Source organism: Pezoporus flaviventris, unplaced genomic scaffold (assembly GCF_033815535.1).
Source record: "Pezoporus flaviventris isolate CSIRO_AGI_PZ_B2104156 unplaced genomic scaffold, CSIRO_AGI_Pfla_v1 ptg000046l, whole genome shotgun sequence".
In the NCBI taxonomy this organism is placed as follows: Eukaryota; Metazoa; Chordata; class Aves; order Psittaciformes; family Psittacidae; genus Pezoporus; species Pezoporus flaviventris.
In genome coordinates, this window is record NW_026892594.1 from 23,174 (window position 1) to 140,111 (window position 116,938).

At 54.5% G+C, this 116,938-nt stretch overlaps 8 protein-coding genes and 1 long non-coding RNA gene across 11 annotated transcripts; 5 read left to right on the plus strand and 4 right to left on the minus strand.

The window, feature by feature from the left end:
- Positions 1–12,243: 12,243 nt before the first annotated feature.
- On the plus strand, positions 12,244–17,229 carry IRF5 (interferon regulatory factor 5). The gene is made up of 8 exons (XM_061467891.1): positions 12,244–12,447; positions 13,079–13,268; positions 13,858–13,907; positions 14,012–14,039; positions 14,118–14,354; positions 14,875–15,264; positions 16,195–16,313; positions 16,384–17,229. Exons 1-8 carry the CDS (start codon positions 12,274–12,276, stop codon positions 16,621–16,623), a joined length of 1,428 nt encoding a protein of 475 aa, XP_061323875.1. The 5' UTR covers positions 12,244–12,273; the 3' UTR covers positions 16,624–17,229.
- Positions 17,230–17,519: 290 nt separating this feature from the next.
- TNPO3 (transportin 3) lies at positions 17,520–45,629 on the minus strand. Of its 3 annotated transcripts, none has more exons than XM_061467893.1 (23): positions 45,415–45,629; positions 37,698–37,898; positions 36,224–36,297; positions 35,763–35,919; positions 30,970–31,113; positions 29,110–29,285; positions 27,824–27,962; positions 26,164–26,310; positions 25,508–25,615; positions 25,093–25,184; positions 24,237–24,376; positions 23,961–24,152; positions 23,160–23,251; positions 22,184–22,260; positions 21,842–21,902; positions 21,304–21,444; positions 19,740–19,856; positions 19,291–19,385; positions 18,994–19,150; positions 18,647–18,814; positions 18,416–18,528; positions 17,890–17,975; positions 17,520–17,751 (listed from the first exon to the last, which is right to left on the minus strand). In XM_061467893.1, the coding sequence occupies exons 1-22, from the start codon at positions 45,535–45,537 to the stop codon at positions 17,915–17,917; spliced, it is 2,775 nt and encodes a 924-aa protein (XP_061323877.1). In that variant the 5' UTR covers positions 45,538–45,629; the 3' UTR covers positions 17,520–17,751; positions 17,890–17,914. The 3 variants fall into 3 exon arrangements, with proteins under 3 accessions (XP_061323877.1, XP_061323876.1, XP_061323878.1); XM_061467892.1 differs by having other exon boundaries at positions 17,520–17,755; XM_061467894.1 differs by having other exon boundaries at positions 17,520–17,775.
- Positions 45,630–51,286: 5,657 nt separating this feature from the next.
- Positions 51,287–54,240, plus strand: LOC133276746 (uncharacterized). Its single transcript, XM_061467883.1, has 5 exons — positions 51,287–51,360; positions 51,961–52,030; positions 52,722–53,093; positions 53,216–53,335; positions 54,085–54,240. The coding sequence occupies exons 2-5, from the start codon at positions 51,985–51,987 to the stop codon at positions 54,150–54,152; spliced, it is 606 nt and encodes a 201-aa protein (XP_061323867.1). The 5' UTR covers positions 51,287–51,360; positions 51,961–51,984; the 3' UTR covers positions 54,153–54,240.
- Positions 54,241–59,874: 5,634 nt separating this feature from the next.
- SMO (smoothened, frizzled class receptor) lies at positions 59,875–67,706 on the plus strand. Its single transcript, XM_061467904.1, has 11 exons — positions 59,875–60,148; positions 61,875–62,080; positions 62,837–63,046; positions 63,126–63,298; positions 63,451–63,670; positions 63,762–63,885; positions 63,968–64,060; positions 64,257–64,365; positions 64,575–64,760; positions 65,058–65,206; positions 65,901–67,706. The coding sequence occupies exons 1-11, from the start codon at positions 59,890–59,892 to the stop codon at positions 66,671–66,673; spliced, it is 2,502 nt and encodes an 833-aa protein (XP_061323888.1). The 5' UTR covers positions 59,875–59,889; the 3' UTR covers positions 66,674–67,706.
- Positions 67,707–75,211: 7,505 nt separating this feature from the next.
- On the minus strand, positions 75,212–78,579 carry MEST (mesoderm specific transcript). Its single transcript, XM_061467876.1, has 4 exons — positions 78,328–78,579; positions 77,320–77,499; positions 76,020–76,119; positions 75,212–75,515 (listed from the first exon to the last, which is right to left on the minus strand). Exons 1-4 carry the CDS (start codon positions 78,572–78,574, stop codon positions 75,212–75,214), a joined length of 831 nt encoding a protein of 276 aa, XP_061323860.1. The 5' UTR covers positions 78,575–78,579.
- Positions 78,580–79,423: 844 nt separating this feature from the next.
- LOC133276740 (centrosomal protein of 41 kDa-like) lies at positions 79,424–91,708 on the plus strand. Its single transcript, XM_061467877.1, has 11 exons — positions 79,424–79,456; positions 79,918–80,005; positions 80,961–81,008; positions 85,943–86,004; positions 87,112–87,181; positions 87,629–87,770; positions 88,794–88,945; positions 89,256–89,323; positions 90,097–90,211; positions 90,406–90,621; positions 91,513–91,708. Exons 1-11 carry the CDS (start codon positions 79,424–79,426, stop codon positions 91,659–91,661), a joined length of 1,143 nt encoding a protein of 380 aa, XP_061323861.1. The 3' UTR covers positions 91,662–91,708.
- Positions 91,709–94,741: 3,033 nt separating this feature from the next.
- LOC133276769 (carboxypeptidase A1-like) lies at positions 94,742–97,803 on the minus strand. The gene is made up of 11 exons (XM_061467915.1): positions 97,646–97,803; positions 97,378–97,459; positions 97,031–97,165; positions 96,849–96,950; positions 96,627–96,728; positions 96,433–96,534; positions 96,179–96,289; positions 95,914–96,004; positions 95,412–95,611; positions 95,136–95,220; positions 94,742–95,005 (listed from the first exon to the last, which is right to left on the minus strand). Exons 1-11 carry the CDS (start codon positions 97,708–97,710, stop codon positions 94,818–94,820), a joined length of 1,263 nt encoding a protein of 420 aa, XP_061323899.1. The 5' UTR covers positions 97,711–97,803; the 3' UTR covers positions 94,742–94,817.
- Positions 97,804–98,471: 668 nt separating this feature from the next.
- LOC133276771 (carboxypeptidase A1-like) lies at positions 98,472–101,587 on the minus strand. Its single transcript, XM_061467920.1, has 9 exons — positions 101,352–101,587; positions 101,107–101,205; positions 100,529–100,630; positions 100,352–100,453; positions 100,133–100,243; positions 99,584–99,674; positions 99,245–99,444; positions 98,784–98,868; positions 98,472–98,698 (listed from the first exon to the last, which is right to left on the minus strand). Exons 1-9 carry the CDS (start codon positions 101,382–101,384, stop codon positions 98,511–98,513), a joined length of 1,011 nt encoding a protein of 336 aa, XP_061323904.1. The 5' UTR covers positions 101,385–101,587; the 3' UTR covers positions 98,472–98,510.
- A 4,674-nt stretch (positions 101,588–106,261) lies between these two features.
- LOC133276747 (uncharacterized) lies at positions 106,262–107,234 on the plus strand. The gene is made up of 3 exons (XR_009745985.1): positions 106,262–106,451; positions 106,600–106,762; positions 107,007–107,234. It is a non-coding gene; the product is annotated as an uncharacterized LOC133276747 (long non-coding RNA).
- Positions 107,235–116,938: the final 9,704 nt, after the last annotated feature.

Sequence of the window (116,938 nt, forward strand, 5' to 3'; positions counted from 1 at the left end):
TGAACTGGGGAATTCCAAGCATCTGTTTTGGCTTGGAAAGGGTCTGGGCTGCCAGGTAAACCTGGACCACCTGCTAACTGGCTGGAATATGGGAATTAGCCCCTCTTTTGGCTTGGAAAGGGTCTGGGCTGCCAGGTAAACCCAGGTCACCTCTGCAGCGCCCGTTACAACCAGCCACAGCACCGAACGGCCAGGGGGATGCAATGGGAGACACGGTGGGGGGTACACAGAGCCCTGCACCGGTCACAGCTCCTTCGGAAGTCCCTTTGATAAGCTATCAGCAGCGTGTGGTGTCACCAGCGGCACCGACTGAGGCCTTATCTCCACCCATGGGGCTTATCAGGCGCTAAAATATAACAGGGAGAGGGGGGAAACCCCATTTGCACCCCAAAACAACCGCTCACAGAGGAACAGGCCGGGCCCCGGTTGGTCACACTGAGGATGATGGACGGCGGGGGACGAGCCCCCCACACCCCCTCTGCAGCCCGTTATCCCGGTGCTGGATGGGGACACCGGGATCAGGCACCTGGGCCGGGGTTCCAAGATGAGGACGGACCCCGTCGTTCCCCCGGGATGCTGCAGGGACCCGCGGGAGGGAGCAGCCGGCTGCTCTGCCCCCAGTCCCTATGGGAACAACACTGGAAATGGGGTGCGGGGGTCACACAGCGATGCCCCCCCCCCGCCTTGTTCCCATAGCGACCAGCCCCGGCGGCGCTCCGAGGCCCAGCGCGGCCGGTCCCGCGGCACCGCTCGCACACAGCGGCCCCGCAGAGCGGCCCCGGCCGCTGCCTTCCCCCCGAGGGCCGCGTCCCGCCCTCCCCGGCCCCGCTCCGCTCCGCTCCGCTCCGCTCCGCTCCCGCCGCCCGGCCCAGCCCTCACCGTGACCGGAGCCGCCGCCGCCCGCTCTGCCTCAGCCGCTCCCGCCGACCGGAAGCAGGCGCCGCGCCACGCCGCACGGAACCCCCCGACACCGCGCGATGACCAATCAGAACGCCGCTCCGCCTCTCCCGCGGCTACGATCCGCGTTCTCATTGGTGGGTTCAGCTGTCCATCCTCTATTCCGCCCGCCCACGCTCCTCTCTCCCCCCGCCCCTTCGCTCCGGTTCACCGCCACCCCTCCCCGCGCCGTAGCCCCTCCCTCCCGGAGGGAGCCGCGGACGTTGATTGGCTGGAAAGCGCCACGTCCTCACCCGCGCGCCGGCAGGCGGCCACGCCCACAGCTCTGGCGCGCTCCTCACCGCGCATGCGCCGCGGGAAAGTTGGCGCGGGGGCGCGGACTGCGGTGGCGGGAAAGGGGGTGAGGTGCCACGTTGTGCGGGTGGATGGCGATGGAGGCTGTGGGGTCCAGGCATTAACACTGACCAGCCCATCACCAAACCGTAGCCATAAGCACCGCATCCCTGCCCTAAAGACCCTGAAGTGGTGGTGACCCCACCACAGCCTGTCCCAGTGCTTCACTTCCCATTCCATGAGGAAATGTTCCATAATCTCCAGTCTAAAACCTCCCTTGGTGCAGGTTGAGGCAGTTTTCTCCCATCCTGTGTATAGAGTTGAGTCACCTCACGCTGCTTTGTGTCTGTTCTGTCTCTAGCATGTATGTATCCCATTCCATGTCCCATAGCAATAGAAGCAACAGACTCTGGGCTGCCTCTTGGAATCTCTAGGGAATGGGGATGCTCTCCTTTGTATCCCATTCCCTGCCCAGAGAAGCCTCCAGACCCATGGAACCTACTACCTCCTTCATCCTCCTGCCTCTCCCGTGTCCCTCCCTATCCCCATTCCTCTCCAAAGCCCCTTCCCTGATGGAACCGAACACAAACTCAACCCCAGCACTTTCTTTTGTTTTATTTGGGAAAAGCCCTGGAATTCAGGGTCAGTTTGACTGTGTACCTGCCCTAAAACCCTGTTCAATGTGGATCTGTGCTGTCCCATCCCTGGCAGTGTTCAAGGCCAGGCTGGACGGGGCTTGGAGCAACTTGCTCTAGTGGAAGGTGTCACTTCCAACCCAAACCATTCCCTGATGTTTTGTGTCTGCCTTCAGCCTGTTCCCTGGCCCTGCTCCATGTCATTCCCAGAGCGCAGGTCCATGGCATGGAGCCCATCACGAGCGTGTGGTGACTGCATCGATCCCAAAAATAGCTCAGGAGAGTGCGCAGGGATCCAATGCCGGGAGCCGGGAGCCACAGCCCCATCACTGCTGCGTGACCCCATCAGGAGGGAATGTCTCAGTCTAGCACATCCCCCCAGCAGCATCACATCACCATTTCACTCCATGACACATCCCGGCTCCCAGTCCAAATATCAGCATGGATGAGGTCAAGCCTTAATCCCGTTGGATGCGGTTCAGGCGATGAGACGCGTGTGTCCACATCAGCACTGGCTCCTCTTGGAGTCACTGGGAAGAAATAGGCACTTTCCAGGGCATGATTCATCTCATCCCGCAGCAAATGCCTAAATTAGGGCAGAGGAATGATCCCAGAAGAGCTAGTTTCTCTGGAGGGAGCTGATCCGCACCATCCCTGGCAGATCCTCATACCAGATAGTGCAGGACGCTGAGATAATTCCCACCAGGATCAAGCTGACACATTAAATCCCATCCCAACCATTAGGTCATGGGCTCAAAGGGCCAGTGTGGAAGTTCCTTAAAGCACTCAACGCTTCATCCTCCTTTGGTATCTCTGGATAGCGGAAGATCTCAAGGAGATAATGGGATGTGTAAGGATACATCCCTGTTCCACACTGGGGGTTAATGGTATGTGGTGAACCTGGTATGGGATCAGAAGATAATGGGTTAAAACTGGTTTAGATTGGATATAGGGAGGAGTTACCCTGTGAGGGTGCCTGGGACAGGGGAATGGGATGATGGAGAAGCTGCCCCATCCCTGGCAGTGCTCAAGGCCAGGTTGGACACAGGGGCTTGGAGCAAGCTGCTCTGGTGGAAGGTGTCCCTGCTTGTGGCAGAAGCTAGAGCTGGAGGAGCTTTAAGGTCCCTCCCAACCCAAACCATCCCAAGATCCATTCTGTATAAGAATCCTGGTTTTCCAAGGATTGATCACACATTGGACTCTTCCAGAACCATGGAATCAAGAGCACATGTTACTGATTAACTGGCTTTTCATTTGTCACCGTGTTCACCTCTGCTCTGGGCAGCAGAGGGTTTGGACGCATTGACCTTGGTGCCTGGACAAAGCAGAGGGAATTCCATCATCCCATTGGCGTATCCATCACCACCCCCACCCCCCCAGCACCAAGCCATGGACCTGGCTCAGGTGCTGGTTTCAGCTCAAAATCTTTGTGAACCCCTAGAGAAACATCTCTGGAGGTGAATCCATGATGGAGAGGGACCAGGAGCCTCCTGCGGGCTGACTCAGCCCAGCTCTCTCAGCCTGGCTCCAGAGCAGAGCTGCTCCAGCCCTCACAGCATCTCCATGGCCTCCTCTGGCCTCGCTCCAGCAGCTCCACATCCCTCTTGTGCTGCTGCCCCAGCGCGCTGAGCCCCTCACTCACCAATCCCCAAAGTCAAACCTGATTCATTCCCGATGTCTATGGAGCAAACACTGCCCCTAAACCACCTCAGTCCCAAAGAACACAGTGAGCAAAGGGGGTGCCACCACGTCAACCATCCCTTGGTTGTATGGATGAGTTGTCCATGCGGTTGCATTCCCATCACTGGGATTAAACTGCCTCAGTTCACCCCAACAAGAAACCAACATATAAGACTGCCCAAACACACTCCAGTGGCTCATTCCTGGTTTATTTGGGAATAAGGCTCCTGAAGGGGAGACCTTAGAGCAGCTCCGGTGCCTAAAGGGGCTGCAGGAAAGCTGGAGAGGGGCTTTGGACAAGGGCCTGTAGGGCCAGGCCAAGGGGAATGGCTTTAACCTGCCAGAGGGGAGACTGAGATGAGCTCTTAGGCAGAAGCTCTTCCCTGTGAGGGTGCTGAGGCGCTGGCACAGGGTGCCCAGAGAAGCTGTGGCTTCTTCCCATGACGCCTGTGTGACAAAGCCTGAACCCAGAGCCAGGCCCTTGGCTCCTCCTGGGATCCACGTGGATAAATCCTTGCTCGGATCAGCCCCGTCACCACGCTGGCACTGGTGGGGGGTTATAAATACCCTCCATGAGCCGTGCCAGGAGGTGCTGAGAGGGGACAAGCACAAGCCCGCCCTGGGAACAGGCACAGAACAACCCATGGGATCACGGCATGGGATGATGGGAAATTAAAGCTCCTCCAGTTCCAACCCCTGCCACGGGCAGGGACACCTTCCACTAGAGCAGCTTGCTCCAAGCCCCTGTGTCCAACCTGGCCTTGAACACTGCCAGGGATGGGGCAGCTTCTCCATCACCCATCCCAGTGTCCCGGCACCCTCACAGGGATAACTCGCCTCTGATTTCCCATCTCAACCTCCCCTCTCTCAGCTCGAACCCATTCCCTGCTCTGTTCCAGAGCCTGGGGGTGTCGGAGGAGCCAAAATCCCGCTGCCCGGAGCCGGGATGAGTGCAGGCTTTAATATAGCCATGAGCAGCACATCCCAGGGTCAGCGCCCGGGGGCATAGGAATGCCCCAGCTAATCCCGACGGCTATTTAGGGAAGCAGAGCAGAAGGAGGCCCTTTGCACAGCGTCCTGGCATTCCTCCGCGTCCCGCCTGGCTGCATTCCCAGCCCGGCACCCGCTCCTTCCCGGCCGCTCCGGGACCAAACCCGCACGGATCCGGGATGGAGGGGAGCGGGCCCTCACCCCACAGGCACTAACATCGCATAGGGATGGGTGAGGAGCGGGTCCCCGGCCGCTCCTCCGCCCTCCCGCGGCGCTCGGGGCAGTGGGATGATCCGTCGGGAAGGCATTCGGAGCCGGTGATCTCAGGGAGCAGCAATGCGAGGGAGCTGCCAACGCGCTGCTGGAGCCCCGGGAGCGCCGCTTCCACAGGGAGAAATGTCCTTGTCCGTGCACGGAGCCGTAACCGGGCACTCGGAGTGGGGCTCCGGACAGGGGATGAGGGTGGGAATGATGCTTCCAGCTCATCCCTGCTCCCACTGCGAGCAGGGTGCTGAACCCCCCAAATCCCTCCCGCTTCCCATCCCAAACAGCTTGCTGCAGGCACAGTGGAGGGGAGCACGGAATGAGTGTGAAATGCCTGAAACTTGGATTAGGATTTGTTTTCCTGGGTGGTTTTTTAAGGAATAAAGGAGTTCTGTGCTCTTGACCTTGCCCCCTCCACTGGGACGCGTCCTCTTCCCGATGCTGTTGAATGAAGCTGCCTTCCCATGCTCCGGGGTGTTGGATTTTCCCATCCCCTGGCTCTCTGCTGAATCAGGGATCTTAAGCCAAAACCAATAGAGAAAACAGGGAATTCCTGTTTCCGGAGCAGATTGATTGAATTAAAGCCATTTAAATCATTCCAGTGAATCTCCAGCTAAATCCTCCAATGAATCCCAGCCCGTAACCGTGGTGGTTGCCTGTTTTAATCAGTTCCTTATGGATACTACCAGGGAGCAGCGACCGGGATGTGCCCACATCCCGACGCAAGGGATGGGAATCCCCTGAGGCCAACCGTGTGTCCCCAGAGGGGCCATCCCAATGCTGCAGGATACCCTGGACTCAATCCATGGATCCCCTCCTCCACCTCTGGTGATGAGGAGCCAAAGCAAAGCTGATCCAGTCTCCCTCTCCTGGAAAACTGGGATATTTCTGCATCATTTCAGCCTCTCAAGCACACAACACCCTTAAGGAGCTCTTTGCCGTGGTGCTTCCATGTTATTCCTCCAAAGGGAAGACAGCAGCACCCCAGTGGCACATGGGGTCTGGTGCTGGTGCCTGCCACATGGGGACCCCTCTTGGTGCTTCCTGACTGAGCTCATCCCTTAAATCAGCGCCGGGATCCGGCCTTGGGATGGATTCAGCCGCCGGGAGTTAAACACAAGCAGCTCCTGCCCATAAAAAGAAAAGGGCTTTGGGCTTGGAATCACGGAGCCGCGCACGCAAGCAGCGGGGAATGCTCCCGAAGGATGGGTGCTGGGAGAAGGGACCTGGCACCGGCCTCACAGCGGGGCTTCATCCCTGCCCTCCGAGGGGGAAACACGCTCAAAGCTTCACTTTGTGTGATTCCACCCTTCGGGAACACGGTCCTGCTGCCCAACACGCATCCCGGACCTGGGGTTAGGACTGTGGAAGTGGTGGTGTCCATCTATTCATCAAGCGGGCCACAGATTCCTGCCTATCTCATGGCACTGGGGCAGAGCTGCTCCAGTCAGGGCACAGCCCAAACTGATGGTCCCTGGGAGCCGACTGGACATTCCCTCCTGGAATGAGGTGAGGAAACCAGGATCAGGACACCAAATCACCTGCAGAATGAGCATTGGGACCCACTGGAGGAGCCTGAATGAGGGGAAGGAAAAAAAGGAAGTCATTCCCATTGGAAAGCCACATGTTCCAGGCAGGAAGACGAACATCACCTCGCTGGAGACATGGCCGGGGAGATCAAATCCACACTTAAAGGGTTGGGTAAGGAGGTGTTTGCATGAGAACAAAGCCAATCCCACCGGTGACCATGTACCTACTGCACAGGAAAACGAGGTGCTGAGGTTCTCCTCATGGATCTCCTCATTGTCCTTGTCATCAGCACTGGGTGCAGTGCTGGTGTCCTCAGCATAAAAAGGACATGGAGCTGCTGGAGCAAATCCAGAGGAGGCCACGAGGATGCTCAGGGGCTGGAGCACCTCCTGTATGGAGACAGGGTGAGAACATTGGGGCTGTTGAGCCTGGAGAAGAGAAGCTGTGTGGAGACCTCAGAGCAGCTTCCAGTATCTGAAGGGGGCTCCAAGGATCTGGAGAGGGACTCTTCATCAGGGACTGTAGTGACAGGACAAGGGGTGATGGGTTCAAAGTGACACAGGGGAAGTTCAGGTTAGAGATAAGGCAGAAGCTCTTCCCTGTGAGGGTGCTGGAGCACTGGCACAGGGTGCCCAGAGAAGCTGTGGCTGCCCCATCCCTGGCAGTGTTCAAGGCCAGGTTGGACACAGGGGCTTGGAGCAAGCTGCTCTAGTGGGAGGTGTCCCTGCCTGTGGCAGGGGTTTGGAACTGGAGGAGCTTTAATGTCCCTTCCAACACAAACCATTCTGTGATCCTTCCTTTCCTCTTCTCCTTCATTCACCACCCACAACACCCTCAACCACTTCTGATGTCCCCAGGATCCATCCTTCTGTCCACCCTTAGGTTGATCTCCACCAGCCGGACGGCACGGAGCAGGACAGCGACCTGGGAGCAGGCATGGGCCAGGATGTCCATGAGGGGATCCCCCAGGTCCCGGAGGCCACGGAGGAGCTGGAGCAGGAACAGCAGCAGTGGCTGCAGGAGGCTGCTGAATGTGGCCACCAGGAGGGGCTTCAGGACGTGGTCACCGATGGCTGTCACCAGCCCAACCAGCAGCACCTGCAGAGAGGGGAGTTTGGGTTGAAATACTTGGGTATTTGGTGGCTTTTGGTGGCCTGAGGCGTGGTGGGGACACTGTGAGGAGCAAGTTAATGGCAAGGACCTCCCCAGTCTTCTGAGAGACACTAAAACCGAGACCAAGAGGCAAGAATCTCACTATGGGAGAAGATGGAGGTAACTGAAGAACATGAAGCTTCTCCTCCCAAAACTGGAGTGTTCTGACATGGAAATACCCACAGGAAAGGAAGGAGAAGGTTCGTCCTCAGGGTGGTCACCACCCCTCATCACCTCCTTTTGCCTTGTCCCCACTGAGCCACCCCAGACCGGGCATATCAATGGTGGGATGGTTCCTGGATTCGTGATGTCACCGGGGGGGGTTGGAGAGGAAACCTTCTGGGTCAGCCTCAAACACGGTTCCCGTTGCACCCAACCTGCTCAAGGCCAGGCTGGACACAGGGGCTTGGAGCAAGCTGCTCTAGTGGAAGGTGTCCCTGCCTGTGGCAGGGGTTGGAACTGGAGGAGCTTCAAGGTCTCTTCCATCCAAAACCATTCCATGGTTCCATGATTCCACCATCAACCATTTTGTCTTTCTGGCCTTGGGGCTTTGAGTTTCTTTAGAGAACAAGCCCATAAACACCTCCACGCTGAGCCTGAGCTTCAACAAGCCGCAGATCATCAAGGCAAAGGGGACTGATGGATAAAACTCAACAGAGATTCAATAAGATGGAGGAGCCTCCATTTGAGGCTGGAGGGACCAAGTTCTCACCTGGACCACGGATTCACCAAGGAACCGAACCAGCTCGAGCAAGAAGGCAGCGAAACCATTGACCAGAAGCCGTGGGATGGCGAAGCATTCCCTCAGCTTGTGCTGAAGCATCTGCTTGGAGCTGTCATGGAGAGAAGGAGATGTGAACCCATGGAATGAATGGAGCCCAGGACAGCAGCGGTCTTGAGGAGCATTTGGATGTCACAGAAGCCTGGAATGGTTTGTGTTGGAAGGGACCTTAAAGCTCCTCCAGCTCCAACCCCCTGCCACGGGCAGGGACACCTTCCACTAGAGCAGCTTGCTCCAAGCCCCTGTGTCCAGCCTGGCCTTGAACACTGCCAGGGATGGGGCAGCCACAGCTTCTCTGGGCACCCTGTTGTCTCACCAGTGCACACTGGAGCATCTCCCACCCAAGCTGGTTTTGAACCATCCTGGAGGCACCATCCCCAGTGCTGCGGGACCTGGATAATGATGGGATGCCTGGAAAACCCCCTGGAAGAGAGGTGTTTCTCATCCTGATCCAGCTCTGGGGCAGCAGCACAAGAGGGATGTGGACCTGTTGGAGCGAGTGCAGAGGAGGCCGTGGAGATGCTGCGAGGGCTGGAGCAGCTCTGCTCTGGAGCCAGGCTGAGAGAGCTGGGCTGGGTCAGCCTGGAGAAGAGAAGGCTCCTGAAGGGGAGACCTTAGAGCAGCTCCAGTGCCTAAAGGGGCCAGGTTGGACGGGGCTTAGTGGAAGGAGGCCATCAAATCCGGGATGAGAAGGAGCCAAAGGGGGTGTCTTACCGCCCTTTAATTAACTGATGATTCAGTAACCCCGTGCCCTGAGGCACCCGCCGCATTCCCGGAGGTGGGAATGCCGCGCGCTCCCTCTCACGGCCGCCGGGAGAGACTGAACCGAGATTTCCCTTGCCATGAATACAAACAGAGCTGGAAAACGCTGGGAAGGGGGAACCGGTGCCGGGTCGGGAGCAGAACACGCTCTTGGGGACGGTTTCCGTTCCCGGTGGATGGAGCGAAGGGGGAAGCGTTTCCTCTGGGATTTCATGCGGATAACCCCAAAATACCTTTTTTTTTTTTTCCCCAAAAATAAGAAAATGAAAAGGAAAGTGAACTCTCTGCACTTCCCGGAGCACGGAGCGGGTGGGAACGGGGGTGGGGAGGGGGAAACCCCCCGCCCGTCCCGTTTCCTTCCCCTTTCCCCAACCCTCTGCCCGGAAGCACCTAAAAATACGTGGAAAAGCCCCAAATTTGCAAGTTAAAACCGCGGTTCTCCCCAGAAGGGGAAGCGCGCCCGGCCCCGCACCACGTCACCCCCAGCGCCCCCCTCCCCGGGACACCCCCGGTACCGGTCTTGGGGTCTGCTCCAGGGGCCGGGCCGGGGGGAACCGCCGTGGTCCCCAGCAGCATCGGGCTGACGCCGACGGCGGCGTGGCGCGCCATGAGCCATGAGGGGGGGGCGCGCCACTGGATAAGCCACGCCCACACGGCGAGGCCACGCCCATTATGCGCATTAAACCACGCCTACCACTTGGAAGAGCATCATAACCCACCCCCCAAGCCACGCCCATCAGGTTGCCAGGCAACAGCCCCGCTGATGGGCGGGGCTAAGGGGTACAGGCACGCCCACGGGTGCGTGACAGCGAGAGCAGCCAATGAGAGCAGAGGGAGAGGCCCCGCCCTCGCCCCCGCGCCGCGCCCACCCGGAAGCGCCGAGCAGCGGCAGCGAGCGCGGGCAGGAGCGCGGTGAGTCCCGGAGCCGGTTCCGACGGGTGGGACCGTGTGTGACCGTGTGTGTGTGTGACCGTGTGTCCATGTGTGTCCGTGTGTGACCGTCTGTGATCATGTGTGTGACCGTGTGTGACCGTTTGTGTCCGTGTGTGTGTCCGTGTGTGACCGTCTGTGATCATGTGTGTGACCGTGTGTGACCGTTTGTGTCTGTGTGTGTCCATGTGTGACCGTCTGTGATCATGTGTGTGACCGTGTGTGACCGTTTGTGTCTGTGTGTGTCCATGTGTGACCGTCTGTGATCATGTGTGTGACCGTGTGTCCGTGTAACCGTGTGTGTCCATGTGTGACCGTGTAACTGTGTGTCCATGTGTGACCGTGTAACCGTGTGTATCCGTGTGTCTGTGACCATCTGTGTGACCGTTTGTGATCATGTGTGTGCCCGCGTGTGACCGAGTGTCTGTGTCCATGCCCTGTGTCCCAGTCCCATATTCCCATATCCTCATGTCCCCATATCCCCATGTCCCATATCTCATGTCCATGTCCCCATTACCATGTCCCACGTTCATTTCCCCATACGCACATCCCATATTCCATGCCCGTGTCCTCATGTCCCATGCCCATGTAGCCCCACACCCCCTTGTCCCCCATCAGTTTCGTTTCTCTGCAGCAGCTGCAGGTTCTGCTTTCGGGTGCTGGCTCACGCGCGTGCCCCCACCCATGCCATGAGCTGCCCAGGCCTCAGCCCTCACACACGTGTCACAGGGCAGATGGGCCTCAGCACCTCGTACCCCTGCACACATACCTCACAACCCAGCCAGGCTTCAGCCCCTCACACGTGTCATGAGCCACGTGGGCTCAGCCGCTCGTGCACACACACATTGCACACACACACACATGTCATGACCTGGCAGAGCCTCAGCCCCTCATTTGCACCTGTCACAAGTTATCCAGGTCTCAGACCCTCACCCATGTCCCACAGCTGTGTCCTGTGTCCCTTAGCCTGTTATCCTGTATCCGTTAGCCCGTGTTATCCCATGTCCTGTGTCCCTTAGCCCATGTTATCCTGTGTCCTGTGTCCCTTAGCCTGTGTTATCCCATGTCCTGTGCCCCTTAGCCTGTTATCCTGTATCCATTAGCCCATGTTATCCTGTGTCCTGTGTCCCTTAGCTCGTGTTATCCTGTGTCCCTTAGTCCATGTTATCCCCTGCCCTGTGTCCCTTAGCCCGTGTTATCCCATGTCCTGTGTCCCTTAGCCTGTGTTATCCCATGTCCTGTGTCCCTTAGCCTGTTATCCTGTATCAGTTAGCCCATGTCCTGTGTCCCTCAGCCCATGTTATCCCATGTCCCTTAGCTCATGTTAACCTGTGTCCCTCAGCCCATGTTATCCCATGTCCCTTAGCTCATGTTAACCCATGTCCCTCAGCCCATGTTATCCCATGTCCATTATCCCACATTATCCTATGTCCCTTAGCTCATGTTAACCTGTGTCCCTTATCCCACATTATCCTGTGTCCCTCAGCCCATGTTATCCCATGTCCCTTAGCTCGTGTTAACCTGTGTCCCTTAGCCTGTGTTATCCCATGTCCCTCAGCCCATGTTATCCCATGTCCCTTAGCTCGTGTTATCCCATGTCCCTCAGCCCATGTTATCCCATGTCCCTTATCCCACATTATCCCATGTCCCTTAGCCTGTGTTAACCTGTCCCCCTCAGCCCATGTTATCCCATGTCCCTTAGCCTGTGTTAACCTGTCCCCCTCAGCCCATGTTATCCCATGTCCCTTATTCCACATTATCCCGTGTCCCTCAGCCCATGTTATCCCATGTCCCTTATCCCACATTATCCCATGTCCCTTAGCCTGTGTTAACCTGTCCCCCTCAGCCCATGTTATCCCATGTCCCTTATCCCACATTATCCCATGTCCCTTAGCTCATGTTAACCTGTGTCCCTCAGCCCATGTTATCCCATGTCCCTTATCCCACATTATCCCATGTCCCTTAGCTCGTGTTAACCTGTGTCCCTCAGCCCATGTTATCCCATGTCCCTTAGCTCGTGTTAACCTGTGTCCCTCAGCCCATGTTATCCCATGTCCCTTAGCTCGTGTTATCCCATGTCCCTTAGCCTGTGTTATCCCATGTCCCTTATCCCACATTATCCCATGTCCCTTAGCTCATGTTAACCTGTGTCCCTCAGCCCATGTTATCCCATGTCCCTTAGCTCGTGTTATCCCATGTCCCTTAGCCTGTGTTATCCCATGTCCCTTATCCCACATTATCCCATGTCCCTTATCCCACATTATCCCATGTCCCTCAGCCCATGTTACCCCTGTCCCTCAGCCCCCGTTACCCCACGGGATGAGCGCCCCTCCGCGCCGCGTGCGGCTGCGGCCCTGGCTGGAGGCGCAGGTCAGCAGCCGGCGCTTCCCCGGCCTGCGCTGGCTCGACCCCGGGCGCCGCCGCTTCGCCATCCCCTGGAGACACGCGACCCGCGGCCCCCCGGAGCCCCCCGACCAGCACAGCATCTTCAAGGTGAGCGGCGGGGGCACGGGGGTGACAGCGGGGACACGGGATGGGGACATGGGCGGGTACGTGAGGGAGGCGATGGGGTGAGAAGGGGACATAGGGTGACAGTGGGGATGGGGGATAGGGGTGACAAGAGGGACATGGGGGACGTGGGCTGGGGGTAGTGGAGGGACAATTGGGACGTGGGGTACAAGACGGAGGTGACATGATGACATAGGCTAGGAATGATGGGGTGACATGGAGAATGGGGTGATAAGGAGGACATGGTAGATGAGGAGATGATGGGGTGACATGGGAAACAGGGAATAGGGGTGATAGTGGGAACCCAGGATTGGGTGACAGGGAAGATGGGGTGACAAGGGGGACGTGGGGGACACAAGATGGAGTTGATGGGGTGGCAAGAGGGACACAGAACGGGGGTGATGGGATGACCAGGGGGATGTGGGATGACAGCGAGGGGGTGATGAGGAAGAGGTGGGAGATGGGGGTGATGGGATGAGAAGGGAACTCGGGCCGGGGGTGCAGGTGCTATGGGGTGACCGTGGGGACCCGGCATGTGGGTGCAGGCGCTATGGGGTGACCGTGGGGACCCGGCATGTGGGTGCAGGCGCTATGGGGTGACCGTGGGGCTCCGCAGGCGTGGGCACAGGAGACAGGGCGGTTCCGGGAGGGGCAGGACGAGCCAGACCCCGCCAAGTGGAAGGCAAACCTGCGCTGCGCACTCAACAAGAGCCGTGACTTCCGCCTCCTCTTCGATGGCACCAAAGCGGTGCCGCTGCGGCCCTACAAAGTCTATGAGCTCTGTGACCGGCCCCCCCGTGGCACCGGTAACGGGGGACAGGGGGAACTGGGGGTTTTGGGGCATCCCGGGGGGGGGGGGGGGGGGCAGCACCACACAAGGAGGCAGCACCCTCTGAAGCTCCAGCACCCCATAAGGATGCAGCACCCCATGAGTTCCTCACACCCCATAAAGATCCAGCACCCCATGAGTCCCCCACATCCCATAAAGACCCAGCACCCTACAGTACCCCAGCACCCCAGGATGCTTCAGGTGCCCCATAGTGACCTGACACCCCATGAATCCCCTACACCCCAAGAGGCTTCAGCACCCCAAAAAGCTTCAGCACCCCACAAGGACACCACATCCTGCGGTGCCCTAGCACCCCATAGGGACCCAGGACCCCTCAAAGCCCCTGCACCCCAGGGAGGCAGCATAACCCTATGAAGCTCCAGCAAACCGCAAGTCCCTGGCACCCCATGAGGTCCCAGCACCCTACAAGCCCCCAGCACCCTGTGGAGCCTCAACACTCCACAAGTCCTTAACACCCCACAGCTCCCCCTGCACCCCAAAATGCCCCAGCACCCTATAACCCTCCTGCACCCTAAGCCCCCCCCCCCATCCATCTCCCCTTGCAGATGGGGGGCCCGAGGACGACTACGCTGAGGAGGAGGAAGATGTCAACCAGGTACCTGGTGATGGGGGGTCAGGGTGGGGGGACCCCAAAGTGGGGACCCGTTGGGGATGTCCCTGCACCCCAAATCCCCATAACCACCCGTTGTCCCCCTGCAGCTGCAGATGACAGCTCTGAGCATCAATGGTGAGTGGGGGCAATGGAGGGACATGGGGAGCATCAAGGGGACCATGGTCACCCTCTGACCCCTGCTCTGTGCCCTAGACACCCATCATGGGGGGGACCTCCTGCCCCCTTTCAGCAATGGCTGCTCCATGGGACCCTTCTTGCCACCCCCCCTGGCTGCGGAGCTGGGGAGCACGCATGGGACCCTGGTGGAGTTGGGGGATGCTTACGGGACCCCCAAGCTGCCCCCCCTGGGGCCACCACCTGCCTGCCCACTGGAGCCACCCCTGGAGGACCCCATCCCCAACCTGCTCATCAGCCCCCACATGCTGCCACGTGAGGACAGGGGCACTGGGGGGTGGCCACGGGCATGGGGTGACCATGGGTCGGCCACGGGTGGGACTGGCTATAGGGCGGCTGGTTGGAGGTGGCCATGGAAGTGCTTGGAGGTGGATGGTTGTGGGTGTGGGGTAGTTGGATGGAGGTGGCCATGTGCATGGGGTGGCTATGGGGTGGCCATGGAGTGGATAGATGGAGGTGGCTATAAGTGTGGGATAGCCATAGGGTGGCTGGTTGTAGGTGGCCATAGGTGTGGGGTGGTTGCGTGGAGGTGACCATGGGTGGTGGGTGGCCATGGGGCAGCTGAAGGAGGTGGCCATAGGTGGAAGGTTGCCATGGCTTGTCTGGAGGTGGTAGCCACGGGGTGGCCACGTGTATGGCGTAGTTGGATGGAGATGGCCATTGTTGTGGGGTGTCTATGGGTGGCAGGTTGCCATGGGGTGCCTGGAGCCGGAGTCCATGGCTGCGTGTGCCCATGGCTTGCTCCCCACCCCTCACCTCTGCGTGGCCCCGGCAGTGACAGACCTGGAGCTGCAGTTCCAGTACCGCGGGCGCCAGGTCTGCGTGCTCACCGTCAGCAACGCGCAGGGGTGCCGCCTGTTCCACGGCAGCCTGGAGCCCAGCGCCGCGCAGGAGGAGCTCTTTGGGCCGCCGGCGCTGGAGCAGGTCCGGTTCCCGGCCACCGACGCCATCCCCAATGAGAAGCAGCGCTTCTACACGCACCAGCTCCTGGACGCGCTGGACCGCGGCCTCATCCTGGAGCTGCAGGGCCAGGATCTCTTTGCCACGCGCCTGTGCCAGTGCAAGGTGTTCTGGACGGGGCCCTGCGCCACGCACCGCGCCGGCCCCAACCCCATCGAGAGGGAGAAGAAGACCAAGCTCTTCAGCCTCGAGGGGTTCCTCAATGGTGGGAGGAGAATGGGGCTACGTGAGGATGTTGGGGGAGATGGGGGGACACGAGGTGGCACATGGGGATGTGGTGGGATGAGGTTGTGATGGGGAGATAGGGCCATGGTGGGACCAGCTTGGAATGGGGGACACCAGGTGGCCCATAGGGATGTGGTAGGACCAGACTGGGATGAGAGCACACCAGGCAGAACATGGGAATATGGTGGGACCAGGTTGGAATAGGGGACACCAAGTGGCAGACAGGGATTTGGTGAGACCACGTTGGTATAGTGGGACACCAGATGGCCCATAGGATGTAGTGGGACCAGACTGGGATGGGAGGACACCAGGCAGGATATGGGGATGTGGTGGGACACCACACGGCATATAAGGATGGGGTGGGACAAGGTTGAGATGGGGGACAACAGTGAGGATGGTGGTGGGATAGGGTTGGGATGGGGAACACCAGGCAGCACGTAGGGATGTGGTGACACCAGTATGGGATGGGGGACATGAGATGGCACATAGGGATGTGGTGGGACCACAGTGGGATGGGGAGACACCAGGCAGCATGTGGGAATATGGTGGGGCACCATGTGGCACACAGAGGCGTGGTGGGATCGGGTTGGGATGGGGGACATCAGGCAACACATGGGGCCATGGTGGGACCAGGTTGTAATGGAGGACACCGGTGTGGATGGTGTTGGGACCAGGTTCGGAGGGAGGACACCAGGCAGCACATGGGGATGCGGTGGGTCCAGGTTGGCTTGGGGGCCACTACATGTCACACAGCGATGCGGTGGGACAAGGCTGGAATGGGGAACACCAGGCGGCACAAAGGGACATGGTGGGACAAGGCTGGGATAGGAGCACACCACCAGAGATGCTGGTGGGACGCACCGATGGGATGTCCCATCCTGCCCCTCACCACGGTGCCCAATCCCTGCAGGCCTCATCCTCTTCCAGAAGGGCCAAACCACCACCCCCCCTCCCTTTGAGATCTTCCTGTGCTTTGGGGAGGAGTGGCCGGACCAGAAGCCCAAGGAGAAGAAGCTGATCACGGTGCAGGTGAGGGGCCGGGAGGACACGGGGGGGGTCCCGGGGTCGCACCGTGCTGACCGTGGTGGTGATTCCCAAGGTGGTGCCAGTGGCGGCGCGGCTGCTGCTGGAGATGTTCTCGGGGGAGTTATCCTGGTCGGCCGACAGCATCCCGCTCCACATCTCCCATCCGGACCTCAAGGACAAGATGGTGGAACAGTTCAAGGAGCTTCACAAGCTTTGGCAGAGCCAGCAGCGGCTGCCACCACCACCACCACCACCAGTGGTGGCACAACCAGCGTCTGGCCCCGCCGCTGGTACCTGGGTGCTGCCCCAGTGATGTGGAGGGACACAGGGAGGTGGGAAGCACCACCATGAAGGCCTTTGGGGTGGTGACCCTCCATCCTGGCACCATCCAGGGCGATGGAGCTGGGGCCACCCATCCCGATCCCTTGGGTGCCACCACCTCCTTGGTGCAGCGTGGAGGTGGGATGAGGCCACGCTGGACCTGGAACCCCCTCAAGCTGGAGTTGTGGCCACCAGCTCAAGCTCCTCAATGAGGAAGCTCCCATGAGCTTGGAGAGAAGACCCAGGGCGGGATTTGGGGTTTTCAGTTCTCTTTGTTCCAGGTTTTTTGTGGTTTTTATTGTTCTCGAGATGGCTACAACACCCCTGGAGGGCCCAGCATGCGCCCCAGCCCCGGCCCCACGCGCAGCTCCACCCCGCCATGAAACCCAGAGAACCCCAAATCAAACCAAAGAAAACCCCAAAACAAGAAAAAAAAAACCCAAAATAGAATATATATTTCAAGAGTCTGGCCTGCCTGCGTCTTCTCCAGGAGGTCACCACCAGGCAGGACGCGGCAGCGCAGGGAGGACCGAGCCGTGGCCTTCCACTAAACCTACTTTAAACCCTGACCTTGTCTCAAATAATGCTCAATTCTTGCTTTTCTTGGTCATTTTTTGCTGCTTTTCCAATTTTTTTTTGGTGTGTCTCCATAGCACAAAGTTCTTCCTCTTCATGCTCTTCTACCGAGCGAATCCGTTTCCCTCTGGTTGGTGTTTTGGTGGTGAGGGGTTGGTTGAGCTGGTTGTTGAGTTGAGCTGGTCGTCGAGTTCAGTTGGTTGCTCTGTTGGTTGTGTGGTTGAGTCGGTTGGGTTTGTTGAGTTGACTGGTTGACTTGGTGGTTGAGTTGGCTGGGTTGAGTTGATTGGTTGGTTGAGTTGGGCTGGTTCATTGGTTGAGCGGTTGACTGGGTTGGGTTGAACTGTGGTTGAGTGGTTGGTTGGTTGGGTTTTCTTCTCCCCTCCCTATTGTTTGGTTTCTCGTTTCGGGAGCCGACCTTCAGGAAGTGAATCCGCCGGGATACTCGCGCTGTCCTCCCGCCAGCTACAGGCAGTGGAAGAGCCCCGTGGCCACGATGAACTTTGCTGATGGTGGGACACGTTCTTGGGGTTTTCTTTGTTTCCTGTCTTTGAATTCAAAGACATTCCTAGGCATGTTGGGAAGAGAAAGGCAAGTCCCTCTTCCCATCTGCCTCTTCTGGGTTGGCACAGCACCATGGATGTGACCAGCACCCACTTGTGGTCTCACTGGTGGCTCTTACCTGGGAGACAGGCGCCATGCCGGAGCTATCGGAACAGGCGGGTGAAGTCCCTCAGAGCCCAACACACTTGTCTACATTCCTCACCGCTGCAAGACAACGGGCAGGACATCAGGGAGACATCATGGGGTGATGTTAAGGGGATGTTTGGGAAGTGGGAATGGTGTCCTGCACCCGGCATGGGACATCTTGAGGGTACACGATAGTGACCAGGAGCATGGCAGTTTGGCACTGGGATGGTGGGCAATGGCAAATGTTGGATTTGCGGTCAAAAGCCCCCATGACCATCACTGGAGGGGACACATAACACGAACCCAGCTCTGAAGGGCTCAGAAGACCAGATAAACCTGCTCAGTGATGGAAAGGGCAACATTGTGCCCCTCAAAGCAAGGCTTTGGGAGTGTTCAAGGCCAGGTGGAACGGGGCTTGGAGCAACCTGCTCTAGTGGAAGGTGTCCCTGCCTGCGTCAGAGGGTTGGAACTGGATGTTTTAAAGTCCCTTCCAATCCAGCCCATCCCATGACTCTCACCTCGTGACCTGCTTGTGGAAGTCCGTGAGCTGTTTGTGTGTAACCTGGATGGCTCCTCCCGTCGTTTCCTTTGGTAGACCCTTCAGTGAGTTCTCCAGCCAGCGACAGAAGGTCTGCAGGAAGCAGGACATAACTGAGGCTATGGAGCCACAGCCAGCTCCTGCATCCTGGTTTGGGGAAGTTTTGGGATCCATCCATGCCCGTCACCACCTCCCCATGCTGTCCCCTCACCGGCCGGTCGATCTGCATGATCTCCCAGAGCACCTCGGCGACGTCAGGCAGGGTATAGGGTGGGAGGCAGAAGCAGCACGTGTGCAGGAGCTGGTTGACAAGCTGCTGGCCCAGTTGGTTCATCACCTGGTTGATGAGCTCCTTTCGCACTTCAAAGTCTTCCTCATGCTGCGGGAGGAAGGAGAAAGGGGGTGAGAAGAGCCTGGGGATGGGGACATGGTGCTCCTTGCTTGATGGCTTGGCTACAGCAGTGGGACAACACTCATTGGGGACAATGGCAAAGGATGATGAGGATGGCATTCCAGCTCCATGGAGGAAGACCTTCCTCACTGAGGAACACAACTCACATCATTGGCCACCCCGGTGTGGATGAGATCCCGTAGGAACTTCATAACGCTGCAGTTGGCATCCCGGTGATCCAAGGTGGTGGCAGCAATGGCCCATTGCAGGATGGGGATCATCACTTGGCTCCGTAGCAAGGTGACAGGGCTGCGCTGGATAAACCTAGCCAGGAAGAGCACACACAGTCACCACCACCCTGCCCATCCCCAGGAGAAGGCAGGACCTTCTCCCACTCTATGATTGCCCCCATGGGTGCTTGAGGACCAAAGTTGGGGTGTCCCGGTGCAGCAGAACGTGGTTACCTGGCTGCTAGTCGAAAGAGGTCATCCACGGTGTCGGGGTGGTTCTGAAGGCCGTTGGGTTGCTCTAGGAGTTGGAAGGTAGGGATGCACAGAGCCTAGGACAAGGGTTGTGGGGAATCCATTAGTTGGGATTACACAACAAACTGCTCTGATCTCTCTGACAGGGAGATGTCCAGCATGGACCACAACAGAGTGGATCAGGCCCTGGGTTCTCCCAACAGCCACCATTTACATTGGATATTAGGAATTCCTTCACCCAAAGGGCTGTCCAGCATTGAAAGAGGCTGCCCATGGCAGTGGTGGGGTCATCATCCCTGGAGGGGTTTAAGAGACGAGTAGATGTGGCACTTGGGGACATGGTTTAGTGGTGGGCTGGGTTAATGGTTGGACTCAATGGTCTTAAAGATCTTCTCCACTCTGTCCACTGGGTGGTTGAGGTGGGAACCCACCTGCAGCATGTCGAGCAGCCCCTGCCTGCAGCCTTCCTCCATGCCGTACTCATCCACCAAGATGCTGCCCAGGTAGAGGAAACAGGAGTGCTGGTGGGCCCTGTAGACATTCACCATCTGTGGGGAGACACAGGAGACACTCCATGGTGAACCATGGGAGGATGAAGCCGTCTGGTGACCTCCCAGCATCTCGAACAGGATCTCCATGATGTTCCCACCATCTCCCTTAAGAAAATCCAGCTCTTGTTGAGCACCAAGACAACATCCCAGCTTGAAAGACCTTCCCCCAGCCCCATGGGATGGTCTGAAGTACTTGCTCTGGTCTCAATCTGGTCCTTCAGAGCACCTCCATTCTGCAGCTCCCAAAGCCAACACAGCTTCTCCTTGCTTTTCACCCTTCCTTAGCCCCATGGAAGCACAAAGAGGACACCCAATGTTGGACTGAAGAGTCACCTCTTCAAGGAGCCTCACCATGTGGAGTTTCACACATACCTTTCAAATCACAGCTACACCTACAGGGCTCCAGCCTACAGAGCTCCAGGCAGAGCTCAGCTCTTTCCTGCAGCTAAAGGGCTCTCTCTGCTCCTCAAGGATTTATGTAGGAGCTTCCCAAGACCACCAGCATCTACCACAGCCTGGCCATGCACCACTGTGTGACCAGCTGCCCACACGACCAACTGGAGACTGGTAACAACTGATGTCCCTAGGGGGTTCGTGTTGGCCTAATCCTGTTCAACATCTTTGTCGTGACATGGACAATGGGATCGAGCAGCCTCAGTGAGTTTGTGATGACACCAAGCTGTGTGCTGTGGTCAACGTGCTGGAGGGAAGAGATGGGATCTAGAGGGACCTGGACACACTTGAGATGTGGCCAGTACTTGAGCTCAGAGTCCCCTTTGTGCTGGGCTGCATCAAAAGGAGTATGAGCAGCAGGTTGACGGAGGGGATCCTGCCCCTCTGCTCTGGTGAGACCCCACTTGCAGCACTGTGTGCAGTGCTGGTGTCCTCAGCATCAGAACGACATGGAGCTGTTGGAGCAAGTCCAGAGGAGGCCATTAGGATGATCAGGGGCTGGAGCAGCTCCTGTATGGAGACAGGCTGAGAACACTGGGGCTGTTCAGCCTGGAGAAGAGAAGCTGCGTGGAGACCTCAGAGCAGCTTCCAGGGCTACGAGGATGCTGGGGAGGGACTCTTCATCAGGGACTGGAGTGATAGGACAAGGGGTGATGGGTTCAAACTGAAACAGGGGGAGTTCAGGCTGGAGATAAGGCAGAAGCTCTTCCCTGTGAGGGTGCTGAGGCGCTGGCACAGGGTGCCCAGAGAAGCTGTGGCTGCCCCATCCCTGGCAGTGTTCAAGGCCAGGTTGGACACAGGGGCTTGGAGCAAGCTGCTCGAGTGGAAGGTGTCCCTGCCCGTGGCAGGGGGTTGGAATTGGAGGAGCTTTAAGGTCCCTTCCAACACAACCCAGTCTGGGATTCTGTTGTTCTAAGAGGTTTCTGGATGCAACCCCCAAGCCAGGGGTGTTGGGGGGGAGAAGAAGGTGCTGAGGAGGTGGTGTCCATACCTGGGTGACGAGGGGCTGCAGCAGGGCAGCAGAGCCTTTGCCCACGCAGCGCACGGCAAAGCGCAGGCAGCGGCAGCACCGCTCCACGATGCGGTTATCGGCACTGTGCTTGTTCAGGGTCTCCGACAGCACGGGCCAGATCTGGGGGTGGAGACATGGGAGAGGGGTTAAAGCTCAACCTGGTACATGGGGTATCCCCATCACGTCACCCTCATCCCTGTACCCTCACGTAGATGCCACTCGTGTCCCAAACCAAGGGGCACCTCTGTTCTGGGACACATAAATCAGCTTTATGGAGGAGTAAGAACCTCAAGAGTAGGTTAACACCTCCAGTGCTCCAAACCTCACAAGAGAAGGGACGTTAAAGAACCTGGGACACTCCCAGGGCCAGGTGGGGTTTGAAGACCCAAATCCCTGCTTCCAGGAGGGAAGGGGCTCCACCAGCAGCTCCTCTCCCCAATACAGAGGTGATGTTGGAGACTTCCATCCATCCCCCTGCGGAAATTCCTTCCCCAAATCCATCCCCAGCAGCACTTACTTCCTGAATGACTTTTTGGCACGGATGGATCTGTCCATTTTCTACAATGGGGTTAGTGTGTCTGTGGAAAGGAGTGAAGATTCCATGTTATCTTTATCAAACGCGTGGGTTTGGTGGCCAGAAGATGGGTTTGGAGCCCCAAGCACCCACCAAGGCTGCTGGAAAAGGACCAAAAACTGCCTTAGAGGGTCTGGAAAACCTTCAACCTGGTAAAGAAGGCCATAAGAAGAAGAACCCCGTTCTTTTTGGGTCTAGAAGGAAATGAGCCACCACTAACTGGGTTTAAGTCCTGGGACGGTCAGGTTGGACTCACAACTCATGTCCCAGCCCCTTGTTCCTTACCTAAATATGACAGCGAGTCGATCCAGGGGCACAGTAGGGTCTGAGGAGAGGCCATTGCTTGGCTCCTGAGAGAGCAGCTGGAAAACAAGGGAAAATGATGGGATCTGGGGACTTTGGGCAGCCCCATTCCAAATGAAGACTGAATAAACACTGCCTGGCACCAGAGCCCACCAGCAGCACCTTCACATCTCCTCTGGACCCGAGCAGAGCAGACAGCTCCTCAGCCCTTATCCAGGCAGGTCCTAGCCTCAGCCACATGCATGAGGTTATTCTGAAAGCTCAGAGCAGCTTCTTTTCGCCTCCTCTCCATTCAGAACCTATTCAAAGGGGTCTCTGAAGGAGCATGGAGAAGAACCAAGGTGGAAGAGAAGCCTGGGAGCTGCTAGGAGCGGGCAGGAGCTCTGCAGAACCCCTCTTGTGCAGCTCCAGGTCACCCTGAAAAGACACAGGATGGACACATCCCTTTTCTTGAGGCTTCCCTCCCTCTTCCTTGCCATTATCTGAGATTTCTACTGTGTTATCGTGGATCTGCATGGAAGTGTCACTAAGGGCCACCATGTTTTGGCAACAGGCGGAATGTGACCTTCTGGGACTATGTGTGCAACAGGGGGGTCAAATTCCCATGTCCATCCTGGAGATGCAGGGTAAGTAAGAGCTGCCAACTGCATTCGAGGTGGCTTCAGGAAGGCTTTTTGGCTTCTAGCACCTAAACTGACATCTAGGGACCGTTTTCTTCTCATTTAACCCATCCCATGCTCTTCCAGCTGCATAGTTCTCATCCAGAAGAGACTTAGGGACAAGTTTGGTCTCAGTTCTGGTCTCCTCATACACCTCTGACTTTGAGGACACACAACTGCTGCAGCAGATCAAGCCACCAGGCAAAGATGGAACCACAGCAACTTGATGGTCTCCATCCATCCCACCCAAACCAGTGATGGACAAGGAGCAGGTCAAGGTAGCTCCAACCAGGATATACCTTCTTGAGCGCCATCACTTGCACGGCACAGAGTTCACTGAGGCATTCTGCTATCTTCTCCAAGGGGAGCCTGGCCAGGACCAAGGCTGTCCCTGCAAGGCAAGACAAGACAGGCTCAAGGAGCAGGAATGCAATGTGGGAATGTGGCTGGGGAAACACAGCATGAGGGAGGTTCTCAAACAGCTCTAGGGAAAATCTTCCTGAGACTGAAACATGCTTCTGTGCAGCCTGTTCTTGGATGGAACCAGACACCAAAATACCTCTGTAGGGCGAGAAGAAGGAAGGGAAGCTGGAATGTGGGAGAATTCGAATGATCCTTGACAGGACAAGAGGAAATGGCTTTAACCTGCCAGAGGGGAGACTGAGATGAGCTCTTAGGCAGGAGCTCTTCCCTGTGAGGGTGCTGAGGCGCTGGCACAGGGTGCCCAGAGAAGCTGTGGCTGCCCCATCCCTGGCAGTGTTCAAGGCCAGGTTGGACACAGGGGCTTGGAGCAAGCTGCTCTAGTGGAAGGTGTCCCTGCCCGTGGCAGGGGTTGGAAGTGGATGAGCTTTAAGATCTCTTCCAACACAAACCATGCCAGGATTCTATGATTTCAAAGTGTTTTCCTCTTACATTTCAAGTTCAGAGCAGGGATGGAGATAGATAATAAACCCATGAAGTGTCTTTTCTACCTCCTAACCGAAGAGAAGACTAAAGGGGACACATGGGGTGCCTCAGGACAAGCTGAGCCACTCTCATCGAAGAAAACCCATGTGAAAACAGGCTTGACCCACAAAATACCCCCAGCTTGATGTGCTCACCCTTGAGGAGCCCCACAGCAGCCTCTGGGGAGAGCGTGAAGGAGTCGAGGGACCGGGCGATCTCCAGCAGCCCATTGAAGTGCTGAGCCATGTGGTCCCGGCACACGGAGCAGATGTTGTGGATGGCCTTGGCCGCCGCTGAAGCCAACCTCCTGTCACACAGCCCCTTCATCAGGTACCCCAGCACGGGATCTGCGGAGGGAGGGAGGTGAGGAGGGTCCTGGAGCCCCTGCCTGGCCATGGGGCAGCGCGGTGGGGTGGCAGGAGGAGACTCACCCAGGAACTGAGGGTTTCTGTCCACCACCTCGCTCATCTCGCCCACCAGCTCGATGCTGGTGTAGCGCACGGCCGTGTGCACTGTCTCAGGGAGGCGAACCACTCCCTCCAGCACCTCCACCAGCGTCGGGTTGTTCTCCCTGGGCAGGGGAAGAGGCAGCCAAGGTGGGCTCCATGGATCAGTTCCATGGGGAAGGTGTTGTAATGAACATGGTCTGACTGCTGGGTTGCTTGGAACCAGCTGGGTAAACACTGTGGTGGGGTGGGTGTTGTTGATGTGGGTTGGGTACAAGCCTCCTGGGAGACCTTAGAGCAGCTCCAGTGCCTAAATGGGCTGCAGGAAAGCTGCAGAGGGGCTTTGGACAAGGGCCTGTAGGGACAGGCCAAGGGGAATGGCTTTAACCTGCCAGAGGGGAGACTGAGATGAGCTCTTAGGCAGAAGCTCTTCCCTGTGAGGGTGCTGAGGCGCTGGCACAGGGTGCCCAGAGAAGCTGTGGCTGCCCCATCCCTGGCAGTGTTCAAGGCCAGGTTGGACACAGGGGCTTGGAGCAAGCTGCTCTAGTGGAAGGTGTCCCTGGAGGTTGGACTCAATGATCTTTAAGTTCCCTTCCAACCAAAACCATTCCATGATTCCATTATTCAAGTCCCCAGTGCATGCAGAAGAGACCCAAGAAGGCCCAACTGCTTCACACAGTCCCAGCTCCATGCTGGACCCATATTCCTGGCCAGGAAGCTGAAACCTCCAAGAAAGAGCCATGCTATGATTCCGTATTAGTGGTGTCCCCACAAAACTCACTTGGAGGCAGGTCCTGACCCCACAGCCCCTACAGACACGAGCAGTGTGGTCATCACTCACTGGTCAACGCTCTTGGCTATGGAGGCCATGATGAAGAGGACAGCTTCCGTCACCTCCCAGGGGGGGTTCCCATCCTTCAGCGTGGCATAGAGCTGCAAGGGAGACGACTGGTCACAGAAGAAGCTACAAACACATCTCAGGGATATGTGGTTGTGAATCCCACCCTGTGAGAGCACCACGTGCTCCTCACCTCCTCCCAAACACCTGAAACACCAGGCTCCAGGCGTGGACCTGCACAATGCACACACAACCCTGGAATGCTGGGACCACAGGAGCTTTCCCATGTGGTGTGAGACCTCCTGCTCCTCCTGGAACTGTCTCCTCCACCTACTTCACTTCCTTGTGCATGAGATGTGTGTGACCTCCTCCTCATCCCAAAGGCCATCAGTGCTTCATGATGCTCCTGCAAACCCACCTGAGCAAAGCACTCCACTGAGCCCACCAAGAAGATGAGGTCTTTGACCAGGTCCGACACCCGCATCCGGAACTCCCCAAAGTCATCTGTCTCCTCTGGGACACCTTCCTAAAGGGATGAATAACAGGGTGTGAAGCTCAGAGGAATCCAGGTTCTCACTCAATCACAGAAGATGATCACAGAAGATCCATCATTCCTGCCCTCTTCTCCCTGGATTAAGCTACTGAAGGGTATTTGAAGGAGATCCATGCACACACACTGTGTATTCCTGCTCCAAAACATAGATGAAGCGATGGGAATCAAGGGGATGAGGAGCTTCAAGGAGGATAAAGCACCCCACAAGGAGGAAGAGCTGTGACTTATGCAAGCTTTATCCTGACCAAAACACCCCTGAGCAGGGAATGAAGCAAGTCCCAAAGTGGGAACAACCTAGGGAAAAGCAGGAGAGGGTCATCCTGCAGGAACCAGACACCAGGTAGCTCTGTTAGGACAAGACTTCATGAGAAGAGCTTTAACACAACAGTTCTCATCACTCCCAATTGTCCCTCTCTGCGGTAACTCCTGAGCCCTACAGCTATGGAAGGTCAGCAGTGAGGATGGGCACATCCCACCATCCCAGCTGCTTCTAGAGGGAAGGAAAACCAAGGCAGCCTTACGTGGTCTGAGTCAAGCTGGCAGTGTCTGGCCAGGGCATGGAGAAGGCGCTGGATGTAGGCTTTGAAGATGCTGTGGATGATGGCATCATCCGTCTTGTAGAGGTGCTCCCCAAGTCTGTACCAGAAGTTAAAGGAAATTTCTACCACCTATTTGGGGAGAAAACTTGTTACCAACACAATTCTCTCTCCCCTTTGCTCTGCTGATGCTCCCTAAACCTCTCTGCATCTGGGGTACCACCAAGTCCAATCAGTGCTTCACCACGAGGAGCAGCTCCAAAAGGGACCTGAAACAGGCTGAGTGCACTTGAAAGCCTGTGAGCAGTGAAGCTCTTCTGCAAACCTAACACTGGAGCACAAGAAACATCTCTTCCTGCCATCACCTCCTTTCACATCATTAAACCTGCCGGGAGGAGGTTTTAATCTGCCTGATCCTGGCAGGATTTGTGCCCTTCTGCTGTCTCTGCTCATCCATCAGGAGGTGTTTAACACTTAGCCTGACCCAATGAGCTACAGAGCATTTTGCTCTCCCCACCAGAGCCACACTGGCGGAAGGATTTCACCACCTACAGCTGATCCCCACCAACCACAGCCTTGCATCTGATGGCCTGATGGCCACCACGGGGTTGGGCTAACAACATGAGGGAGATGGCAACACCATACAGAAGCAAACATCTCCAAGAGAGCAGCTCAGGCTGGAATGGGATGTTGCTCCAAAGCCTGCTCTGGACAGGGCATTAGCTCAGTCTAGACCCACCTCCCATCCATCACTTGAGGGGCTGCATCCCCCCCTTAAGTACAGAAGGAAGGACGAGCATCCCAAAAATCCCAGTTGGCACCCCTCTGCTCCCCACATTGGATTGAGCCCCTCCACAAAGGAACCTCCATCTGCTGAAGTCTTACAGTGCCTAAAGGGGCTGCAGGAAAGCTGGAGAGGGGCTTTGGACAAGGGCCTGTAGGGACAGGCCAAGGGGAATGGCTTTAACCTGCCAGAGGGGAGACTGAGATGAGCTCTTAGGCAGAAGCTCTTCCCTGTGAGGGTGCTGAGGCGCTGGCACAGGGTGCCCAGAGAAGCTGTGGCTGCCCCATCCCTGGCAGTGTTCAAGGCCAGGTTGCACACAGGGGCTTGGAGCAAGCTGCTCTAGTGGAAGGTGTCCCTGCCTGTGGCAGAGGGTTGGAACTGGAGGAGCTTTAAGCTCCCTTCCAACACAAACCATCCCATGAAATCACCCAGGGATCAGCTACTAGGATTTAGCAAAGCTTTGGAAGAATAAATTGGGGTTTTAAGGAGCTCATCTTACACATAAAGCTCTGTACTTAAGGCAGGGTATTTGGGAAGCTCTGATGCACAACGTCTTTTCACTTCCTCAGAGGGCAAAGTTTCCCTGAGCCACACTGCAACCCCCACAGAACTTCACTTGCACACGTGCAGAGAACACTAGGGAGGGTTTTGGTGCTGTACTCACAGCCCCACAAATCCAGAGGCTGGGAAAGGGAAGCAGAGCTGGATTCCTGCCTCAAAACCCAGAGCTGGTGCTCCAAAGCCAGCAGCTCACAGGAACTGAATCCTCCCAAGAATGTGGCCATAGAAGAGGAAGGTTTCCTTCCTGCTGAGTCAACTCTGGAGCAGTGAGAGCTGGTGAGGACAGGAACCCTGACTCACCTCGTACTGCGGGTGTCCCGCACAGATGAGCAGCAGCTCCAGCGTCCTCAGGTCTCCCAGCCCTTGGCCTGGGGTGCACACTATCTTATCCAGGAAGGTCTCGCAGAGCTCGGTGAACACACGGCAGTAGTTGAGCACCCTGGGGAGGAAAAGCAGCAAGTCAGAGGGATGGACGTGGGATCACGCAGCCCAGCACGGAGAGGTTGAGGCTGCGCAGGTAACACGCTCCTGAGCTTCAGCTCAGGCCAAGAAACACCAAGTTCTGCTTCAGCTTTCAGTGAGCAGCTGGGAAACAAAAAAGGGGAACTTGGCTTTGCTCAGTTAGGTGAAAACACCCAGTTCCAGTCAGCAAATGTTATGAAATTCTCACATCACCCATTGCAGCTGAGAAGACTTCTCTAAATCCACAGCATGGGGCAGGGGGACACGTGAGCAGCTTGGGTCAAAGGCAGCCCCAAGAAGGTGCCAAGTTTCAGAAGGCAAAGGTACAAACCTGCTTTAAAAGTACACCCAGAATGTCCCGAAGCCCAAGCACTGGGTGGCAGCAGAACTGCTCTTCTGATAGAAACAGTTCAGTGCTGGAGTTTGAGATGATCTATGAGCCTACTCTGCTTGAACATGGTAATGAAGGCAAAGGGGAATGGCTTTAACCTGCCAAAGGGGAGACTGAGATGAGCTCTTAGGCAGAAGCTCTTCCCTGTGAGGGTGCTGAGGTGCTGGCACAGGGTGCCCAGAGAAGCTGTGGCACAAACTGGCCTGGAATCAACTGGGGCTGAAGGTCGGGGGGGGCCCATCAGAGCAGTAAGGTTTTGTGGCTGCCAACATGCGTAGAGCACGCAGGTCAATGTGCTCCATCAAAGTATGATGGCTTCTGTTTCTCTTGAGACAAGAATGAGGAGCTCTTGACCCAGTGGCACATCCAGTGGGAACAGCTGACCTGGGTGTGGGTATCTGGAACAACAGGTTGCATCTAAACTCTATTTTAAGGCTGGTAAAGCATCAGCTGCAGCTCAGGACGCTTCCTTGCACTTAACCAGCCCCAGGGAACACCAACACCACACCCAGAGCTGCTGACAGTCCAAACCTGAGCCCAGCCTCATGCCTGGAGCATAAACCGGTGCACCAAGGCCAAGGAAGTCATCTGCACACTTGTCTTTGCTCCACAGACACTTATTTGCATTGCAGACTTCAGAGTGCTGCACGGAAACCAACACCAACTTCATGCAGGTGCCAGCACAGTTAATGCTGGTGCTTCTCCTCCCTTCCCAGGTTGGAAGCTCACTCACTTGTCCAGGTCCTCCCGTGCTACAGCCATGTGATAGGCACTCTCCAGGGTGAGGACCCCCTGGAAGAGCTGCAGGGCCAGGGGCAGGTTGGTCTCCACGTTCTCGATGGCATAGAGGGCTGAGCACACGCAGTCCGAAGCGGCTTCGTGGAGGTTTGATGATGTCTTGTCTTGTTGCTGCAAGGAAGGAAGGAGAAGAGCCCAATGATCGTGTTCTGGAGTGACATGGTGATGGAGACACAGGGGTTTGTTCTTCTTGTGCCCAAGATCCATTGTAGAGGTTCAAAACTCCCCACAACTCACTCCCACCAGCCCTGCAAAGCCTGTGCTGCTTCACCAGCCTGGACGCTTGAGGTCCAAACTGACCCCATCCCACTGAGTCTTCCTTGAGGGAGGGGAAAACCCCATCTGAAATCCATGGAAGCTCAGAAGGAAAGAAAACACAAGTGCTGTTCCTCAGGGGTTGTGTTGGGACTGATCCCATTCAACATCTTTGTTGATGACACAGACAGCAGGATCGAGCACCCTCAGTGAGTCTGCTGATGACACTGAGCTGTGTGGTGGGGTCATGCAGGAGGGAAGGGATGGGATCCAGAGGGAGGCAACTGAATCCAGCTCTGGAGCAACAGCAAAAGAGGGACATGGAGCTGCTGGAGTGAGTGCAGAGGAGGCCATGGAGATGCTGCGAAGGCTGGAGCAGCTCTGCTCTGGAGCCAGGCTGAGAGAGCTGGGCTGGGTCAGCCTGGAGAAGAGAAGGCTCCTGAAGGGGTGAAGGGGAGACCTTAGAGCAGCTCCAGTGCCTAAAGGGGCTGCAGGAAAGCTGGAGAGGGGCTTTGGACAAGGGCCTGTAGAGACAGGCCAAGGGGAATGGCTTTAACCTGCCAGAGGGGAGACTGAGATGAGCTCTTAGGCAGAAGCTCTTCCCTGTGAGGGTGCTGAGGCGCTGGCACAGGGTGCCCAGAGAAGCTGTGGCTGCCCCATCCCTGGCAGTGTTCAAGGCCAGGTTGGACACAGGGGCTTGGAGCAAGCTGCTCGAGTGGAAGGTGTTCCTGCCTGTGGCAGGGGTTGGAACTGGAGGAGCTTTAAGCTCTCTTCCAACACAAACAAGGCTGGGATTCTGTGATCTTGTACTCTCTGCTGCTGAGTGCAGTTCATGGAGGTGGAAGGCTCACTGATGGCAGCACAGCAGGAAGGTTCCTGCAGCCCAACACCTCCCTCTCTACAGCAGCTCTGCCTCGGCCCAACACACTACAGGCAGCAGTGACCTCTGCTGTCCCCAGCTGCTTGTGTCCTTCCAGCTCCACAGGAAAAGCCAAGATTCCCAGGGGAGCATGGAATGATCTCATAGGGGTGGGCTGCTGAGCTGGGTGGTTGAGTTCAACCAAGTCAGGGCATCTGCTCAGGAGAGATGTCACAGTCTTTCCAAGAACAGGGAATGGTTCTCAGCTCTGGGCTCATATTCCCTGGATCAATCCAGAAGAAGGGCAGGAAAGAGTAAAACCAAAGGAGCTGCAGAGCCTCTTCCTTCCACACAAACAGCCAAACACACATGATGTTCTGCGATGTTCTGCAAAAGCTCGCAGAATACTTTTGGTCCATCAGCTTTGTCTCCACATCAAATTCCTGCACTAAGGACCAAGTACACAGGCAGAGGAAACTACTAAGGGTACTTTTCATTTCTCCCTTGGGAGCTTGCTCTTCCCTGCCTGCTAGCAGAGCAGGACAACCTGCCTTGTGGAGCTGATGGAGGTAAAAAAGCAAGCAGTGGATTGCTACTCGAGAGAGGAGGGATGAAACCCACCTTCCCCACCTCCTGGTCCTCAAAGCCCATCAAACCCTCATTGCCAAGAGGAATACTCACCAGCACCTCGAACAGGAGTGACAGCAACTTGCTGTTTGCCATGAAGGTGCTGTCCAGGACGCCCAGGTTGAACCAGCTCCCCAGGCACCGGAAGATCTTGATGAGCATCTTCTCGTCATTGCCTGCTTTCTCCACACATGTCATCTACAGCAGGACAAGGAGGAACCAGTTAGGAACCCAACAGGTAACCCCACAAGCAAAATAACATCTAGTTCTTGGAAAGCCATCCTGGAGTGTCCACAGTTAGCATGAAGAACTCCTCCATGAATCTGGCAAGACAAAGGGAGCCTGGGACAGTCAGGACAGACCCCTCCAAGAGCACACACAGCATGAGTTGGGGCAATCCCAAGCACAAACACACGCTGGGAAGAGGATGGATGGAGCAGCCCTGAGGAGGACTTGGCTGCCCCATCCCTGGCAGTGTTCAAGGGCAGGTTGGACACAGGGGCTTGGAGCAAGCTGCTCTAGTGGAAGGTGTCCCTGCCCGTGGCAGGGGTTGGAACTGGAGGAGTTTTAAGGTCCCTTCCAACCCAAACCACTTTGGGATTCTACGAGTGTTCTATCAAGCAGCACTTTTAGACCCATGTGGAAGCAAGAAAAGCACTTTGAGTGTTTTCACTCATTCCCAGTTTCCTACAGGATCCTGTCTCAGACCAGTGGAGCATGGACACAAATGAGTTTCCTACATGATAAGCCCCTAAACTCAATCCCATCTCACTTTACGTTTCTCATCACAAAACAACCATTGCCAAAGAGAAGATGGGTCATGAGGGTCAGATTCACCCCAAAGGCCACCTTGATGACCTGTGAACCATCCTTCCCTTGCCAGGCTGAGGGAAAGGAAGAAGAGGTGGACAGGAAGGACCTGGAGAAGGATCCCAGACTCCCTTTCTCCCAGAAGAGAGCCCGGATTGGCCAAGCAATCCTGACCAGGAGATCCTCCTCACTTGACACTTCAAGCCTGAAGGTAGAATGTTGCACTTCATCACAGTATCCTTTCGTAGATCCCCTTTTTGTCACTCAAGAAAGAGAATTTAGCATTTAAATCCTATGGAGAAGAATTAATTTTGGGATTTACTATAAAAGCTCCTGGTAGAAGCAGAGGAAATCTGAACAGAAACTCTTATGACAGCACTATGTCCCTTGGTGACCCTCACATCGTGCTGGTGAGGCTGGGAGCAGCCAGTGCAAGGTGACACTGCCTGTCTCATTGATGTGACAGCCAGGCTTCTCCCACATGTCCTAGGGAAGGGCTGGAAATTGCTGGGAGAGATGGCAGGACTGCAGGAGGGATGGTGCAGGGACTGCAGGAAGGTGAAAAGGGTTTCAAGAGTGAGAAAGGATTCGTGCAAACTCAAGCCTAAGGAAAAGGTGACACGGGGCTCCCCCAGTGGCTGTGCTGGTCATGGCATGGAGCTCTGCTGGGGAAAATACAGGCGGAAGAGTCTTCTCAAGAAGGTCTGAGCTGCTGTGGAGCAGAGGGAACAGCTCAACTGTGTGACTGCATGTGGAGGATGAGAGGAAATGGCCCCAAGTTGTGCCAAGGGAAGTGGAGACTGGATATGGGGAAAAATGTCTTCACTGAAAGCACGGCCACAGGAGGCCATGGAGATGCTGCGAGGGCTGGAGCAGCTCTGCTCTGGAGCCAGGCTGAGAGAGCTGGGCTGGGTCAGCCTGGAGAAGAGAAGGCTCCTGAAGGGGAGACCTTAGAGCAGCTCCAGTGCCTAAAGGGGCTGCAGGAAAGCTGGAGAGGGGCTTGGGACAAGGGCCTGTAGGGACAGGCCAAGGGGAATGGCTTTAACCTGCCAGAGGGGAGACTGAGATGAGCTCTTAGGCAGAAGCTCTTCCCTGTGAGGGTGCTGAGGCGCTGGCACAGGGTGCCCAGAGAAGCTGTGGCTGCCCCATCCCTGGCAGTGTTCAAGGCCAGGTTGGACACAGGGGCTTGGAGCAAGCTGCTCTAGTGGAAGGTGTCCCTGCCCGTGGCAGGGTTTGGAACTGGAGGAGCTTTAAGCTCCCATCCAACACAAACAAGGCTGGGATTCTGTAATCCTCAAGAGCACAGTTCCTTCTATCTACATCAGCTACAACTCAGGGAACACTGACCAGGAGGATGGGAATGTGGCTGGAAGAAAAACGGGTGACCACAGACCCATGAGTGCAGGGCAGCCAAGCACAGGAAGATCGGGCTGCAGAGCAGAGGAACGGCTGCTGATGAGGTGCTGCAATGGAACACCCCAAACCCTGAGTCCATCTGGAGCCTGGTGTCATTCACAAGTAGCTCAGTGGAATCACAGGCTTGTGACATGCTGCTGAGGGGATGTCATCTTTCTTTCTTTAGATAAGCAGCATGAAAGAGTAGACATTGATGGGAAGCTCTAGGGACTATGGCACATGCTCCATCTGAAGCCTGAGACAGGGTTGGCTGCTCTTTTATGGGGTTGGATGCTCTTTTATGGAGCTCAAACAACGCCAAAGAACACGAGAAGCTTCCCTGGCAAGGCAGGAGCTGGCAAGGAGCATTTCTTTTCAGTCCACAAAGAGATTTATCTCAACGCTTATTCTCTGCTCCCCAAACTTGCTTTCTTTTGGGGTCCACAATAGTCTTGTTCTTTGAGAGCAGGAATAGTCCCTGAATGGAGAAACCTTTGGAGAACCACCAGGAGATTCAGCTACAGTGTCCTGTTTGCCAAACACCAAGCGTGACCTGCAGCAAATGTATAACCTCAGTTTACCACGGCATGGTCAGAAACTGGGCATGTTCTCAGGTCTGAAAGTGAGAAGACAGAGAAAACCCAGGGTTTTAGTATCTGAATGCCTTGCTTCTAAGATACTTGAAGTTCAACAAGGCCAAGGAGCTACAAGAAACCTGGAGAGGGGCTTTGGACAAGGGCCTGTAGGGATAGGACAAGGGGAATGGCTTTAACCTGCCAGAGGGGAGACTGAGATGAGCTCTTAGGCAGAAGCTCTTCCCTGTGAGGGTGCTGAGGCGCTGGCACAGGGTGCCCAGAGAAGCTGTGGCTGCCCCATCCCTGGCAGTGTTCAAGGCCAGGCTGGACACAGGGGCTTGGAGCAAGCTGCTCTAGTGGAAGGTGTCCCTGCCTGTGGCAGGGGTTGGAGCTGGAGGAGCTTTAAGGTCCCTTCTAACACAAACCAGTCTGGGATTCTGTGATATATCAAGACACAAGATGTCTTCGGGGCGGAGTCTAGTTGGAGGCCTATAACCAGTGGAGTGCCTCAAGGGTCAGTACTGGGACCAGTATTATTTAATATATTCATCAATGATTTAGATGAGGGAATTGAGTGTACTATCAGCAAGTTTGCTGATGACGCTAAGCTGGGAGGAGTGGCTGACACGCCAGAAGGCTGTGCTGCCATCCAGCGAGACCTGGACAGGCTGGAGAGTTGGGCAGGGAGTAACTTGATGAAATATAACAAGGGAAAGTGTAGAGTCCTGCATCTGGGCAGGAACAACCCCAGGTTCCAGTACAGGTTGGGAAACGACCTGTTAGAGAGCAGTGTAGGGGAGAGGGACCTGGGGGTCCTAGTGGATGACAGGATGACCATGAGCCAACACGGTGCCCTTGTGGCTAAGAAGGCCAATGGCATCCTGGGGTGTATTAGAAGGGGGGTGGTTAGTAGGTCGAGAGAGGTCCTCCTTCCCCTCTACTCTGCCCTGGTGAGACCGCATCTGGAGTATTGTGTCCAGTTCTGGGCCCCTCAGTTCAAGAAGGACAGGGACCTGCTGGAGAGAGTCCAGAGCAGGGCAACGAAGATGATTAAGGGAGTGGAACATCTCCCTTATGAGGAAAGACTGAGGGAGCTGGGTCTCTATAGTTTAGAGAAGAGGAGACTGAGGGGTGACCTTATTAGTGTCTATAAATATATAAAGGGGGAGTGTCACGAGGATGGAGCCAGGCTCTACTCAGTGGCAAACAATGATAGGACAAGGGGTAATGGGTACAAACTGGAACACAAGAGGTTCCACTTAAACTTGAGAAGAAACTTCTTCTCAGTGAGGGTGACGGAACACTGGAACAGGCTGCCCAGGGAGGTTGTGGAGTCTCCTTCCCTGGAGACATTCAAAACCCGCCTGGACACATTCCTGTGTAACATTATCTAGGTGTTCCTGCTCCGGCAGGGGGATTGGACTAGATGATCTTTTGAGGTCTCTTCCAATCTCTAACATACTGTGAAGATGTGGAGATCTCAAGATGATGACCTAGAGAGCTACATACACACACCCATAATGGGCTGAAGTAATTTCTGGCTTAGCCCTCAAACAACACAAAACTAGTGCAGCCTGCACAGGAATCCCAGCTTAGCCAATGACTGGACCTAAAATCTAGGAAACTAAAGAGCTCTTCCTGAACTTACAGCACAGAATGCTGGAAGAGAAGCCTCCATACTTGGTACCACCAATGAAATCAACGCAGTGCCCAAGGACAGTCTGGTTGAGAGGATGAGACAGCTGAGTTCCCAGAACTAGCTCTGTTATCAAACCAGTGCTGACAACAAGAACCTGACTCTGATTTTGTTCTTCTTGGAACTGAAATATATAAAACCATCTTGTTTCATACATCCAACCTGGAATAGCCTGGACCAGTGATGTGGAGGGGGAGAAGAATGATGGAGCCTCATCTACAAAAGCCATGTAGACGAGGCCCTCAGTGCTATGGGTTAGTGGTGGCCTTGGCAGTGCTGGGGAACAGCTGGACTTGATGATCTGGTTCCAAGAAGCTGGATGAAGCTCCCCAGCAGCTGACCACTGCCTGGTCACTCTCTGGTCTCCTTACCAGCAGAGAGACGACCGTGCTGGAGTAATAGGCCAGATCCTCTATGATCTCGGTGCGGCGGTTGGCTCCGATGCGCAGGGACCGGCTGTGCACCTCCTCCGGCAGCACCGTGAGGATCTCCAGCAGGAAGGGGAGTGATGTGACATCATTGCTGTACCTGGAGCAATGGGGAGGGAGGACGGGCTGTGAGGGCAGGTGACAAACAAGTGCTCAAAGCTAGGTTGGACACAGGGGCTTGGAGCAATCTGCTCTAGGGGAAGGTGTCCATGCCCATGGCAAGGGTTGGAGCTGGATGAGCTTTAAGATCCCTCCCAACCCAAACCAGTCTGGGATACTATGAAAGAGAAACTTTCTGTATCATGGGCTCTTTGCTACTGGGGGCCTTTTTGGACTATGCAGCTCCACCCCCTCCCCATTTACTCAAGGATCAATTTAAGAGTTTGATACAAAGATTTACTCACTTTTCCACCAGTGTTTGTACGCAGCCTTTCCAAGAAGCCATCTGCAGGGCAAGGTCTGCTATTGCTAAAGCAAGCTGGAAGGAGAAGAGGGAAATGGGTTCAAAGTGAAATAGGGGAGATTGAGGTTAGATCTTAGGCACAAGTTCTTGCCTGTGAGGGTGCTGAGGCACTGGCACAGGGTGCCCAGAGAAGCTGTGGCTGCCCCATCCCTGGCAGTGTTCAAGGCCAGGTTGGACACAGGGGCTTGGAGCAAGCTGCTCGAGTGGAAGGTGTCCCTGCCCGTGGCAGGGGTTGGAGCTGGAGGAGCTTTGATAGGCTGAGAAAGTTGGGGCTGTTCAGCCTGGAGAAAAGAAGGCTGCATGGAGACCTCAGAGCAGCCTTCCAGTATTTGAAGGGGGTTACAAGGATGCTGGGGAGGGACTCTTCATTAGGGATTGTAGCGGTAGAAGGGGTAACGGGTTGAAACTTAAACAGGGGAAGTTTAGATTGGATATAAGGAGGAAATTCTTTCCTGTTAGGGTGGTGAGGCACTGGAATGGGTTGCCCACGGAAGTTGTGAATGCTTCATCCCTGGCAGTGTTCAAGGCCAGGTTGGACAGAGCCTTGGGTGACATGGTTTAGTGGGAGGTGTCCCTGCCCACTGCAGGGGGGTTGGAACTTGATGATCTTAAGGTCCTTTCCAACCCAAACCATTCCATGATTCCATGTTTCTATAAATAAAACAGCACATTAAGTGTGGGGACTGATACAATCTGCCCAACAGCTCAGGAGAAGGGGTTCTCTGACCATCAGAGCAGTGCTCAGCATGGGATATTCATCCACATTATTCGTGCCTTGTGCATGATCCTGTGTAACACCCATAGCCCCAGTGGGGTGGTATTACTTGATGGAGCTATTTAAGGGTTGAACAGGCAACTCTGCCTCAGTCTGTGCAGTGTTGGACACCCCTGTGCCACAGGAATTTATGGATAATGAGAATGAAGGGATTTCCAAGGACATGCCAGCACCCTGGGGGAAATCCTCCTGGATATCCAGGGCGCTGCTGGGCAGATCACTGCTCTGTCTGCATTGCAGAGCACAAAGGACAGACCAGGAAGAGTTATTCCTCCTCTCAGCCTCTCCAAACAGCAAAGAAGAGGATAAAGGATTGATTTAACCAAAGGAACTAAATAATGAAGGAATTATGTACTGGGAAACTCAATGGAGGTGGCTGCAGGCATCAACCTTCCCAGTTGTCCATGATGGAGAAAAAGCAACCAAGGGGTTTGCCTCAGTAGAAGTCAAAATGGCAAGAGGTGGAGGTGGCCACCATCAGCATCAATTCTTCCTCCTTCAAGCTCCCCACTGGAATGGCTCTGGCAGGGCTGTGACACCAGCCTGGTACCAGCCTGCTCCCAGTGGGAAGTTAGGACCAGCCCTCGCTGTGTCATGGACATTCAGAGCAGCTTCTTCCACGCCTCTGCTCAGCACCCACCTGGGTTACGATGACCGGTGACAGGTCTTTCAAGTTCTGGATGTGGGACAGCAGTGAGTCCCGTAGGGAAGCGTGGGAATCCGTGGGGAGTTCATAGAAGGAAGTTTGGATCTTCATCTTCATGGTCTGTGCCGCGAAGTAGCAGGATTCCACATCCTGATGGATCTGCAGCAGCTGGTCAGAGATCTCCCAAGCGTGGACCTGCAGGAAGAACAGCCAGTAAGTGAAACCCAATTTCCCTTTGGGAATGATGATGAAAATGGATCCTCTCCCCCAAAATCCCACCCTGATTCTCATCAGGAGAGTCCATTCGCGTTGCCTTCACACCTCAAGTGATGGAGCTGAGATGCTCATGGCCTCAGTTACCACAAGCCCTTCAGGAGAGCAGGTTAGAGAGTGATCTGATGCTCACCCTTGCAGTGAAGAGCATGGAGAGACGGTTTTGGGCTAAGGTTGACAATTTGGACAATTCTTGAGCCCATTACACAGCAATGGAAGCAGAAAGAGCCCAGCAAGGGAGAAATGGGGAAAGGATGGGATAAAAACCTCTTTGGGTCATAATAACGGCATGTAATTGCAAAACTGAAGCCACCAGCCCTGTCCAAGAGCACAGGCTGGGACTGGAGAAGCTGCTGCACATGATGGATGTGCCAAAGAGTTTGGAGGAGGGCCAGCAGTGAGGGAGATGAGCATCTGCCAGGCCTGTGTGAGACTGAAGGCACCAGAAGTTACAAGGAGAGCACTGGGTGAGCCACAGGACCCATAGGCACAGCCCGTGCCACCCTCACCTCACCAGGGTGGGCTCCACATCACAGCACAAGCACTGTTTAGAGCTGCTGAAGCACTCACTACCTAGGGTTTGGTAGGAAAATGAAGCCAGGAAAGCTTGGCTGGGCCACCAATTGTCACCAAACCCCACCACTGCCGCAGCACATCAGCATGGCTTGGGAAGAAACACTTGGATTAAGGGTCTCCTGTTGAGGAATGCTTCAGAGGACTCAGATGATCCAACTGTCTTCCCTTCCCAAACATCAGCAATATTCCAGCTCTGGAAACATCATTCAGCTTTTCCTTAAAAATTAAGTTTTTATTTTTCCACAGCACTTGAAATCTGCATAGTTGATCTTGAAATAGTCAATCTACATCATGTGTGTGACCAACACTGAGCGCCTCGGCCAACTCCTTGGACCAGCACCCCAAAAGCTGCTACACACAAGCCATGGGCACCCAGAAGGAACATGGTGAGCACGTCCAACACTTACCAGACTGTTTGCTATCACTATAATCACTGTTAGAAGGGACCTTAAAGCCCCTCCAGTTCCAACCCCCTGCCACGGGCAAGGACACCTTCCACTAGAGCTGCTTGCTCCAAGCCCTTGTGTCCAACCTGGCCTTGAACACTGCCAGGGATGGGGCAGCAACAGCTTCTCTGGGCACCCTGTGCCAGCACCTCAGCACCCTCACAAGGAAGAACTTCTGCCTAAGAGCTCATCTTAATCTCCCCTTGGGCAGATGAAAGCCATTCCCCTTGTTCTGTCCCTACTTTCAATAGGTGCTCACCAAGCTTTGAAGCCCACGATGGTCAAGGAGAGCATCCTTCCAGAGCTGCCTCCTTCCAGACATGCTCCTTCCCTCCTACCAGGCTTTGATCCTTCTTTTCCAGCTGCCTCTGTGCCCAGGGGCTGTCAAATGAGCTTTCTCCTTTAACTCCAGCTATTATTAGTTTAGCCTTAAGGTCCCTTCCAACCCAAACCATTCCATTCATATCGCTTATGTGTTGGCTTATGCACCTTTAGACAAAAGGTTCCAGAACTTTGTAAGGAGGAAGTTCTTTACTGTAAGGATGGTGAGGCACTGGAATGGGTTGCCCAAGAAGCTGCCCTGCTCCATCCCTGGTGGTGTGCAAGGCCGGGCTGGACAGAGCCTTGGGTGACATGGTTTAGTGGGAGGTGTCCCTGCCCATGGCAGGGGGTTTAGAACTGGGTGATCTTAAGGTCCTTTCCAACCCAAACCATTTTGTGATTCTAAGAGCATCCTCCATTGGAAGATGATGTCCTGTGGCCATCAGGCTGTGTGAGGAGGATCTTCACCAACCACCTCAAGGCCTATGGGTGATACTCACCTTCCTACTGAGAAGATATGACATCATGGGGTGGAAGAGGCTGCTCTGCAAGCCTACAATCCACCTTGTCTTGGCAGACTGGAAAGGAAAAGCTTGTTCCTTGTTTCCCACATGAACTCTTGGCTCCAGCTGGATTTCCAGAGTTCCATGAAGATGAACCAAGCAGCCTGGTGACAACATCCCCTTCCCTACCCACAGACGGTGACACCCACAAGGACCTTGTAACTGCTAGTTCAAACTGAAGCAGCCTTGGCTTTCCACCCAAATTACATTTCAGTTTGGTGGCCCAACACCTTCAGCATCCTACCACATGGACCCTTCCAGAGTAAAGGTGCTCATCTGCAGACTGTTGTACTTGAGGGTCAACACCAACCCTGTTATGAACAGCTCACATGTGATGCTACTACTACTTTACAAAAGGATTTTTACCTACAGTCGAGGCTGCTCTTCAGTCAGAAGCAAAAGTGATCCTGAAGAGACACAGTGAAGCTTTCATGGAGGAAGGAGCTGCTGTTCCCACCTCTAGGGATGAGTCCATGGGCTTCAAGCTCACCTTCCTCCAGTCCCATGTGATCTATGTGCACAGTCTTGCTCACAAGTGTAACATTTATTTTTACCATTGATCCAGCTCCACACTGGGGTTCAAGCCTGACTTTTCATGTAAGAATTAAGCAATAAAAGAAGGCACATAAGGCAAGAAGCCAGCTCAAGGCCTTGTCACTGAGCTCTGAAGACCATCACCCAAAGAGCCCTGCCCAGCACCCAGCTTCCAGAGGCAGATAAAGCCCAAACCCCCACATTGAAGGGTGGAATATCTGCACCTTAGGGTTGGAAAGAACCTTAAGATCATCAAGTTCCAACCCCCCTGCCATGGGCAGGGACACCTCCCACTAAACCATGGCACCCAAGGCTCTGTCCAACCTGGCCTTGAACACTGCCAGGGATGGGGCAGCCACAGCTTCTCTGGGCACCCTGTGCCAGTGCCTCACCACCCTCACAGGCAAGAACTTGAGCCTAAGATCTAACCTCAATCTCCCCTATTTCACTTTGAACCCATTTCCCTCTTCTCCTTCCAGCTTGCTTTAGCAATAGCAGACCTTGCCCTGCAGATGGCTTCTTGGAAAGGCTGCGTACAAACACTGGTGGAAAAGTGAGTAAATCTTTGTATCAAACTCTTAAATTGATCCTTGAGTAAATGGGGAGGGGGTGGAGCTGCATAGTCCAAAAAGGCCCCCAGCAGCAAAGAGCCCATGATACAGAAAGCTTTTCTTTCATAGTATCCCAGACTGGTTTGGGTTGGGAGGGATCTTAAAGCTCATCCAGCTCCAACCCTTGCCATGGGCATGGACACCTTCCCCTAGAGCAGACTGCTCCAAGCCCCTGTGTCCAACCTGGCCTTGAGCACTTGTTTGTCACCTGCCCTCACAGCCTGTCCTCCCTCAATAGGAGGGTTCCCACCTGAGAGGTACCCACAAAGTGTTCCTCTTCCAGAAAAGAGCTCTCTGTGTCCACTCCTTGGCCAAGCAGCATCTCCAAGATGCCCAAGGTCACAATTCCCAAGCCAAGGCAGCTGCAAACCCTTCATCTATTGAGCAGCCTCTCCCTCAGGTCTCATAGAGGCTTTTGAAGGCCGGTTCTAATGGACATCACTACACTGAGCTCCAGCTTTAGGCAGAGAAGGAGCCTTCCAAGACAAGTCTTCTGCTCAACAAGACACTGAAGATGCCTTGAGAGGGCCACTCAAGAGGACACCTTTCAGGGGAGAGCCTGACAGCCAGGCTTGGGTCTGTTATAGAGGAATACAGACAGCAGCTTGTGTGCTGGAGAGGTGGTGGCACCACGAAGCTGGGGTTGGTCATGGATTGGTCATGACTGGGGCTGGTCATAGATTCCAGCAAAGAGCCCTGGAATATCCTTCCTTTTCCAAATGGAAAGGGAAGAATGGGCCTATTGAACACCAGACAAAGAGATGGACACCAAACCAGCACAAAGACGAAGTGTGAGTTGTAGGTGCCGTCAGAATCAAGAGCTTCCACCTGAAAAGGAAAGTTTTGCTGTGGAGCTGCAGGTAAAGCCTTCTTGCAGAGGCAGCTTTTCCTTCTAAACTTCCACCAACTGGTTTAACTTGTCTGTTCCCCCCAAATTCCTCTTCCCTGGAAGGATTCAACTGCTTCCATGGGCAAGCTTCACCACGGAGGATCTATGTTGTAGCCAGGAAGACTCTGAGAAGACAGCAGAGAAACCTAAACCACAGAATCAGGTGGGAAGCAGCAGCCTGGAGATCTCTGCTCAAAGCAGAAGCAACTTCAGTCAAGCCCATTCAGGGCAGCTGTGAAGATCTCCAAGGATGGAGACCTCCTCAACCTGGTCTTTGCGCCAGGGTTTATCCACCTTAATGCAGCTTAGGGGCAACCTGGTCTCCTAAATCCCAAACCCCATTGATTTCCATCCGGTCATCCCAAGGCTGATCCATGAGGTTCATATCCAGGAGAAAGGACTTTGAGTTGGCCTTTGATGGTGAAGTCCCTGTTTCTCCACCCAACCAAGATCCCTTGCAAGCAGCCCTGCCTCCAGAACATTAACTGCTCCTCCAACATGGCACCATCCATGAACTCGCTGTGGTGGATCTCTCCTGTCATCCAGTATCTACACTACTATGGATCCTTGAGGAATGTCACTTAACTGGCCACCAGCTGGACTTCAGGTCGATGACCACTGCTGTTTGAGCCCAACCACCAGGTCCATCTCTCTGGTTACTGCAGGACAATGTGTTGGAAGCCTTGCTAAACACCACGGAAAAGGACATCCATTGCTCTCCCCATCCACCACATCAGCCAGCTTAGCACAGGAGGCTACCTGGGTGGGCAGGAAACGTGTGTTCTCCAATGCCAGGCCAGAAGACACGTCATTCTCTCTGCCCCAGCCTTTTCTACCCATTGCTTTTGATATGAGCAGCTCATGATGCTTTGAGACCCGTGCTGCCTCTGGATGTGCCCAAATGGACTTCCAGATGTCCTGCCACAGCTTTAAGGTCCCTTCCAACCCCAACCAGTGTGGGATTCTATGAGCAGACAACCCCAGACCTGCAGGGTGATGCTGCTGAGATGCAGCTTCACCATAATTTCACCTCTATACCCATCAGTAAGACTCCGAGGGATGTTCTACCACAGCCAATGGTTCCTTGTACCCCACAGCTCCCATCTACCACAGGGTTAAAACCACTGGTGCCACCACAACAATTACCAACTCAAGCTGCTTCGGTAGGTCACTACAGAGCTCCCAGCATCACCTCTTCTTTTCTGGCCTTGAGCAGGTCCCATGTGTTATCTGTCGGGATGTTAATGCTATCAAAGTGCTCCTGGAAGTTGGAATACACTCAGTGAAGAGGTGATGGATGAAATCAGGTGATTTCCCAGAGCACCCAAAAGGCTGGGAAATCACTTGGGATTAATCCTAATCCTGAAAGGATCAGGCCAAATAAGCACAACTAAAACTGAGAAGCAGAAATGCTGTTAATCTGGAGTCAAACTAAGGCACTGCTTGAGTTTAAACGACCCTGGTACATACAACAGTCAGTCCAAGGAGGGAAGAGATTCCTGAAAGCATTTCTCTTGAGTGGTATTCCTCTCTGAAAAGGAAAGGGATCCCTTTGGTTTCCAGGGCACCCATGGTTTACATTAAAAACAACCTGGATGACACAGAGAAGAGCCAAAGAAACCACAACAGAGCAAAACCAACCCCAACACTTGCCACAGACGGAGAGATCCTGACCTTATGGGTGCTCAGGGGGTTAAAAGTCCTCAACACTCCCAGCTCTGCTCCTGGTGGGACACTTTGTACCCAATGTATCCAGTGTTTGTACCCAGTGTGTGTGGATAGAGATGAGCTCTTAGGCAGAAGCTCTTCCCTGTGAGGGTGCTGAGGCGCTGGCACAGGGTGCCCAGAGAAGCTGTGGCTGCCCCATCCCTGGCAGTGTTCAAGGCCAGGTTGGACACAGGGGCTTGGAGCAAGCTGCTCTAGTGGAAGATGTCCCTGCCCGTGGCAGGGGTTGGAGCTGGAGGAGCTTTAAGGTCCCTTCCAACTGCAGAGTCAATACCTCCCCTTGTGCTCTAAGGTCAGAGTCCTTAGGGTGCTCTGGGTGCCCTCAGGCAGCAAGCAGAGCACTCACTCCCGCAAGCACAGATTTGGGTGGTTTCTGGAACAAAAAGTAGCTCTGAAATAGTAATTTCCCTCTTTTTTTAACCCAAATGAGATCTGTATAATTTCTAATGTATGTATCTGTATATTTATAATATATACATGGGTATAACCACATCCAGCAGTGCTCAGATCCACCAAAGAACCACCATAGGATTGGACGTACCACTGAGCCCCTCCATGGGGCCCAAATTCTGCCCAGGTGCTTTCCAAACGACAAAGCCCCTTCCCAAGAGGATAACACACGGGAAGCAGCTGCTTAAATCCACAGACACACAGACACACACAAGTGATGGGTTTCCAGGTGCAGAAACAAACCCTGCTGCAAACTCAGGGTGGAACAGGAGTGAAGTAGGAAGGAAAAAAGGGGGAAAACCAGGAGTTTGTGTAAAAAGAGATCCACCAGCCCATGGGAAGCTGATGGAGATGATGGGGTTCCAGGAAGCGTGTGTGGGAAGCATGGAGGGAAAATATCCCATAGGATGAAGAGCCCAGCAGGGAGAAAAGGGAGGAAAAGGGGTTGTGGGGAAGAGCAGAGGGGGAAAACTGCTCCAGGGTGGCACAGGCTGGGAACAGGGAGCGATGCTCTAGGAGGAGCTATGGGCTTTGGAGAGGAGAAGCAAAGCCACCCCCAGGTTACAACCCAAAGGGAGCAAATCTGCTTCCACCAGGATGACGTGAGGAAACAAAACACACGTCAGCACCCACATTTAGGCTCTTCGGGGTGAAGTTTGGAGTGAAGGAGCTCACTATGCATCACATAGAGACTCCAGAGATCAGGAATGGGGCTTTGGATCCATCATTGACAGAAAACAGACGTTATCTCCCAGGTTTCGCGCTTTAGAGTGAAGTTCGGGGTGAAGGAGCTCAACATACGCCACGTACCGACTCCAGAGCACAGGAATGGAGTTTGGATCCATCACTGACACATTAATTCCCAGGTTTAGGCTCTTTAGGGTGAGGTCTGGGGTGAAGCAGCTCGCTATCTGTCACATAGGAGACTCCAGAGCACAGGAATGGGGCTTTGGACCCATCACTGACCCCTCAATGCCTCTGGGACAGGCGGGCGATGCCCCCCATCTCCCTCACCCCAAACAGCGGGATACGCTCAGGATAAATCCACATTGTCCTCCCCCACACCCCTCCTGGCACCATTTCCTCCCCCCATGCACAGCGAGGGCTCATCCCAACCCCCTCATCCCGTCATTCCCGTTGTTGTGTTGGGAAGCAAACCCCGATCACAAGAGGGTCCGGGGGGGAGGGGGGGGTAAACGGGGGGAGGGGGTATCCCCAAAGCCGCATTACCCCCATAACGCCCCCAGGGAGCCCGGCCGCGCCTCACGGGCACTGCTGCGGGGATGGAGCGGGGGGGATCACCGGGTCCCCGCCGGGCCTCACCGATCGCTGGAGCTCTCCCAGCCAGCAGCTCGCCCGCTCCTTGCCGCTGGGGTCGGGGTCGTGGTAGAGCGCCTGCACGGCCTGGTACACGACCTGCAGCCCCGGCTTCCCGCCGCCCTCCATGGCCGCGTCCGCTCAGCGCCAACCTCCGCCCGCCGCCATGTCCGGGCCCCGCGCTCCGGTACCGGGCCGGGACCGTGCACCCGCGCAGCGCGGCACCCACCCACCCCCCCCCCCGGAAACACGCGGCCGCTTCCTTCCGTTCCGCTGCGATCCGTTCCGCTTCCTCCCGTCCTTTCCGCTTACTCCCGGCACCGCTCGGTACCGGTACGATCAAACCCGGAGCAGTGCATCCACGCTCGCCCCTCGCCGTTAACCGCCGGTTCCGCCCGCACCGGCTCCGTCCGCACCGGCCCCGCGGGGCTCCTGCGGGTGCGTTGCTCAAAGCTGTCCGGGCGGGCGCGGCCACACGCGGAAGGAGCCCGCGGGCACTCCCCAACCTGCGGCGACGGCACCGGGGGGCTCCGGGCGCAGGATGGGCCCGTTACCGGAGCTGTGACCCCCCCCTCCGGACCGAGACACAGCACCAGACCGGGCACGGTGCTATGGGACCGGGCACCCCTGGACACATACACCGGGATGGGGGGGGGTCCCACCGCCCCCCCCCCATCAACCCGTCCCATGGGGCCCTACTGGGGTACCACCGCCCCCCCAGTCCTGTCACTGCCTCCCACAAGGGCTCTGTATCCCCCAGTCCTGTGCCTCCATCCCACCACACCCTCCAATGCTGTCACCATGTGCAGCCAGGGCCCCATTGCCCCCAGTCCTATCATCCCATCCCATTGGAGTCCCACCTTCCCGCAGTCCCGTTAGCCCATGCAACCAGGGTCCTGTCACATGTCACACCCCCCAAATCCCATCTCTCCATCCCACTGGGTGCCCCCACAACCCCAGTCCCATTACCCCATCCCATCGGGGTCCCACATCCCCCCTCACTGTTCAATCACTGCATCCCAATGCCCTACTGCAGCCCCATCTCCCTGTCCCACTGGAATGCCACAGCTCCCCCAGTCCTGTTACGCCCTCTCACCAGGTACCCACTGCCATCCAATCCTGTCACCCCATCCCAATGCCTCCCCCAGGCCCAAGGAGGTTCCACCAGGGAGGTTCCTCCCAGTCCCACTGGGTGCCCCCACACCCCCAGTCCCATTACCCCATCCCATTGGGGCCCCACTACCCCCAGTCCTGTTCCTCCACACACCACCCCCCCCGCCCCAAGTCCCATCACCCATCCCAGCCCCATCACCCCACCCCACTGGGGTCCCACACTCCCTGTCACCTCATTCCACTGGAGTCCTACCACCCCCAGGCCCCCATCCCAGCCTGGCCCACTGTGCCCCCACCATTCCCACTGTTCCCAACAGCCCAGCCCAGGGTGATCCCAGTCTCCTTCCCAACTCTATTCCCAGCCCCTGGGGTCGCCTTATCTCCTGCAGTGGCCTCCCATGAGCCCCCCAGCCCCATAGGGCCACCTCAGCTCCACAGGTGCTTCTCTCCCTGTTTTAGGGAAGGGACCGACCTGCGAGATCTCCTCCCCAGAGCCCTCATCGCACTGAAAACTGGGGAGGAATAACAGGATCTGCAGGGATGTGACCCCAGGGAAGAAGATGGGGTTGCACTTGTAGGTCCAGACCAGGTCCCCTTGGAGTGAAGGAGCTGCTGCAGCAACCCCAGGCTTTGGCTCTGCTTCGTCCCAAGGGATGAGGCTTTGACTCCAGGGATATGGAGTGAGCAGAAGCCCCACATTGGGACTGATGCTGATTTTCCTGCTTCCCTTATGTCCCCCTCCCCAGCAAACCCCTCATGGTGGGTCCATGTGGTGTTTCCATACTGGACACAGCACCGGAGTCACCAGCCCTTCGCCATCCAGTGGGATCTTTGGGTCTGGGTTTGACTCGTTCCCATCAATGTGTCCAGCCAGATGATGAGAAAGAGCAAATCCAGACCCATGTCCCACTGGGGACACACAGTGAGCCAGATCCCCCGTTCCCAGGACTGAGCTGCCTCCAGGCCCATGTTCCAACTCCAAACATGGATGTGGGGCTGATCCAGACTCGAATTCCACCTCCAGTGGGGGACTGGCGCCCCTTTGTCAAAACCAAATAATCTGGCACAAAAAGGAAGGAACAAGACCCAAAATGGAGCCATTTATGGGGTTTCCTGCAGGAAGAGTGGGGGAGACGGTTTAGTGTGAGGTGTCCCTGCCCATGGCAGGGGGGGTGGAACTGGATGATCTTAAGGTCCTTTCCAACCCTAACTATTCTATGATTCTATAAGAGGGTTTGGGACTGGCCGGTCAAGCAGCTTCCTGCATCCAGAAACTTTGGGATCCATCCCAGTTATTATATCAATATATTCATGAAGGATAAACCAAATCCCAGAGCAGAAGTTCATGGGGCACTTGAGTGACAAATCCTGATCAAATCCCAACAAATCGCATTGGAAATGCATCCGGGTGGTATTTAAGGGAATGGACTCTGCTGGTAGGGTCTGGAGAAGGTGTAACCACATCCCAGCCCATCCAGAAGGGAAGGGGGTATCCATCAAGCCATGACCCAACCTCTATTGAGTCCTCTACATAGACCTCTTCAGACTACATGGAGGAGTCATGGAAGGAGGATGCCATCGGGACTGTGGCAATGAGCTCCCCATAGAGCCCAGTTCACTTCTATATGGTCTGGGTGCACCTTGGGGTGGCAATGTTCTCCATGGCGGTGGTCACCATGGGATGAAGCTCTGCTGGCTTCCTCCCTGCTGGATACTGGAGCCACCGCTGGAGATGCACCCTTAAGTTATGGACCCTGTTCTCCATCCTTGAAAGACGGGGGAATTCTTCTCCTCCCCAGGGAATTACACAGCCAAGCACAATCCAGAAGATGCTGATGCTCACAGCGCACCATGATGGGTCAAAGAGGACACCCAGGACGTGATGGCTTGGTCTGATGATGCAAGTCTAGGGCATGGATCATGGATCCAGGTGGAACCATCAAGCAGATCCCTTGTCCAAAGGACCTTGAAAGCGTTGGTGTTGGTCTCTCGAGGAGCACACTCACCCTCCCCATCTCCAATGGCACAATGGTCAGGCGGCTCTGTGCCCACCTTAGGACAACCTGAGGGGTGGTAGATCCTTGTGGTCCTCCTGGCAAGTATTTGTAACATAGACTCCCAATAAATGGGAGGTTTGGGATTAGGACCATGGTTTCTACCCCATCAGAAAATGGATCCTGTTTCTAAAGATGGACAGAGATGGGCTGAAGCCCAAGGAATGTGGTGCCTCTCCAACATCCCTCATCATCCCCAGCACAATGGTTTTCCTGAAGGGACTGCTTAAAACTCAACTGCGAGTTGGCTCTTGGACCTGTGAGCCCCAAACCTCAACCACCTGTATGATGGTTATCTTGATGGTACGGTCACTGCTTTCGCCAACTGGTAGACTATGATGGTCTTCATTGGCCGATCTGGACAGCTTTTGATGACAACTGTGGTGGAACCTGGACTTCAGGTATAAATGATCATAGAATCGTCGAATCCCAGCCTTGTTTGTGTTGGAAGGGATCTTAAAGCTCATCCAGTTCCAACCCCCTGCCACAGGCAGGGACACCTTCCACTAGAGCAGCTTGCTCCAAGCCCCTGTCTCCAACCTGGCCTTGAACACTGCCAGGGATGGGGCAGCCACAGCTTCTCTGAGCACCGCTCCATAGTAAAGAATGAGGATCACCAGTTGCCTGCTGGGTGAACCATCCCGGCTCATCTCCACAAGAAGACCATTCTCCTTCCAAACACCTCCTTGCAGCTCCACACGGGAGGTAGGCAGCTGTCGGAGAAATGAGCATCTCCTTCCCCAGCAGTGGGCAGTGAAACCATCTGCTGTTACTCAGGTTGTCTCCCCCAGATCCTTGGTCTGACCTTATCCCTCATCCTCCTCCTTGGCAATGAGCCTGGAGCCGAAACCAATGTGTGTGCCACCAGGAGCACCCGAAGGAGAGGAGTTTGAGGGAAAACTCCTTTGATTTCCTTTCCCTCTCGTGATCGTTGTTGTATAATGATCAGATCACATCCAGTGATGACAATCATGCTCCTTCCTTCTCTTGATTCAATCAGGCCATCAACCCATCAGGCACCAGCACAGGTTATCCAAGGAAGTTGTGAATGCTCCATCCCTGGCAGTGATGGATAAATATATAGTGTATACTACATACTATCTACTATATAATATATAACATACAAGAAAAATACAACTACTGTGTATGTTCTATGCAATATAAAAAGACCAAGATTCTAATTTCTGCCTGAAACACACAACAAATTATTATCGTGTATTTTTGGCAGCGTTGCATCCACTTACATCACCAGCTGCAATTATCTAGTGACTTATAATCTGCTGATATTTGCTTTATTCTTGGTTTTGTATATACACATATATATGTATCCGCTTGCTTTCCTAGTGCTAATTTTGTAGTGACTTGCAGTAGAGATGTGACATTATTATTTTCTACTCTATTCTATTTGAATTCCACCATTATTTTATATATTATAATACATTATTACATTATATTATAATGTTACATTATGCTACGTTACATTATATTATACATTCTATCTCATTATATTGCATCTTTTACATTGTAATATCATATCCTCAATATGTTATTTTGCATACAGTGTGAAAATATCAATATAATACTTTTTGTATATACCATGCAACGGGTTGTTGCTGTACAGTTCTGTAATTAATGCCACCAGTTTGAATCACCTAATAACTTGCAATATGTATATATTTATTCTCTATCTCTAGGTCTATATCTGTATCTATATCTACATCTTTATCTATATATCTACATGTATCTTTATCTCTCTATATATATTTGTATGTATATATCTATACCTATATCTATATGTCTATATACACACACTTGCTTTCCTGGGGTAATTTTGCACTGACTTTAGTAGACAGATGTGATACTATTCTGCTCTGTTCTGATCTAATTTTAGAGCATATAAATATTATATATTTTATACCCTAAGAATATAAGTATTTTCTATTATGTATTCAATATGAAAATGGAAATATTCTGCTGTTGTATGTAATATGAATCAGATTGGTGCTGTATGTTTTTGGAAGTGTTGTATCCACTTACATCACCAGCTGCAATTACCTAATAACTTGTAATACATTCATATTTACTTCATTCTTGTTATATCTGTATAGATTAAATATAGATATCTTTATAGATTAAAATTAAATCTAAATATTTATTACATTAAATGTTAAATATATATAAGATATAAATGGCCACATTTATATCTTCTTATCTATATATTTATGCATGTATCTGTATCTCCTTGCTTTCCTAGAGGTCATTTTGGGGTTATCTGTAATAAAGATGTGATTTATTCTGTTCTGCTCTTATGTGTCCCATTTATTCTGTCAGAGTCTAGTCTCATCTCGTATCGTATCATATCGTATCGATTACGTTGTATTAGGTGATGTGACGTACTGTGATGACGTCGTGTGACGTAACGTGACGTGTCTCTCCCGTCACGGACACACTGGAGCGGTCACCCCCTGCCACGGGTAGCAGTAGGCGGGTCTCACCCGTGGTGGGCGGGGCAAGGACGGGGTGGGGTCCGGGCCGTATATGTGGGCGTGGCCTATGCCGATAGGGGCGGGGCTTTGTAATGATGGGGCGTGGCCTCGGGGAGTTCGGACTGCGCCTGTGGGCGTGGTTCAATCTTGCGAGAGGCGGGGCTTGGCCGTGGAGGGGCGGGCCCGGGCGGTGGCTGTGGGCGGGTCCTGTACATGAAGGGGCGGGGCCGGACGGTGGCGCCGCCGCGGCTCTGGGGGCTCAGCGCGACGCCGGAGAGCGGGCGCGTCCGGACACCACGGTGAGGGGCGGGGGCGGGAGCGGGAGCGGTTCCGCGTGTGCCCCCCCCCCCGCCCCGCTCCGCTCCCCAGCCGTGACGGGAGCTGCCGGACCCCAGAGCATCCCTGGGGCGGGAGCTGCTGCCCACTGCTCGGCCCTGTACCGCCCTATAGATACCCCAGACCCACCCCTATAGACCTGCCCCAGACCCACCCCTATAGACCTGCCCCAGACCTGCGCTATAGCTGCCCCAGCTCCTGCTATCTGACTGTCACAGACCTTCCCCTATATGTACCCCATAGACCCTGCCCTTTGTGTACCTCAGACCCTTCTCTATAGCTGCTGTAGCGTCTGCCCTGTATGTGTACCAGACCCTCCCCTATAAATACCTCATCCCCTGCCCATTAGCTGCCCCAGTCCCTGTCCTATATGTACCCCAGACCCTGCCCTATAACTATCCCAGACCCTGTTCTCCAGCTGCCCCAGACCCTTCTCTACAAGCACCTCCCCTGCCTTCCCCAGCCGTACCCTGCCCCTGCCTGCCCCAGCAGGTCCCCCCTCCACCGTGGGGATCCGGTTTCGGGGTGTCCCATTGATGGGGGTGACACATTCGGTTTCTCAGGTGGTGGGTCCGGATGCCGGCAGGATGGTGCTGGTCCCCATCGTGGTGCTCTGGGCCCTGGCTGCTGCAGGTACCCCCGAGCAGTGGGGTGGGGGGTCCAGGACAGAGCCTTCCCATCACCCCTCCCTGAGGACCCCCATATGTGGGCACGATGGAGTCCCAGGGGCAGGGGCGAGGCGGCTGCAGGCAGGGGGGCCGTTCCCTGCATGGTGGTGACTCATGGGGCGGCTCTTGGCATCCCCGGGCTCTCGGCCTTGGCAGGAGCCGCTGCTCAGCCCTATGTGCCAGAACCTGGCTTTAATGGGTCCCCTGTCCCAGCCCAGTGCCAGGACCCAGGATCCAATGTGTCCTGCTATCCTATGGGGTGTCCAGCTCCATCCCACCCCTATATCCCCATATCTGGGCTCCTGGTGGTACTGGAGCATGGGATGGGTGACCCCACTGTGTCCCCCCAACCCTGTGCCAGGACCCAGCATCAATGTTGCCCCTGTGCCAGCACCAAGGATCCAACAGGGTCCCCAGTGTCCCACTATCCCATGGGGTGTCTTGCTACATCCCACCCTTAAATGCCCATCCCTGGAGCATGGTGATCCCACTGTGTCCCTCCAGTCCTGTGTCAGCACCCAGGATCTAACAGGGACACCTCTACCTCACTATCCCATGGGGTATCTGGCTCTATCCCACCCCATATCCCCATCCCAGGGCTCCTGGTTGACTGGATCATGGGATGTGTGACCCCACTGTGTTCCCCCACCCCACAGACCAGTCCCCCGTCACCATCACCGTGTCCATTGGGGATGACGCCTGCCTGCCCTGCAGCACCCAGCCTTGGGGTCACCTGCGGGGGGTCACCCTCAGCTGCACCCACCACAATGGGACCCACCAACCCATTCCCGTCCTCCGGCACCGCCTGGGCTGGCTCCCACCGGAGCCGGGCTGGAGCCCACCAGAGGAGCCCGACAACCGCTTTAAGGGCCGGGTGTCCTTCTGCGCCGGGGGGCCGGAGGGCGCCGGCCTGGCCCTGCTCCTGAGGAACCTCAGCGATCCCGACTTCGGGAATTACTCCTGCTACGTGGCCGGTGCTGCCCCCCCGCAGCTCCTCTGCAGCCTGGTCCTGCAGCCCACGGCGGGCGGTGAGTGGGGCTGGTGCTGGGGAGGCGGGGGGGCAGCACACGGAGCAGCCGCTGGGTGGGATCTGCACTTTGGGGGTACCACAGGCTGGGGGGTCCCATCCTGTCCCTGTGATGCTCCGCAGAGGTGCCCAGGGGCGCGGAGCCGGACATGATCACGGTGGTGTGCGTCCTCGTGGCTGCCTTCACGGCGGTGGCCATCGGGGTGGTGATGTGCTGCCGCTGCGGGTGCTGCGGGAGGCGAGGTGGGTGCTGCGGCGGGGTGTGTGTGTGTGTGTCCATTGGGGACATCCCCTTTGGTTGGCGTGGGATTTGGGGAAGGGGGAGTGGTCTGATCCTGGCTGCCTGGTGAAGGTAGAGCTGGGATGGGGAGGAGACAGGGATGGGGTTGGGATGGAATGGGGACAGATTAGAATGGGGTCAGGGTCGGGATAGGGATGGGATTGGAATAGGGACTGGGGCGGGATGGGATGAGGACAGAGATGGGGACGGGATTTGCATGGGGATGAGATTGGGATGGGGATGCGCTGCAATATGAATGGGAACAGGATAGGGATGGGTATGGGGACAGGCTGAGATGGGGACAGGGATGGGGAAGGGATTAGGATATTGATGAGACTGGGATGGGGATGGGAGCAGGCTGGGATTTGGATGGGGACAGGATGGGGATGAGATTGGCATGGGGATGGACCTGTGATAGGGATGGGAATGGGATGGGATTGGGATGGGGACAGGATGGGAATGGAGATGGGCTCGGTGGAGATGGGATTGGGATGGGGATGAGCTGGGATAGGAATGAGATGGGGATGCTGATAGGGACGGGAATGGGGACAAGGGTCAGAACAGGATGGGATTAGGAATGGGAACTGGGATGGGGACGGAAACAGGACAGGGATGTGGGTGGGAGCAGCTCTGCGTGGGGCACCCATGAGTGGCACATGGGGGTCCCACGGTCCCGTCTCACCATCACCCCCATCGCGGGTGGGCGGAGCAGGAGCAGGAGGAGGAGGAGCAGGAGCAGCACCGGTGGCTCTGGGTGACATGAAAAGTTCCAGCGTCTGAGGCCACCCCAGCCCCAGCAGCTCCGGTGTGCCCAGGACAGCATGCGGCCCCGGCTCCTTCAATAGGATCTGGGGGGACAAGGACCCTGGGTGGGGGGCAGGATGGGTGCTGGGGGTGTGGAGGGGCAGTCCCCAAATAAAGCCATTGCTCTGGAGAGGGGGATGACCCCTCCTTACAGGGGCACCCCTGCCTGCACCCCACATTCCAGCAGGGTATAGGGGTCCGGGAGCAGGGATGGGGAAAGGGGGAGCTGGGGTCGGGAAGGGCTGTGAGGGTCCCGGGGGGTGGGGATGGGACACGGGGGTCCGGGGGGACATGGGGGGTCTCGATGCTGGGAAGGAATGTGGGGGCCCCGGTCGACGGGGGTGTCCCCAAGCTCCCCCGAAACCCCGCGCCCGCAGAGGCGCGCTGACGACGGCGGGAAGGAATGGCCACGCCCATGTCCCCGCCCCATCCAATCACATCCGTGATCACGGCCCCTGGTCACGCCCCCTCTGCGTTGGCCACGCCCCCGTCCTTGCCCGTGTCCCGCAGCGCGGTGGCGGCAGCGGGGCGTTTCTGTCCGTGAGCCCCCGTGTCCCCTCTCGGTCCCGGCCCTATCCCGGTCCCGGCCCACCCCCGCAGCCGGTCCCTCCCTCCCGCAGCGGGGTGCACAGACCCGTCCGTTCAGCGGCGCAGCAGCGCCCGCCCCTGGGCACACACGTGTGCAGGCACACGCATGGACAGGCACACACGTGTGTCCAGGCGCGCCCTGCCCCACGGCCAGCCAGCTCCCGGCCTCACGGGCACGGGGATGTACGGATCTGACGGGTGGACACAGAGTCATAGAAACACAGAATCAGCCAGGTGGGAAAAGCCCTTTAAGCTCATCCAGCCCAACCGTTCCCAGCCCTGCCAAGGCCACCACTAACCCATGGCACTGAGGCCTCGTCTCCACGGTGTGTGAACGCTTGCAGGGACGGTGACTCCAGCCCTGCCCTGGGCAGCCTCTGGGGAAGGAATTGTTCCTCAGCTCCATCTAAACCTGCCCTGGTGCAGCTTGAGGCCGTTTCCTCTTGTCCCATCCCTTGTTCCTTGGGAACGGAGATCTAGATCTGATGGATGGACACAGAGATCTGGTGGGCGGACACATAAATACAATGGGTAGACACACAGATCTGCTGAGGGGTACACAGGTATCACATGTGGAGGTACAGGTCTGATGGATGAACTGATAGATGTGATGAGAGGACAGTGCCTCCTTGTGCCAACACGGGCACCTTCATCTTCCTCACAGGGGCAGAACCAGTGCTGTGAGGACCAGGGTACGTTCAGCCCCACCAGGACCTCATGGGCTGTCCGAGGTAGCTCTTTGGAGACCCACAGCCATCACTCATGGCATTCTGGGGCCATGGGGGGTTCTTCCGTCAGCATCCATAGCAAACACCTCCTGGGGTGGTGGGGCCAGGGAGTGGCTCCCTGGTGACATGTGGTGGATGCCATCACTGGTGGCCTTGGTGACCCTAAGAGCAAGAAGAGGGGTTTTGGTTTCAGTTCCTCTGCCCCAAGCTCTGTCCTTCCTCTGGGAAGGGCCATGATGGCACCAGCGGCTGCTCCTTGGGGATTTCCAGCCCTAATAAACCCTGGGGGAGAAGAGTAACAGTAATAGATAGGATAGTAAATAGGATAATAGATAACAATGTGAGGGGACTCTCCCCTAGGCAAAGAGGACCCGTCCCATGTGCCTTGGGGATGGGGCAACGGGTGTGTGTGTGTGGTGTGTGACACAGCAGACACACCAAATTAAGGGAAATGGGAAGAAAACCACCAAAACTTCCCATTTTAAACTCAGCTCATAGATTTTAGCAGTAGGGAGAAGAAGTGCCAGGCTTTGGCCTCCAAATCCCCCACGTCTGTGAGGTCACTGGGGACAGAGCATCAGCACTGTTGGGTTTGGGGTGATTTCTGCAAATCTGGGGTCAGAGGCTCGGCTTTGCCCTTTCAGGGAACTCCCAAATCTCCCCATCTGGGTGCGTTTCAGGACTGAAGGATTTCCTGAACCCCAGCTGTCCCCTTGTGTCCCCCTGAGGGCTGTCACAAAGCCATCCTGCCTGGACGGGGGTCTCCGGGGCAGGGACAGCATGATTCGGGCAGTTTTGGGGCTGCGGGATCAGCCGGGAGGGATTCAGCTTGTCAGTCAGCAATGATGGACAAACAGGGTGCGCTGGCCCTTTAAGGCGGAGGTGCGCTGGCCCTTTAACCCGTGAACAGGTGCGGCGGGGGTCTGTGTGTGAGTACCCGGCGGCGGCTGAGCGACGGTGCGAAGAACCAATAGGAAAGCAGAATAGGCTGGACGGACCAATGAGCGGAGCGGCCGAAGGAGGAGGCGGGCCCTGGTGCTCCCTAGCGCTGCGAGGTCTGTAGGCTAGGGGACTGGTTCGGTTCCGTTCGGCTCCTTTCGGCTCCATTCGGTTCCGTTCGCTCCGCTCCGTTCGGCCTAGTTCGGCTCCGTTCGGCTCGGCTCGGTTCGGTTCCGTTCGGCCCGGTTCGGCTCCCCTCGGCTCGGCCATGGAGAGTCCGGAGGCGGGGGGCACGGTGTCCCCCGAGGAGGATTTCTCCTTCGTGAGCCCCATAGTGAAGTTCGTGCTCTTCTTCTTCAACATGCTCTTCTGGGTGAGTGACACCGGGGTCCCCCATACCAGGGGGGTGTCACCGGGGGCCCCCCATACTGAGGTACCCACCAGGAACCCCCATCTCGGGGGCTCACCAGGGACCCTCACCCTTAAGGCTGTCCCAATTACTGCACCCCATGGGACACCCCCATCCCAGGATTCCCCCCATCCCATGACTCTCTTTATCACTGGGGCTATGCGGGGGTTGGCTCGGCTGGGTCCCCCCACCCCACAAGGGCTTTTGGGGTACCTTATGCTCATGCTGTCACCCATGGGTGCCCCCCGTGGAAGACACCCCCCCAAACCTGTTGCTTTCTGCACCCTTTGGGGTGCCACAGCCTTTTTGAGGGTGTCCCCCATCCAAAACAGGGCCACTGGGGTGAGTGGCTGTCAGAACCCTCTGCTGCTCGTTGGAGCCGTCACAAACTGTGTGAGGAGGGTTTGCCTGTTTAGTTCTTTTCCTCCTCCTCGGGCTGGGTGGTCCCGTCACGGGGGGAATCGGGATATCGGGATGTGGCCGGGAGCTGCCAAGTGCTGGCTCCTGCCTGTCCCTGATCCCCTCTGCCATCCCCTGTCCGGGTGCTGCAGGAAAACCATCCCAAACTCTGCCCCTGGATGATGTTCCCCCCCAAAAAGGGGGTTTTCACCCCAAAGAGCACCTTCTAAAAGGTGCCCCCCCCAGCAACTTCTCTCCCCAAAAAGCAGTTCTCCCCCCACCCAAAAGCCACTTCACCCTGTACCAAATGTGACTTGGCACCCAAAAGAGCAATTTCACCCCCAAAAGTGATCACTTCTCTGAAGGACAACCCCTCCAAAGAGTGTGGAGGTTTCTTCCCCCCAAAAAGTGACTTTTCTGCCCAAAACAGTGAGTTCTCACCAAAAAGTAGCTGCTCTCCAAGAACAGTCCCCCTCCCAACTTACTTTTGTCTCCAGAAAGGGACTTTTCTCCCCCAAAAGCAACTTTGCTCTCCCCAAGAGGGACTTTTGTCACTAGAAAGGAACTTTTCTCCCCCCAGAAGTTGCTTTTATCAACAAAAAAGTGACTTTTCCTTCCCCAAAAATAACTTGTCTCCGTCCCCAAATAGTTTCCTCCCCCTAAAAGGGACTTCTCTCCCAAACACGCAACTTTTTTCCCCCACAAAAGTGGCTTTTATTTCCCAAGGTAACTTTCCCCTCCCCCCAAAACTTTGCTCCCCCTCCAAAAAGGATGTTTGTCCCCCAAAAGCAACTTCTCTCCTCCTGAAAGTGGCTTTTCTTCACCCCGAAATGACTTTTCCTCTCCCAAAAGTAACTTCCCCCTCAAAACCAAGTAACTTTTCTCCCTGAAAAAGCAACTTTTGTGCCTCAAAAGTGACTTTTCATCCCCTAAAAGTAACTTTCCTGCCCTCAAAAGGGACTTTTCATCCCCAAACTGCCTTTTGTCCCCCAAAAGTAACTTTTCTCCCCCAAAACCAACATTTCCCTCTGCAATAGTGACTCTTATCCCCCCAAATGTGATTTTTCTTCCCCTAAAAGTAGCTTCCTCCCCTCCAAGTAACTTTTCTCACCCAAGAGTGTCTTCTCTCCCAATAAAGCACCTTTTGTCCCCTAAACCTGACTTTTCTCCCCTCCCAAACGCAACTTTTCCACTCCAAAAAGCGATTTTTCTTCCCCAAAAGGAACCTTCTTCCCAAAAAGGTACTTTTTTGAATAAAAAGAAACTTTTCTCACCCCAAAAAAGTACCTTTTGTTCCCTAAAAAGCAACTTTCGTCCCCCAAAAGTGGCTTTTCTCCCACCAAAGTAACTTCCCAATCCCAAATGCAGTTTTTGTCCTCTAAGCAGCAGCTATTCCTCCCCAAAAGTAACATTCAACCCCCCCCAAAAGTTACTTTTTGCCCCCAAAAGAAACTTTTCTCACCTAATAAAGCACCTTTTGTTCCCCAAAAGCTCCTTTTGTCCCCAAAAGTTGACTTTTCACCCCCAAAGTGCTTTTTCTCCTCCAAAAAGCCACCTTTTCTTCCACAAAAGCAACTCTCCCCCTGAAAAAAGTGAGCTTCCCCTTCCCAAATCTAACTTTCCTCCCCTAGAAGTGACTTCTCTCCCTTGAAAACAACTTTTCTCCTCTGGAAAAGTGACTTTTCTGCCCCAGAAAGCAACTTTACCCCCTAAAAGTAACTTTTTTTGTCTCCAAAACAACTTTTATCCCCCTAGAAAAGCAATTTTCCCCCTCAAAATCAGCTCCCCTGTCCCAAATCTTTCCTCTCTCAAAACTAAACCCTTCTCCTCCAATCCCAAACTCCTCCCCTTCCAAAGCCGCTCTTCCTCTCCCCAAAGCGCCTTCTCCCTCCCCAAAAACGAGCTTTTCCCTCACAAAACCCAATATTTACCCCTCAGAACCCCACTTTCCCCTCCCAAAACCCCATCATTTCCCCTCCCCAAACCCAACATTTCCCCTCAAAAACCCACTTCCCCATCACAGATCTCCACTTTCCACTCACAAACCCCAACATTTCCCCCTCAAACCCCAACTTTCCCTCACAAACCCCCACATTTCCCCCTCCAAACCCCACTTTCCCCTCACAAACCCCATCCTTTATCCCTCAAACCCCACTTTCCCCTCACAAACCCCATCCTTTATCCCTCAAACCCCACTTTCCCCTCACAAACCCCATCCTTTATCCCCTCAAACCCCACTTTCCCCTCACAAACCCCATCCTTTATCCCTCAAGCCCCAACTTTCCCCCCTCAGGAGACCACCCCTTTCCCTTCTCCCCGAGCGCGACCCCCCGCCTCAAACTCCACTTTCCTCCCCAAAACCCCTCCCCTTCCCTGTCCGCTGCAAGAAAAAGTAACTTTTTCCTCACAAAAAGGCACTTTTTTCCCTCACAAACACCCGGTCCCCGCCCCGCTCTCCTCAGCCCGCCCCGGCGGGGGGCGCGGGGCCGTGGCGGGCCGGGCCGCGCTACGCTGAGGGGGAAGAAGAAGAAGAAGGAGGAGGAGGAGGAGGAGGAGGAGCGGGGCCGCTCCGCTCCCCTCCCGGCGAGCTCAACAAAGGGCGGCGGGGCATGGCGGGCGGCGGGGCCGCGTAGCGCCGGTGCGGGCCGGGATGGCGGCGCAGGGCGGCGGGTGGCGGTGGGCGCTGGCGCTGGGCATGGCGCTGGCCCTGGGCGGCCGCCGCTGCCCCGCCGCCCCGCTCCTCAACGCTTCGGCCGTGCCCGAGCGCTGCCGCCGCGCCGCGTCCTGCGAGCAGCTGCGGTTCGGGTCCTGCCTGGGCTCGGCGCTGCCCTACGCCGCCACCTCCACGTTGTTGGCTACGGACTCGGCTTCGCAGGAGGAGGCGCACGGGAAGCTCCTGCTCTGGTCCGGTACGGGACGCACCGGGGCGAGGCCCGCGCCGGGCCGGGCGCTGGCGGGGAGCGGGGGCTGCGGGCGGGTAAAGGGGAGCCCGGAGCGCTGTGGAGGAGCGCAGGGGGTGGAATGCGGTGCAGGGAAGCACAGCAGGGCCATGGGGAGGGGGCTGTACAGAGCGGGATTGGGATAGGGATAGGTGCAGCATAGGAAACTCGGTAACGGGGGCCTGGAGATCGGGACAGTGTAGAGGGGAGCTGTATAATGGGGGATAGTATAGAGAGGGAGCAGTAGAACAGGGGATGGGTGCAGTAGAGATAACTGTATAGTAGGGAATTGGGGATGGGGACAGTACAGAGGGGAGCTGTATAGTGGGAGATGAGATATGAGTATCTTACAGAAGGCTGTATGGAATGGGCTGGAGATGGGTGCAGTGTGCAGAGGGAGCAGTATAGCAGGGGATGGGATGGGTGCAATACAGATAGCTGTATAGCAGGGAATTGGGGATGGGAACAGTACAGAGGGGAGCTGTATAGTGGGAGATAGGGGACGAGTGTCTTACAGGAGGCTGTATGGATGGGGCTGGAGATGGGTGCAGCGTAGAGAGGAGCAGTATAGTGGGGAACAGTCTAGGAAGGTGTATAGAAAGGGACTAGAGATGGTACAGTGTAAACGGGAGCAGTATAGCAGGGGACTGGGGGACACATACAGTATGGAAAGTTCTATAGCAGGGCACAGGGGATGGGTGCAGTACAGATAGCTGTATAGCAGGGGGTTGGGGATGGGACAGTATGGAAGGGAGCAATGTGTAATGGGGGATAAGGGATGAGTATGGTATAGAAAGGTGTGTGGAAAGGGACTGCAGCTGGGTACAGAGTAGAGGGGAGCAGTATAGCAGGGTATGATACAGAAAACTAGTAGGGGACAGAGATGGGACAAAGATGGGTGCAGTATGGGGGGAGTAGTATAGCAGGGGATTGGGGATGAGTACAGTATAGGAAACTATAGTAAGGGCAGAAGATGGGTACAGTGTAGAGAAGAGCTGTATAGTGGCGGATTTGGGATGGGTACAGTATAGAAATCTGTATAGCAGGGTTATGGAGATGGGTACAGTGTAGACAGGGGCAGTATAGTAGGGGTCTGAGCTGGGTACAATATAGAGAAGGAGCAGTATAGGAGGGGACAGGGCATGAGTATGACAGAAAGCTGTATAAAATGGGCCTGGGGGTGGGTACAGTGTAGAGAGGAGCAGTACAGCGGGGGACTGTGGATAGGTACAGTACAGAGGGGAGTAGTATAGTGGGGAATAGGGGATGGGGTATAGCATATAAGAGAGCAGTATAGCAGGGAACTAGGTACAGTATAGAGGAGCAGCATAGCAGAGGACTGGGTACAGTATAGGTGAGGCTCAGATGTGGGCACAGTATAGAGGGTAAGGGGACTGGGGATGGGCACAGTCATGGGGACAGTATGGAGGGGAGCAGTATAATGGGGGACCATGAAGGGGTACTGTACATATACCTGTACAGCAATGGGCCGGGGAGGGGTACAGTATGGAGGGCAGCAGTAGAGCAGGGACTGCGGCTGAGTCCATGTGGCAGGGGAGCAGCACCCCAGAGGTACCATAGAGGGATCCTGGTGCTGAGCTGATGGGTGCATGGTGGGGCCTGCCCCATCCCATCCCCATGTGTGGGGCCACAGCAGCCGTGTCCACGCAGGGTGGTGACAGCGTTGTCCCCACAGGCCTGCGTAACGCCCCGCGCTGCTGGGACGTCATCCAGCCCCTGCTCTGTGCTGTCTACATGCCCAAGTGCGAGGACGGGCAGGTGGAGTTGCCCAGCCAGACCCTGTGCCAGGCCACCCGGGCACCATGCACCATCGTGGAGCGTGAGCGTGGATGGCCAGACTTCCTCAAGTGCACCACAGACCGCTTCCCTGAGGGATGCCCGGTACGGGGGGACACCACGGGCTCCATGTCCCATTTAGTGACAGACCTGAACATGAGCTTGTGCTCAGGCGGCCAAGGAGCCACCAGCATCCTGGCCTGTACCAGCACCAGTGTGGCAGTAGGGCTAGGGCAGTGACTGTGCCCCTGCACCGGGCACTGGTGAGGCTGCACCTTGAATCCTGTGTTCAGTTCTGGGCCCTTCACTGCAAGAGAGACATTGAGGTGCTGGAGTGGGGCCAGAGAAGGGCAACGGAGCTGGTGCAGGGCCTGGAGCACAAGTGTGATGGGGAAGGGCTGAGGGACCTGGGGGTTTCAGTCTGGAGAAGAGAAGACTCAGGGGGGACCTGATGGCTCCCTCCAAGTGCCTGAGAGGAGGATGGAGCCAGGAGGGGCTGGGCTCTGCTCCCAAGGAACAAGGGATGGGACAAGAGGAAACGGCCTCAAGCTGCACCAGGGCAGGTTTAGATGGAGCTGAGGAACAATTCCTTCCCCAGAGGGTGCTCAGGCATTGGAACAGGCTGCCCAGGGCAGGGCTGCAGTCACCGTCCCTGCAAGTGTTCACACAGCGTGGAGACGAGGCCTCAGTGCCATGGGTTAGTGGTGGCCTTGGCAGTGTTTTTCCAGCCTGGCTGATTCCATGATTCTCAGGGAGCAGGGAAATGCTGTCTGTTCCCAGCCCTCCATGGGGGACTGGTGTCCACACCCTTCACCATGAGGGTGCTGCCTCCTCCTCATGGCCTCACTTCTCCTCCGGCAGAACGAGGTGCAGAACATCAAGTTCAACAGCTCGGGGCAGTGTGAGGCACCGCTGGTGAGGACAGACAACCCCAAGAGCTGGTATGAGGACGTGGAGGGTTGTGGCATCCAGTGCCAAAACCCACTCTTCACAGAGAAGGAGCACCGTGAGATGCACGTCTACATCGCTGCCTTCAGCTCCGTCACCATCTTCTGCACCTTCTTCACCCTGGTGAGACATGGGGGGACATAGGGTGGGGTCCCCAAAAGTGGACCAGGCTCCAAGCTGTCCCTTTGTCCTCCTTCACCAGGCCACATTTGTTGCTGACTGGAGGAACTCCAACCGCTACCCAGCTGTCATCCTCTTCTACATCAACGCCTGCTTCTTCGTGGGCAGCATCGGTTGGTTGGCGCAGTTCATGGATGGGGCCCGTGATGAGATCGTGTGCCGGGCTGATGGCACCATGCGGCTGGGAGAGCCCACGTACGTGTCACCTCCAACCCCATCCCACCACTGCCACGTTCCAGAAGGTCTCCTCTGGCTCCTCCATGCCTCTTGGAAGGGGATGGAGATCTCCTTCCTCCTCCCTGTCCTGTTGTGCAGTTGGTGATGCTCTTGTCTCACCTCATCCATAGCTCCAACGAGACACTCTCCTGCGTCATCATCTTCGTCATCGTTTACTACTCGCTGATGTCGGGTGTCATCTGGTTTGTCATGCTGACCTACGCCTGGCACACTTCCTTCAAGGCACTGGGCACCACCTACCAGCCGCTGGTGGGCAAGACCTCCTACTTCCACCTCATCACCTGGTCCATCCCCTTCGTCCTCACCGTGGCCATCCTGGCTGTGGCACAGGTACCGGCACTGCGATCCTGTATCCTGGTGGTGACATGCACAGGGAGAGGTGGCCACAGCCACCTCACTCCTTTTGTCCCCATCTCCCCAGGTGGATGGTGACTCTGTCAGTGGCATCTGCTTTGTGGGGTACAAGAACTACCGGTACCGGGCCGGCTTTGTCCTGGCGCCCATTGGGCTTGTCCTTGTTGTGGGTGGCTACTTCCTCATCCAGGGTAGGTTTGGGCTCACCCTGCCATGGGGATGGGATGACTGTGGGTGTCCCCCAGCCCTGACCACCTCATCCCTCCCCCACAGGGGTCATGACGCTCTTCTCCATCAAGAGCAACCACCCTGGGCTGCTCAGCGAGAAGGCAGCCAGCAAGATCAATGAGACCATGCTGCGCCTGGGTGAGTGCTGCTCCACAGGCACTGTTTCCATGGGGATTTGAGTGGGAAAGGGGACATCGTGCTCCCTGGAAACCCCAATGGTCCCATCCCACATCCTGGGGGTGCCTGCAGTGGGGGATGAAGCTGTAGTGATGGATCATGGCTCCTGTTGTCACTGGGGTCCAGCTAAACTGGGGATGTCCCACTTCTCTTCCAGGCATCTTTGGCTTCTTGGCCTTTGGCTTTGTCTTCATCACTTTTGGTTGTCACTTCTATGACTTCTTCAACCAGGCGGAGTGGGAACGCAGCTTTCGGGAATATGTGCTGTGAGTGGGACAGGGACAAGGACGGGGATGGGGATGTGGACGGGAACAGGAGGGCAAGTGGGATCCTAGGACGTTGAATTTAGTGGTGGACATGGAGAAGTGGAGGAGTCCCATGTCCCCCACCAGCATTCCCACCACATCTCACTTTGCAGAGGTGTGTCACTGGGTGTCCCCTCCTTATGGCCAGCGTCCCCCGTCTGTCCCCGCAGGTGTGAGGCCAACGTGACCATCGCCACGCAGACCAACAAGCCCATCCCTGACTGTGAGATCAAGAACCGGCCGAGCCTGCTGGTGGAGAAGATCAACCTCTTTGCCATGTTCGGCACTGGCATCTCCATGAGCACATGGGTCTGGACCAAGGCCACGCTGCTCATCTGGAGGCGCACATGGTGCAGGTAGGACCCCAAGGATGTCAGCCCGTCCTGCCCCATCCAGCATCCTGAGACGCTGGAGCTTGTCCCCGGGCTTTTGTCCCTCAATGAGTTGTGGGCTCACAGTAGGTGGCAGTGTAGGAACGGGGTGGCCTCTCTCACTCTGCAGGCATCTCATGTCCTCCTTGTGGGACACCTCCATCTGCAGGGGACCCATCCAGCTCAGTCCTATCACTTAGTGTCCCTGTCCAGAGGGAGATGGGGAGGGTCTCTTGTGCCTGGGCCACCCCATATCTCTGCTGTGACCTGCTGTGTCCCCAGGCTGACGGGGCAGAGCGATGACCAACCCAAGAGGATCAAGAAGAGCAAGATGATCGCAAAGGCCTTCTCCAAGCGCAAGGAGCTGTTGCGTGACCCAGGCCAGGAGCTATCCTTCAGCATGCACACCGTGACACACGATGGCCCTGTGGGTATGTGTGCTGGGCTGCATCAGAAGGAGTGTAAGCAGAAGGTCCAGGGAGGTCCTGGGAGCAGGTCTGGGGAGATCCTGCCCCTCTGCTCTGCGAGACCCCACCTGCAGCACTGTGTGCAGTTCTGGTGTCCTCAACATCAGAAGGACACAGAGCTGTTGGAGCAAGTCCAGAGGAGGCCACGAGGATGATTGGGGCTGAAGCAGCTCCCATATGGAGACAGGCTGAGAACACTGGGGCTGTTCAGCCTGGAGAAGAGAAACCACGTGGAGACCTCAGAGCAGCTTCCAGTGTCTGAAGGGGGCTACAAGGATGCTGGAGAGGGACCCTTCATCAGGGACTGGAGTGATAGGACAAGGGGTGAGGGGTTCAAACTGAAACAGGGGAGATTGAGATGAGCTCTTAGGCAGAAGCTCTTCCCTGTGAGGGTGCTGAGGCGCTGGCACAGGGTGCCCAGAGAAGCTGTGGCTGCCCCATCCCTGGCAGTGTTCAAGGCCAGGTTGGACATAGGGGCTTGGAGCAAGCTGCTCTAGTGGAAGGTGTCCCTGCCCGTGGCAGGGGTTGGAACTGGAGGAGCTTTAAGGTCCCTCCCAACCCAAACTATTCCACAATTCTGTGTGGGAGGGGCACATCTCAGCAGCTCCCTGGTGGCCCCGTTATCCCCCATTGACCAGGCTCTCTGTTGTCCTTGCAGCCGGTTTAGCATTTGACATCAACGAGCCATCAGGTGACGTGTCCTCAGCGTGGGCCCAGCACGTCACCAAGATGGTGGCCAGGAGGGGAGCCATCCTGCCCCAGGACATCTCCGTGACACCCGTGGCAACACCTGGCAAGTCCTTGGGGACCATGTTGGGGGGGAGGGATGAGGAGGGCTGGGAGGTGCTGGGGGGACACAGGGCAGCATGTGGCCACTCTCACCCCATTCCACATCCCACAGTGCCACCAGAGGAGAGAGCCAACCTCTGGGTGGTTGAAGCCGACGTCTCCCCCGAGCTGCAGAAGCGCAGTGGCCGCAGGAAGAAGAGGAGGAAGAAGAAGAAGAAGGGGGTGAGCCCAGACCCCGAGCGCTGCCTAGGGGGTTCCGCAGCCCCCTTAGCACCCAGCACCGTCCCCCACCTGCCCCGGCTGCCACCCCAGCCCTGCCTGGTCACTTTTGCCCCCGACATGCTTCCGGGGCTCCCACCTGAAGCCACCTTCGCCGGGCGACCATGGGACAACCGCTGCAGAGCCAAGGTCCTGCACCTCATCAGCAACCCCTTCTGCCCCGAGGGCGGCTCCCCGGAGGAGGAGAGGCCCAGCCCCAGCACCGGGCACCAGCAGCACAACGGGGCTCCGCTGTGGCTCCCCAGGCCAGACCCCCGTGCTGGGGGGATGAGGACTCAGGGCCGTCGGGCCGCCTTGGGCCCCATCCACTCCCGGACCAACCTGGTGGATGCAGAGCTGCTGGATGCTGATTCGGACTTTTGAGCTTGGTGGGATGTTGTGAGCAGATGGGGGTGGCCCTGAAGCCTCATCCAGTGCCAGCAGCTTGTGAGGAGACTTGGAAGCCCATCCTGACCCACTGAGCTCGGTCCTGAGCATCCCTCCAGCCTGGCCACTGCTGATTTCCACCCTTGGAGGACTGTGTCACTCCCCAGGCAGACTCAATTCACATCCCAGCCCAGCGAGATGCCAAAAGTAAGGTTTTGGGGTATCCCCACGGCATCACTGTGAGAAGAGAAACTGCATGTTGGTGGAACAAACCCCGTCCAGGTCCTGCAGGGATATATGGAGAAGGGGGACACTGCCTTTGCCCCCCAGGACAGTGGTACCAGGCAGCGGGTGAGCGCAGCTCAGGGTGGATTTTGGGGAGCTGCATGCCACACCTTGGGGTGCTGGGACCTGCTGCCACCCCTCACTCTCTCCCCCACTGTGAGTAGATGGTACGTAGAGCTTCCACACACGTGTGCCAATAGTTTTGTAATACACCAAGCCATGGTGCTGCAGCTGAGTGGGATGAGCTGATCCCTGCTCACGGGGTGTAGCAGCACCCTGGGGTGCGCCCGTTTCTCTGGGTACACCCCTCATTCCTTCAGGGGTCCAAAAGTGCCTTCCAGCTCCCCAGAGAGCTGCACCAGACCTATACCACAGGGTTGGTGGGCTGGTGGGCCCTGACCAGGGGAGGTGGGGAGTCACTTTGGGGTGCTCCCTGAGCCATGATGCCTAAACCAGGACCCAAACCAGGTGCTCTCGGGGTGCACCCACCCCCTGAGCAAAGCTTTTTTTTATGTTTTTAACTAAACCTCCCCCAGTTTACACTAAACCCAGACAAGTGCTGAGGTAGGAGGGCTCCAGTCCCTGCTGGTGTTTTCTATTTGTCCATTACCCCCCAAATCATCTTTATCAAACCCCAGTAGGCTCCTGGTGTTCCCTCTATCCCAGTGACCTCCATGGGTGCCTTTTTTTGCTGTGTAAAGGAAAACTCTCCTGTATCAGTATTAAATTTACCACATTTCCAGTGCCAGCGACCGCCCTGGGCTCTTTGGGGAGGGGAAATGTTGCTGACTCCTAAAAGGGCTCCAAATGCCCTAAAAATGATCTTGAACTGTTTAAACCCAGCTTTAAACTTGCTGACTCCTAAAAGGGCTCCAAATGCCCTAAAAATGATCTTGACCCAGCTTTAACACCCGGTCCTGGCTATTTTGCCAGCAGAAGGCACATAGGAGGGGCTGGAAGTACCTGTGGGTGCTGTGAAGACTGTTTGAGGGGACAGTTGATGGGTTTTGGCAGCAAACTGGGGAGGTGGGGGGGGTTCCATTGCCAGCAGATGGCACTAGGGGGTTAGATAGAGCAGGACCATAGAGTTCTGGAGGACTGTGCAAGCAAGGCAGGGGGTGGCCCCCACAGGTGGCCGGAGACCGGACCTGGGAGGAGAATGTGGAGGAAGCTGTGGGGGCTAACCAATACTGTTATGCCAAGAAGGAGTGGCTGAATACCACTCCTATATATGTGTGAGCTGCGTCACAAATAAAGTAGAAGTTGCTTATCACCCATATTGGGTTGGCCTGTCTGCTTCTCCTCGCCGCTTACAAATGGCGCCCGAACAGGGACGCGGACTACAGGGCCCTGGTCGCTGGGGACCCGGATTACAGGGCTCCGACTAGCGGGGACCCGGAATACAGGGCCCCGGCCGACGGGGACCCGGGATACAGGGCCCCGGCCGACGGGGACCCGGATACAGGGCCCCGGCCGACGGGGACCCGGGATACACGGCCCCGGCTAGCAGGGACCCGGGATACAGGGCCCCGGTCGACGGGGCCCCGGCCGACGGGGACCCGGGATAGAGGGCCCCGACTAGCGGGGACCCGGAATACAGGGCCCCGGTCGACGGGGACCCGGGATACAGGGCCCCGACTAGCGGGGACCCGGAATACAGGGCCCCGACTAGCGGGGACCCGGGATACAGGGCCCCGATCGACGGGGACCCGGAACGGCGAGTGAGCGGCGCCGGCGGCAGCGGCCGGGAAGCGCGGGCAATGCTGCTGCGGTGGCGTGACGGACCCGGGTGCTTGGACTAACCGAAAGAATCCGCCGCTGGGGCGTACCAGACACTGCTGCGTCGGGAGGCCGATCCGGAGACCGAGGTTACAGGACGACCCAGAAGAAGACGATCCGGAAAAGGCTGGCCATGAAAATGGACCGAGAGGTAGCCCTGGACTTATTACAGTGCTTCTTATAAAAGCGGGGAACTGAGCCCTGAACTTTTTACAGTGCTTTTTATAAAAGCGGGGAATTGAGCCTGAGACTCTAAAGCAGCTAGCAGGTCTAGTGGCTAGGGAAGGCTAAGAGATTTTTTTTGCAGATCCTAATACAATATTTGAGGAGAGTGAGTGGCGAAAGTTTGGTGATGAACTATTTGACTCAGTGCTTAATGATTATAAAAAGGCAAAGAAACTCGGTAAACCACGGAGGGAAGTAATGAACTGTATAAAAAGATACAAGGCAGAAAAGAAAACTGCCGCGGTAGCAACGGAGAAACTAGGAACAGACGTCCCCGGTCGGTTGAAACCGGGGGAAGATTACAACTCGTTCCCCCCCCCCCCAACTCGCGGGAGCACAGGGTTTCCCAACCCCCCCACCCCGCACCCCCCCCACCCCGCACCCCCCCCTTCCTTTTCTCCCCCTCCATCAGAAGGTGCCGCGGAGGAGGTGTAACCCCCTGCTCCCCCACCACCCCAGTTCCGAAAGTAGGGACTTTGAAAAGGACAGAGAAAGTATATTAGAAGGTATACGCATGATAAATGTCGAGAAATCCGAAAGAAAGAGGGCGGTGCCTCGGCGCCGGATCGATTGCGGCGCCACTGTGAAGCACGCAGTAGAAAATAGGGATCATGCGCGAGCGGGAGATTTAAAGGAACCGCGAGCCTCTCCAACCCACTACGCCCTAGAGTGAAAAAAAAATTGTAACTCAGTCACGGAGGAGCCAGGTCTGCAGATGGCTACATACCGAACGAGATACACCTGATAAGAAAGACACAGCTGCGAGCAACGGAGACCCCGAGTTCGGCGCAGGATCAGCCCCCGAATCCCCTGAATCCGAGCCAGATTTATATCCTCTGCTTCCAGACCCTGACTCTTCGTCTCCCGGGTAGGTCTGCTCAGACTTACTGGCCCTGGAGACGCTCAGCTGTAACAATGGGTAACCAAATATTTGATCATTACTGGGGAATTTTCTGCAATGGGCATCTTTGCATATCGTGTGTTTACTACACAGCAGGGGGCTAAAGGGTGGGAAGCTCTTGATCTCAAAATAGTTAAGGAGGCCTGATAAACAGTGACCGCGTATGCGTTAAAATCCTCTTATACTCAAGCTGTATATGTTATGATTTTTTCTTGCAGCTGACAGGGAGAGCCCATACAGTTTCTCTGTGATACTCATGTACTAGAAGTTGGTAAATATAAGTATGTCCAGGTTTCTATCAGCTCTTGGAGACCTCTGTAGGTACTGCTGGCCACTTCTTCCAGCACAGGCTGGCCACCTGTGTCGGAATGAGTGTGCATTTTGGTCAGTATAAAAGCCCAAGCCTCATGCGATGTGGGGGAGGCAGAGCCTCTGCGGGGATGCCCGCTAAGGTTGAGCCTGCCACCTCGCACTGCAGTGATGCTTCTCGGAGCTGGTTTGCTGTTAGTCTCCACAGGGTCCTTGTGCCACGTTCTGTACGTGGGACTGTAGTGGGAGTAATGATGGCTTTTGCAGGGACTAAAAAAAAAAAAAAAAAAGAGAGGGGGGGAGAGAGAGAGAGTAATGATGTTACATTTAACTTTGACCTGTCTGCTTCTGAAGAACTGATAACCGTTTATCTCAGTCTGCTTGGGGTATTCACGGTCAGCTCCTGTAGCTGAGGCATCAGGTTTATCCATTCGTCTGTCCAGCTCATGGCAAGGCTTGACAAACTTTGCAGGCAGTCACCATGGACCTGTAGGCAGGAGGGCACAAATACACCCCCTCCCCCACTACAGTCCCACGTACAGAACGTGGCACAAGAGACTATCACAGAGCCTCTCTCCTCGACTTCTCTTGCAGGTGGGCAGCGTGAGGTGCAGAGCGGTGCTGCCCCGCAGCATGAGGACAGAGGAGCAGACACTTCCTCGGCCAGTGGTGGTGGAAAGGACACCTCGGCCGCCACCTCGGCCAGTGAGAGAAGCCAGCAGGCTGCCTCGCCCGACATGGGCACCCTCTGCCCCTGCAGCCAGATTCACTGACATGGCCATCGGCAGGACAAGCAACAGCCAAAAGCAGCTTTTCACAACCGCTGCCCAGCAGCACCACATCCCCGCACATGGCAGCACTGTTGCGAGGCCACGGAGCTGGCAGCCTGCCCCACACAGCCTGTGCCACAGCCTGTGCCACAGCGCAGGGCACAAGAAATGTGAGCGTGGTCCTGCGCAACAACAGCGCTGAGAGCCGGGGACCCTACCAGCAGGCAGTGGCATGCCAGGACCCAGCATACAGCAGGGCTGCAATGACAAGAAGATACACTGTCAGGGCACCTAACGGCAGCAAAGCCACCGCCACTCAGCCTGCTCCTGATCCTAACACCCGTGCGAGCACTGCTGCTTCCCAGAGCAGGAAGACGGGGCGAGAGGGCAGCCTCAATGACAAGTTGCTGGGGCTGCACAAGAAGGTTCTTGCAAAGCCTCTGCCCGCCCTGCGCAGCAACATCGAGGCTTTGCAACACGCCAGGAGGAGCCGCTTGGCCAGAGCTCCTGAGGAAGAGGAGTACCAGGCACCTCTCGTTCCCATGGCACCAGCACCAGCATCTCGTGGCTTTAGCAGGCAGGCTGCTGCAGCACAAGCCCAGCGCCAGGCACCTGCCATGAACAGCTCAGCAGAAAATGACGCAGATCTGAATTTCCCATCCAGGTGCGTCAAGAAGCTTCCTTTCAGAGCTGGTGTCGAGGTGATAGAGGCACCAGCCTCTCCCGCCATCGGCAGGCAGGCTGCAGCAGGACGAGCACAGGGCCGGGCACCTGCCCCGCACAGCCACAAAGAAAGCAACATGGATATGAAGGTCACACCCAAGAGCATCCTCAGGAAGGTCCATTTCAGAGATGCTGTTGAGGAGGAGGCAGAGACCGCAGCCTCTTGTGGCTTTGACAGTCAAGCTCTGGCAGCAGAAGCACAGTGCAATGCACCTGCCTCCGACAGCATCATAGTAAGAGATGCAAAAGTGCGTGTCACACCCAGTGTCGGTGCAAGCTCCCAGTTCTGGAATATGATCGAGGAGGAGGCAGAGGAAACAGATTCTTCTCACAATGGTGATGAGGAGGCAGCACCGGAGGCAGCACCAGAGGCAGAGAGTCAGGCATCTGTCCTGCTCAGCCCAGATGCCTGTGAGTTGGTTCCACAGGGAGCAGCCCTGCTCAGCACAAGGGAGCCTCTGGTCCAGGCTGTGGCAGTGGATCAGGAAACCAGCCAGCAGCTGCTGGAACCTCAGGGCATGACCCAAATGCTGGATGCGGCAGTGGACAAAGAGGAGAAAGAGTGGGTAGAGGACATTGATAAAGTGCTGTCCCAAGTGGAAGAGATCATCATACGCAACCTCTGGGTCAACCCCTCGGTCCCAGAGCTCTTCCAGGACCCCCAGGCCGATATCCAGGAGGGGTCTGACTTCCCCAGCAGCATGGACATTGAAGTGACAGGGGAGGCAGGTGGAGACCTGCAGAACACGTCTCCTATCCCAGCCGGACCCACAGCCACTGAGTCGACAGCTTCTACATTAGCTGCATCTGCGGAGGAAGAGGAGCACCGCGCACGTCTCACTCCAGTGGCACAGGAGGAGGTGGAACCGGCACCAGTTTCTCCTGCCTGCGTCGAGCAGGAGGCAGCACCACAGGCACAGAGGCAGGTACCTGCCCTGCTCAGCCTGGGCAAGGCTGTGACTGTCATCCAGGGAACAAGGCAGCAGCAGGTGAAAGAGCCAGATGTGGCACAAAGCTTGGATGTGGAGTCACCGTCAACGTCGCCTGCTGTAGTTCAGGACAGCGAGAACCAGCCAGGTACTTGCCCGAGTTGGGTGGCACCCAGGCCAGACCGTCAGCAGTGTTTGCGTGAGTTCGGGTGTGTCCCAGCCTCCCCTCCATGGGCCGAAGGCTGCGTGGAGACCTCCTAGCAGACCTTCCAGTATCTGAAGGAGGCCAATGAGGATGCTGTTAAGGATAAGTTCTTTACTGTAAGGGTGGTGAGGCACTGGAACGGGTTGCCAAAGGAAGTCCCTTGCCTACAGCTCTTCTTCCTCCACAGGCATTGCCACTCTTCCAGACCAAGGAGCGGCCCCACGGCGACGACTCTCCCGCTTCAGGAGAGTGCTGAGGGCTCTGCGCAAGGCTTTCACTTGCTCATGCCTCACTCCACGTGTGGAGGAGTAGCGCCCTGCTGCCAGCGCCAGGCCCAAGGGAGCTGTGCTGAGGATGTCATGCTGCAGCCTGCACTTGTTGTGGCTGCTTTCTTGGGCCAATAAATAATAACTCGTTTCCCCCCCCACTGCTCGTCTCTGCCTGTATGTTGGTTAGAGCATGTTTGTGTAATTCACGGACCTCTATATTTAATTAACGTAAAACAACTGACTTCAATCTAAGCGGCTACCTATCTGTTGCAATTAGTTCTAGTTTACACACAGTATGCTAGAGATTGGAAGAGACCTCAAAAGATCATCTCGTCCAGTCCCGCTTCCGGAGCAGGAACACCTACATAATGTTACACAGGAATGTGTCCAGGCGGGTTTTGAATGTCTCCAAAGATGGAGACTCCACAACCTCCCATCTGGGCAGCCTGTTCCAATGTTCCGTCACCCTCACTGAGAAGAAGTTTCTTCTCAAGTTTAAGTGGAACCTCTTGTGTTCCAGTTTGTACCCATTACCCCTTGTCCTATCACTGTTTGCCACCGAGTAGAGCCTGGCTTCATGCTCGTGACACTCCCCCTTTATATAGTTATATACACTAATAAGGTCACCCCTCAGTCTCCTCCAAACTATAGAGACCCAGCTCCCTCAGTCTTTCCTCATAAGGGAGATGCTCCACTCCCTTAATCATCTTCGTTGCCCTTCGCTGGACTCTCTCCAGCAGGTCCCTGTCCTTCTTGAACTGAGGGGCCCAGAACTGGACACAATATTCCAGATGGGGTCTCACCAGGGCAGAGTAGAGGGGAAGGAGGACCTCTCTCGACCTACTAACCACCCCCCTTCTAATACACCCCAGGATGCCACTGGCCTTCTTGGCCACAAGGGCACAGTGTTGGCTCATGGTCATCCTGTCGTCCACTAGGACCCCCAGGTCCCTCTCCCCTACACTGCTCTCTAACAGGTCGTTTCCCAACCTGTACTGGAACCTGGGGTTGTTCCTGCCCAGATGCAGGACTCTACACTTTCCCTTGTTATATTTCATCAAGTTATTCCCTGCCCAACTCTCCAGCCTATCCAGGTCTCGCTGGATGGCAGCACAGCCTTCTGGCGTATCAGCCACTCCTCCCAGCTTAGCGTCATCAGCAAACTAGGTAATAGTACACTCAATTCCCTCATCTAAATCGTTGATGAATATATTAAATAATACTGGTCCCAGTACTGACCCTTGAGGCACTCCACTAGTTACAGGCCTCCAACTAGACTCTGCCCCATAGACTACAACTCTCTGGCTTCTCTCCTTCAGCCAGTTCACAGTCCACCTCACTACCTGATCATCCAGACCACACTTCCTCAATTTAGCTGTGAAAATAGTTTGATAATTCATTGCCAATGGATGATTAAGAGTCGTTTGCTGAGGTTTAGCAGCAATCAAGACATGTACCTAGTACGCAGGGGATTTACTATGCAGTAACTGGGTTGTTGAATTAAATTCTTATTGGAGACCTTGAAAGTGTGACCTGAGAAAACTTCTCTGCAGCCAGTGGGTCCTCTAAGGGCTTGCCCGTGCCCTCCTGGATCTGCTGCCATGGGAAGGGTTGTTCCTAAGAGGGGGAGGCAGTGTGGATCCTCCTGGCTCCCTGGGGGGAGTAACTTGCTTCCATCTGCAAGTTGAAGGTGAGGAAAAGCAGGATCTCAGGTCTTGGCTGTGTTGGTGGAGCAGCTCTGCTGACACAGGCTCCCAAATACTGTCTGTCTGGTCTGACAGTTGAGCACCCACTGGAGAGGCTGAGCTCTGTGGTGTGCTTTGCCTGGAGGTTGTTCCCACTGGGAGCAGAGAGGAGTTTCCACGCTGGGGGAGAAGGATGCTTACAAACCCCACCAGATGCGGATACTCAGCTCACACCCACCAGCCCAAAATCCTTCCAGAGGCCCTGAACTGGAGAGAACCAGGTTTAGCTCCAGTTGTTAACAAAAGCCTATAAATTGAAGCCGCTGAGCTCCAAAGAAGCAAACTAAACCCCATGTTGTACATCTCCAGCATTGTCCTTCTCACACCATGCTCAGATCCTCCTGACTCCAAACTTAGGCACCTGCCTTGCATCACCCTGGCAGGAATCCCTGCTCCTACATCACACCCCAACGCTCTTTTGGGGTGCGGGGATGATCCCAGATCCCAACAGAAGCAGCTGGAAGCTCTGGAGAGCCAGGATCCAGGGACTGGGCTGCATTCTGGTTACCTTCCAGGCCACTCCCATGGCTCTGCCTGCAGACAGAGGGACACCAGAGGCATAAACCAAAGCTTATGCAGGAAGTAATGGGGATGTAGCTGTCAACGAGGACATTCCCGTTGTTGGTCTGCACAGCCATCCACATATCCCAGTACTCTGCCTGTGAAGGCTGTGTGTAGGGCCCAAAGACTGCCCCGAGCCTGGACAAGAGGGAGTTCAGAGCAGCAAAGCAGTAGATCTGTTAGTGTATGGATCAAGAACTAGCCCTGAAAACCTGAATACATCCACTGGGGAAAACGGGGAAGTACAGCAATGCAAATGGACCCCCGAATGCACCCAGAGTTGGATTTTGCAGGCTTTTTTTTTTGGGGGGGGGAAAGGTGGTTTGAAACATCTGATAAAAATATAGAGGGATTGGGCACTGTATGTGCTGTGGTTTGGGATTTCATGGCCTCTGGAATGTGCACAAGCTCAGTACCCAGAGGACAGAGGATTTCAGCATACCGTGAAATCTGTGTCATTAATAGGTGCCAACCTGGAGAGAGAATGGCCTGCAGGATCAAAGTCACTTAAATCCAGGGGCAAATTCCTCCTGGGACAGCACTGGGGGATCTGCTCATGTGCCAAACACCCACTACTCCAATTCCTATGTGGCCCCCTCCCCATGTTGCTCATACCCCCTGTATGGGCTGTGACCAACTCACCCTCTGGAGAAGACAAAGAAGTTCATCAGGCACGTGATGATGGGGGACAGCAGCCCCCCATCCTTGAGGATCTTGGGCACAAGGGAAAAAGGAGACAGTGCTGCTCAGTATCATGAAGATGGGCAAATCCTGCTACCTTAGGGGGCTTTCCTCCCAGTTCCCCATAAGCTGAGAGAACTGGGCTGGTTCAGCCTGGAGAAGAGAAGGCTCCTGAAGGGGAGACCTTAGAGCAGCTCCAGTGCCTAAAGGGGCTGCAGGAAAGCTGGAGAGGGGCTTTGGACAAGGGCCTGTAGGGACATACATGTCCTGGGTTCAGCAGTAGCAGTCAGTTTTTTTCTCCTTCTTACTAGCTGGTGCAGCGCTGTGTTTTGACTTTCAGCCTGGGAATAGAGCTGATAACACCGATGGTTTTAGTTGTTGCTAAGTCATGTTTACTCTGACCAAGGACTTTGTGAGCCTCATGCTCTGCCAGGGAGGAGGGGAGGCCGGGAGGAAGCAGAGACAGGACACCTGACCCAAGCTGGCCAAAGAGGTATTCCATACCACAGCACGTCATGCCCAGGGAGGTAACTGGGAGTTACCGGGAAGGGCACGGGACTCTCTTTTGGGGTCGAACTTGTTTCGGCGGGTGGTATCGTATTCTCTTCCCTTGTTATTTTCTCTTATCATTATTATCATTGGTGGTAGCAGCAGTGATTTGCGTTATACCTTAGTTACTGGACTGTTCTTATCTCAACCCCTGGGAGTTACATTCTCTCGATTCTCCTCCCCATCGCCCCGGGAGCGGGGAGGGGTGGGGGGAAGGAAAGAAGGACGGAAAGAAGGGGGGGGGGGGGAGTGAATGAGCTGCCTGACTGGTTTTAAACCACGACAGGACAGAACAAAGGGAATGGCTTTAACCTGCCAGAGGGGAGACTGAGATGAGCTCTTAGGCAGAAGCTCTTCCCTGTGAGGGTGCTGAGGCACTGGCACAGGGTGCCCAGAGAAGCTGTGGCTGCCCCATCCCTGGCAGTGAGAGCAGAAAGAGGGGACGTCTGTGGTGATGCTCAGCTATGGATGGCCACGGTCCCTTCCACTGTCACAGAAAGCACCTTCCAGCTTCAGGAAAACTGCAGGAGCTTGAAATATCCCAATAAACAGCAAGATCATCCCCAACCATAAACAGTTGTGAGTCCCTTTCTCCCACTTTGGGCTGGAGAAAGGGAAAGGATGATGCAAATAGAGCTTGGCTCCTGTGTAAGATATTGGAGAGGAACAAGGCTGATATCCTGGAGCACGGTGGTACCTCCTCTGCAGCATCACCCACCCCAGGCTGTCTCCTCATCCCCATGGAGGGAGAAGCCATGGGGGTTGCTGTCAGCATCCAACCCACATGCCCTCGCTGCCCTCACCTTGTACCAGTCGTACCTGGAGGTCAGGAATCCATGCAGGAGCACAATGATGTCAGAGCTGGGAAGGGAATGGGGCACCTCAGCATCAGCTTCCCCCGATTTCCTCCTATAGGAGACACACTTTGCTGTTTGATTCACTAGAACCCGAACCAGCATCATGATGTTGTCTTTCCCACTGCTCCTTTAAAAACCAAGGTGGGTTTGACTTGCACCACAGCTTCGGAAACCCAACCAGATGAGGAACCACTGGTACCAACTGCTTGATGCAAACAGGGATTTACTTAGCACAAATCAACTGCAGCTGCCTCTAAGATGCTACAACCGGTCACAACTGCTCCAGCAAAAAGGCCTTTCCTTGCTGTGACCATCAGAGGCTCTTGGGATCCTTCCCACTGGGAACAGAGCTTGTGCAGGGCCTGGAGCACAAGTGTGATGGGGAACGGCTGAGGGACCTGGGGGGTTCAGTCTGGAGAAGAAAAGGCTCAGGGGGGACCTTATTGCTCCCTACAACTGCCTGAGAGGAGGATGGAGCCAGGAGGGGTTGGGCTCTGCTCCCAAGGAACAAGGGGTGGGACAAGAGGAAACAGCCTCAAGCTGCACCAGGGCAGGTTTAGATGGAGCTGAGGAACAATTCCTTCCCCAGAGGGTGCTCAGGCATTGGAACAGGCTTCATGATCTTGAAGCTCTTTTCCAACCTGGTTGATTCCACGATCACCCCATTATGTGCTCTGATAATGAAGACCCACAGCACAGCTGGATCCACACAGCAGCTCCCCTTAAAGCCATTGTGGTCTGGGAGGCATTTGCCATCACTTTGCCTTGGGGACATCCCTGGGTGCACCGAGGGTACCAGAACCACCACCCCTCTCCCCACTGTGATGGACGACGTGTCCCTGGTATTGGTGCAGCCCCATCACCTCTATAGAAGATGTTCTGGTCCCGGTATGTGAAGTACCCTCCAGAGGACCTCCAGGAGAGGAGAGCTGGGGATAGCCCAGGGGGCGGGATGTGAAGGTACACGGTGAGGAGGGGCATAGTCAGCAGCCCCACCTGCACCCACCACTCCTTCATCCCGTGGGAATGAGGCACCACTCCATAGGGATCTGTCCCATTAACTCTCGTATCCCCATAACCCAATCCAAAACCCCCAAGAGACAGGTCCATGACATCAAAGGGTCTCAAGGTTAAGGTATGAGGGGTGGTGTGGGCCCCAATTGGGGTCTAATGGATGGATGTGGTCCCCATTTGGGGTCTGAGGGGGAATGGAGCTGCATAGGGGGCCTGAGGGGGGACATGGGTCCCCCAGTGCATGTCTAAAAGGGGATAGGCACCCCATTGAGGGGCTGAGGGGGACATGGACCCCGTTGGGTTCATTGGGAGGGCTGAGGCTCTGTGGCCCCATTGAGGGTCTGAGGGGAATGTGGACCCTATTACAGGTGACACGTGCCCCATTGATGGTCTAAGGGGACACGGACCCCATTGGGGTGCTGGGACTGTGAGGCCCCCTTGAGGGTCTAAGGCTCAAAGCCCCGCCCCCGAATAAGCCCCGCCCGTAGCCCACAAGGCCCCGCCCCTCGAACAAGCCTACCCCCCCCCCCCCCCAGGTGTCATGTGCTCATCTCAGACCACGCCTCCTCCCTCCCTGCCGTGCTCCCCCTCCTCGGAGGGGTGTCAGGTCCCGCCCACCGCGGAGGCCCCGCCCGCCTGTGGGCGTGTCCTCGATGCGGTGAGGGGAGCCCCGCGCGCGCGCCGCCACGGCTCTCCGGGGGCAGGGCCAACGGCCCGCACCGCGCATGCGCCGCTCCACCCATCTCTCCGCCTCAGCGCTTAGAAGCCGTTGCCCGGCGACGCTTGAGGCTTACCTCAACCCGCTCCCCCTCAACCGCTCGGCGTCCCTTCTGCGGCTTCTGATTGGCCGCGGGGAGAGAGGCGAGGCCAATCAAAGCGGGCGTAGTTGAAGGGTTGGACGTCAGAATCTGGAGGGCGGTTGGGTAAGCGGGTACCGGCGGGACGATGTCGAGCAGGAGGAGCGTTGGGGATCCTGAGGTGGGTGCTGGGATCCTCTCTTCAGCCTCGCTTTCCCTTCACCGGCACCCTTGCAGCGGGGACTGTGGTGGGTTGCTGGAGGCCGGGCCCCTGCCCTGAGGGGATGTGAGGGGTAACGGGAGGGTTGGCGGGGGGGTGTCGGCAGCTTGCAGAGGTGTGAGTGGGGATGGGGGGGTTTATGGGGTTAGAGCCGGGTGAGCTGTGGTGGAGAGAGGAAGGGAAATGGGCTAGTGGAAGTTGTCCCTACCCAAGGTAGGGGTTGGAGCTGGGTGAGCTTTAAGGTCTCTTCCAACCTAAACCGGTCCATGATTCTATGATTCTGAGAGCAGGGGATGTCTGAGAGGTTGCTTGTGGTCTTGCTCCTCTTTTTACTGTCTCTTAGACCTTTTCAGATTGCTTTTCCTGTTAATGGGAGAGGTTTTTTGTCTTTAAAACAAATAATAGCTGTATATTGACTTCCTTGTGTATTTTCTTTTGTAAACCAGTATTTAACCAGGCGCATCCCTCAGAATCCCAAATACCAACATATAAAAACCCGTCTCAATACTGGTAAGTGAAGCTGATGCTAGTGAGTGACGTTGTAGTGTAACAACACCAAATGTGGATGTAGGAGCATAGAAAAATATGCTGATTGTCTTCTGACTCTGTCCTGAGCTGCTTTACCCCACATACCAGCTATATCAGAACTCGCATCCTGATTATGATGTGTTACAGCTTAGAAACTTGGGCTCTGCAGTGACAGTTCCCATGGAAATTGCTGGCCTTGGAGTTTATTATTCTTATATTAGTTAATATCTTGACAATGGTGTAAGTCAAGATGGTTGTTTGGGGGGTGTCTTCAGGGAATGGCCAGGTTGGACGGGGCTTGGAGCAACCTGCTCCGGTGGAAGGTGTCCCTGCCAATGGCAGGGGGTTGGAATTGGAGGAGCTTTAAGGTCCCTCTCAACCCAAACCATTCCATGATACTTCTGCCCCCCCCTTGCTGGAAATCCTATAAAATGCACTCAGGTACATCTGTAGAACTGAAGCAGCACTGTAGGTATGTGTAGAAGATTTGAGCTCCTCCTGGTGTGGAGCATCTCTAGTGACTTTCACCTGGGCTTTAACCTAAGGGCCACCTCCTGTTCCCTGGGGTTCAGCAGGTCCTTTGACTTTGCTATTTAGTTTGGCTTTTCTTTGTGAGAGAAAATTTCTAGGAGGACAATTATGCTCTTGTTTATGGCTGCCTTGTGTTCTCATGGTGAAAGAGGATCTGCAGCAACGTCTGTTGTCATAGGCTGATCTTCTTATTTAAAAAATCCAAATTTAAGACTTAAAAGCCCTGAAGAAAAGCACTAATAAAATAAATCAAACTGATCCCTTCCCCCCCCCTTCTTTTCCCCCCATTTTCCCACCCGTCCTTCTTTTTCCCTTATTTTTTTCCCTCTTCTGCTTTTCCTCCATATTCCCCCCCTCCCTTTTCATCTTTTTCTCTTTATTTTTCCCCATTTCCCTCTTTTTACAGGGCACAGTTTGACAAAATACACTGAGAAGTTGGCAAAAGTCAAAAGAAGTGAGTGTCTGAGAGGAGCAGAATGTAACTGGTGGGTTAGTTCCAAACAGGAAGAGCATCAAGGAGCAGGGATTGAATCCTGGGCCCTCTATTTGCTTGGAAATCTCTACTCCGTTGATTCCCACAGCCATTTACAGGAAGGAATAGCAGAAACATGCAGCAGTACGATACAAAGATGCTTCTGCCTTGATTTTTGGATGCTTTCTGCTTTGTCTTGTGCCTTATTTCTCTGTCTCTCTTACTGCTTGACAGATATAACTTAAGAAACCAGGCAGGCAGTTCTAGGAGTCTTTCCAGATCCTTCTTAGTGCAACGTCTTGCTATTGAATGGAAACCAGATAGGAAGAAGTTTTCTGGACTGAGAAAACTAGACTAGATCCATCTGGAAGACTCAGACTGTGCTCCTGAGGCTTTAGTTTGCTTTTGGGTAACAAATTGAGATCTCTTACCTCTGTTGTTTTAACATGCTTGGATTTCTGTCAGAATACTCCAAGGTTCTGCTTATTCCTGTGTAACTCGTTGATTTTACCAGAGCCAAAGGCTGATGCTTGGAAGCCTCTGGCTTGTTTAGGCTGATGAAAACCTGACTGATTCTTATTTCACTCTCTTCTTCCACTGAAAACAGGCCTTTAAGAAAAACTCTTACTAAAAAGCAAAATTTTACTACTATTGTCCAGATTATTCTCTCACAGAGAGCCAAGAAAGCTCTTAAACCTAGAAAGCTGCATTTCTTTCTGTGGAAAACAAAACCCATCCCTGTTAATGAGGATTAATTTGATTTGGAACATTCAGGTTTAATTCTTGGACCCATTTATTCTGTCCCTCTGAGCTGGTGCTGTTCGCATTAGAAGGCAGGTCACTAATCTGTCACATGAATATATCAGAGCTCAGCTTTTTGCAGAATGGTCCTTTGTTGCTGGCTTGTTTGTTGTTTTGCTGTAAGCACCACAGGTCTGTGGGGAGAATCAAAGGAGAAATGACTTTTCTATCCAAAATCCTGTGTTGCCTGGCTAAGATTTCAGTGCTTGGCACTGGCTTGCCATCACTTGTTCTCTGTGCTTCAGATCTTGTTGTATGGCTCTAGTTGGTTTTCAATCTCTGCTCTGGGTCTGATTTGGTTCCATGTAGGGCTTCTTTTGTTGAACCACAGCTCTGGAACCCAACAGAAACTTTCCCATTCTCTTTGGGCTGAATAGACACCTTCTGTTCCCAGGCAATTTGGAAACTTCTTCCCCTTGGTTTCTCATGAATAGATGACACCATTTGGACACAACTTTAAATACCCACTACAGGCAACTCTCTGTCTCTTGTGTAATGTGAGAGAGAGGAATTTAAACCTGTGGAATTAAAATGAAGAGAGCTGGAACCATGATGATTTGTTCCTTTTGGAGGATTGACTTGAGGAGAGGCACCGAGTCTTTTCCTTTCCGAAGCCCTGAGGAGCACATCCTTGATTCCACAATAATTCCAGCCCCAAAGCAGTTCACTGAAGGGAAGAATGTCAGAAAATTCCAGTGGATCTTCCAGGACAGAACTGGGTACATTGCGTTGCTTCTACAGGCAGGAGCAGCACTTCCTGCGACCTTCCTGATCACTGCTGGGATGTTCATGCAAAGCAGTCAAATTAGTTTGTTGTAATAACACCAGCTTTGGGCTGGTTTTCCTGTTGATAGGAATAATTTTGGGTGGTAAAGGTAAGATCTAGGTCATAAAGAGATAAATAATCCTCACTTGAGGTGGGCAGAAAGCATCCAGCAGCTGTTTTGTGTGAGCACTGTGATAGTTTGGTCAGTATTCATAGGCATCCAGCTCTTCATAAACTTTCTGCTTTTCTTTATCCTTGTAAGTTAAGTTGATTTCTTGCTCGTCACATGACTGAAGGGCTCTTTTTGCCCATGGCTGGGGTGGTTTAACCGTATGGACATGGGCTACATGTGGGTTTTGTGTCCAGCAGAGGAAATGGGCTGAATTATTGCTGGTATTTTCCTGTTAAAGTGAGACTTTAGCAACCTGAACCTGAGGCTTGAAGCCAAGTTCATTTTGAAGTGCATGGATGTTCTGAAATCTAGTTTATGCATAGGTCTTGTACTTGATTCAGCCCCATAGTTTGAAATGTATAGCGCACCCTGCAGTGCGCAGGGATGTTTTGGATGGGCTTCTTTTCCTTAGGTAAGCTGTTGAGTAGCAAGTAGGCACTTGCTTTGCTGCCTGATAAACATTGTATAGCATAAAATGTTGAATTTAGGAGCTCTGCTTGGTCTGAACACTGAAAAGCACTTGGTCTGCCTCTTCAGGAAGCACATTTAAGAAGGAAGGGATAAGAATAAGACCAAACCAGAGATTAAAACTCGCAATTTCTCTTTTTTTTTGTCTCTGTTTTGCTCTTATAAGGTTCCTTAGGTTGTGTATGGGGGGAATCTTGTCCAAGCATTGTCACCACTTGTATTGAGAAGAGATCTCAGCCTCCAGCATTCATGTGGCTCCTTCTCTAAACACATGTCATCTTGAGCATTTCCCTAAGCTAATCTGGCAGTAATTTTTGGTGTAGTGGATTCAGGTGTATGGATTTGAGACCTTCCTCCCCCTTTCTCCACCTTGCTTAAGCTAATGGAGCATTCAGCAGATGGTTATAGAGGATTTAAAATTGCTTAACTGGCTGGATTTGCTGAAGGTCCTGTTCTCTGTTGTTAAAGTCTGTTCTCTGTTATCTCTCTTAGCTGAAGAGAGACCACTTTGCAATCTCCTCCAACAGTTAGAAACATGCAAAGGATTTTTCTTTATTAAATATAAAAATCTCTTTACTTCAGAGCTGGAGCTTCATAAGGGAGGAAGAGGAGGAAAAGAGAGAGTTTAGATTCCTTAGTGTGGCTTCAAGAGCTTCATGCAGAGCTCTGTTAGAGCTGCAGTGCCTGACACAGGAGGAATTTTGTACATCTTTGCCTTTCCCTGCCAGTGCAGTACTGACCTTTCTTATTTTCCCTCACTTTTCTTTCGTATCTTCTTTGTAGCTGTAAATTTCCCAAAGGACAAGGCTTCTATTACTTCCCATGGGAGGCTTTTTTATATCAAGATGTTCCTACAGATACTAGTCTTTGCTTCTGTTTCCTCCTACATAAACCCTTTTGTTTCCCATTAGAAGGCTCTTCTCTCCCTTGTGTTTACACATCTCAAGTATCTGTCTGCAGTCTGCCTCTTGTCATTGCTTCGTTAGGGCTGTTAATCTCGGCTCTGGTTGTCTGTCAGTCATTCCAGCAGCTGTCTGGCTTTCCTTGCTACCTCAGCTTTGTCTTCAGGCTTAAGATTAAATTAGTCCAGTTTTTCTGTAGCAATTGTGTCAGCTTTGAGCTGGTATCCACACTGAGCTGCTGCTTTCTGCGTGAAAGAAATTCTTTCATTTATCTCTCCCTCTAGATATCCATATCAGGGAATTGTAGGGATTGGAATTTGACAGCTAAAAGTAAGAAAACCTGGAGCATCTGAAGATTAAATATGCATGTTTAGCTTAGTACCTGACAAGACAGAGTCTGACATAAGATGTCCTTGTGCTCTGATCCTCCTGTAACTTGCACAAAGTAAAAGTTCAATCCAATATCTAAAGGGGCTGCAGGAAACCTGGACAGGGGCTTTGGACCAGGGCCTGTATGGACAGGCCAAAGGAATGGCTTTGATACCGGGAAATAAAGGGTTAACATTGTGCCTGCTTCCTTAAGCAGTCGCTGTGCTTAGTGAAGCAGAACCTTAGGAGTCAAAGTTGCTAGAAAGGTGAATTGTAGGAGTTGCAGCTGCTAGGCAGAATTGTAGTAGGTAAGATTCATAGCTTAATGTTTAAGACATTCTTGTTCAAATAGTATCTTTAGAAAGAAAAGGAACAAAAGATAACCAGAGTAACAAAATTGGCAAACTTGACAAGTTTCTGCTTTAAGATACATAAAACCAGCTTGTACCAAACCTGAAGTCTGGACAGGAGCCGAAACCCTATTGAGTCTGCGTGAAAGCAAGAGGTTGCTCGCAGTGATGAAGAGGAACTACAGGCCTTCATCCCCACGACCCCCTAATGACCACCACCAGGAGGCCCTGCGCAGGCGCATCAATGGGACGAATGCCAGAAAACTAATTATAATACTAGACGGGAATAGGTTTTGCATATGTATTAGGCGTGAAGCAATCTCATGTTTAGGTAATCATTATATGTGATGTAAATGCACTGAGTGGCAAAGGAGGGTGTGCATGCTTTTGGAGGAGTAGCCCCCATGCGCCTCAGCTGAATAAAGCATACCTACTTTACAACTCTAACGAGTTGTGGAGTCAATCCGTGTATCAGCTTTAACCTGCCAGAGGGGAGACTGAGATGAGCTCTTAGGTAGAAGCTCTTCCCTGTGAGGGTGCTGAGGCGCTGGCACAGGGTGCCCAGAGAAGCTGTGGCTGCCCCATCCCTGGCAGTGTTCAAGGCCAGGTTGGACACAGGGGCTTGGAGCAAGCTGCTCTAGTGGAAGGTGTCCCTGCCTGTGTTAGGGGTTGGAACTGGAGGAGCTTTAAGCTCCCTTCCAACCCAAACCAGTCTGGGATTCTATGATTCCAGTAAACTTAATCTGGTTTAAGAGGCTTTGTGACATAGTGGGCTTCAAAGAACAGCAGACAAAGGTGCTAAATTCATGAAACTTTCTCCAGCAAGAAGAGAAAACACACAGTGATGCACACTTGACCCTAAAAGCAACTAAATCTGCCTTCTCCACTTTAACCATATCTGGACAAGATCTCTCTTTATAACTGGTATTACTTTTCACAAAGTCGTCAGGTTTTGGTGCCCCAAAATCCCGCTGCATTGGTGAAGAGAGTCTATGAGAATAGCTGGGACTCAGCCCATGAGCTGGTACAGCAAAAGGTGGGAATTAACTGAAAACTGACCTTGTTTTTCTTATGTTTTCTCTCTGAAGGTTACAGATATAGAAAGGATGAGCTGTTTAAAAGGCTGAGAGTGACCACTTTTGCCCAGTTGGTATGTATGGTTCCCTCTGTGGCCTCTGAAAGTTGTCATCTTTTAGGAGCAGCATTTTTTGTCTCTCTAAAACTTTCATGTTGTTATTTCCTGCAGTGTTTTAACTCGCTGTACCCTGTTCTCTCCCCAGTTACGTGGCCTTAGTAACTCCTGTACTGGCTTTGTCCTGCCCTTATAGATTGCCCTTAATACAAGGAAACCATTTAGGCCAATATTTTCAGAGTAGTAGAAATGGTTTTAGTTTCAAATTCAAGTTTTTGGTGACTCTATCTTTGAAATGTATTCCCTATTTTTTTTATGTCCCTTCACTTAAGAGGATTTTTAAGCCTCTTATAAGAAAAGAGGGCTACGTAAAGGAGGTTCAGATCTGATCTCCTCAAGCTTTATGTCACAGCCTGAAGCCCTCCCTACCAGGGGGTTTTGCTGCACATGATGGAAATGTTCTTGACTTCAAGGCTTTCTGTGTGTTTTTAAATCAAATGAATCCAAATATTAAAGGCTGGTAAATTTGATCTGTAAATGAAGAGCTGAGTGGTGCTTATGTGTTAGTTCACAAAACCTAATAAAAACTAGAAAAATACAAGCTCTCTTCTAAGGAGAGAATGTTAAAGTTGCAGATATTAAAGGACTGGGTTTAGCAGACTCCCATCTTCAGTTCCCCTGGATTAAGACCAGTCCTGTACCTCTCACTGGTGCAATGAACTGATTTACTATGAGAACATCCCAGGTCTTCTCTGTGGAATAATCCCATGTGTGATTTTAGCCAGTGCAGTGTATGCTCTGAAATGTTTTAGTGACTGAACTTGATAAGTTAGACAGCATTCTGGTATTTGATGTTACCTGTGTGGCACATGTGGCTTTTCTTTCCTCCAAAGTTGAGTGTTCTGGGGGTTTTCTTTGCTACAACTTCCACTTAATAAAAGGACAAACTTGCTGTACAAGCATCATATACACACCTATGTGTGACCTTGAAGTCCAGTAGAAGTTGCAATGAGTTAAATGCGTCTTGGCTTGAGGATTGTTTTTCCTTAAGCTGATCCCTGCTCTCTCGCAGTGACATCAGTGCATGTGTATCAAGGTATTGTTGCTCTCTTTTGTCTCCCGCAGGTCATCCAGGTTGCCTCTTTATCTGATGAAATCTTAGAAGTGACAAACGAGGAGATCCCCAAGCTGGAAGGTAACAGTATTTGTTGTAAGCACAAAGAGAGGGAGCTATAGATCACTGTCATGTGGTGAGCTGGGTCCTGACAGACAGAGTTAGCTATTCAGCAGGGGAAAAATAACTTCACTTTTGGCCTTCAGCCACTTCACTTTGTGGACAGCAACACTCCTAAACAAGAAAGGCTGCAAGTAAGAAAGTCCTCATGCTGCCAAGTTTATTGTAACTCAGTAGATATCATGCCTCAAGAACTACATATTCATTCTTCAAATTAGATCTTCAGCTCTTAAAAATCCTATGGCTCTTTATTATTAATATGAGGCTGTTAGTAAAACATCCTTATAAGAGGATGAAATAAGGCTGTCTTTGAGAGACACACTTTCTCCTAAGACTAGGAACTGGCTTAAAACCTGCTTGCTTATTTCCTACAGCATTTTAACTCTTTGCACCCTGTTCTCTCCCCAGATGGTGATTCTGCTGCTCCACATCCAGATGCTGAAGTCACAGAAGGGACAAATGGGAAAGGAAGCCCTGATAGGACACCCAGTCCAGTCCTGTTCCTAAACAATGCAGGGGCTGGGGTTTCCTATCGCTCCACACTGCAGAGGTGCCTGACAATAATACACCATTTCCTTCCTGTCATAGCAGATAATTCCTTTTATCCAGCTAGGTTTTTTTAATTGCTGTTAAATAGCTTTATATTGTATTTCTCATTAAAGCCTGAGTTTGGAGGTCTGGAAGTGTGAGCAAGAGAGGGCTTGGCAGATTTTCCTGTCTGAGCTAGGTTTGAGGCTGTAACCCAGCCCTCTGGCCACCTGAAATGGGTGACCAGGAAATGTATTTGTGGGATTTGATCCAGGTCCCTGGGTTGAAGAATCCACGTTATAAACTGCTCTGGTAAACTCAGTAATGTGCCTTGCTGACGATAACACATAGTTCCATGGTTAGAATAAAAGGCCAGTTTCCAAACCCACTACATCACTAATCAAGGTCAGAGGTACCAGAAAGACATTGTAAGAGGAAGCTTTGTCTGGGCTCTTCCCTTGCAAACGCTAACAGTTGAGATGCTCACCTGACAGACCTAGTGATCATGTATTCAAGCTGTCAATTTAGTGACCACTAAGGGCATCTGGAGGTTTCTCTTCATGTCCTGTACCCAGTGTAGTGGTGAAATGGGAAACCTCTGCATAGCACTGGTGCCTGACAGTTATTCAGTGTGTTTGACTTGCTGAGATCTTGGGTCTAGTGTAAGGTATCCCTGCCCATGGCAGGGGCTTGGAACTGGATGATCTTAAGGTCCTTTCCAACCCAAACCATTCTGTGATTCTATGATCTTGGTGTTGGCAGTTTCTTAAGTATCATTCTCCCTCGCTTTATGATGTAAACCACCAGTAACTGATTGATCCAGAAGAGTATGGCATTTCACATAGCAAGGCTGTACTCTGTTTCATATCATGACAAAAGCAGTCTCTTCTGATGTCCTGGAAAGTGTGAAATAGAGCCTCTCCATTTCCATGTGGTGTATGGTGGTACTGGGATGGCAATGGACTATTGGAACTGTGACTGGTGGCGAGGTATGGAAGCATTCAGAGTGAGAGCTGGTATCATAACCTCCTCTTTCCTCTTGCAGTGTGATAAGTGGTATTGGTGAACTGAGTATACAGGAGGACACTCCAAAGAAAGAAGAAACTGAGGCTAAAGACACACCTTATCCTGATTGCCCCTTCCTGCTTTTGGATGTACGAGACCGCGACGCATACAACCAATGTCATATTATTGGAGGTGAGGAGACTACAATCCCACAGCAGGCTCAGCTGGGATCATCCTGCTCCATCTCATATCCTGGCTGGCTTCATTTTAACCCCCAGGATGGGACATTCTTAAGTGCAGAATGCTCTCAGCACTCACCCAGTACACCCATCTTTCCTGGAAAGGGATAAGGGTGTGGAGCTGATGCTGATCCCTTATTCAGTGGATTTCCGTGTCTGCTGAACCTCAACAAGTCATTGTCACTTGTACTGCAGGTTGTGTGATGGTTGATGTTCGGCTGCTGTATGATTTTTCTCTCTTTGTCTTTTAATCTCTTCTGCAGCTTATTCCTACCCTATTGCAATGCTGTCTAGAGCCATGAATCCATACTCAAATAGTATTCTGGAATATGTATCCTTTACATATGAAGAGCTGACCTAAAACAAATAAGGGGGGGGGGGGGATGTTGGGGGAGGCTTTCAAGACCAGTTGGGGCTGTAGCAGTTGCTGTCACTGGGACAATGCTCAACAAAATCCAGGGATTTCAAAAGGAAGATGGGAGAGGAGGTCCTTTATGCTGACTGTGTTTACTTCGTGAGGCTCTGCTGCCACCATCAGATGCCAGATTCTAGTTCCTCAAGGCTGTAACACCTCTTGACTCCCGTGGGAGCTGCCTGAATTTGGCATTTCATGGGGTTTTGGCTGCTGGAAGGCAAAGCCATACTTGGGCTCCCACCCCTGCAGTTGGTCCACATTCATCAAATCTTTTGGCTTCTTCTCAGCACATTGATGGGGATTGGCTTTTCTTTGAGGTTAGAAAGAGGATTATCAGGCAGGATTAGGCTGATAATTGTTCTCTTGAGAGGGCTGCAGGGGAGAGGGGAGGTTGTAAATGAAGGTGCTTCATGCTCTTGCCTGTTACTAACCAGTGTTAGAACAGTGGTGGACACTTGCTGCAGGGGCTGCACTCCTGTGGGGATTAGGCTGTGTCCTTTGTGTCTGTCAAGCCTCATCACCCAGAAATCAGATTTAAATCACAGATGCAGGGAAGACTTGATTTAAATACTGATACTTGCAGATCAAGCGGGGATTCTCTCAGTCTCCAGTCCCATTTGTCTCCTTTTTCTCTAAAAGGGTATTAAGAGTTATGTGAAGTTTCCAAATGAATCCTTAACTCTTAGCAGAAAAATGCCCATGGGAAGATGATAATTCTGTATGACAATGATGAGAGATTAGCCAGCCAGGCCGCAACATCTATGTGTGAGAGGGGCTTTGAGAACGTCTTCTTGTTATCTGGAGGTAAGTGGGGATGGGCAGGACCCCTTGAGACCTCAGGAGGGTGGATCAAGAGCAGAGAGCATGGCTTTGTGTGAGCTGGAACTTGGCAAGAGCTGGATATTCAGCTCTGCCAAGTGTTTTACTTGGCACTGGTCCACTCACTGATCCCATCCTAGCTGGTGGTCACTGGTAACATGTGACATGTCCATCTGCAGGTCTAAAGGTCCTAGCACAGAAGATCCCAGAAGGACTCATCACAGGCTCGCTCCCTGCATGTTGCCGCATAACACCTCCCTCTGGATCTGCCCAGAAGAAGACCTCTCTGCAGGTGCCATTCACACCAGCTGAGAATAGATGGAGATTTTCTGAAGATAATCTACAGAAGATTAAATACTACCTTGAAGAGGAGCACATTCCTTCAGACACTACCAGTAAGAGTCCGGAACAAACGCTGCAGCCCCTTGCTGTAGCTCTTGAGCCTGCCCTGCAGCACTTTCTCTGTCATAATCTTCCCATGAGAGAGCTGGGAGAGGAGTTTGATTTCTAAACAGACTGAGAGGATCCACTAAAACCTGTGCTATGCCAATCCCAGAGGATTTAAATCTTGCATAGCTACACAGTGGTAAAATTCTGGGACTGCTGGGGGTTGGCATATGCCATTTTACCCACTACATTTAAATGTCTTTAGGTTTAACTGGTGATTAATAGGGTCTTCAGGTGCTTAGGCCTCCGTAGTTAGATAGAAACTCTGCCCAAACCCTGCACTGAATTATCCATGGGTCTGTATGTTTACAGGGACAGCTGGAGAGGCAGCAAGGGACAGCAGATCATAGAATCCCAGCCTGATCTGGGTTGGAAGGGACCTTAAAGATCATTCGCTTCCAACCCCCTGCCATGGGCAGGGACACCTTCCACTAGAGCAGCTTGCTCCAAGCCCCTGTGTCCAACCTGGCCTTGAACACTGCCAGGGATGGGGCAGCCCCAGCTTCTCTGGGCACCCTGTGCCAGCGCCTCAGCACCCTCGCAGGCAAGAACTTCTTCCTTATCTCCAATCTGAACTTCCCCTGTTTCAGTTTGAACCTGTTGCCCCTTGTCCTATTACTCCAGTCCCTGATGAAGAGTCCCTGTCCAGCATCCTTGTAGCCCCCTTCAGACACTGGAGGCTGCTCTGAGGTCTCCACGCAGCTTCTGTTCTCTAGGCTGAACAGCCCTCATGTTCTCAGCCTGTCTGCATATGGGAGGTGCTCATCCATCATTTGTGTGTCCTTGTGCTCCATCCCACACTCAGCTCCTGACCTTTGGGTTGTTTCTTTTCCCCACAGGCCATTTTAGCAGTGGCTCTTCAGGATGCAGCTTCAAGGCAACAGCCATGAGGAGCAGCCCCAGTCTCCCCAGCACTGCTGGCAGTGGGGGAGTCCTCAGTGCCCACTCGTTCGGCAGGAACAGCGTCCAGAACAGGCCATGGAAATAAGCAGCAGTGTCTTATGCCACTGAATAAATCTGGAAGCAAGAGCTGGTAAAGTCCTGATTTTGCTGTGGGAGACTGATCCAAAACCCACAACTGCTCAGGGCTGTGTGAAAACCTCCTTCTGCCATGGGCAGACCAAACTAGCCTGAGGAATTTGAGATTCTCCAGATCCAGAACTGAATGTACTTTCTGGTTGTCTTGATGGGTTTGTATGCTTTGGGGCTTCTTGACTTGATGTTCTTTGGAGGATTGTCGTGGTTTAAACCCAGTCAGGTAATTCGTTCGCTCACTTCCCCCCCTTTCTTGCCCTCCCCCTGCTCTCGGAGGGACGGAGAGGAGAATCAAAAGAATGCAACTCCCACGGGTTGAGATAAGAACAGTTTAGTAACTAAGGTATAACACAAATCACTACTGCTACCACCAATGATAATAATGATAAAGGAAATAACAAGGGAACAGAATACAACACCTCACCACCCGCTGACCGATAACTCGCCCCCCAAGCCCCACCAAGCTCCGACCGATACCTCCTCCAACCCTGCAGTCTCCCGGCCCTCCCGGCTAACTCCCAGTTACATCCTGGGCATGACGTGCTGTGGTATGGAATACCTCTTTGGTCAGTTTGGGTCAGGTGTGATTTGTGTTATACCTTAGTTACTAAACTGTTCTTATCTCAACCCGTGGGAGTTGCATTCTTTTGATTCTCCTCTCCGTCCCTCCGAGAGCAGGGGGAGGGCAAGAAAGGGGGGGAAGTGAGCGAACGAATTACCTGACTGGGTTTAAACCACGACAATCCTCCAAAGAACATCAAGTCAAGAAGCCCCAAAGCATACAAACCCATCAAGACAACCAGAAAGTACATTCAGTTCTGGATCTGGAGAATCTCAAATTCCTCAGGCTAGTTTGGTCTGCCCAGACAAGACCCAAACCTGACTCTGCTTAACTTTTGAGATCAGACAAAATGGTTGTGGGTAGAACACAGCCTGTGTGTGTGCCAACATGCTGATCCCCATCACAATCAGCAGGCAGGTCCCAAGGATACCCAAAGGCCATTCAGAGCCTCCAGAACTCTCACACGATGCTGCTGTACTTGTCACTGGGGCTGGTGTAGCTGCTGTGCTTGCCGGCTCTCCCACCACCGGCTTCTCTTTTCCTGAGTCCAGCTCTTCCTCCTCTGCCTTGCTGGGAAATGCTGCGTGGTCTCCTGCATCCTCCTGGGGCTCGGCGGGTGGCTGCCGGGGAATGCTCTCGGCCGTCGCGGGGCTGGGCTCCTCCGCGGGGCTCGGCTCCTCCGCGGGGCTCGGCTCCTCCGCGGGGCTCGGCTCCTCCGCGGGGCTCGGCTCCTCCGCGGGGCTCGGCTCCTCCGCGGGGCTCGGCTCCTCCGCGGGGCTCGGCTCCTCCGCCGCCTTCTCCCGCTGCTCGGCAGCCGCTTCCTTCTGCTCCTCGACCGCCCCGACCTCCTCCACCGGCAGCCGTCCCCTGGCGGCCTCCGGCCCCGCTCCCGCCGCCGCTTGGTCCCCGGGGCCGCTCTCCCGGGCCGTTTCAGCAGCCGCCGGCTCCCGGGGCCGCTCCCCCTCAGCTCCCCGCAGCCTCACGAAGATGGAGAGTAGGGTGAGGGCCAGGACGGTGAAGAGCAGCCGGACGGCCAGGTACAAGTCCACGGCCACGTCCGTCCCGCCCTGCTGCTGGAGCCCACCCGTATTACAAGCCATTGCTATAAAGCACAGTGAGACAAGAACCTTAGCCCAGGCCCCACACTTGATAAACACTAACACAGCAAATACCGGCTCTACGTAAGTTACAACGGTCTGAAGCTGTGAGATCAAGAAGAACAACTCTGATACCCAATAAATCAGCATTGTGACGAATGACTATTAATCCGGTCAGATCTGTCATTATCTCAACCCTTCGTGCCCCACGTTGGGCGCCAAAAAGAACTGTCGTGGTTTAAACCCAGTCAGGTAATTCGTTCGCTCACTTCCCCCCCTTTCTTGCCCTCCCCCTGCTCTCGGAGGGACGGAGAGGAGAATCAAAAGAATGCAACTCCCACGGGTTGAGATAAGAACAGTTTAGTAACTAAGGTATAACACAAATCACTGCTGCTACCATCAATGATAATAATGATAAAGGAAATAACAAGGGAACAGAATACAACACCTCACCACCCGCTGACCGATAACTCGCCCCCCAAGCCCGACCAAGCTCCGACCGATACCTCCTCCAACCCTGCAGTCTCCCAGCCCTTCCGGCTAACTCCCAGTTACCTCCTGGGCATGACGTGCTGTGGTATGGAATACCTCTTTGGTCAGTTTGGGTCAGGTGTCCTGTCTCTGCTTCCTCCCAGCTTCCCCTCCTCCCTGGCAAAGCATGAGGCTCACAAAGTCCTTGGCCAAACCAAAACATCTCTATCAGCTCTGTTCCCGAGCTGAAAGTCAAAACACTGCACTGCACCAGCTACCAAGGAGGAGAAACATGACTGCTACTGCTGAACCCAGGACAAGGATGAAGTCAAACTCTAGGAGTTTTAATTGTAATTTAGGTTTTATTAAATTAAACACCTTGTGGTTGAGTGCTTCTTTCAATTTGAGAGCTATCAGAGAGCCTGGAGTGGTGCCTATGGAAGCTGGGAGTCAGCAGGGGCTTGGCTCTCCCTCCCCTAAGGATCACAGCAGGCGAGGAGGGACCTTTCTGCCACAAATTGATGTTCAACCACACAAAGACACAGAATCCATCACGTCCTAGGTCTCTGCTTGCCCAGTAAGTGTCAAACTGAATATCTTCCCCTTCCAGAAGCAGAGGGCACCTTCCTTTCTCTTGTGTCCCACTGTTTCCATGCCAGGCTTTAAGGCCAGGTTGGACAGAGCCTTGGGGCATGGCCTAGTGTGACGTCCCTGCTTATGGCAGGGGTTGGAACTGAGTGATCTTAAGGTCCTTTCCAACCCAAACCATTCTACATTTCTATGCCCATTTAATCCCCCTTTTGGGCCAGCACACTACTCATGTTGGCTGATTAGCACCAAGCTGGTCTCCAGAAGGGCTTTTTACCATGATCAGGGAAAACAGAAACGAAGGAAAGGCATTGCTCATCCTTCTTTACATTGATTTATTGCATTTTCCCCCCTCCAGCTCATTCCATCACCACTCAGGACCTGCTCCTGCTTAGTAGGGATGATCCAGCGTGTACTGCATGATGACCTTCAGTGCCAGCCACGTCTCCTGGGCCGTTGGGATGATTTGGCTGGCAGGGAGCAGGAATCCATAGCGCCCTGTGTCCCGCAGCTCGAAGGTGAAGGAGTATTTAATGCCCTGGCTGTATGTCCAGTCAACAGTAGATCCACTGGCTTGATCTGGGTGGAGAAACAACAGGAGGACACTGCTGGACAGGTATTTCATGGGATCTTCTGTCTAAGCTGAGGTGTGAGTGATGATTTGGGTTTATTATGGGAGAATCACTGCTGTCCCCTCCCCGTTACTTACAGATGGTGGTGTAGATGCTGCCATACTTGTAGCTAGTGCCATACAGAGAAGACAGAGCTGCAACTGCCTTCTCGGATATCTCATGCTAGGAATACACAGAAGGGAGAAAGATGAGCCAAAGAAAGGGTAACTGTGTGGGATACAACCTGCAGGAGAGGCTTTTCCTCATGCCACAGGCAAAAAGGATGTCAAAGCTCAATAGGTGAGTTCCTCCTAGGAGGAAAAGAGCAGCTTCACATCATCCCAGCCCCCTTCTGCCCCCCACATCAGCCCTACCAGTTCCTCGTGGTCAGGCGCTGGGGTGTTGGTGTAGCCATAGGGGTAGAGCAGGAGCTGGGAGTAGCTGTGGATGGAGATGAAAGCCTTGATGTTCCCGTGGTTGTTCACAAAGTCCACGATGGCCCTCACCTCGGGCTCCGAGTTGGCGTAGGGTCCGTGGTATGTCTCTGAGCAGGGGTTCCTGCTGGCCCCAGCCTCTGTGGAGCAGAGGACAGGGAGCACAGGGTAAGTGAGTGGCAGCTGGGCAAAGGGTCTTTTCCATTTCCAAGCTTCTCCCACCCCTCAGCCAGCAAGGAACACTCTGGGGCTCCTCCTGGATAACTCTATGATGACTTTCAGTAGTGATCCCCATCAACACCCTGGTGCAGCCCAAACTCTCATCTGCCACAAACCAAATCACATCTTTTCTCCAGGGGCCATCTCTGGATCTTTCTGAGCCAGAGAAGGCCTCAAAGCTTCCACCTTGATGGTGGAACCTAATAAGTGGGAGGGCTCTGACCTCCAAACCCTGCGTTCCAGTTGCGGTTGGGGTCCACACCAACACAAAGGGAACCCGAGTTCCTGGACCTGGTCTTGCGCCACATGCGGTTCTGGAATGGCAGAGACATCTCAGCTGGGGGCCGGGGCTGCAGCTCCACCAGCACTGAGAGAATGGGGAGGATAATGGGTTGTGGTGGTCCCCTTCCATCCCATGGAAACGTGGACAAGGAGGTTTTGATGTGCAGCAGCCCCATCCAGCATGGCTGTAGGGGCCAGGGCAGTACCTGTGTGTGGGTGTAGACAAAGCCATCGGGGTTGGTGACGATCTCCAGGAAGATGTCCAACTGGTTCAGGACGGAGGCCAGACCCTCATCATTCTCATGATCCTGGACAATCTAGAGAGTGGATGGTGGTTTATGGTCCCCATTGCTCCCAGAGCACCATCCTCTCTATGGGGTTAGCCCTCTGGCACCCATAGTTGGCTGCAGGACCTTGTGGCCCATTGGGGACCTCAGCCATGTCCTGGGGGTGTCTGTACCTTCTTGGCAAACCAGACCCCGCTGGCCTGTGTCACCCACTCCCGGGAGTGGATGCCGGTGTCAATCCAGATGGCTGGGCGGTTTGTGCCCCCTCTGCTGAACTGGAAGAGCAGAAAAGGGGGGGTGGGGAATGTTGGCTTTGTCCCTGGCCCCATTGCCCCCTCGGGTCACCCCATGGACTCCAAGCCCTCACCCTGAGCACATAGAGGGGACGGTCCTCTGTTGACCGGCCGATCTCAAGCTTGCTGACCAGGTTGGGGTTCTCAGCCACCAGCAGGTCCATGAAGGCATAGATCTGCAGGAGAACAATGTGGGGGTCACAGCCAGCTCCCCACCTGCTGCACATGGAGCAAAGAGCAACCGCAGAATGTGGGGTTTTTACCCCCAAAATGCCCCAAATCTTGTGCTTTCTCACCTCATCCAGGGTATGGTAAGCAGCAAAGTTGAAGCTGTCAGTGGAGAGCATCAGTTGGCGGGGGCGATGGAGCATCTCCATCTGCTCGTGTTCCACCAGTGCCTGGGAGACAGGGGACAGGATGAGACCTTGTCCCACATCAAGACCCACATCTTCCTTGCCTCCCCTCCGCCAGCACTGACCTGTACGTCCTTGATCATGACAGAGTAGGAGATGTCGTTGTCCTCGAGGTGCTCTTTGACAGGCTGGAGACTGGGCAGGGGTACACGGATGTCCACGGGGTGCCCGGGGCCACGAGGTGCCAGCCAGAAGTCCAGCTATAGGGGGAGGGAAAGAGATGGGGGGGTCAGATCCCACCTCGGGCTGCCCCACAAGCACCAGCTTCTGTCTTACTTTTCACCATTTGGTCACCATCACCCCACATCCAGCACCCCCAGCCCTGCTCTACAGAGTGGTTTCGGGGTGCAAAACAAGGAACTTGGGGGTCTTAAGGGTGTCCCTAAGACCCCCGCTGCCATTGCACCCATACCTGCAGCTCCTCCACATCCTGCAGCTCATGCACCTTCTGCAGCTCCTCCTCAGTGGTGGGGATGATGCGCAGCACTTGGTGCCTGTGGGATCAGTGGGCCACCGCCATGGGTCCAGCCTAACCACCTCCCAACCATCCCACCACACTGGGGTTTGCTCTGAGCCTCTTCCCAGGAGTATTTGTGCCCCTTTGGAGCTGAACCAGCTCCTTCTGCCCCAACTGGTGCCACCATCCCCATCCCAGCCTCCCCTCTCCACCCAGATCCTACCCAGTAAATGTCTCAGTGCTGGTGGCCACTGCCACTAGGGCAGCCAGGAGCACGAGGACCTTCATTGTCAGCCTGAAGAGCCTCTCCCGTGTCCCAGCAGCACCACAGAGCTCTTAAATCCCATGGGAATGGTGGCCCCACCCCGGCCCCACCAGCTGTCCCCTTTCCCAGGGCAAGGGAAACCTCCCCTTCCCAGGGAAGGTTCTGGCTGGCACCAGACAAGGTCGGGCACTGCAGCACCATTGTTCCCTCCTCCACAGCATTCCCAGTGCCAGCCAGATCTGTTCTGTGAAGTGGGTGAGTCACCCATAGGCAGGGTTGAGAGATGGGGAGGTGCCAGAATCCCACCCCACTGGCTGCAGCACATGGCACTAGGGTGAAAAAGGGTAAATTTGGGTTGAGAAAGTGCAAAATGCAAGTTTTTGTGCAGAGGACTCGGTGCCCTCGATGCCTAAACCATGGTTGTGGTGGTGGCAGCAGCAGAATTGGTTTGAAGCCCAGCACAGGACAGAGATCAGAGTGAGTGATGGGCATCCCAGGTGCCTCAAAGCACTTTGGCCCCACCTATGGCGCTGAGGGTGCCCAAAGTCCCTCCTTGCAGCCCCCAGGGAAAGGATAATGGAGCAGTGCTGCCCAAAACCCCACAAATTTGGGTTTGGCAGCCCCAAAACCACTCATCTCCTCCCAGGTTCTTCAGGGCTGTTGGCTCCAATGGATGGGACATGTATGGCCAAAGTCACGAGGAGGGAAACAACTGTCTGCAGGTCTGAGAGTCCTTTTTCACCCCTTTTGGGGGGTCTAGCACAGAAACATAAAGGTGCCAGCCTTAAATCCAGGTCTGTTTATTGATATGAGGGACATGGGTTCAGTATGGATGCTCCAGGACATGGACCATGATGTTCAGCAGCGCTGCCCAGGTCTCTGTAGCAGTGGGGATGATCTGGGTGCTGGGCAGGAGGAAGCCATAATACCCCATGTCCCTCAGCTCCAATGTGAAGGAGTATTTCACCCCGTGGTCATAGGTCCAGTCAATGGTGGTGCCATCGGCCAGGTCTGCAGGGAGAGGAGGGGAGGTGTGATCCCAACACCGAGCATTCCTGATGGACACAGCACTGTGGGATGGGGAAGGAACACTAACAGATGGTGTTCACGATGCTGCCATAGGTGTACTTTGTCCCATACACAGCAGCCAAGTCACTCACTGCCTTTTTAGCCACTTCATTCTGCAAGGGAGACCCCCAAAGTGGTGAGACCTGGGGGAGCAAGACCTTGGGGCAGCAGAGCCTAGATCCCAGCATTTTTCCAACCCCTCTGCTCCTGCTTTTCCCCAAAACACTCTAATTTTTTGATGGATGGGAGGTACATCCTGTTATCACCCTCCCTTTTTTTTAGTGGTGGCCTTGGCAGTGCTGGGCAATGGTTGGAATAGATGATCTTAAAGGTCTTTTCCAACCTGGTTGATTCTATGATTCCAAGAACCAACTGATGGGCTTCAGGTCGGCTTTAACGAGAAGAGCAGGGTCCTGGAATGATCCAACCGGACTTTTCCACCAAGGCTGGTGCTCACAGCCCCGTGTCTACATGTTGGGACCATCTCACCAGCTCCTGGTGGTCGGGTGCGGATGCTGTCTTGTAGCCATAGGGGTAAAGCAGCATCTGGGAGTAGCTGTGGATGGAGATGACCAACTTCACGTTCCCATGACCAAGGATGAAGTCTGCAATGGCTTTCACTTCCCTCTCGGAGTGGGCATAAGGACCACGGTAGGTCTCAGAGCAGGGGTTGCTGCTGGAGCCAGAGCCTGGGGCATGGTGGAGGAGGCACCATGCAGAGAAGCTCCCCTGGGGAAGGGCTTTAGCCCCCAGGTTTCTCCCCTATAGCAGGGAGCTTTGAGGCACAAGTGATGCTCAGTGTGGGGACCTGGTGGCCCCAGCTCTCACCTCCAAACCCAGCGTCCCAGTTCCGGTTTGGATCCACACCGATGCAGTGGGAGCCAGCATTGATGGACCTCGTCTTGCGCCACATGCGGTTCTAGGAGCAGATGGGGTGAGACCATCGCAGGGACGTGAATCCCACCTCCTTGTTTGGACAGATGCCACCCTCCTGCCTGAGCAGCAAGAGGAAACGGCCTCAAGCTGCACCAGGGCAAGTTTAGATGGAGCTGAGGAACAATTCCTTCCCCAGAGGCTGCTCAGGCATTGGAACAGGCTGCCCAGGGCAGGGCTGCAGTCACCGTCCCTGCAAGTGTTCACACAGTGTGGAGACGAGGCCTCAGTGCCATGGGTTAGTGGTGGCTTTGGCAGTGCTGGGAATGGTTGGGCTGGATGAGCTTAAAGGGCTTTTCCAACCTGGTTGATTCTATGATCTTCAGGGAGAGGAGGAAACCACCCATCCACCATCCCACACGGAAGGAACATTCCTCCCCTCCCAAAAACCCTGCCCAACCATGGTTGCTGGAGACAAGCATTAGGACAAGTCCCTGTACTCACAGAGCTGTGGGTGTAGGCAAAGCCATCCGGGTTGGTGATGATCTCCAAGAAGATGTCCATGCTGTCCAGGATGGCAGTGACAGAGGGGTCCTGGCCGTACTCCTCAGCGATCTGCATGGGAAGAGGAGCAGGAGCTGCCTCAGTGTCCCTTGGGCAAAAGGGATGTGACCACAGGGAGGTGTGAGGATTGATGTCCCATATCCCAGGGCATGTGGGTACCTTGTTGGCCGTCCAGGCACCAGTGGCTTGTGTGATCCATTCCCGGGAGTGGATGCCAGTGTCCAGCCAGATGGCCGACCGGTTGGATCCCCCGGTGCTGAACTGCATGGAAAGGGAGGGATTTCATCCCTGTGTTCTCCCAGGACTGGGCAAGGAGAGGATTCCCCCTGTACCCACCTTCAGCACATACAGGGATCTGTTCTCATAGCTCTGCCCGATCTGGAGCTTGCTGACAAGGTTGGGATGATCAGCCACCAGCATGTCCATCCAGTCGTAGATCTGAAAGGAGGAGCTGCTGAGGCTCACCCAGGCTTTCCCTTTGGGTTTTAGAGTATCCAGCACCAAATGGAACATGCAGAGAAGATGTGGTGCTTCCCTAGAGGCCAGGTTGCTCCAGCCAGGGAACACTGCCAGGGATGGGGCAGCCACAGCTTCTCTGGGCACCCTGTGCCAGCGCCTCAGCACCCTCACAGGGAAGAGCTTCTGCCTTATATCTGACCTGAACCTCCTTCAAGCACAGACTTTGAACCCCAAAACGATATTGAAGTTGTCTTCCAGCAAGCTGGGAGATGCCAGGAGAGCCCACACTGCTCATGGAGGGATTCCCAGCCTCCTGGCTCAACTAAAACCTCTGTCCAAGGAGGAGTTTCATGTGCTGGGGGGCACCTACCACCATGAACATCACTGCATGGATGCAAGCATGGCCTGAGTGTGTCCCCACCAAGGTGAAGTGAATGCTCTACAGAGCAAAGTACCTCATCTATCGTGTGGTAGGAGGCAAAATTGAACGTGCTGGTGCTCTTCTTTGTCCTCCTTGGCTTTGCCATGGCTTTCTTCTCCTCATCCACTAGTTTCTGTTCAGGAGGAGAAAAGCCATCCAACAGGCTACAGGGAGCAGGGAGTGGGTTCTTCTTCCATCTCCTGCTGGTTTCCAACTTTCTGGACCTTCCATTTGGGATTGAACTGCAGGAATTCATCCCGCTCCCACCGCAGCTCTCACCTGCAGGTCCTGGATCATGATGCTGTAGGACATGCCATTGTACTCCAGGAGGGTTTTGACTGCCTGGAGGCTTCGGAAGGGCACCCGCAGGTCGGCCGGGTGGCCAGGGCTGGCGGGGTGGCGCCAGAAGTCAACCTGGTGCGGAGGAGAGAGCTCAGCCTCATCCTGTGCTGGTGCTCATCCACTGAGCTCCACAGCACCAAAAGGGGTAAAAAGGTCTTGGGACAAGTTTTGGGGACACATGAGACAAGGAGGCAGAAAAGCACAAAATGGAATCAGTTCTCAGTAACGTTAATTTTGATGGCTTTGTAATAGAAAATAACCACAGTGCTTGAAGGTAATTGACATAGTTTTAGGACCTCAGTACAAAAAGTGTATGAAAAGCAGAATAGAAAAACTGGACCTGGGGATGGGGAGTATTTGGGACTAGCAGATGTCCAGGATGGGCACAGTTAAAACTAACTGGTAAGTAGAAGGACGGGATGATTGCTGTCTGTGGTGTTAATAAAGCCATTAAGCTGGTGTAAACATCTACTGGGGAGTATCCCGGACTAGCAGATGGCCAGGATGGGAGCAGTTTAACTAACTGATAAGTAGAAGGACAGGATGATTGCTATGTCTGTAATGTTAATTAAGCTGGTTATGAAGATTGTTGGGAAAAGTAAATGACCCTCAAAGACCACCACCACATTTCTGTATGCAAAATCTCTGGGAAATAATGTAATTCAGGTGTAGCCTCATGAATATGTATGTATGCCCAGTGACCATATAAGGATGGCCTGAGGGGGACACACATTAGGAGGAGGAATTAGGGATGTGTGCACGTCTACGGGGATATGATGTAATAGGCATCGCAGAAACCTGGTGGGATGGCTCCTATGCCTGGAGTGTTGGAATGGAAGGTTAGAGACTCTTCAGAAAAGACAGGCCTGGCAGATGGGGATGAGGAGCTGCTATTTGTGTTAGGGATAGGCTGGAGAGTATGGAACTCTGTCTGGGGAAGGTGAGCAGTCAACAGAGACTTTGTGGGTCAGGCTTAAAGGGAATATAGCTATGGGAGACATTAGTGTGGGGATCTGTCACAGAGCGCCTGATCTAGAGGACTCTGCAGATGAAGTGCTCTGTAGACAGATAGGAACAGCCTCAAGCTCTCAGGCCCTTGTCCTCACGGGGGACTTCAACCACCCTGATACCTGTTGGAGGGACGGTACGGCCCGGCACAAGCAGTCCAGGAGCTTCCTCGATTGTGTGGAAAACAACTTCCTTCTGCAAGTAATAGAGGAGCTGACAAGGAGAGGTGCCGTGCTTGACCTCGTGCTCACCAACAGGGAAGGGCTGGTAGGAAATGTGACGCTCCAGGGCAGCCTTGCTCATAGCAATCATGAGATGGTCGAGTTCGAGATCCTCAGGCCAGTGAGAAGAGCGTGCAGCAAGCTCACTGCCCTGGACTTCAAGAGAGCAGACTTTGCCCTCTTCAGGAGCCTGCTTAGTAAGGTTCCATGGGACATAGCCCTAGAGGGCAGGGGGACTCAAGACTCTTGGTTGATATTCAAGGATCACCTCCTACAAGCTCAGGAGTGTTGCGTCCCAGCTAGAAGGAAGTGCAGCAGGAGGGCCAGGAGACCTCCTTGGATGGATCAGGAGCTGCTGAGGAAACTTCAAGTTTGCCGATGACACCAAGGTCTGTGGTTCGGTTGATAGGCTGGAGGGAAGGAATGCCATGCAGAGGGACCTCGACATGCTTGTGAGGTGGGCTGATGCCAACCTCATGAAGTTTAAGCATGCCAAGTGCAAGGTCCTACAGCTGGGTCAGACCAATCCCAGGCACAGCTACAGGTTGGGCAGAGAAGAGATTCAGAGCAGCCCTGCGGAGAAGGACTTGGGGGTGTTGGTTTCATGTTCTTTTTATGTTGAGTAAACCAGAACTGCACACAGTACTCCAGGTGAGGTCTCACAAGAATGATTTCATTATTTTTGTTGTTTTTTTCCTTCTTTTACCGGTCTTTCTTTTCTCCGTTCCCTTTTCTTCTTGTCAAGGAAAAAAACAGGGAGGAGAAAAGTGCATCCCTGACTGCCCAGTGGCCATGGGCACGATGCTGCCGCTGTCACAAAGCTTCAGTGGTTGCTGTGGAGTTGCCCATGAGGAGCTGGGACCCTTTGGAACTGGTGAGGGCATCGGCGTCTCCGTGGAAACCACGGGGGCATTGTTACGACTCTTATGTGGGGTATTTAAGGCCCTGGCGCACCCTAGAGGTGGCAGTTGCCCTGTGAATCCACAGCAAGTCTGCATCCGAGGACACAGAAGATGCCAGTGGACAAGGGATCGAACGCCCGCTCCCAGCCTGCCGAGGGCAGGCCAGGAGTGCAAAGGAGGCGCCAGGTGAGGGCTGGGGCAGGAGTGAGAGGCCGGTGGTGGGACGGGGCCACATGGAGCTGCCTCGGGGCCGGGGCCGGGCTTGCCGGCACTGCGGGGGCTGCTGTGCCAAGGCAGCCGCCTCCATCACACACCTCTTCCTCCTCCTCCTGCCCGCAGGTGGGCCACAGGCCACAGCCTGAGGAAGGGCGGCGTGGGATCACGGTACCACAGCTGCCCTACCAACGAAGGTATCAGCCCATCGAGACCCAGCAGGAACAGGTAGGGACCCCGAGGGAGACAGGGCCAAACACCTTCCCAACCACGGGCATGCCGGGGCTGCTGTGGGCTGGGGCCATGGCCGGCGGGTGGCCAGCCCTTTCCCCAGCCAGCTCTGGGAGCAGGCAGCAGCCACCTGTGGGCCTGAGCCTTGCCGTGGGGCTGGCAGGGGAGCCCAACTGCATGAGCTCCCAACAGCTGGGATACGGGCGCAAGAGACACTATCACAGAGCCTCTCTCCTCGACTTCTCTTGCAGGTGGGCAGCGTGAGGTGCAGAGCGGTGCTGCCCCGCAGCATGAGGACAGAGGAGCAGACACTTCCTCGGCCAGTGGTGGTGGAAAGGACACCTCGGCCGCCACCTCGGCCAGTGAGAGAAGCCAGCAGGCTGCCTCGCCCGACATGGGCACCCTCTGCCCCTGCAGCCAGATTCACTGACATGGCCATCGGCAGGACAAGCAACAGCCAAAAGCAGCTTTGCACAACCGCTGCCCAGCAGCACCACATCCCCGCACATGGCAGCACTGTTGCGAGGCCACGGAGCTGGCAGCCTGCCCCACACAGGCCCACAGCCTGTGCCACAGCGCAGGGCACAAGAAATGTGAGCGCGGTCCTGCGCAACAACAGCGCTGAGAGCCGGGGACCCTACCAGCAGGCAGTGGCATGCCAGGACCCAGCATACAGCAGGGCTGCAATGACAAGAAGATACACTGTCAGGGCACCTAACGGCAGCAAAGCCACCGCCACTCAGCCTGCTCCTCATCCTAACACCCGTGCGAGCACTGCTGCTTCCCAGAGCAGGAAGACGGGGCGAGAGGGCAGCCTCAATGACAAGTTGCTGGGGCTGCACAAGAAGGTTCTTGCAAAGCCTCTGCCCGCCCTGCGCAGCAACATCGAGGCTTTGCAACACGCCAGGAGGAGCCGCTTGGCCAGAGCTCCTGAGGAAGAGGAGTACCAGGCACCTCTCGTTCCCATGGCACCAGCACCAGCATCTCGTGGCTTTAGCAGGCAGGCTGCTGCAGCACAAGCCCAGCGCCAGGCACCTGCCATGAACAGCTCAGCAGAAAATGACGCAGATCTGAATTTCCCATCCAGGTGCGTCAAGAAGCTTCCTTTCAGAGCTGGTGTCGAGGTGATAGAGGCACCAGCCTCTCCCGCCATCGGCAGGCAGGCTGCAGCAGGACGAGCACAGGGCCGGGCACCTGCCCCGCACAGCCACAAAGAAAGCAACATGGATATGAAGGTCACACCCAAGAGCATCCTCAGGAAGGTCCATTTCAGAGATGCTGTTGAGGAGGAGGCAGAGACCGCAGCCTCTTGTGGCTTTGACAGTCAAGCTCTGGCAGCAGAAGCACAGTGCAATGCACCTGCCTCCGACAGCATCATAGTAAGAGATGCAAAAGTGCGTGTCACACCCAGTGTCGGTGCAAGCTCCCAGTTCTGGAATATGATCGAGGAGGAGGCAGAGGAAACAGATTCTTCTCACAATGGTGATGAGGAGGCAGCACCGGAGGCAGCACCAGAGGCAGAGAGTCAGGCATCTGTCCTGCTCAGCCCAGATGCCTGTGAGTTGGTTCCACAGGGAGCAGCCCTGCTCAGCACAAGGGAGCCTCTGGTCCAGGCTGTGGCAGTGGATCAGGAAACCAGCCAGCAGCTGCTGGAACCTCAGGGCATGACCCAAATGCTGGATGCGGCAGTGGACAAAGAGGAGAAAGAGTGGGTAGAGGACATTGATAAAGTGCTGTCCCAAGTGGAAGAGATCATCATACGCAACCTCTGGGTCAACCCCTCGGTCCCAGAGCTCTTCCAGGACCCCCAGGCCGATATCCAGGAGGGGTCTGACTTCCCCAGCAGCATGGACATTGAAGTGACAGGGGAGGCAGGTGGAGACCTGCAGAACACGTCTCCTATCCCAGCCGGACCCACAGCCACTGAGTCGACAGCTTCTACATTAGCTGCATCTGCGGAGGAAGAGGAGCACCGCGCACGTCTCACTCCAGTGGCACAGGAGGAGGTGGAACCGGCACCAGTTTCTCCTGCCTGCGTCGAGCAGGAGGCAGCACCACAGGCACAGAGGCAGGTACCTGCCCTGCTCAGCCCTGATGCCTGTGAGGTGGTTGTAGAAGAAATGGCAAGGACCGTCACTGAAGAGGTCCTGATCATGAGCCTGGCCGTTGTCCAGGGAGCCAGCCAGCAGCTGGTGGAGTATCAGGACATGACCCAAATCCTGGGTGTGTCAATGGCAGCACTGACGCCTGCAGCACCTGAGCACGTTGAGTCTGCTGTGGCTTCGGAGCCTCAGGGAGAGGCCAGTGCAGCCGCTGCCTCCCCAACAGTGCCTGAGGATGAAGTGGCTGCTTTCTTGACTGAGATCCCTGCAACAGAGCCTGGAACATCCCACATTCCTCCAGGAGCAGATGATAGTGGAGATGCAGCAGCTTCTCCCTTGTGTCGGGACTCTCGGCGCCAGGTGAGTGAGGCGCGTGTGGTTGGCACCGGGGATCCCAAGGCCTTGGACGGCAGCTCCCAGGTTTTGTGACAGGGCTATTTCTGGTGCTGCCTGTGTCATCCCACTGACATTGCCCCCATCCCCTGCCTGTGCTCTTGCTACCCTGCAGGGTAGGCTCAGACGCTTTGTGAGGAAACACCTGGGCAAGGCTGTGACTGTCATCCAGGGAACAAGGCAGCAGCAGGTGAAAGAGCCAGACGTGGCACAAAGCTTGGATGTGGAGTCACCGTCAACGTCGCCTGCTGTAGTTCAGGACAGCGAGAACCAGCCAGGTACTTGCCCGAGTTGGGTGGCACCCAGGCCAGACCGGCAGCAGTGTTTGCGTGAGTTCGGGTGTGTCCCAGCCTCCCCTCCATGGGCCGAAGGCTGCGTGGAGACCTCCTAGCAGACCTTCCAGTATCTGAAGGAGGCCAATGAGGATGCTGTTAAGGAGAAGTTCTTTACTGTAAGGGTGGTGAGGCACTGGAACGGGTTGCCAAAGGAAGTCCCTTGCCTACAGCTCTTCTTCCTCCACAGGCATTGCCACTCTTCCAGACCAAGGAGCGGCCCCACGGCGACGACTCTCCCGCTTCAGGAGAGTGCTGAGGGCTCTGCGCAAGGCTTTCACTTGCTCATGCCTCACCCCACGTGTGGAGGAGTAGCGCCCTGCTGCCAGCGCCAGGCCCAAGGCAGCTGTGCTGAGGATGTCATGCTGCAGCCTGCACTTGTTGTGGCTGCTTTCTTGGGCCAATAAATAATAACTCGTTTCCCCCCCCACTGCTCGTCTCTGCCTGTATGTTGGTTAGAGCATGTTTGTGTAATTCACGGACCTCTATATTTAATTAACGTAAAACAACTGACTTCAATCTAAGCGGCTACCTATCTGTTGCAATTAGTTCTAGTTTACACACAGTATGCTAGAGATTGGAAGAGACCTCAAAAGATCATCTCGTCCAGTCCCGCTTCCGGAGCGGGAACACCTACATAATGTTACACAGGAATGTGTCCAGGCGGGTTTTGAATGTCTCCAAAGATGGAGACTCCACAACCTCCCTGGGCAGCCTGTTCCAATGTTCCGTCTTGTACAAAAGGTTTTGGATTTTACTGGTATTTGACTTATGTTGTGGCTTCTTACAGTTCTGATTTTGGTCTTTGTGATACTGGTGAAAATGCTTAAAGTTAAGGAAAACCAAGGGGGAAAGGAGAGAAGCTCGGGCAGCTCCTGTGTTTGAGCGTGGGATGAGTGCTGGGGAGGCAGAGGTGGAGGGATGTCTGGCGGAGGGGGAGTGGGTTCTTCTCCTATGGGACCGGATGTGTGTGTGTGCGTGCTGTAGGGTGTTTTGGACGTTGGAAGTAAGACTGCCCTGGGCAGGGGAGTGTCATGGGGTGGCTCCGGTAGCTGAATTGCAACTGGACTGACAAGGGACCTGGGGAATCTACCCTAGCAGATCCACTGGTTACATGAAAACTAGGGACTAGAGGAAATAAAGTGGAATTTTAGTGGATACATGTTGCAGAATGACTCTAAGAGCAGGACCATAGAGTTCTGGAGGACTGTGCAAGCAAGGCAGGGGGTGGCCCCCACAGGTGGCCGGAGACCGGACCTGGGAGGAGAATGTGGAGGAAGCTGTGGGGGCTAACCAATACTGTTATGCCAAGAAGGAGTGGCTGAATACCACTCCTATATATGTGTGAACTGCGTCACAAATAAAGTAGAAGTTGCTTATCACCCATATTGGGTTGGCCTGTCTGCTTCTCCTCGCCGCTTACAAATGGCGCCCGAACAGGGACGCGGACTACAGGGCCCTGGTCGCTGGGGACCCGGATTACAGGGCTCCGACTAGCGGGGACCCGGAATACAGGGCCCCGGCCGACGGGGACCCGGGATACAGGGCCCCGGCCGACGGGGACCCGGATACAGGGCCCCGGCCGACGGGGACCCGGGATACACGGCCCCGGCTAGCAGGGACCCGGGATACAGGGCCCCGGTCGACGGGGCCCCGGCCGACGGGGACCCGGGATACAGGGCCCCGACTAGCGGGGACCCGGAATACAGGGCCCCGGTCGACGGGGACCCGGGATACAGGGCCCCGACTAGCGGGGACCCGGAATACAGGGCCCCGACTAGCGGGGACCCGGGATACAGGGCCCCGATCGACGGGGACCCGGAACGGCGAGTGAGCGGCGCCGGCGGCAGCGGCCGGGAAGCGCGGGCAATGCTGCTGCGGTGGCGTGACGGACCCGGGTGCTTGGACTAACCGAAAGAATCCGCCGCTGGGGCGTACCAGACACTGCTGCGTCGGGAGGCCGATCCGGAGACCGAGGTTACAGGACGACCCAGAAGAAGACGATCCGGAAAAGGCTGGCCATGAAAATGGACCGAGAGGTAGCCCTGGACTTATTACAGTGCTTCTTATAAAAGCGGGGAACTGAGCCCTGAACTTTTTACAGTGCTTTTTATAAAAGCGGGGAATTGAGCCTGAGACTCTAAAGCAGCTAGCAGGTCTAGTGGCTAGGGAAGGCTAAGAGATTTTTTTTGCAGATCCTAATACAATATTTGAGGAGAGTGAGTGGCGAAAGTTTGGTGATGAACTATTTGACTCAGTGCTTAATGATTATAAAAAGGCAAAGAAACTCGGTAAACCACGGAGGGAAGTAATGAACTGTATAAAAAGATACAAGGCAGAAAAGAAAACTGCCGCGGTAGCAACGGAGAAACTAGGAACAGACGTCCCCGGTCGGTTGAAACCGGGGGAAGATTACAACTCGTTCCCCCCCCCCCAACTCGCGGGAGCACAGGGTTTCCCAACCCCCCCACCCCGCACCCCCCCCACCCCGCACCCCCCCCTTCCTTTTCTCCCCCTCCATCAGAAGGTGCCGCGGAGGAGGTGTAACCCCCTGCTCCCCCACCACCCCAGTTCCGAAAGTAGGGACTTTGAAAAGGACAGAGAAAGTATATTAGAAGGTATACGCATGATAAATGTCGAGAAATCCGAAAGAAAGAGGGCGGTGCCTCGGCGCCGGATCGATTGCGGCGCCACTGTGAAGCACGCAGTAGAAAATAGGGATCATGCGCGAGCGGGAGATTTAAAGGAACCGCGAGCCTCTCCAACCCACTACGCCCTAGAGTGAAAAAAAAATTGTAACTCAGTCACGGAGGAGCCAGGTCTGCAGATGGCTACATACCGAACGAGATACACCTGATAAGAAAGACACAGCTGCGAGCAACGGAGACCCCGAGTTCGGCGCAGGATCAGCCCCCGAATCCCCTGAATCCGAGCCAGATTTATATCCTCTGCTTCCAGACCCTGACTCTTCGTCTCCCGGGTAGGTCTGCTCAGACTTACTGGCCCTGGAGACGCTCAGCTGTAACAATGGGTAACCAAATATTTGATCATTACTGGGGAATTTTCTGCAATGGGCATCTTTGCATATCGTGTGTTTACTACACAGCAGGGGGCTAAAGGGTGGGAAGCTCTTGATCTCAAAATAGTTAAGGAGGCCTGATAAACAGTGACCGCGTATGCGTTAAAATCCTCTTATACTCAAGCTGTATATGTTATGATTTTTTCTTGCAGCTGACAGGGAGAGCCCATACAGTTTCTCTGTGATACTCATGTACTAGAAGTTGGTAAATATAAGTATGTCCAGGTTTCTATCAGCTCTTGGAGACCTCTGTAGGTACTGCTGGCCACTTCTTCCAGCACAGGCTGGCCACCTGTGTCGGAATGAGTGTGCATTTTGGTCAGTATAAAAGCCCAAGCCTCATGCGATGTGGGGGAGGCAGAGCCTCTGCGGGGATGCCCGCTAAGGTTGAGCCTGCCACCTCGCACTGCAGTGATGCTTCTCGGAGCTGGTTTGCTGTTAGTCTCCACAGGGTCCTTGTGCCACGTTCTGTACGTGGGACTGTAGTGGGAGTAATGATGGCTTTTGCAGGGACTAAAAAAAAAAAAAAAAAAGAGAGGGGGGGAGAGAGAGAGAGTAATGATGTTACATTTAACTTTGACCTGTCTGCTTCTGAAGAACTGATAACCGTTTATCTCAGTCTGCTTGGGGTATTCACGGTCAGCTCCTGTAGCTGAGGCATCAGGTTTATCCATTCGTCTGTCCAGCTCATGGCAAGGCTTGACAAACTTTGCAGGCAGTCACCATGGACCTGTAGGCAGGAGGGCACAAATACACCCCCTCCCCCACTACAGTCCCACGTACAGAACGTGGCACAAGAGACTATCACAGAGCCTCTCTCCTCGACTTCTCTTGCAGGTGGGCAGCGTGAGGTGCAGAGCGGTGCTGCCCCGCAGCATGAGGACAGAGGAGCAGACACTTCCTCGGCCAGTGGTGGTGGAAAGGACACCTCGGCCGCCACCTCGGCCAGTGAGAGAAGCCAGCAGGCTGCCTCGCCCGACATGGGCACCCTCTGCCCCTGCAGCCAGATTCACTGACATGGCCATCGGCAGGACAAGCAACAGCCAAAAGCAGCTTTTCACAACCGCTGCCCAGCAGCACCACATCCCCGCACATGGCAGCACTGTTGCGAGGCCACGGAGCTGGCAGCCTGCCCCACACAGCCTGTGCCACAGCCTGTGCCACAGCGCAGGGCACAAGAAATGTGAGCGTGGTCCTGCGCAACAACAGCGCTGAGAGCCGGGGACCCTACCAGCAGGCAGTGGCATGCCAGGACCCAGCATACAGCAGGGCTGCAATGACAAGAAGATACACTGTCAGGGCACCTAACGGCAGCAAAGCCACCGCCACTCAGCCTGCTCCTGATCCTAACACCCGTGCGAGCACTGCTGCTTCCCAGAGCAGGAAGACGGGGCGAGAGGGCAGCCTCAATGACAAGTTGCTGGGGCTGCACAAGAAGGTTCTTGCAAAGCCTCTGCCCGCCCTGCGCAGCAACATCGAGGCTTTGCAACACGCCAGGAGGAGCCGCTTGGCCAGAGCTCCTGAGGAAGAGGAGTACCAGGCACCTCTCGTTCCCATGGCACCAGCACCAGCATCTCGTGGCTTTAGCAGGCAGGCTGCTGCAGCACAAGCCCAGCGCCAGGCACCTGCCATGAACAGCTCAGCAGAAAATGACGCAGATCTGAATTTCCCATCCAGGTGCGTCAAGAAGCTTCCTTTCAGAGCTGGTGTCGAGGTGATAGAGGCACCAGCCTCTCCCGCCATCGGCAGGCAGGCTGCAGCAGGACGAGCACAGGGCCGGGCACCTGCCCCGCACAGCCACAAAGAAAGCAACATGGATATGAAGGTCACACCCAAGAGCATCCTCAGGAAGGTCCATTTCAGAGATGCTGTTGAGGAGGAGGCAGAGACCGCAGCCTCTTGTGGCTTTGACAGTCAAGCTCTGGCAGCAGAAGCACAGTGCAATGCACCTGCCTCCGACAGCATCATAGTAAGAGATGCAAAAGTGCGTGTCACACCCAGTGTCGGTGCAAGCTCCCAGTTCTGGAATATGATCGAGGAGGAGGCAGAGGAAACAGATTCTTCTCACAATGGTGATGAGGAGGCAGCACCGGAGGCAGCACCAGAGGCAGAGAGTCAGGCATCTGTCCTGCTCAGCCCAGATGCCTGTGAGTTGGTTCCACAGGGAGCAGCCCTGCTCAGCACAAGGGAGCCTCTGGTCCAGGCTGTGGCAGTGGATCAGGAAACCAGCCAGCAGCTGCTGGAACCTCAGGGCATGACCCAAATGCTGGATGCGGCAGTGGACAAAGAGGAGAAAGAGTGGGTAGAGGACATTGATAAAGTGCTGTCCCAAGTGGAAGAGATCATCATACGCAACCTCTGGGTCAACCCCTCGGTCCCAGAGCTCTTCCAGGACCCCCAGGCCGATATCCAGGAGGGGTCTGACTTCCCCAGCAGCATGGACATTGAAGTGACAGGGGAGGCAGGTGGAGACCTGCAGAACACGTCTCCTATCCCAGCCGGACCCACAGCCACTGAGTCGACAGCTTCTACATTAGCTGCATCTGCGGAGGAAGAGGAGCACCGCGCACGTCTCACTCCAGTGGCACAGGAGGAGGTGGAACCGGCACCAGTTTCTCCTGCCTGCGTCGAGCAGGAGGCAGCACCACAGGCACAGAGGCAGGTACCTGCCCTGCTCAGCCTGGGCAAGGCTGTGACTGTCATCCAGGGAACAAGGCAGCAGCAGGTGAAAGAGCCAGATGTGGCACAAAGCTTGGATGTGGAGTCACCGTCAACGTCGCCTGCTGTAGTTCAGGACAGCGAGAACCAGCCAGGTACTTGCCCGAGTTGGGTGGCACCCAGGCCAGACCGTCAGCAGTGTTTGCGTGAGTTCGGGTGTGTCCCAGCCTCCCCTCCATGGGCCGAAGGCTGCGTGGAGACCTCCTAGCAGACCTTCCAGTATCTGAAGGAGGCCAATGAGGATGCTGTTAAGGATAAGTTCTTTACTGTAAGGGTGGTGAGGCACTGGAACGGGTTGCCAAAGGAAGTCCCTTGCCTACAGCTCTTCTTCCTCCACAGGCATTGCCACTCTTCCAGACCAAGGAGCGGCCCCACGGCGACGACTCTCCCGCTTCAGGAGAGTGCTGAGGGCTCTGCGCAAGGCTTTCACTTGCTCATGCCTCACTCCACGTGTGGAGGAGTAGCGCCCTGCTGCCAGCGCCAGGCCCAAGGGAGCTGTGCTGAGGATGTCATGCTGCAGCCTGCAGTTGTTGTGGCTGCTTTCTTGGGCCAATAAATAATAACTCGTTTCCCCCCCCACTGCTCGTCTCTGCCTGTATGTTGGTTAGAGCATGTTTGTGTAATTCACGGACCTCTATATTTAATTAACGTAAAACAACTGACTTCAATCTAAGCGGCTACCTATCTGTTGCAATTAGTTCTAGTTTACACACAGTATGCTAGAGATTGGAAGAGACCTCAAAAGATCATCTCGTCCAGTCCCGCTTCCGGAGCAGGAACACCTACATAATGTTACACAGGAATGTGTCCAGGCGGGTTTTGAATGTCTCCAAAGATGGAGACTCCACAACCTCCCATCTGGGCAGCCTGTTCCAATGTTCCGTCACCCTCACTGAGAAGAAGTTTCTTCTCAAGTTTAAGTGGAACCTCTTGTGTTCCAGTTTGTACCCATTACCCCTTGTCCTATCACTGTTTGCCACCGAGTAGAGCCTGGCTTCATGCTCGTGACACTCCCCCTTTATATAGTTATATACACTAATAAGGTCACCCCTCAGTCTCCTCTTCTCCAAACTATAGAGACCCAGCTCCCTCAGTCTTTCCTCATAAGGGAGATGCTCCACTCCCTTAATCATCTTCGTTGCCCTTCGCTGGACTCTCTCCAGCAGGTCCCTGTCCTTCTTGAACTGAGGGGCCCAGAACTGGACACAATATTCCAGATGGGGTCTCACCAGGGCAGAGTAGAGGGGAAGGAGGACCTCTCTCGACCTACTAACCACCCCCCTTCTAATACACCCCAGGATGCCACTGGCCTTCTTGGCCACAAGGGCACAGTGTTGGCTCATGGTCATCCTGTCGTCCACTAGGACCCCCAGGTCCCTCTCCCCTACACTGCTCTCTAACAGGTCGTTTCCCAACCTGTACTGGAACCTGGGGTTGTTCCTGCCCAGATGCAGGACTCTACACTTTCCCTTGTTATATTTCATCAAGTTATTCCCTGCCCAACTCTCCAGCCTATCCAGGTCTCGCTGGATGGCAGCACAGCCTTCTGGCGTATCAGCCACTCCTCCCAGCTTAGCGTCATCAGCAAACTAGGTAATAGTACACTCAATTCCCTCATCTAAATCGTTGATGAATATATTAAATAATACTGGTCCCAGTACTGACCCTTGAGGCACTCCACTAGTTACAGGCCTCCAACTAGACTCTGCCCCATAGACTACAACTCTCTGGCTTCTCTCCTTCAGCCAGTTCACAGTCCACCTCACTACCTGATCATCCAGACCACACTTCCTCAATTTAGCTGTGAAAATAGTTTGATAATTCATTGCCAATGGATGATTAAGAGTCGTTTGCTGAGGTTTAGCAGCAATCAAGACATGTACCTAGTACGCAGGGGATTTACTATGCAGTAACTGGGTTGTTGAATTAAATTCTTATTGGAGACCTTGAAAGTGTGACCTGAGAAAACTTCTCTGCAGCCAGTGGGTCCTCTAAGGGCTTGCCCGTGCCCTCCTGGATCTGCTGCCATGGGAAGGGTTGTTCCTAAGAGGGGGAGGCAGTGTGGATCCTCCTGGCTCCCTGGGGGGAGTAACTTGCTTCCATCTGCAAGTTGAAGGTGAGGAAAAGCAGGATCTCAGGTCTTGGCTGTGTTGGTGGAGCAGCTCTGCTGACACAGGCTCCCAAATACTGTCTGTCTGGTCTGACAGTTGAGCACCCACTGGAGAGGCTGAGCTCTGTGGTGTGCTTTGCCTGGAGGTTGTTCCCACTGGGAGCAGAGAGGAGTTTCCACGCTGGGGGAGAAGGATGCTTACAAACCCCACCAGATGCGGATACTCAGCTCACACCCACCAGCCCAAAATCCTTCCAGAGGCCCTGAACTGGAGAGAACCAGGTTTAGCTCCAGTTGTTAACAAAAGCCTATAAATTGAAGCCGCTGAGCTCCAAAGAAGCAAACTAAACCCCATGTTGTACATCTCCAGCATTGTCCTTCTCACACCATGCTCAGATCCTCCTGACTCCAAACTTAGGCACCTGCCTTGCATCACCCTGGCAGGAATCCCTGCTCCTACATCACACCCCAACGCTCTTTTGGGGTGCGGGGATGATCCCAGATCCCAACAGAAGCAGCTGGAAGCTCTGGAGAGCCAGGATCCAGGGACTGGGCTGCATTCTGGTTACCTTCCAGGCCACTCCCATGGCTCTGCCTGCAGACAGAGGGACACCAGAGGCATAAACCAAAGCTTATGCAGGAAGTAATGGGGATGTAGCTGTCAACGAGGACATTCCCGTTGTTGGTCTGCACAGCCATCCACATATCCCAGTACTCTGCCTGTGAAGGCTGTGTGTAGGGCCCAAAGACTGCCCCGAGCCTGGACAAGAGGGAGTTCAGAGCAGCAAAGCAGTAGATCTGTTAGTGTATGGATCAAGAACTAGCCCTGAAAACCTGAATACATCCACTGGGGAAAACGGGGAAGTACAGCAATGCAAATGGACCCCCGAATGCACCCAGAGTTGGATTTTGCAGGCTTTTTTTTTTGGGGGGGGGAAAGGTGGTTTGAAACATCTGATAAAAATATAGAGGGATTGGGCACTGTATGTGCTGTGGTTTGGGATTTCATGGCCTCTGGAATGTGCACAAGCTCAGTACCCAGAGGACAGAGGATTTCAGCATACCGTGAAATCTGTGTCATTAATAGGTGCCAACCTGGAGAGAGAATGGCCTGCAGGATCAAAGTCACTTAAATCCAGGGGCAAATTCCTCCTGGGACAGCACTGGGGGATCTGCTCATGTGCCAAACACCCACTACTCCAATTCCTATGTGGCCCCCTCCCCATGTTGCTCATACCCCCTGTATGGGCTGTGACCAACTCACCCTCTGGAGAAGACAAAGAAGTTCATCAGGCACGTGATGATGGGGGACAGCAGCCCCCCATCCTTGAGGATCTTGGGCACAAGGGAAAAAGGAGACAGTGCTGCTCAGTATCATGAAGATGGGCAAATCCTGCTACCTTAGGGGGCTTTCCTCCCAGTTCCCCATAAGCTGAGAGAACTGGGCTGGTTCAGCCTGGAGAAGAGAAGGCTCCTGAAGGGGAGACCTTAGAGCAGCTCCAGTGCCTAAAGGGGCTGCAGGAAAGCTGGAGAGGGGCTTTGGACAAGGGCCTGTAGGGACATACATGTCCTGGGTTCAGCAGTAGCAGTCAGTTTTTTTCTCCTTCTTACTAGCTGGTGCAGCGCTGTGTTTTGACTTTCAGCCTGGGAATAGAGCTGATAACACCGATGGTTTTAGTTGTTGCTAAGTCATGTTTACTCTGACCAAGGACTTTGTGAGCCTCATGCTCTGCCAGGGAGGAGGGGAGGCCGGGAGGAAGCAGAGACAGGACACCTGACCCAAGCTGGCCAAAGAGGTATTCCATACCACAGCACGTCATGCCCAGGGAGGTAACTGGGAGTTACCGGGAAGGGCACGGGACTCTCTTTTGGGGTCGAACTTGTTTCGGCGGGTGGTATCGTATTCTCTTCCCTTGTTATTTTCTCTTATCATTATTATCATTGGTGGTAGCAGCAGTGATTTGCGTTATACCTTAGTTACTGGACTGTTCTTATCTCAACCCCTGGGAGTTACATTCTCTCGATTCTCCTCCCCATCGCCCCGGGAGCGGGGAGGGGTGGGGGGAAGGAAAGAAGGACGGAAAGAAGGGGGGGGGGGGGAGTGAATGAGCTGCCTGACTGGTTTTAAACCACGACAGGACAGAACAAAGGGAATGGCTTTAACCTGCCAGAGGGGAGACTGAGATGAGCTCTTAGGCAGAAGCTCTTCCCTGTG

What these genes read in the sequence shown, in the direction of transcription:
- IRF5 (XM_061467891.1), top strand. Translation starts at nt 12,274, where the DNA reads ATGAGCGCCCCTCCGCGCCGCGTGCGGCTGCGGCCCTGGCTGGAGGCG. An exon ending in CCGGCCCCCCCGTGGCACCG is followed by an intron (nt 13,269 to 13,857) that starts GTAACGGGGGAC and finishes CTCCCCTTGCAG; the next exon opens with ATGGGGGGCCCGAGGACGAC. An exon ending in CAGCCCCCACATGCTGCCAC is followed by an intron (nt 14,355 to 14,874) that starts GTGAGGACAGGG and finishes TGGCCCCGGCAG; the next exon opens with TGACAGACCTGGAGCTGCAG.
- TNPO3 (XM_061467893.1), bottom strand. Translation starts at nt 45,537, where the DNA reads ATGGAGGGCGGCGGGAAGCCGGGGCTGCAGGTCGTGTACCAGGCCGTG. An exon ending in GCCAGCTTGACTCAGACCAC is followed by an intron (nt 25,616 to 26,163) that starts GTAAGGCTGCCT and finishes TCATCCCTTTAG; the next exon opens with GAAGGTGTCCCAGAGGAGAC. An exon ending in CTCTTTCGACTAGCAGCCAG is followed by an intron (nt 19,151 to 19,290) that starts GTAACCACGTTC and finishes CTTCCTGGCTAG; the next exon opens with GTTTATCCAGCGCAGCCCTG.
- LOC133276746 (XM_061467883.1), top strand. Translation starts at nt 51,985, where the DNA reads ATGGTGCTGGTCCCCATCGTGGTGCTCTGGGCCCTGGCTGCTGCAG. An exon ending in CTGGGCCCTGGCTGCTGCAG is followed by an intron (nt 52,031 to 52,721) that starts GTACCCCCGAGC and finishes CCCACCCCACAG; the next exon opens with ACCAGTCCCCCGTCACCATC. An exon ending in CGGGTGCTGCGGGAGGCGAG is followed by an intron (nt 53,336 to 54,084) that starts GTGGGTGCTGCG and finishes TGGGCGGAGCAG; the next exon opens with GAGCAGGAGGAGGAGGAGCA.
- SMO (XM_061467904.1), top strand. Translation starts at nt 59,890, where the DNA reads ATGGCGGCGCAGGGCGGCGGGTGGCGGTGGGCGCTGGCGCTGGGCATG. An exon ending in TGAGACCATGCTGCGCCTGG is followed by an intron (nt 64,061 to 64,256) that starts GTGAGTGCTGCT and finishes CTTCTCTTCCAG; the next exon opens with GCATCTTTGGCTTCTTGGCC. An exon ending in TGGAGGCGCACATGGTGCAG is followed by an intron (nt 64,761 to 65,057) that starts GTAGGACCCCAA and finishes CTGTGTCCCCAG; the next exon opens with GCTGACGGGGCAGAGCGATG.
- MEST (XM_061467876.1), bottom strand. Translation starts at nt 78,574, where the DNA reads ATGGACCTGTCTCTTGGGGGTTTTGGATTGGGTTATGGGGATACGAGA. An exon ending in CCAGAACATCTTCTATAGAG is followed by an intron (nt 77,500 to 78,327) that starts GTGATGGGGCTG and finishes AATCGGGGGAAG; the next exon opens with CTGATGCTGAGGTGCCCCAT. An exon ending in GGAGACAGCCTGGGGTGGGT is followed by an intron (nt 76,120 to 77,319) that starts GATGCTGCAGAG and finishes GATACTGAGCAG; the next exon opens with CACTGTCTCCTTTTTCCCTT.
- LOC133276740 (XM_061467877.1), top strand. Translation starts at nt 79,424, where the DNA reads ATGTCGAGCAGGAGGAGCGTTGGGGATCCTGAG. An exon ending in TATCGCTCCACACTGCAGAG is followed by an intron (nt 87,771 to 88,793) that starts GTGCCTGACAAT and finishes TTCCTCTTGCAG; the next exon opens with TGTGATAAGTGGTATTGGTG. An exon ending in CGTCTTCTTGTTATCTGGAG is followed by an intron (nt 90,212 to 90,405) that starts GTAAGTGGGGAT and finishes GTCCATCTGCAG; the next exon opens with GTCTAAAGGTCCTAGCACAG.
- LOC133276769 (XM_061467915.1), bottom strand. Translation starts at nt 97,710, where the DNA reads ATGAAGGTCCTCGTGCTCCTGGCTGCCCTAGTGGCAGTGGCCACCAGC. An exon ending in GGGTCTGGTTTGCCAAGAAG is followed by an intron (nt 96,290 to 96,432) that starts GTACAGACACCC and finishes TCCACTCTCTAG; the next exon opens with ATTGTCCAGGATCATGAGAA. An exon ending in TTGTCTACACCCACACACAG is followed by an intron (nt 96,005 to 96,178) that starts GTACTGCCCTGG and finishes CTGCCATTCCAG; the next exon opens with AACCGCATGTGGCGCAAGAC.
- LOC133276771 (XM_061467920.1), bottom strand. Translation starts at nt 101,384, where the DNA reads ATGTCCTACAGCATCATGATCCAGGACCTGCAG. An exon ending in GTGCCTGGACGGCCAACAAG is followed by an intron (nt 100,244 to 100,351) that starts GTACCCACATGC and finishes CTTCCCATGCAG; the next exon opens with ATCGCTGAGGAGTACGGCCA. An exon ending in CACCCGACCACCAGGAGCTG is followed by an intron (nt 98,869 to 99,244) that starts GTGAGATGGTCC and finishes TCTCCCTTGCAG; the next exon opens with AATGAAGTGGCTAAAAAGGC.